This window comes from Erpetoichthys calabaricus, chromosome 3 (assembly GCF_900747795.2).
Source record: "Erpetoichthys calabaricus chromosome 3, fErpCal1.3, whole genome shotgun sequence".
In the NCBI taxonomy this organism is placed as follows: Eukaryota; Metazoa; Chordata; class Cladistia; order Polypteriformes; family Polypteridae; genus Erpetoichthys; species Erpetoichthys calabaricus.
Genome location: NC_041396.2, coordinates 270,275,880 through 270,420,058, shown reverse-complemented (window position 1 = coordinate 270,420,058; position 144,179 = coordinate 270,275,880). Strand labels below are relative to the sequence as shown.

Here is a 144,179-nt window from a genome sequence, read left to right as displayed (position 1 = left end):
GGAACTTTGCCATTATTTTTACATTTTGACATTGTGCATCTTTGGTTTTAGTTCTCTATTAGATTCTTACATTATTAATTTAAGTTAGTTAGGCTTTTTGAGTGTTTTTCAGTTTTAAGCCTTTTTTGACAATTCAGTCAGGCCTTTTACAAAGTGCTTAGGCCTTTTTAATGTTTAGCAGGTTTGAAATCATAACAGGATGTGGTTGCAAGTAATCCTATTTTCAATTTTCAAAAACATGTAAAAAAAAGGTAAAGGGACCAATTTTCTTAGTCTTTTGACGTGTCATGCAAAGGATAAGAAATTTCAAATATTTTGAGAACCAGGTGGTTTTAAAAGCAGTGTAGAATATAAGAAATGCTAAATATTATCAACTGAGAATTGTCTAAAAACAGGGATGCTCAATGCTTATCTTCAAAGGGCTGTACTGCCTTACAAACTGTTCCTTAATCAGAGGCTGCTTTGTATCAATTATCTTACTGTACAGGTTTGATTTATCTTTATTTCTCTTTTTGCATGTTTTGCTTAAGGGAACTAATGGTCAGTACCATAAAGCCACACTAATTATGGGTTTCATTAACAATCAACTTTTTATTTAGTGGCTATTTTTTATGGTCTTGGTATCTATTTTTCTCTAATAAATGTATTTATTCATTTAGAATATTTTGTCCATTTCTCTATGTTAATGTTTTTGTTAATTTCTGTCATTTGTTATTTTCATTTAGTGTATTTTTGGGCTTCAAGTTATTGCATTATTGTTTATTCTGTTAATCATGTTTCCTTTTCCTGTACTGAAAATTGACCCTAAGGGGACACAGCTCACAGCCACTGAAGACGTAGGTCTGCCTGTGACCTTCATAAGGTCTGAGATTTCTCAACACTATGGCCAAGACATTAGTTGTTTTCCAACTGTAGTTGTTCAGCTCCCTCCTTTTCTTATAATGTTAGTGTCCTGCTAGGTAGCCTACCATACATTAAAGATTTCAGCATTTTCATACATATCAGGAAGTTTTTCAAACATCAAAGAACCAACTTTTTATGCAAAGAACCTGTCTCAGAATGAAATGGAGCTTTGTCAACAATAATTCTACAAGGAACCACACAACCCAGAAAACAACTGTAATTATTCTTTTTACGAGTGTAGTCAATATAAATACATCTTGGATGCCACATCCAGAACATTTTTCAGGTGATTCAAATAAATTTCAGGGCTCAAGAAACCAGTGTAAGCTATTTTTTGGATCAATAACTACATACTTAGTCTTCACAAATAGACAGAAAGTAATATTATCCTCTTAAATGGGCATCTGCTCTTTACATGAATAAGCATCTCTTTCCTATAATTTAGGAGAACTTGTTAAAGAGTTCTTTTAAGTCTTTGATCAGCCAAACAGAAGACAATTAGTTCACAATAAATGATTAAGAGTTCAACAAAGTTCACAAAACAAAGTATAATTTATTATTACTCCCAAAACACTGACATCAGAGGCAGGTTGGGAACATACTACTCTTGTCACATTATTTTGTAGTGGCTTGTTAGAAGAATTAAAGAATGAATTAGTAAAATACAATTTATAGGATTTCCTAGATGAGATATTGGACCTAGCACAAGAGACAGGAGTCAGGCTACAGGAATGAAAGCTAGAAAAGAAACAGAGTTAAGCCCATCCTTCTCCCTTTTATTACATCTTCCTTCTCATCTGGGCCTGAAATGCAAGTGCCTGTGAATGTAGGCAAAATTGGAATTCTCCTCCAACAATGTTAATATAGAGCAGCTTCAAATATGTGCTTTTTTTTGTAGAATCCAGTCACTTAGCAGCAGCATGTCCTAGGCTTTAGGGAAACTGAAGTGCCTGTCTCATAAACAGTTTGCAAATGAGCACTTGTCTCTCTGTCTATCTACATATATAAAATTCTTTTCGCGTTTGAAACGGAAATTACGTATGACCACGCGATATGGAAATTACGTATAAAACGGAAATTACGTATGACCACACGATATGGAAATTACGTACTACCACAGAACATATTATAATACAGGAACTAATCACTTCGTTTGTGGACGCCATTTTTATATCGTCTTTATGAATTGTTATTATTTGTGTGAGAGTTATTTTACTGATATTAAAAAGAAGTAAACACAAACACGGCGAGAAGTTTTATTTATTCGTCCACGTGACTGTCGCAGAAACTGCCACATTGTAACTTTTTTTTAGTTGACAGTGTTTGATAGTAGAAGAGATGAGGAAAACAGCTTTGCGTCTTTCTAATTTTTAACTGCGCCGAGCTGTTAACAACGGGTTGGGCAGCATCCTCTCTTCTCGCACTGTTTGTGACACTTCAAGTGCCCCGTCGGCTCCTGGGAGAGTGGAAATCTTTGCGAATGAGTGTAATCGGCGCCATCGAAGCAGGACTCTGTTTGTCCATTAAGGTGAGTTTGGGTCACTAAAACCCCGCAACAGTCAAGGTTGCTGTTGTGATCAATTATTTTAAGAAGATGGAGAGTTTACATCTAAGATGTACAGACCTCTTCATGTAAAGTGTTGGAGTTGGGAATTGTTTGGACCTTCTGCCGTTAAGCACGGAAGGGCAGCGTCCACATTTATCAGAATTATTTTTCTCTTAAATCACAGGCACATAGTGCAAGGTTGTCAGACAGAAATTTGGACGATCACATACAAAATTTAATTTCTATACCATAGCGGTCGTGTAGCGCCTTTCAAAACGGATCTACTACCAACAGATGATCCAAATACATTTTAGCTGCTGTTAGTAATACTTACCTGTTGTGTTATACCGCCTTTAAAATGTAGTTTACCCCAAACCACTCCAGTAGTGCTCAATGTATCTTTACTTCTTAAAATGTTAATGTTTTACTGTTTAATAACTTATAGACTACATTTTATTTTTTTCCCTTGCACTCAATGAATGAAGCCACTGGGTAATCAACTAGTATTATATAAAAAAAAAAATCCTGGGACGAGATGAGACTTTTGCCATGAGATTTTTTCAAGTCATGCCCTCCTCTCAACCAAATTCAACCACACACACGGTCCTCTCACCTCTCATTTGTGTGAATGCTTTTGACAGACACCGCTCCTTCACTCTCAGCACTCATAAATTTTAACGTTTTCCTCACTTTAAGTTCCCAATTAAAGAAGACATATTATGTCCAAATCGTATTGAAGAATTTCATCACGAAAGGGTTATCAACAAAAAAAATGAGTACACGGGCAATCCTAGCACTGAGAAACGATGAAGTCAAACGAATTAACTCCAAAAATGATGATTGGTTACACAGCAAATTGGTTAAATGCGTATCAATAGACTATGCTGAAACAGTTGGTGATGATCGTGCAGAAGATGAAAACAACAACTTACAATATCCCGAAGAATAACTACAACCGTTAACACCGTCCGGTCTTCCATTGCACAAATCACTGTAGAAAGAAGGATGTATCCAAGAAAGGTAATGTAGTACATTTTCTGCGGATAACATTAGACAACAAAGGAGATCTTGATATTTCATTTGTATTAAAACGTTTACAGCTTCCCATTAGAATAGCTTTTGCCAAGACAATTAACAAATCTCAGAGCCAAACATTTGAAAAAGTTGTTTTATTTAATAGAGAGAAAGAAATGAAATTCAATCACGGGCAGTTATAGGTTGCGTTGTCACGATGAAAGTCCAAACGCAGAATCAAAATTCAATGTGATATTGGTGAAAATTTAATTTAAAAATTTGTTTTAACTGAAGTTTTACAGTTAAAGTGTAAGTTTAAAAATTATTTGCGTGTTATTTTCAAAGCCAAACAGAACAAAATCATTTTACACAATGAATTACTCTAACGCAACATGAAACATAATTTACTTTCAAATTATTACGTTTTACTATTTTTTAATATGGTTAATTACTCGCTGTAATGTAAAATAGTTAGTTCTATTATGCCTATGTAACAATTCCCATGAAAATAACAATCTGTTTAAATCGTACATCCGCATCCCCATACACAAGTGGCAGAACTTCAAAGTGGCTAGTGCGTAGCACAGGCCTGGGGATTGGTGAGCGAAGCAAGCTGGGGGCAAAGCCCCCTAGTAATCAAAATATTATAACTAATAACTTGTTACTCCCAGAATATGTTTTGCAAATATATATGTTTGAATTTATTGCTAGCTTGTCTATATAATATTCAAAATTTGCTGACATGTTTTGTAAGCAACAGTCTTCTGTTTTTCCTGCCCATCACTCCTTTGATTGTGTGATCCATCCTTTTTATGGTGCTGTGTTACCTAAAGGAAGAATGAATTCTTTGTCCCATCACAAAATGAAAACCTATGGATGACTACATTCATCAAAACCTTGCAAATGGCTTCATAAGACCTTCTTCCAGTCCTTTACAAGCTGTTTTTGTCTCCAAAATGGAGGGTACTCTTCATCCATGTATTGATTATAGAGACCTCAATACAGTTATGATCAGAAATAACTATTCTTTCCTTTGATCTTTTCAGTTCTACTTAATTTATTAAACTGGATCTCAGCAGCATATTCAGGTTTATGCATATTCAAGAGAATGATGAATTGAAAACTATGTTAAATACTATTTCAGGTCACGACAAATATTTAGTGATGCCTTATGGATGGGCCAATGCACTAGCACTTTTTGGACCATTCATCAAGTAAATATTTTGTGATTTATTGGGTCATTGATGATATATGGACTTTTCCCCCAAATGTAGAGGGGTAAAAACATTTGTTATGTGAGAGAGGATCTATCTAATGTAAGCGCATATACATTTTTGTGAAATTAGGGAAGTGAGAATTTCACAAGTTGTTAGTTCTGTTTTAGGTAATCATAGCAGTTATATGGGATTAGATATGGTTCCTGATAAGATCTGCTTTTTGGAACACACTAGAGAGTATAAAGCAAGTACAAACGTTTGTTTGGTTTGCTAATTATTACATTTTATTCCAGAGTTTAGCTCCCTTTTTTGGCACCATCAGCTAAACTAAGAATGACCAACAGGCTTTTCAGAGTCCAAAAGAAAGATTTACTTCTTCTCCTAGTCTTCACCATCCTGACATATCCTTACCTTTTCAAGTAGAAGTAGACGCATAAAGTATTGGTGTAGGATCAATACTTTGTGTCTATTTTTTGTTTAAACTTTTGACTATTTACACTATTATGGTGTAGGAGATTGTGAATGTTTGCAATAATATTTGAATTGAAGGAATGGTGTCATCAGTTTGAGGGGGCAGAACATCAGTTGGATCTAGGCTGAGTGACTTATTTTTCTCGTGATACACATTTCATTGTAATGTTGACCCTGTGTTAACCTATATATGACAAATAAACCTAAACCTAAACCTATTTTCAAGGACCATTAAAATCTTACATATTTATAAAATGCCAAGAGATTAAATACTCACCAAGCATCCTGGTCCCTATTTCTTAGTTGTTTTTCCTTCAAGAGTATGTAATGTAAAGGCAGATACATTATCTAGACTGCTTGAGCCACACATATTTAGTAATAATTAAGAAATTTTCTTCAATCAGACAGATTTGTAGATGCAATTATGTTTGAACTTCTAGAAGACTTCAACAGTCTTTTCATATAACCATTGTTCTTTATCGGTCACTGCACAAGAAACAAGAGACAGTGTGAGTGGGGTCAGGCTACGTCAACAAGAGTCAAGAGGTAACCTCTGGTGGAGCCAACTGCAGCAGTGCTACTTTTTGTTAATACCAGGCAGCCTACGTAGTGTCTTGGTTACCCAGTCCTTTAAACAAGTATTATAGTTTAGAATTAAAGATTTCAATGTTTGATAGAACCTCCTGTAAGGGGACCCCAGGTAGAGTTGAAATAGCTGCCACAAGAGGTGGGAGGAATATAATAACCATTGTCTGATAGGAAGAAAAGAATCAGAATTTGTTAAAAGCTTGGGAAATGAGGAGTATGTTGGATACTGTAGATGGTATTTTGTATTGTGTGAATTTATATTTAGTTTTCACTTTTACACTGCCATATTGTGATACTTCACATTGAAAATAAATGTATTCTTCCACTTTAAATATGACATATCTCTCAGTGTCAACATTTGCATCTTCTTACTTTAAAATCAAAATAATATATGCAGTGTTTTTATACATTTTATTTATTAAAACAGTTGATATGCAATAGAATACTTTTTAAAGCATGGTATCAACGCTATAAGCTGTAGTGATGAACATATGCTTTACAGTACAGCTCTGAATGAGATAGTCATGTTTACTGCAGGAATAAATTAGCTATGCTTTTAAAAGTGTTATTTCTGAAGAAAGCCACTTAACGACAAGCAGGGCAGAAGAACCAGAAAAGATTAATTAATTCTGCCATTCATTTTCCATTCACACTTACTCCAAACCATGGTAGTATGTTGTTAAGTATTGCTGCTTCATGGATCGCCTATCCTTAGTTCAAATACTACACCTGGTTGTTGTTTGAATGGAGTTTTCATTCCCTCCTTTAGTCTGCATATTTTTTTTTTTCATTTTTTTTTCTCTCCAGGTATTTTGGTTGCACTTCCCGTACTGCCAAAGATGTACAAATTAGGTTGATAGATGATTCCAAATTGGCCATATGTGTGAGTAGGCTCCATGAGGTACTGGCATATTTACCAGGTGCTGCTTTCTGAATTATGCCCAGTATTGTGGGTATAGGCTGCAGAATCTTTACATTGGATATGTTATTGTAAAGCAGATTTATGGAGTGTGGAGATTAAACCCAGTTGCATCAGTAGCACTTTGTCATCAGCAAATGTATTCATGGATGACATTTACTATAAAACATTAATTAATTTTCAAAACCTGCCTATTTTCAATTTAGAGTTACGGAAGTTCAGAGGACATCTCGAGCACGCACGCACGCACTCACGCTCGCTGACTCACTCACTCAGAGCTAATTTATAGTCACTAATTAACCTAGCAAGTGTGTCATTGGACTGTGGGAGGAAACCTGAGTACACAGTGGAAACACACGTAGAGAAACTCATAGACAGTGGATTTAAACACAGGGCTTTGAAAATTTAATACAACAGCAATGACCTGTGCACTGTCTACCACTCTGTTCCTGAGAAGATCCTATTAGCCCATTTAAAAATGTTTCAATGAGGTGCTTTATTCATTGAAGTGAACATTGCTTGGCTTCTCATTTTATATATTCTTTGGGAAGAAGGTGCTTTCACACTTAGCTATAAGTTTAATGTTACTGATACATCTAAGTAAATGCAGCTGCAAATTATATCTCTTGTGATGGAAATATACTAGTTTTAACATTGTAAAATAACTAAATATAAAAACACAGAAAGAAATCACTTTAAAATATTCCCATATCATAGGATTTATTGTAATCTTTAAATTCCTGCTGTATGTTTGTATTGATGTTTATTTGTAAGAACTTTACCAAATTAACTTCTTTTCAAGTGATGTTGTTATGGCAATGAAGTAATAATATGTAATGCAATACTACCACTAATAATAATAGGGTTTTTTTTAATGTAAGACATTTTTTTCAAAGTAAGTTGCTTATTACTTCCATCTAGTGGTCTCATGATAAACAGCAATGAATGCAAAGGGAGGGCCTACTGTTTGAGTTCCTACCATAAACAGGAAATGTAATTTAGTGTTTTCTTCAGTTCTTCCTGTCAACTTGGTGAAGAGCTTCTACTTAATGTGTAAAATTAGCAATACAGTAATGTTGATCAGACAGCAGCAATTTTGATTGTGTGCAAAATGAGAAAAAAGTATTGGAACTAAACCACTGAAACAGTTATCTTTAATGAAACAGTACAAACATTTTTGAGAAATAAACTAACATTATAAACATCTAGTTAAATTTAGTTGCAACAAAATCATCTGATGTGTTTTATAATCTCATCTCATCTTCGGAAATTGATTTTCCTGACATAAAAAATTTAATATGCTTTATAAAATAAGGTCTTTAGCAGTACCTTAAAATCACTGCATATTTTAAATCATACGTTTATAGATATTCTAGCATTGTGCTATGTTAAAGTAACATTTTAAAACATCCTACTAAGAATAAAACAGTTTGATTTTTTTTTTCTGGAACTCCACCACACCTGCATGTCCATAAATCACTTACTACTAAAATGTAGGCCATTAGCTCAAGGCACCACCATAAAACAGATCTCATAAACTTACCTTTGCTTGGATGCACTCTAATTCTCTTGTTTAACATTATTGGCCAGGTGTATGTGAGGAGTTTGCAAGCTTTCTCTCTGATCGAATGAGTTTTTTCTTCCTCCAGTATCCAAAGATGTCTATTTCAAGTTACTTGATGAGTCTAAAAGCTGTAACGGTAGCAAAATAACCACCACAAAAAAAAAACAACAACAATTCATGGCACAATTAACAGTTTAGCTTGTATCAAATAATCATTCAGCATATAAGTCACAGCTGGAAAACCCCACTGGAATTTTGATAGGATGAATGCCATTGCATCAGTTCAGACTCTCCCTCTCTTCTTTTCTTACTTTCTCTCTTAGCTGAGATGCTCTTGACCTCCAGTTTTTATCTTCTCCAGGTGCTGTTGGAGCTTGTAGAAGTTTGGAGGATGGTAGGTTAAGGAGGGCTGCAATTCAAAAGTCCAAGGGTTGAGCAAATCAGTGGTTTTGGTGCCCAACATTGTCAGGGGTCCCGTGGTTGTGAGGATTTTAAGTGACAGGACATGGCAATACTTTTTGTAATTTTAAGACAATATTGTTTTTGAACAATAAACCAATTAGTGTTTAAATCGATGCTCTTCCTCCTCTTTTGGTAAAAAACTATTAACTGTGTTTTTCCTGACAGAGCCTAAGAAATATTTTTACATTACAGACTGATACACCATAATAATGAAAGGAAAAAGTAGGGCTGTATAATACAGGTATACTATATAGAAAAGAAAAATAATCAATGTAAGATAATACTGATAAATAAAAAATATAATATATATTGTATAAGAAAGAGTATTAGGTCATAAACAGGTTATGTATATGAATGCAAAGCTTAATAAATACACTAACCACAATGATGTTATTAAATATACTGTATTGGTTGCCTAATGGCTCTGTCACATTACACAATTTTTTTACCAGTTTATTAGTTGCAGACCTCATTCATGTAATCTTAGTGAGTTGCAGTATACGCCCTTCATCACCGGTCATGTAGTCTGACATACCTAGTGACTTAGTCCAACCACTCTGTGACTTGATCCAACAAAGTCAAACAGGATTTATTTTATGTAGAAGTCATAGGTTTAGGCTCATGAGTATGTGAAAGGTGAGAATCAACAACAACTCAGCCAGTAGTACAATACATATAATGCAGTTACAAGGAAGAAGGAAGATAGTGTTTTGGCTCCCACAAACAGAAGAAAGACTCATCTGTTTGATGTTGTGTGTTTTCCATAACATGCAAGAATGAAAAACAGAAAAGAAAATGGGCAGAGATTATGGACTGAACTGGCCATGCCTGTGAACCCTCTGCACAGACACAGTCTTTGTCAGGCAGCACATTATTAGCTACCTGAAAAAGAGGCCCACACACAACACTTTAGAAATGTGAAACTGTGATGGAACGTCGACACAAAGTCATCAAATTTGTCATCCCATGCAATCTCTAGTCGATGGGGCGATGAGATTAGCAACTGCAGTAGTCAAGTTTGGCATCCTCTCCAACTAGAATTCATGTAATGTGCCACCAGCTTAAGCTGGTTAAGAAATAGATGGTTGGTTAGAACTTAATAAAATTGTAGTAAATATGATTGCAGAATTCTAGTTATGAATCTATTCACGCGATCATTTTCAGAAACCCTTTCATAGAGTACAGTATCACGAGAGAGGCATATGATACCTGCTCAATATTACTTAGTATTTAGCAAACATTTTTACTTTCTGTATGTGTTAAAAGATACTATGGAAATTGAAAAGGTAACTCAGCTCAGGGCTAGAAATGTTCAAAATTAATTTCAGTGTATCAATTTTTTGAGTCTCTGTATTTTTACCAAAAATGTTCCCATCCACATCCTCCTCCTCTTCTTTAAGTCCACATCCCAGGCACTGTGAGTCTCCACAGGCATCTGTCCTATACATTTTGTGGCTTCTGATTTAATATTCTGTCATGCCATTGCAGAGAATAAATGCTTAACTCTTATTATTGTCAACAGTACAAAAAGGCATTTTTCTTCTATAAGCCTTTCCTGCACCCTCCGTGCTACAGTAAAGTTGCATTGAAAACAAAATCCAGACTGTGAGTGGTACACCAATGGTCCCATAAAACACAAGGTTCCTAGGTCCTGACCATTTCATATTTCATATATTCTTGTCTTTTCCAGTGAGTATGTACAGAAATCTTTACAGTTTTTAATGTGCTTAGTTGTTTTCCCAGCTTTGTGCACCAATCATTATTAGACCCTTGAGTGACTTCCTTGTAGTCAGTGTGCAGAGCGGTTAGCTCTGTGTAAAGAGGTAGAGTCTGGCCTTTGCATTTTATTTTTGCAGAGTGTACAGTAAGCACTATTGAACCTGTAGACTTGTCTCCATTTATTACTGCTGATGATTTGCAACATCAGGAAACAGCACAATTGTTTTTATAATGGGGGTCAGTAACAGAATAAGTGACTTGCCCAGCATCACACAGGGAAAAGGAAGTAAATCTGCCACAGTACAAGTAAGTCTAAGAAAGACACCAGGACCAGGAAATGTGAGAGAAACAGTCTAAAACAAATAAACAGTCAGAAGATGGTTACAAAATGTTAGCACCAAAATCCAAAACACTAAGACTTTGTCAAAAATAGAGGCCTGTTTTTCTAAACAACTAAGATCTTTTTTTTCACAATATCCACAAACTTAAACATAGAAGTTAGTGTGCCACCATGCTCTTGTATATGACAGCACATGTCAGAGTCCATAACTATGATGTAAACATATGATGATCTGATGCTGTCTCCTTATCAGTTAATGCTAACAGTGTCTTAAATTCTCTGACATCTTGATCCATAGCTAGAAATAAGAACTTAGTCAAGGTAGCAGTGACACCAAAAGCAATAGCAGCTCTTGTGAATCAATGCTGTTTGCAAGACCAGGACAAATTGAAAATCAGAAAGATCCACAGATTCATCCTTCTGTCTTGATGATGGCAGTGTAAGACAAATGTTTTGAGTTATTTAAGTGAAGGACGACAGAAATTTTGAGGTAATATAGTTATGTTAACTAATCATGGAGTTGGAGAGTGTCAATGTGTTGTATGTTGAGTAGCAAATGCAAGTAAGAATTTCACTGTAACTCTGTACATGTGACCATTATGACCCTATAAACATTAAATACTGACTAAGAGATGATGAAATGTGATATAAACTCCTGTTATCAAGTGGTTTCAATGGAAGGATGTTTCTAACAACAACATGACTGCTGCCAGCAATAAATATACAAAATAGCAGCTTCTGTGTCAGAAAATGATAAACATCAAAATAATAATGTAACATGTATATTTAATATATACAGCTAAATGTGTATTTATTTGTATGATATGCAAATACACCTCTGCCATTTTACACAGATTTCTCATTCATGCACGGGAAAACCATAGGCTATGTTACACTCTGAAATTTTAATAGAGACTGCACCTTTATTCCACATTAGGCAATGCTGAATACACCTGGTAGTGCAAAATAAATCCAAAAATTAATTTTGCATGGACCAAAACTCTAACTCATGACAAAATAAAAGTGCTTGCTCTATGAAGTCTAACACTTTACTGACTACAACCTGCCATAATCCTCAAACCTAACAAAATGCAGTGACCTACTGGTTGGCTCTGACCTCCAGATAAACAGAGGAATGAACTTTCATGTTGTCCTGAGACTTTTCTTTGACTTAACAGTCTTTTCCTAACTTGACGTGTTCCTCCAGGGAGCCACTGCACTTACATCAGGATCCTCACCGTGTTTGAAAATGATACTAGGAGGTTCAGGTACAATTGTGTGCCCTATGGATTTAACTTGGCACTAAGCAAGTTAAAAAATACTCCTCACATTGTTGTATTTTGATTCTATCAGTGTAATGTCTCAAGTGTATTGTTATGAATACCTCAAAATGAGTTTGCTCTAATCTAAAGAGAAAACCTTAGCTTAGAAGTTAACATAATGTTTAATTACAGCTCATGGAACAAGATTTGTGTTACATGTCCCTGCTAAAGGAATTTTGTTGGCAAAGTCCAACAAAAACGCACTTCTTGAATGCCTGAGCCTAGAAGTGTATCAGCTGCAGCTTTGTTAGAGAAGATATTATATTAGGTAACAACTTGTAAGCTCTGTTGTCACCACTCCCTGATAGCATCTGCTATTGAAAAGAGCCTCTGGAGCTGAAGCTTGGTTTATCTATAGTTCTAGCTCGTGTCATCATGGTAAACATTACTTCTGCCACTTTTGTAATATTTTTTCATGGTGATAGTCACAATCCTCAGCTTATACTTCCTGAGCTTTCACTGTTATAAAACAGAAATACTGCAAAGGTGAAAGGCCTAGCTCTTATGAAATTTCCCAAAAGGAAAGAACAAAACCACAAACAAACTTTCTCAACCCAAAAACTCCATTTATTTAACATATTTTATAAATATAATTAAAGAAAATCAAAATACAAAGTAAAGTAAGGAATAAAATAATTAAAATTGTTATCAATTTTAATGTAATTTTTACTTCTAAGCCAGAAGTCCCAAAATAAATGACAGCAAACCTTGCAAAAAGAGAGCCGCATAAAAGAGAGTTAAAGACCACAGCTGCAGTTACAAACCAATGTTATGAATGTGAGGTTTTGAAATGTGCTGAATATAATTTTGTGATTTTCTATACATTTTTGGATATAATTTATGATTTATTTACATTTTCCCACTTCCATGTTGTACTTCCTTTTTAAACGCAGATGTGACAGTCTTGTGGCTATGGTTTTATCGTTGTTATTGGCAATGGCCCCCTGTTGCTACCATGTGAGTGCTGGAAACTGAGATGTGAATTGTTATTGATACGCCACTATTTAAGATGGCAGTGCTTTATCAGAAGCTTTCAGGCTCCTGCATTGTCAGAACAAATTTCTCATGTGTTTAGTCAGTATCAAAATAAAATTAAGGAAGTCAGGACTTCATGTGGTTATCAGCTCTGTCTTTCAGTTTGCATGTTGGAAATTCTTCTGTTGGCACTCATTATTTTTTCTGGTCTTGACCCTAGTGTGTGTTCGACTTTGCTCATACTTGACTTCTGGTCCTTGTGATAATATTCTTACCCTGCCTCACTCTTAACTGCAACAAACACATGGCTCTGGTAGCTGATGACCTAAATAGCCCTCAGGTAAATGTACCCATAATGACCACAGTAGCAACTAGAGACTTTAAACTGAACATCCCCAGTCCCTTCAGGCTAGGAATAAAACAAAGGGCAAGGTGCCAAAAAGAAAATAAAACCAAAAACAAGTAAAAATCACAGTAGTGCTAGTCCTAACACCAGCCTGCATTTGGAGCTGTAGACAGTGGCATGTTTTGCTTTCTATATTTCTACAGGTGGATTGACCTTTTGCACCATTAAAATTTTTACTTAACATTTCCAACAGGATGTCATGGTCAGTTTGTTACAACATTTGTTTGCTGCAATTGTAATTGATTTCAACACTCTATGATCAGAGGTATATCTCTTCTCACCTCAGAATATAGTGTTACTTCCAAAGCTGAAGGATGCATTTAATAGAGGTCTGTTCTCCTCACTTTATTAAAACGTGATTTCAGTCCATACAGACAATGGCACAGCCGGGCATGTTGACTGCAGTCACATACTCCATTTCTGAAAGACTTTGAAACAACCTCTTCACTGTAAATGATTTTATTTTAAAGGTAGTGGGAAGTTTCAGTTGCTATGATAGCTGCTAGGTAAAACATGACATTGTAGTTAGATGCTATATACACTGTTCTCAAAAGCTAAGTAAATGTTCAGGTTTTAAGCACAAGTAACAAGCATCAGTGTGCTTTGTTTCTCAACATGAAAGACCCAAACACTAACTATATCGTGAGAACTAAAGGACATTCACAACCAAACCAGAATAACGTCATTTAAAAGTCCCTGTTGTGAGAAGCATATAAGAACTTTTATAAGACACTTAACATTTCCCTTGAAAATATCACTTTAAAATTTAAAGCACAGGAAAGTGTAAGGAAATAGAGAAAATTAAGTCTTACTATAAATCTACAGAAAGCAGAACATTCCTGAAAACCAAATTTAAATCTCAACTTCATAACTGATGAAGCTGTTAATGTGAAAATTAATCAGGTGCTACGTGTATCAGAGGTACATGGGGGAGTGAGGAACTGAGATTTGTTGTTAAAAAATATATATCTCAAATAAATTCAGAAGTTATATGTGTGAGACACTGAGATCATATGTTGATGAAATCTACAGTTAGGTCCATAAATATTTGGACAGAGAAAACTTTTTTCTAATTTTGGTTCTGTACATTACCACAATGAATTTTAAATGAAACAACTCAGATGCAGTTGAAGTGCAGACTTTCAGCTTTAATTCAGTGGGGTGAACAAAACGATTGCATAAAAATGTGAGGCAACTAAAGCATTTTTTAACACAATCCCTTCATTTCAGGGGCTCAAAAGTAATTGGACAATTGACTCAAAGGCTATTTCATGGGCAGGTGTGGGCAAGTCCGTCGTTATGTCATTATCAATTAAGCAGATAAAAGGCCTGGAGTTGATTTGAGGTGTGGTGCTTGCATGTGGAAGATTTTGCTGTGAACAGACAACATGCGGTAAAAGGAGCTCTCCATGCAGGTGAAAGAAGCCATCCTTAAGCTGCGAAAACAGAAAAAACCCATCCGAGAAATTGCTACAATATTATGAGTGGCAAAATCTACAGTTTGGTACATCCTGAGAAAGAAAGCAAGCAGTGGTGAACTCAGCAATGCAAAAAGACCTGTACATCCACGGAAGACAACAGTGGTAGATGATCGCAGAATCATTTCCTTGGTGAAGAGAAACCCCTTCACAACAGCCAACCAAGTGAACAACACTCTCCAGTGGGTAGGCATATCGATATCCAAGTCTACCATAAAGAGAAGACTGCATGTAAGTAAATACAGAGGGTGCACTGCAAGGTGCAAGCCACTCATAAGCCTCAAAAATAGAAAGGCTAGATTGGACTTTGCTAAAGAAACATCTAAAAAAGCCAGCACAGTTCTGGAAAAAACATTCTTTGGACAGATGAAACCAAGATCAACCTCTACCAGAATGATGGCAAGAAAAAAGTATGGAGAAGGCGTGGAACAGCTCATTATCCAAAGCATACCACATCATCTGTAAAACACGGTGGAGGCAGTGTGATGGCTTGGGCATGCATGGCTGCCAGTGGCACTGGGACACTAGTGTTTATTGATGATGTGACACAGGACAGAAGCAGCCGAATGAATTCTGAGATGTTCAGAGACATACTGTCTGCTCAAATCCAGATAAATGCAATCAAATTGATTGGGCGGCGTTTCATGATACGGATGGACAATGACCCAAAACATACAGCCAAAGCAACCCAGTAGTTTATTAAAGCAAAGAAGTGGAAAATTCTTGAATGGCCAAGTCAGTCACCTGATCTTAACCCAACTGAGCATGCATTCACTTGTTGAAGACTAAACTTCGGATAGAAAGGCCAAAAAACAAACAGCAACTGAAAGCCGCTGCAGTAAAGGCCTGGCAGAGCATTAAAAAGGAGGAAACCCAGCATCTGGTGATGTCCATGAGTTCAAGACTTTTAGAAATTAACATTTTATTTCCAGTTATTTAATTTGTCCAATTACTTTTGAGCCCCTGAAATGAAAAAAATGTTTAAAAAATGCTTTAGTTGCCCTCACATTTTTATGCAATCATTTTGTTCATCCCACTGAATTAAAGCTGAAAGTCTGCACTTCAACTGCATCTGAGTTTGTTTCATTTAAAATTCATTGTGGTAATGTACAGAACCAAAATTAGAAAAAGTTGCCTCTGTCCTAATATTTATGGACCTAACTGTAAATTGACCATTTTAAGAAACCTCAAAGCTACTTGCAAGTGTAAAACTGGACATTGTCCTTTGAAGGCCATTCCTACTGTGAAGCCTAGAACTATGAAGATATATTTTTTAATTTATGAAAGTTCATACACTGGCAGAGTTGCATACAAATCAGTCTTCACTTTATCAGTTTGTAGTTTGGACATAATGAAAGAGTATTTTTCAACAATTTTCAGCAAATAAAATAAACACACTTGCTGCAACAGTCAAAACACTATAAGTAATTCATAACATAAGAATAATAGAAGATGATACAGTATATTGTATGAAAGTATATTGTATATAGTCACAGGACAATAAACGATCAACACAAAATGTGAATCTAAGTTAGCTTGGTTTTCTTCCCTCTTACTCATGAAGGGAGGCACAATTCACAAATTATATTTTCTTTTGTTAATTCGTATCTAAAGAATCACCCAAGAAACATTATTCATTCAGGACTGTGTTTTTAATGCTTTTTTGTAAGTTCTAGACTCCTAGCCGGTTGGATGGATTAGTCTGGGCACATCCAACATCCATCTGCAGTGTGGCTGTCTGCGGAGAGAGTGTCGACCTTGTTAGCAGTGACATTCATGTCTCTGGTGTCTCTTCCTATGAAGTCAGTAGATGGATTGGGAGAGCATGGGGGGGGTAGAGGTTGCTGGAAACGGGTGTGTGGAGCTCCCGATATCTCTGCTAAAGGGCGAAGGTCCAAGTCTTCAGAGTCCTGGTGCTTCCCGTCATGCTATATGGTTGTGAGACATGGACACTATCCAGTGACCTGAGACAAGACCTTTGGTACTGTGTCTCTCCAGAGAATCCTTGGTTACCACTGGTTTGATTTTCTGTCAACTGAGCAGTTGCTCATGGAGTCTCGAATGAAAGCTCATTACATACATTGTGAGGGAGCGTCAGTTACGGGCACTACGGCCATGTGGCCTGATTCACCAAGGGTGATCCGGCTCGCAGGATCCTCATTATTGAAAACCTGAGTGGCTGGACCAGGCCAAGGGGATGCACACATTACACCTGGCTGCGGCAGATAGAGGGTCATTTCCAGAGGGTGGGACTGGACCGCGTGTCTTCCTGGGGGGATGCCAACCATAATTCTGAGCTGTTTAATTTTTTGGTGGGTGCAGCAGCAATGCGCTGTACCAGTGCATGGTCCCCAACCTGACCTGACCTGACCAGATTGATTTTCTTCATAGCTTTTTTGCACTTGCACCTCACAGCTCCTCTATGTGGAAGAGTGTGTATTTTTGTGTTTGTGCCACACACCAATGGAAGCTGCTCGGCAATAATAGCTGCTTTGAAGTAATGAATGGTTGATTTAGTTTTCTTATTAAATTTAGAAATAGAAACTTAAAACAGCTAATGATTTACCTGTCACACAGATTATTAATTTCAGTTATGGCAATACTAATAATCAGAAATACATACTTTAATACAGAGGTCGGTCTTTCAGTGTCGGTCCTGGGGGCCCACTGTGGCTGCAGGTTTTTGTTCCAACCAGCTTCTATTTTTAATTGGACTCCTGGGCTAATAAGTGAACTGTTATTTGTCAAATTCTGTGTTTTGGGGAAAATGTAGAAATTAGAATGTATATTAAAAATGTACCAAGCAGTTATATTGGAATAATGTATTTTGTTTTCTTTTTAACAATATTTTCATCTTGATTTTCATTCTGTTTTTTGCAGAGTGTTCTAATTGATTAATTAATTCATTATTTTCTAATTAGTGAGTCTAACGCTGAAGTAGTTGCAGCCTTTGATTATTCATTGTTGTTTACCTGGCTGTCTGCTGCTCTACTGGTTGTCATTATTAAGATACAATGAAGGGAGCAAACTGCACAGATAAGGGGCAAAATATAATGAAATCATATAATGCTATAATTAAATCTATAGCAAAAATGGAAATATTCCTAAATGTCTTATTAATGTAAAAATCATGCTGTGGTGCTTTCTTAATGTGGAATAAGATAAGAGAAAAAACAGCTAATTAAATGAGATCAGTGTTGTCTGGTGTTTGTCACTGATTAGGAATCTGGTTGGAACAAAAACCTTAAGCCACAGTGGGCCCCCAGGACTGACTTTGAGAACCCCTGCTTTAATACATGTTGGCTTTACCCTAATTACAAAGATAGCAGCAATATCAGTCTCAGAACCAGAAGGTAAAGCAGTGCACTGTTTCTTTACTCACTTCCCGTTATCTCAAAGGATTGAGGCAGTACTTTGTCTTGATTTATTCAGGATCTGTGGAGAACTTTCTCTGGCACACATGCTAGACCATGCTAAGAGTGCTTTGTCTTTCTGTCCCCAGATGCTTTACTCTGTGTTGGCTGTGGTCATACATTGTGGTTGCTGGCTGAAGCACAGAACATTTTGACATTTCAGTATCTTGCTTGCAAATAAGCCCAACCTTTTGGCTGAGCAGTGTCACTTGAGTGAGACTGATGTAGTCTTATCAGACGTATACCTAGATGCATTCAAATTAGAGACCTGGTGTAGCCATTCGGTAAAAGTAACTCAAAATGCCTTTAGATGGGAGTCTGCCTCTCAGGTTTGAACCTGATGTGAAAAAAACTAATGTTCTGGGCCAAGTGGCAATGCCACTTTGACCTATAACCTCGTAGTGATATCATGCTGCTACTGAGCAATGTGTCTTTGGATTTCATGACTGAGTGACTGGACAAGACAGAAGGCAAAATGGATACATGAAAATATAGAGAAATCTGTGTACTGTGCAAAAGACCATAGTCCTGGGAGAAGATTCTTTTTCCAACAATACAATGATAAAAAGTACAGCAGAAGCTATGACAGAATAGCTTAAAAACAAATTACTGATTTCCTCAGCCGGAAAAGGGTGGAGTGCCCTCTCAGGGTTGGTAGCGAGATCCTGCCTCAAGTGGAGGAGTTCAAGTATCTCGGGATCTTGTTCACGAGTGAGGGAAGAATGGAGCGTGAGATCGACAGGCGGATCGGTGCGGCATCCGCAGTAATGCGGGCGCTGCTTCGGTCTGTCGTGGTGAAAAAGGAGCTGAGCCACAAGGCGAAGCTCTCAATTTACCAGTCGATCTATGTTTCCTACCCTCACCTATGGTCATGAACTATGGGTAGTGACCGAAAGAAACGAGATCGCGAATACAAGTGGGCTGAAATGAGTTTCCTCCGCAGGGTGTCTGGGCTTTCCCTTAAAGATAGGGTGAGAAGCTCAGTCATCCGGGAGGGGCTCAGAGTAGAGCCGCTGCTCCTCCGCATCGAGAGGAGTCAGATGAGGTGACTCGGGCATCTGATCAGGATGCCTCCTGGACGCCTCCCTGGTGAGGTGTTCCGGGCACGTCTAACCAGAAGGAGGCCCCGGGGAAGACCCAGGACACGCTGGAGGGACTATGTCTCTCGGCTGGCCTGGGAACGCCTTGAGATTCTCCCGGAAGAGCTAGAAGAAGTGGCCGGGGGAGAGGGAAAGTCTGGGCATCTCTGCTCAAGCTGCTGCCCCCGCGACCCGACCTCGGATAAGCGGGAGACAATGGATGGATGGATGGATAGTTAAAGCCTAGACCTTAGTCTAAAGAGAAATACAAGGTATAATTTAAACTTGCTGGTCATGCGTGGCTTTCATGCAATTTAAAGACATTTGAACAATTTTGTAGAGATAGTGCAGGGAGAAGGCAAATGTTTAGGTATACCTAGCTTTCATAGACTTGTCGTAAAACACTTAGGGCTGTTATATACTGTATGCCTAAGGTGACTCTACCAAATATTCACTAAAAGGAAGTGAAGACTTATGAAAGCAGATATTTTCTTTAACTTTAAGTAGATTCCTATAATTTGGTTTTCACTATGACATTAGTGGCTTGTGATAATTAATGGAAGAAATCTCAAAAAAATAAATATATAAGATGACATTTAATGAGACATTAAAATGTGAAAATGTCCAAGGGGAGTAAATACTACACATTTTTATGAGATAGCAATGATATACTGTATTCACAGTTTTCTACGCGGTAAAGTGGAATTATGATGTTAGAGAATTTTGCACTACTGTATATATATAGTACTAGGGTGTTGTACCGTGTTAGCCATTATGAATGTAGAGACAAGCCAAGAAAAATGACACCTTTTATTGGCTAACTAAAAAAGATTACAATATGCAAGCTTTCGAGGCAACTCAGGCCCCTTCTTCAGGCAAGATATAATCATTATGATGATCATGATTACATCTTGCCTGAAGAAGGGACCTGAGTTGCCTCGAAAGCTTGCATATTGTAATCTTTTGCCTGAAGAAGGGGCCTGAGTTGCCTCGAAAGCTTGCATATTGTAATCTTTTTAGTTAGCCAATAAAAGGTGTCATTTTGCTTGGCTTGTCTCTGCACTATATATAGATATATATATAGAGAGAGAATGTTTATTACACTAACATTTCCCATATGAACATGGTTAAAAGCCCATAACAGATTGCATATCTTATATAGTTTTAGAGAAGCAGGGAGGGGTTTCATCTCACTATTCTAAATGTTTATTCCTGCTCTGTTTTCGATTATGAAGTGTCTCTTGAGGAAAACATTGCCTGTGACAAAAGGATGAAAGCCCTGAAAGGACTGAAGGATCAAAAAACAGACACTAGCAGTGGAGATGTACTGGGTGTCGGCAAAGGGCAATAGGTGGAGAATGAATGAGAGAAAGATTTGAGGCTTAGGTGGAAACTTGTGATAGTCTTTGTGGACACTAGTGGGCAGGTAAATTAACAAATGCCAGAAATGCTCAACAGTAGAGAGAAAGGGGAGAGAGGGGTCACAGAGGACAAAGAGATCACAAATGCATCTTGAATTGGAGAGTAGCATATGATTCCAACTAAGAAAATGAAATGTGCTTTCCTTTTAAAAAATGGGAATGTGGATTCTTCATGGTTGTTTGTTGTGACAATATGCAAAAGTAAACAAAGAGATGTTTGTGTCTTAACTACTCTCTTCTAGAACTACCGTCAGCCAATATAAGTTACAAGAGACTTCATTGTCCTTCCATTATTTAAACTGCTTAGTCTAGTTTGGGGGTCACTGTAAGCCAGGGCATATTATAGCAACACTAACTGAAAGTTAGGATCTGATTTGGAATGCCATGCAAGCAAATTTCTGCACTGATTCTCACAAACCTAGAGTCATTCATACAAGGACAGTTAATTGTCCCCAATTCATTTAATGCACACATTTAGTATATGGATGGAAAAATCTGAATATATGAAGGACAACCCATGCAGACACAGAGAGAATAGGCAAAGTGTACAGAAGCTCTGTTAACTATAAATCAATATACTATATGTGTGTGTATATATATATATATATATATATGTATATATTAAACAGCCCTATATATATATATATATATATATATATATATTATATATATATATATATATATATATATATATATATATATAAACAATCGATCATACTGGATCATACTGTACTGTACTGTATATATTTTGACTGTCCACACTGCATTCCGTTCCCTGGTGCAGCTTCAGCTACCTAAGTTACAGTGAAAACACTCTTTTATACAGCATTCTAATACTAAAGAAACACACTCCCATACTACAAACACTCTTTTACCAATGGTGAAGAAACACACTCTCAGAATGGTAGTTTCCGATCCAGCAGCTACTATACCACCTAAAGCATTCATTGCATGTTACTTTGAGTCCTGACAGCCAGTGTCACTCACCTGTTGTCCTGTTCTCTCTTGGCCAATGCAGACTGCCTTTTACCTGGTCACAGCCACTGCTGGACCTGTCTTTTTTGAGCCCTTGCGAGGAAGACATCTACGAGTTCTTTTAAACTCAATAATTGCAGCCGCTGTAACAGAGACAACCAGGAAGTTTTCCACTTTGCTGTGTATTTGAATTAAGTAATTGTTGAATGAAAGTTGAGTGCTGTTCTTACTAATGCCGAAATATATACAGTATATATATATATATATATATGTGTGTGTGGGCAAGTCTTAGGAACTTGTAAAAAATGCTGTAAAGCCAGAATGATTTCAAAGTAATACTATAAATGTGTCTTATTAATTAATAAACGTCCTAGAAAGTGCAATAAGCAGAACAAAACATAAATGAAAGCCCTATTTGGTGTGACCACCCTTGGCCTTTTCTTCCGTCTACTTCATGTAGTTTCTGAAGGTCTTTGCATGGTTGGTGGTTCACTTGCTACAGTTTCACTGCAGACTTTGGCTCTCTTACTTGCTTCTGTATCCTAGATTGGCTCGATGATATTGTGATCAATGATCTGTGGAGGCCATTCCATCCGTTGCAGGATTCCCATTCCTTTTTTCACAGACTTGGCCATGTGTTTGAAGTTATCATCATGTTGCAGACTGAAGTTGGGACCAATCAAACACCACCCTGATTGTATTGCATGCTGGATAATAATTTGTTTGTAATTCTCAGCAACACCTACTACATTTCCTGAAATGCAGCTCCATATCTGCAAAGAACCTTCACTATGCACCATTGTTATTTGCAGACATCCTCCATGTACAAGTCTCTTGATTTTTGGTGCACAAACTGCCTTCTGCAAGAGACAAAAATAATGACTCAGTAGAGCAGAGCACTTGCTGCTATTTGTCTGTCCTCCCCCAATCCCTAGTCTTTGTGTTGTAGTACGTAGGTGAGTCGTTTGACTTTATTTCCACCTCAGAGGAATTTTTTTTTTGGTTGCAATTCTTCCAACAAGAGAACTTCTGATAAGAATTTTCCGGGACTGTAGATGGGTGTTCCAGGGTCCCAGTGACTTGTGCCAGTTTTGAGCCAATATTGGCACTGGACATCATTCAATTTCAAAGGTAAGTAAACATGATATATTTCTTGTTTGTGGCACTCAGTTTCCATGGCCGAATACCGTGTTTTTAGTCCTGTACTTTGCCGATTCATGCTTGTGCAGAAGAGCTTGGACAGCACATCTGGAAACACCTGTCTGATGCAAAATTTCTGCTTGGAAGTGACCTTAATGATGCATAATGACCACCTTGTATCTTGATGCTATCCTCACACCAGCCTGAAGACTCGCAGCATTAGTCTAGCATGGTCTGATTAGAACCGCTGTTTAGCTATACAAAATGCATCTCTGTTTGTTAATCATTAGGTCATCTTAGATGCTGGAAATAATGGAATCATTGGATTGAAAAGCTCCTTCATCAGATAGGACAGCCCAGCACAGGCTCTGTAAAATGCCCAGGAGGGGATGGGCAGCCATTCAGCTGAGGTCTCTAGGACTGTAATTGTGTCTAACTTTGACTTTCTCTCTTATAATTGACTGTGGGCCACACCAGAGGTTTATTTTCTCCAGGTTGCTGCTGACTGGAGTTTTTGTTTTCCTCTCCTCCATTGTCAACTGGCTATACTTCAAGAAAAATTTAGTGGACAGATATTGTTCATTTCCATTTATGTTATCCAGCTTCTGCTTGTTTTTTGTGTGTTTAAACAAATCAGTGTCTTTATGTGTACTAATTCTGCATTTAGAAATTTGTATAATGTATACCTGCATTTTACCTGAGATCTTGTCACAGCACAAGGGGGTTGTTAATCAGTTTCACCTGCTTTGGTGTTAATGAAACAGGTGCACTAGAGGGGCAACAATGAGACAACCCCCAAAACAGGAATAGTTTAACCGGCCACTGACATTTTCTCCTCCTCATCTTTTCTGACTGTTTTTTCATTAGTTTTGCATTTGGTTATGGTCAGTGTCGCTACTGGTAGCAATGAGGTGATACCTGGACCCTACAGAGGTTGCACAGGTAGTCCAACTTCTCCAGGATGGCACATCAATAACATCAATATGTGCCATTGCCAGAAGGTTTGCTGTGTCTCCCAGAACAGTCTCAAGGGCATGGAGGAGATTCCATGAGACAGGCAGTTACTCTAGGAGTAAAAACCATAGAAGGTCCTTAACCCATCAGCAGGACTGGTATCTGCTCCTTTGGGCAAGGAGGAACAGGATGAGCACTGCCAGAGCCCTACAAAATGACCTCCTGCAGGTCACTGCTGTGACTGTCTCTGACCAAACAATCAAAAACAGACTTCATGGGGGTGGCCTGAGGGCCTGACGTCCTCTAGTGGGCCCTGTGCTCACAGCCTGCCTGGCACCGTGGAGCTTGATTGGCGTTTGCCATAGAATACCAGAATTGGCAGGTCCACCACTGGAGCCCTGTGCTTTTCACAGATGAGAGCAGGTTCACCCTGAGCACATGTGACAGAGGTGAATGGGTCTGGAGAAACCGTGGAGAACATTATGCTGCCTGTAACATTGTTCAGCATGACCGGTTTGGTGGGGGGTCAGTGATGGTCTGGGGAGGCGTATCCATGGAGGGACACACAGACCTCTACAGGCTAGATAACGGCACCTTGACTGCCATTAGGTATTGGGATGAAATCTTTAGACCCTTTGTCAGACCCTGTGCTGGTGCAGTGGGTCCTGTGTTCCTCCTGATGCACAACAATGCCTGGCCTCATGTGGCAGGAGTATGCAGGCCATTCCTGGAAGATGAAGGAGTTAATACCATTGACTGGCCCCCCACGCTCACCTGACCTAAATCCAATAGAACATCTCTGGGAAATTATGTTTTTGTCCATCAGACGCCACCAGGTTGCACCTCAGACTGTCCAGGAGCTCAGTGATGCCCTGGTCCAGATCTGGGAGGGGATCCCTCAGGTCACCATCCATCGTCTTATTAGGAGCATGCCCCAACATTGTCAGGCATGCATACAAGCATGTGGGGTGCCATACAAACTACTGAGTACAATTTGGAGTTGCTGCAATGAAATTTCAGCAAAATGGACTAACCTGCCACATAATTTTTTCACTTTGATTTTCAGGGTGTTTCATTCAGCCCTCTGTAGGTCGATAATTTTCATTTCCATCAAATAATGTGACATCCTTTAATTTCTAACACATTACCCAGTCCATAACAGTACAGATATCCAGAATGTTTTTTTTCCCCATTGAGACCTGATGTGTTTTCAAAGTGCTCCTTTAATTTTTTTGACCAGTTTATATACATATATATATATGTCTGTGTGTGTGTGTATGTATGTATGTATGCATTTATTTATTTAAAGGGCTTCTGTAAAAAGTCAGTTTCCCCTTGGGCCAAATAAGGTTCTATATAATATAATTTAATCTAAGGGCATTCACATATCTCAGTGTATCTCTTCACTCTTTTAACACAAATGTTTGGAACTCTAAAATACTCCAGAACACATAAATTAGCTATCTAAACACAAATGTCTTGTGATCTAAATATAAGTTAACGTTAATTATCATGATTAATGTGACAGGTTTAATGCATTAAAAAGTACTGTACTGCATAAAGGGCCCACAATGAGGCAGAAGCCTCTGGCAGTGCTTTGTTCTGGGTGGAATTTTCATGTATTTTTTTAACATTACAAAACAATAATACAAATATGTTAAGTGTGTACCTAAAAAATTACATACACATCCAGAATCGTAATAATATAAATTAACATCCATCCATCCATCCATTTTCCAACCCGCTGAATCCGAACACAGGGTCACGGGGGTCTGCTGGAGCCAATCCCAGCCAACACAGGGCACAAGGCAGGAAACAACCCTGGGCAGGGTGCCAACCCACCGCAGGACACACACAAACACACCCACACACCAAGCACACACTAGGGCCAATTGAGAATCGCCAATCCACCTAACCTGCATGTCTTTGGACTGTGGGAGGAAACCCACGCAGACACGGGGAGAACATGCAAACTCCACGCAGGGAGAACCCGGGAATCGAACCCAGGTCCCCAGGTCTCCCAACTGCGAGGCAGCAGCGCTACCCACTGCGCCACCGTGCCGCCCCAGTTCTGGTGCAATGCTAGTGAAAACTTCCATCCATCCATCCATTTTCCAACCCGCTGAATCCAAACACAGGGTCACGGGGGGTCTGCTGGAGCCAATCCCAGCCAACACAGGGCACAAGGCAGGAACCAATCCTGGGCAGGGTGCCAACCCACCGCAGGACACACACAAACACACCCACACACCAAGCACACACTAGGGCCAATTTAGAACCGCCAATCCACCTAACCAGCATGTCTTCGGGTTGTGGGAGGAAACTGGAGTGCCCGGAGGAAACCCACGCAGAGACGGGGAGAACATGCAAACTCCACGCAGGGAGGGCCCGGGAAGCGAACCCGGGTCCCCAGGTCTCCCAACTGCGAGGCAGCAGCGCTACCCACTGCGCCACCGTGCCGCCCTAGTGAAAACTTGTGAAAGTAAATTACACTCTCTCTTTTATATTTCATGTCATGTTTCTGTAAGATTGAATCAATGTCTTACGACATAAGCGCATATAAGTTATCTTTGAGTGGCAGTAATACCAAAATAAGTCTGTAGTACCTTTGTATTTAACTTGCTGGTCTGCCAGGTAGCTTACAGTGCTGAGTGGTCTATTATAATGACAAAATTCAACTAAACAGTTTATCCCTTACCCATGATTCAAGTTTGCAGTATCTTTGCAAATTTGTGCAACGAATGTAACATAACCACCCAAGCAATGAATGGTATCAGTTTTTAAGCAAGATAGCTGCTACAGAGAACTTTTTTAGCGTGCCAGGAGCAAAGGTATAGGTAGTGTTTTCCAACCGTTTTTTTCTGTGGTGGCACAGTTTTTGTAACCTAAAAAATTACAAGGTACACCACAATTATACCAACCACAAAAGCATTAAATCTATACACATGCTAAACTGACTGAAAGGGCCGGACGGTGAGGGCCAGTGAAACAAGCAGCTCAGAGATTACTGTTCTCAGACACAGCACTGAGTACTTTGAGCACATTTTCCAGCTGCTCATACAAGTGGACTCCTCTCTGCCTCACTCCACTGACCCAGGGTCAGAAGTAACTCGTATGCCCACTGTCCCTCGGCTCTGCAAGAGTCACAGGTGAGCATGCACCCAGGCAGATGGACACCTGACATGTCTCCTGGCTGCTAAAGTGCACTCGAAGTGCTGTGTCTGTAAAACGGTGACCACAGGGGTGTCGGCTCTTATGTCAGCTTCTCCAGGTAGTCCCATCCTCCTCAGACAGATCTCGACCACCTGAGGAGCTTGTCTTTCTCAGGTCTGTACCCGGGGCACTACACTGCTATATCCACGGTGTTACCAGTCGAAAAACACTTATCAAGTCATTGACGGTGATGAATATTGGAGGATAGTATTTATGGATTTTTAATACAAGTTTTAATGTATGCCCATTTAGAACATGCGTATTGTTTCAATTAAATCAGTCTTCTTCAGTGCATTCAAAGTCAACAGCCGTTTCGATCGTTTAATTTTTACTTTGACACGTCTTTGTCTCACATGCTACGCCAATTTGAATACATTGGTCTAATTTTCTTGTTGCCATCTTATCAACTTGCCTTTTAGGAAGGCATTCACATTCACATTGTACTTGCTCGAGTAGTATTTCGTTAAAAGTTCAGGTTTATTGTTATTGTTATTCAGGGTCATTGTTTAAGTTTAAACTATGCCATTATTTTTTAATTCTTGTGGGTTGATTCAACATTAAATTTGTGATTCAGTGTGTATTTACTTCATTATTGTATGCATTAATTTTATAAATGCGTGTTTTAATATTCGATGTGGTTAATCACGATTAATTACATACATTTATGCGATTAATTAGATCATGTTTAATCGATTCCCAGCCCTAACATATATATAGCACAAAATACAGTTTATCAGTTTTCTTTTATAAAAAAGTGTTAATGTTTTACTTACATTTATATCTTTATTTATTTCTTATATTTATCTCTTTAAAACCTCTTTCTGCGCTTACTTTCAGACATCTAAACGCCCTTTGTTAAACTTCGTTTTTGGTATAATGCCCTTATCAGGAATAACTGCAAATCACACATTTGGGGATACAGTTTGAATTGGGGTGTGGCATAATCTGACGGGTTAAGGAGGGACTTCTGGTGTATGTGCGCTACGATTGGCTCGACGGGTGTCTTTCTACGTGCCGGAAGTGTGCGGCCAGACCCACTGATTGAATCAATTTGCGTATTTGTGTACGCGCCACTGCATCGCGCAAGTCACATGTAAGTGTCCCATGACCAATACTGGTGCGAGATGCAGTCAGCGAAGAGGAAACTGTTAGCACAGTGTTTAGGTTTAAATAATTATTGACATTTTTTCTGTTTACAACGACTCTCCACTTAAGCGCAAGCGTCGTGCTACACGAAGTCTTGTAAAGCAGCGGATTGCTTGGTTTTTAGTGCGCTGGCTGGACCACACTGCTGATGCCGGGTGGCATCTGAGGGAGACACAAAGGTGGGTCACAAGGATGTGCTAACTTCCTCTGTTTTGATGTGTGCCTTAGACCCATGGAAGTTATTACAAGAGATACTACTACTTGTTAGTAGAATGAAGATAAGCTTTGTATCTGGGTATTTCTATAATGAAGGGTTCAGTAAGCGCCCGTTTGAATAACAGGATTTATTCTGTAATATGCGATTTTTGCACTTTCCAGATATTGTCACTGCTTTTCTGTAAATCACGATTTGTTATCATACGTGCAAATATTGTAATTTTTAAAAATGCAGTTACTCAAGTTTGTTGTTCTGCTGACAAATTTTAACGTCCTCTTTCGATAAAATGTTGCCAAATACGTAAGAAAAATCAACGGTCACAATAAAACGAGCCATAAGTCGATGCATTATATTACACATGATACATCTTTAGTAGTACAGTACTCCTGTTCTAAAGTAACGGCTGTGCAATTAAGCACATGAACCAAGGCGCGCCTCGAGGGTCCAGTGTGTCTGGAATTTTACTTTCGATTTAGGTTGGTTTTTGAGTGTGAATGTACTTGGTTATCATTTTGTAAAACTGCCTAAAGTGTTTTTTTTTTTCTCCAGGTACTCGTTTCGGTTTCAGTGACAGCGCATTAAAACAACTTGTTTCAGAAAGTGCATGGAAGTGGTTCTTTCTGGTTTGACCATTTCAAGTGAAAAAGTGCTTATTTACCAAAAGTTAAGAGACGGGGGATTGAGCCCCAGATATACAAATACGATACGCTGATCCAGTAAGTTGATATCTAAAGGCCATCAAAAATTTCCTTCCTTTCAAATGCACAAAGTAATCTACTCCATGTCTAGGTGTGTCTCATGTTGTTCGTGATAGACCCATTTTAAATAACAGGTGGTTTCTACCTTACCTACTCTCATTTTAAATTGAAACAAATGTCTGCCCTTAAATCTACACTTTCTTAAGGTGAAAAGATACAACTCCTCTTATCATTTCTCATAACTTGTAACATTCAACCTTGGAATATATCTTTTGACTTTACATGCACTTTGGCCAAAACTGCACTCAGTATTCCAGATGTGGTGTTACAGGTGCATTTTACAATTTAGGCGTCATCTATTGTGCCTTTTACTTTGCATGTATTGTACATCATCATATTGGCCTTTTAAAGTTGCTTTTGTATTTCTAATAGAGAGGTTTCTGCATAACATCATCAGACCGTCTGCTGTGTTTTGGAGTTTGAGTGTCTCATAGATACAGAGCCCTGGGTTTGAAAGATGGTGGCTCCCACAGTTCACAATAGATTAGATTGTTTTGAGGATTGATAGGTAAATGGATAGTTTTTTCCCTTGGGTTAAGCATCTCAAAGAGTATTACAAATTATTTCTAAAACTGTTCTTCAGCTGGTCCTTTGCTTCTTTTTTAGCAATGTAAAAGCACAAAATAAACTTTTTTTCTTCTTTTTATTATGTTTCCTTGGGTGTGGCATATTTTTCATACTTTGGCAGCAAACCAAGCTGATGTAGTTTTTCCAGTGCTATACATGCCTTTGCATCTTGGCAGTATCACCGTTAATTGCATAATGTGAGCTTTTAATTATCTCCATCATGTGATTCCTACTGAATGCTAGCTGATGAGTAACATGGTTAATATGAGTTATTCACATTAGGAAATTCGAGATAAATGTATTGTAGTTAAGATAACCATGAATATAAAGTGATTAAACTAGTCTTGACTCTCTTTTTGCAAAAAATAAATAAATAAAAAAACATAGAGACATGGCTTTATTGCATAGTACTTCACCAACTGGAAGTATCATAAACACATTTGAGTATCAAAAAGCTCATTTATTTTTTTCGCAAGAGGTCAGGACAGCAGGTAGCAATTCAGTGTTATGAATCCAGCATGCAGGGTTTAAATCCTATTCCTGGGTGTTGTCTGTGTGTAGTTTGCACATCTGCTCTCTTTCTCCCAAGTATTCCAGTTTTCCTCTCGCATCCATGGATATGTGCATGATAGGTTAGCTGGAGATGTTAAACTGATCCCTATATTGTGCGTGAAGTGAGACAGTGGGTCTTGTGATAGTCTGGCATCCTGTCCAGGGCAGTTTCTTGTTTTGCATCAAGTACTGCTGGGTTAGGCACTGGCCTCAGTGTCCCTAAATTGTATTAAGCAGGTTTGAAAATGTTATTTATAAATAAAAGACACTGTAATGGTTTTAAGAAAGTCCAGTCAGATGCAACATTAAATCCTTGCATTGTCTTATTGGTTATTTCTAGAAGTGGTACTTTTTATTATACAAGAAAAAGAAAAAAAGTGAATGCTGTGATGTGACCCACATGAACATTTAAATGAGTTACTCAAGCATAACTGTGGTAAGGAAAATACAGTTTATCCTCATTTAGAGGAGCCAAAAGCATACAATAGCTCATTTCTCATAGACGTAATAGCTAGAAACCAGATTTCTTTCTTTTTTTCATATCTTTACAACTTTCTTCCAGAAATTAACTGCTGGAGTAGTGTTGTAAGTGTTGTCCCAATCATATCTGTATAGATACAGTGTATTTTGTATTGCAGTTTGGATATTCAAAATTGAATTGAGATATTCAGATTTCTTGTTGCAGTTTTCTGGCACTATTGAATCTAATTTGAAAGCATTTTATATAAAAATATGTAAAGTATAATTTTAAAGTTAAAGCTTTTAAAATTGAATAATTTCTTCAGCTTATGTGCTACTTTGGTTTGTTTCAATAAAAAAAATACAAAAAACTGACCACCTAGTGGTATATTTTACATCTTATAAATAGAACTCCTGTTTTTAAAACCATTCCTTTATGGCAGTCATTGCTCTTATAGACATTCATCCATCCATTTTATGCAGCCGCTGTTTTAGTTCGAGATTATGGTGAGCTGGAGCATGTCTGAGTAGCACTGTGACAAGGTTGGAATTGGGACTTTATAGGATGTCAAATCCATGTCAGTCTGATCATTCATGCTGCACTATTATTATGCTCATCATTTAAATGTTTATGGAAATGTCTGCAGTGTATTTTCTTGTTATGCCTTCATTCATTTTAACTTTATGATCCAAAAAACAAAAGCAGTGATTGAATTTGTGCAGTTTTATTTGTGTTAAACCTTTGTTCTACAAGTATGCTCTTGTAGAGTGAGTTTGGCATAATTTCAGTCTCCTTGTTTCCCACTAATTGGTAATTGTGAATGTACAGTAGTTTACAGTGTAGTAAGAGTCACAAAACAAACAAATTCCTGTCCTAGATGTTCCAATAAAAACAAAAGCATTCAGCCTCTTGTGCCTTTGCATTTTTTACATTCAAGTGTATTTACCTGCGGTGGGTTGGCACCCTGCCCAGGATTGGTTCCCTGCCTTGTGCCCTGTGTTGGCTGGGATTGGCTCCAGCAGACCCCCGTGACCCTGTGTTCGGATTCAGCGGGTTGGACAATGGATGGATGGAAGTGTATTTACCTTTGATCAGAATGAAAATGAAAACAACAGATGCTTCTAAATAGTCGGGAACAAAGATAAAACTGTTACTACCATAAGTATTTACATATTTTCACTCATTACTAAGCCAGTATATAGCAGAGGAAGTTTAACCAGAAATTACAACTTTTTAATCTTTTCAGAATAAATGTTTAGTTGGTTTGCCTGTCTAGACATTACAGGTTCCCCCTCCTCCGCTACATTGTACAAAAAGGTGAATAGATCGATACAGGTGGTTGTGAACAGTAACTTTCAACTCTTTGCATGTGCTCACATTGAACTGAGGTCCTGACTTTGACTAATACCTTTCTAGAATATTTCGCCAAAGCCCTGTAACAGCGCAAACAGCGCTCCTTTTTTTCCCCACATACAGCATATGTATATATTACTGTTTATTTTTTTGGTGCTGTAAGATCCTGCCTTATTTAAAAAAATAAATAAATAGAATGTTTATACTTGAATATTAGCTAGTGGCTAGAGATGATACTGTCAAAAATAATGGAAAGAAGCAAAAATAAGATCATTGCATTTTTAATTGACAGAGCTGCCTTCAGAGAGCATGCTGCAGCAGGATCTTTGTGTTTTTGATAGGCTTGCTGTGACTGACAGAGCTAATTTTGGTGACCGTGCTAATGGTAAGCCACTGCCTTTCAGCCTCTCCTAGTTAACTTTTAATTTTCACTGCATTTTACAAAAAGTTTACAAAATTGGATCAATAAAGAGGAGAAGGATTAACATGTTGCATGTGTTGCTTTTAGAGATCCTCATGAGCAATAAGGTATTCCTTTGTTTTGGTGTTCTTTATGAAAATCCTTTTAGCTTTGCCTTTTAATGACACCAGTGTAATAGTTTTTTTTTTCTTCAATGGCTAAAAAGGGAATTGTTTTTAACTTTTCAGTGCATACAATGTGGACCAGTGAGCAACAGCAGTAGAGAAAGGTGCAGAATGGTGAGCATTGTAGTGGTAGAATCCAGCAGGACAGCAAATAAATAACCAGCGCTGTAGCCTCTAATAGTAAAGAAGTAGGCAAGTAGGTTTCCGTAGAGACAAGAATTTAAGTGCAAAATCGATTACTAGATAAATAAGTCACATCAAGTTCAATCCACAAGGTGTTCACACTGACAGATGAATAAGGGCAAATGCATGCATTCAAAAGGATGAGGACGATTCTTTAAGTGCACTGTAGGCAGAGACATTGGTCTTAAAAGAAGGAGGGAAAAGCAGTGGTTCAGCAGTTTTGGGTAAACAATCATCTGAGGAAGTAAACAGAAGAAAAGTAATGTTTTTCACTGTAAAAAGATATATGGGAGTATTATGACAAGAATAGCAACTGGATAAAAAGCAGATGGAAGTATTGTCATTTGGAGGAGGGCAGGAGGTGCAAAATAACTGAGGCTTAATTTTAAAAAAGGGATTAAGCGGTTCACAGCTCAGATTTTAAAAGTGAGGTCGATACAATGCAACCTTTGTTAGACTTTTAACAGTGTTTCTTCTAAAATGAAATAGCTAGCCTGTGTTGTAGTAAGGAACTGATAAATTTTCTTATGTATCCTTTAGAGGGATACATTGCTCCCCTTAGTTGGCACAGGAAGAAATTCCAGCCATTAAGTTTGAGATAAGTGGACCATAATTGGATACAGGCGTAAAATAAGAGGATTAGTAAGTGCATACATAAACCTTTGGCCTATTTTTATTTCTTTTCAAAAATGACTGCAAATTGGGGAAGTTCATGCAGATTACAAATTTTGCCCCAGCGTGTTAAAATGGCAATTGAGCCGATCTAAGTAACTATAGACCAGTATGTTCAGCATGCATTACAAATATGGAAGAAATTGATAAGCAAAAGACTTAACATGACATGCCAAGAACTGGCATTATTAGGAAGTGACAAGAGTGGTGCATATGAAATTATTTATCTTTATTTTCAGAACTGTTTGATGAGGTCTCACATGAGAGGCTGCTGATCAAGTTAACAGATGTAGAAGATCAAAGCACAGTTTGTAGATGAGTGGAAAACTGGCTTACAACCTGGAACCAAAGAGTTACCGTGCAAGGAACTTTTTTTCAGAACTAGGTGATATTAAAAGTATAATCTCTTGATGATCAGTGTTAGAGCTTATCAAGGTCATGTAAGTGATCTTGATAAGAATATACTGTAAATAGTATGCTCATTATGTTTGCAGATAAAACTAAAAGTATGAATGGCAGATAATCTAGAATCAGATGAAACATTAGAAACCGACGTGAACAGAATACAGGCTTCAGCAGGTTTGTTGCAGGTGAAATTTAATGTTTTTTCTATTTCAAAACATTCCAATATGTATCAATAAATAATTTTTTTAAGAAATATTACTGGGTGGCGAATATACAAGCTATAAAATCCTGGACATTTATTTATTTACATATTTTTAGTATTATTAAAGTTTTACTCTGCTGGCCTAACCCTCTTTCTAATGGGTGGTGGTTGATTTGCTTCAAATTTAGTTTTGTTAAACTTGAATTGATTGTATGGAATGTTATTTGATTTTAATAAAATTAATAAAATGTTAAAACAAAAAAAAAAGAAGAAATTTAATGTCAGTAACTAGATACACAATGGGATGTTCCATACATCCATCCATCCTCTTCCGCTTATCCGAGGTCGGGTCGTGGGGGCAGCAGCTTGAGCAGAGATGCCCAGACTTCCCTATCCCCGGCCACTTCCTCTAGCTCTTCCGGGAGAATCCCAAGGCGTTCCCAGGCCAGCCGAGAGACATAGTCCCTCCAGCGTGTCCTGGGTCTTCCCCGGGGCCTCCTTCTGGTTAGACGTGCCCGGAACACCTCACCAGGGAGGCATCCAGGAGGCATCCTGATCAGATGCCCGAGCCACCTCATCTGACTCCTCTCGATGCGGAGGAGCAGCGGCTCTACTCTGAGCCCCTCCCGGATGACTGAACTTCTCACCCTATCTTTAAGGGAAAGCCCAGACACCCTGCGGAAGAAACTCATTTCAGCCGCTTGCATTCGCGATCTCGTTCTTTCGGTCACTACCCATAGCTCATGACCATAGGTGAGGGTAGGAACATAGATCGACTGGTAAATTGAGAGCTTCGCCTTGTGGCTCAGCTACTTTTTCACCACAACAGGCCGATGCAGAGCCCGCATTACTGCAGATGCCTCATTGATCCGCCTGTCGATCTCACGCTCCATTCTTCCCTCACTCGTGAACAAGACCCCGAGATACTTGAACTCCTCCACTTGGGGCAGGATCTCGCTACCAACCCTGAGAGGGCACTCCACCCTTTTCCGGCTGAGGACCATGTCTCGGATTTGGAGGTGCTGATTCCCATCCCAGCCGCTTCACACTCGGCTGCGAACCGATCCAGAGAGAGCTGAAGATCATGGCCTGATGAAGCAAACAGGACAACATCATCTGCAAAAAGCAGTGACCCAATCCTGAGCCCACCAAACCGGACCCCCTCAACGCCCTGGCTGCGCCTAGAAATTCTGTCCATAAAAGTTATGAACAGAATCGGTGACAAAGGGCAGCCCTGGCGGAGTCCAACTCTCACTGGAAACAGGTTTGACTTACTGCCGGCAATGCGGACCAAGCTCTGGCACTGATCGTACAGGGACCGAACAGTCCTTATCAGGGGGTCCGGTACCCCATACTTTTGGAGTACCCCCCACAGGATTCCCCGAGGGACACGGTCGAATGCCTTTTCTAAGTCCACATAACACATGTAGACTAGTTGGGCAAACTCCCATGCACCCTCCAGGACCCTGCTAAGGGTATAGAGCTGGTCCACTGTTCCGTGACCAGGACGAAAACCACACTGTTCCTCCTGAATCCGAACAATGGGATGTTTGAATCTTCAAAGTACACCTTATTGGTGGTGCCTAAAAGTTACTGCGAACTCATTCATTGTTCACACTCAGTGTACAGAGGAGATTAAGTAGGCCTCTTAGGATGTTAGATTATATAGCCCGAAAGTTGTGAGACCTCACATGGAGGACTGTTAAGTATGACCTATGTGAAAGGATTGAAGAAACCAAATCGACTAAGGTTTTTAAAATTATAAATGGAATCTGTGTCCTGGAACATAGAAACACTACTTAAAAACAAGTTTTTCAATAAGAACACTGGGGACACAGCTGGGAATTTGGAATTTTCTTCCTAAGCATTTTTCTTCACATAGAGATCCATGGAATAAATTACAAAGTAGTGTGGTAGACAGTAGGATTTTGAGAACATTCAAATCTTGACTTGAAGTTATTTTAGAAAATTTAGTTGAATAGGATTGACAAACTTTGCAGGGCTGAGTGGCATGTTCTCTTTAAAATTCTTCAAATGGCGGAGTGGTGGCTCTGAGGCTAGGGATCTGCACTGGCAATCGGAAGGTTTGCCGTAAATGCCAATAGGGACTCTGCTCTGCTCTGTTGGGCCCTTGAGCAAGGCCCTTAACCTGCAATTGCTGAGTGCTTTGAGTAGTGAGAAAAACGCTATATAAATGCAAAAAATTATTATTATTAAATGTTCTATTGGATGCATATTTTTTGTGATTAAATTTTTATTGATAAAAATGATTTGGGATGTTGTACAAACAAAACAATCCCAACATACTATAATGCATTTTTACAGGAGAAAGTAGGGTGAAATGACACCTTTTATTGGCTAACTAAATAGATTACAAATGCAAGCTTTCGAGGCAGCTAAGGCTCCTTCATCAGGTAAGGTGTAACAAAGAAACTGAAAAATACTCTAGCTTATACTGGGACAGCAAAGTGATTTTTTTCATTCATCTTAACAACCTTTTTGTTCAAATGTTAGCAAAATAAATACATCTGAGATTAATTAACCCTGAAAGAAGAGAACAATGAACTAAATAAAATGTAGAGATAAGATATCCATCACTAGAGAAAATCCTGTAAGGTTTTTTTGAAGTGCATTGTCTATAATGCATTTTTGTAATTCTGTTGCTATGGGAATTAGTTTCATGGGATTACAGAAGGGTGCAACTATGCTAGGGAAACATCATTTACCTAATCATTCAATTTATTTGTGCCATAACCTATTTAGACAAAAAAAAGTGAGTAAATATTTAGTTTAGAATTTTTAGTTTGACTATTTTTTTATGTTACTCATTGGTGACATCTCAAATATGTTAAGATTATGCAACTCAAATAAGCAAGAATATGCAACTCACATATGTTAAGATTTCACATTATAGCACAATCAAATGTGAAAAGCCAAATGAGGTAGAATATTTTCATACATATTAGGACCACAATTGAAAGCTTGCTAATATCTGGAAGTTTGTCAATGTGCTACTTGATAAGGTCACCATGAGCATTAAAGTTAATTGCATGGAGTTTAGAAAACAGGCTTATGACTGTTAACGTGACATGGATATTTATGTTGATCACTGCCTCAAAAAATCATAACTAATGCTTTTCTCTTCTTTTCTTATCTTTAAGGTTTTTGAAGCTGTTTCTTATTTTTAAATTCTTTAAGTGTCAGACTTAAAATTGTAGTTTTAAATTACACTTTAAACAAAAAAAGCAAATGTCTGCAGCATATCAGGGATTTTTTATTTTGTTGATGTTCTAGTGAATCAACATTTTGACTGTTTGTTTTCCACTTTGCATATTTAAAAAATAAGTTAAATATTTTCCCACTTGTACATGGCACTTAAGTACTGTTCATCATATGCCAACAGGGACGATTAGTGGTAAATTTTTAGGACACCTCTTTATGGACTGTTGATCATCACACAGATTCACTTCACTGTAAAATTAATACCAGATATTTAAAAAGAAATCTACACCACAATATTAGTATTACAGTATTGTCACATGGAAAGAGTACTGTGAAATTCTTATTTGCATGTCTAATCAACTGGTAATGCTTTGTTACTCCTTCTGACTATTTAAAGGAATACTCCACCCAGAAATTATATTTTTTTATATGTTACTTATGCCCCATTTAGTTTGTAGAGACGCATCTCCTGTTGTTACATTTATATTCACGTCCACAACTGGAATACCTTGGGATCATTTAGTGGCATGCATGGATGAACTGACCTTCTGCTTTTTAAAGCATCTCAGATATGCACAAACACCAGGAATATTCTTGATAATGTTTTCTTTAACGTTTACTCTTTAGTTGTAGTTGTCTCTAAGTGACTTTGTGCTTTAAATATCATGTGAAATGCATGAAGCAATGTTAGTCAATAAATGAGCCGTTATTTGAGTGGACATTTGAATAGTGAAGGAGGTGGGACTTCAGTTCAAATGTTCAAGCACGTCTGAGTGCGTTCTGTTTTAGACTAGTTGACTGGCACATGTGGATTATGCAACACAAGTAACATGAGATTATTTTCATGTATGTTTCGATACTGTTTGTTGTTGTTTTGGCATTGGTCACCATAGACTTTTGTTCTATGTTAAACTTTTTTTTTTTTTTATCTTTCTGCATGAATACTTGAGATTACTTGGGCGTTGCTGCAAAAAAACATGGAGTAGAACACTTTAGTAACATGTATTGCAGCCATTTAGGTAAACTTGAGCCTGGTCAGGGGCACATGGACTGTAAGTATGTCTTTTAGTCATGTTATTATTTGTGCCTGTAGTGAACCCTTTAATTGTACAAAATTAAATATTTGCATATCTCATAACAGCATGTAATCTGTTAGCCTTGTCATGTATAACCTAGAAGGCAGGGTCACTTCTGATGAGTGGACACTGGTACTAATTAAGTTTATTTATATTGATATTATATTGATCTGTTATGAGGATGTTGTCAAGCCTAAGCTGAATTAAAATTAATGCCAAATTAACTCCATTCACAACTCACAAGTTTTTGGTTTTTTTTTTAATAACAAAATTCACACTTCCAACTTCCTTGCACAACCTTAGAACAATGGTATGTATAGCTTCGTGGTAAAATCTGGACAATTCTTAGGCTAGATGCTGCAGTATTCTATACATGCTTGTTTTTGAAAGTTCTTTTTGTAGCAAAAGTTTGACAATTACGGTGTGGTAGTGTGTGATATATCCATAGTATACCGCTTCACAATACATGCAACTGTCTGTCCTGACTGTGGTCATGCCTCACTTATTCAGGATGACTTGAAGATTAGCCTGTTTTCCCAGGTAGGGAACTTCTGTGTTGTGGGTGAAAGAATTCTACCCTTTTTTGTTCTCTTATTGTTTATGGATTTTACTCACTGCTTTATTCCCAGGCACCAAGACCTCATGTCGAGGTCTTTGCTTCTGATGTATATTACGTGAAACCACTGTCTTTGTGAAGGTGATCTACTAAACAAGTAATTATAAAAAGAATCATAATGATGTGTTTTTGTGCTGTGCCAAAATAACTTTATAAGGTTTGAACTTCGCTCATTTGATTAACATTATATGAATGTGTAATTCAAACCATCTCAGTCATAAAATATTTATATATATATATATATATATATATATATATATATATATATATATATATATATGTATATATATATATATATAGACACAATTATATACTAAATGTATGTAAAATCTCTGGTTTATTTTGCGTGGATAGCCAGAGGCTGCTTAAGCTAGAGGGTAAACTATTAAAAGGTCTTGCACTGCATTTATTCAAAACCAAAAAGATGCTGGTGAGATGAATCTTATGCCAACTGTAGTGGCAGATACCAGTCGATAGACAGTGCACATTAAACTCATGTCATGACATTTCTCTGAAAATTTAAATTGCTAATATTTATAAATTATGATATACTTTTAATTTTCAAAATGAAATGCATTAAATGTGTATGTATGTTAATATTAAGTAAATTAAATATTTTTATACTATTAATAACTTTTCAAATTGATATTTCTGTGTACTTTAAAAATGAAGAATATGTGTTCTAAGGCTGCATCTGCGTTTACTTTGACAGTGGTTTTTTATGTAATGAAATTAGTTATAGAGAGAAGTAGTAGAAAAGTGGGGGCTTACATGTTGAAGGAGAGAGTGTGTGTGGCTACAATAAACAAATCCTTAGTAGAATATCCATTGAATTCTGTATGTAAGTCTCCGATCGCCACCTGCAAAACCCAACAGTTACACACAATCACTGCTGCTGTCCATTCAAATTCCCAGCCTGTGGAAGCATAGCCACATGTGCCATAAAGGGTTTCTGCATTGAGCACACTGGTGATCTGCAGTCGCTAAGGACTATTCATAAATATTATAGCAAAGTGGTCTGAGAGTACTTACAATGACCTCATCTAAGCCAATTTAACAGTGTGAAAGAAGAAAGAAACCGCTTGTTTGCTGATGGATGGTTACTGGGTGATAGTGGGCCTGCCCTATGTGCATATCTGTAAAACACATAGGACATAACTAACCCATAGACTGCATTTGAAGTACAAAACAATGCAGCACATCAACAGACATGCAACATGGTGGGATGAAAGTTATAGGAATAAATATCCAGTGTGGAAAATGCATTGCTGCTGTCTTCATAAGTAACTGGGTGGAATCTGATTTTTCATGTTAACCTTTCAATTCTGCATGTGCCGTGCTGCACAACATTGAGTTTACAGCAGGTGTAACCCTTCCAAAGAAAAGGAGGAAGAGATGGAGGGTGCAAGTGATAAATTTCCTGCTGTTAGACCAGAGGGTGCTTACCAGGGTGTTGTGGATGGCAGACTATCAACACTACCTTTTTTATGTAGTTGTTTTGTTGACTAGTTTCGAACTGAAATATTTTATTGTCATTTCATTATATTTGAGTTATTCCCTATATATAACTGATAAATAAATAGATGAGTGTGGGAAGTTTTAATGTGAAATGGAATTTATTTATTTTATTTAATAATTGCAGGAAAATTACAAATTGCCATCAAGCTGCTCAGGTGGAGTCTATCTGTCCCAAAGAGAGTAGTTGGGTTTTGCTGTACAAATTTGATTTCTTTTACTTTTGAAATGACTGACAATGCCATAGTAGATGGCAACTCTCTACTGTCATGTAAGAAAAATAACAAGCTCCTCTTTAAAAATAATAGTACATGTAGCTGCGTTTTCCCAAAGTTTCCAAAGTTCAGCAGCTCTAACTCAAAAAATGGGATTCAACAAAGGCCTGATGCGCAGAAATGATTCCATAGACAAAATATCTTTGTTTTTTAAGTGTTTAGTTAAGTTTCAAAGTAAAACAGTTCACACAAAAAAGACAATCAAAATAGCAAAAAAAAATGGAAAAATTTATAATAAGAAAAATTCAATTCTAAGCTTAATCTTGTTACATCTTAAATCGTTACTAATCACTTATAATTTCTGAACCATTTTAAAACGGTCAGAAAACTGTATGCTTATCCCATTTCTAACTAGAAAATGGGTCTTTCAAGTCCCTGTTTACTGAGACCTGTTCTAAACACAACAGAATCTATCACACTGTTTCTCAGTTATAGCAAGAAGGTTCTATCTCTTACTAACTTACAGGGGGAAAAGACCATACCATTGTCTATGACTATGGAAGAAATTATATTCTATTCAAATTAAGCAAACATTAATATGAGTTTAACTCAAAACTTTACTTTCTAAGATTGGCTCTTACATTTCCGGCCCTTAATTGGCTATGCAGGAGCGGAGACAATTTCTATACTTTACTTCAATATGAGCCAGTTAACTTTATATTAACTGTTGTTTTCAAATCACTAGCAATAACACTGCAAACACACATTTTAAAAATTTCATATTTCAAACATTGGCTGTTTCTTGAAGCAGGCACAGTTTGTTCACGGGTCTGTCCAGTGTGCTGGTTTTGGTTTGCACACAAACTCTTCTGACTGCACCTTTGGCATCTGGCATTGTCTTGATGACTCGACCCATTACCCTGGAATTGCGAGGTGTAGCTTTATCTACAATTAAAACAACATCCCCTGGTTCAAAACTTCTTCTTGGTGCAAGCCATTTTTGGCGTTCTAGAAGTATTGGCAAATACTCTTTAGTCCATCTTTTCCAAAACAGATCAGCCATGTATTTAATTTGTTTCCAGTGTTTTCTTGGGTATGGTTCATTGTCTGAAACGAGTTCAGGTGGCATTTTAGGTTCTGTCTTCATTAGGAGCAAATGATTGGGTATGAGTGGTTCTAAATCATTGGGATCATCTGAAGTCTTTGTAAGGGGTCTATTATTGAGTATTGATTCCACTCTACACATTCATTGTATGAAGATTGTCATCATCGAGTGTTTGTTGGTTTAGTGTTGAATTTAAGATTTTTCTTATGCTTCTGATTTGTCTTTTCCACACTCCACCTTGATGAGAGGCTGATGGTGGATTGAAAATCCATTTGATTTCTTCCTCCATCATAGCGTTGCCAATTTTTTCGTGTTCTAAGTTTTTAATAGCTTCTCGTAGCTCTCTTTCTGCTCCAACGAATTTTGTTCCATTGTCTGAGCGCATGATTTTAACTTGTCCTCTTCTACTCGTAAATTGGAGTATGGCTTGGATACAAGAATCAGTGTCTAGGCTTTATGCAATTTCTATGTGCACAGCTCTGGTTGTTAAACAAGTGAAGATTACTCCGTATCTCTTGACTAGACTTCGTCCTCTTTTGACTAGAAAGGGGCGAAAATAATCGACTCCAACATTAGTGAATGGTGGTTGATTGGGTGGTAGGCGATCTTCTGGCAAATCTGCCATTTTTTGCTCACCTACTTTTGCATTGTATCTTCTGCACGTTGTGCACTTTGAAATTATTTTTCTGATAGCTTGCTTGAGGTATCCAGTATTTCTGGCGTAACTGTGCGAGCACGTAGTTGCACCCACAATGTCCAATTTGTTCATGAATGTGCTGCAATATGAGAGAAGCAACATGTGAATGCTTATGAAGAATTGCAGGATGTTTAGCTTCTTCAGGCATTGCAGCTTTGCAGAGTCTTCCTCCAACTCTTAATATTCTATCTTGTATGATCGGGTCAAGTTTATAGGTTTGACTGTTCTTTTTAACATAATTCTTTTTCTTTAAAGCTTTTAATTCTTCTGGAAATTCTTGCTGTTGACTGAGGCGGATAAGCTCTGTTTCGGCTTTAGCTAAGTCATCTAGAGAAATTGGACTTGTTTTTAAAGTCAGTTTATACCTTTTCATGTGCTTTGCGATGAGTGATTTTTGTTCTTCTGGATTACTTTAAGTCTGACTGACTTCTAGTTGGAATGTTTTTCTTTTATTTCTTAAGTTCAGCATTAAGTCTTTAAACTTGAGAAACCAAGCCACTGCTTTCTTCAAGCGATGCCAATCTGAAAAATAGGTGATTAGTTTGTTGATGGGCTCGGTTGCTTCCTCTATTCTTGTCACGTTAACTGCACAAGTTTTAACTTCTGGATCATCTTCAAGGAGTGAATCGTTCGGTTGATTTGGTCTTTTTGGCCACTTCTGTTTGTGCTTCAATAAGAAACTTGGACCTTGTGACCATGTGGTACTTTTGAGAAAGTTTTCTATGCTTAGCCCTCTGGATGCTTGATCAGCCGGGTTAAGGGCAGATGAGACATACCTCCACTGTGAAGGCTGTGAATGATCTCTGATCACGGAGATTCTGTTGGCAACAAAGGTCTTGAATCAAGTGCTTTCATTTGAAATGTATTTTAGCACCGTGGTGCTGTCAGTCCAAAATGTAGATTCTTCTAAGGGCATTTGAAGCTCACCTTTAAGCATTTTGTCTATTTTAACTGCCACAATGGCTGCTGTCAGCTCCAATCTTGGAATCGTGACCTGTTTCAATGGTGCAACTCTTGACTTGCCCATCAGGAATGAACAATGCTTTTTGCCCTCTTCGTTGGTTAAGACAAGGTAAGTGACAGTGCCATATCCATCTTCACTAGCATCTGCAAAATGGTGCATTTGTGCTGTTTTTATGGTTTCAAACCCAGTAAGTTTGAAGCATCTGTTCACTTTATAGCCTGTAAGTAACTGCAAATCGTCCATCCATTTTTTCCATTTCTGAATGTGTTTGACTTCTACTTCTTCATCCCACCCAAATTTCTCTTTGCATAAGTCTCTTAGAATAAGCTTTGCTGGCAGTAAGGCTGGTGCTAAAAAAACAAGTGGATCATAAACTGAGCTAACAACAGACAGAATACCACGCCTTGTAGCGGGCTTGTTTTGTAACTTTAATCTGAAATTTGAAACTGTCCGTTTCTGTGCACCACTGGACACCCAGGGCACGCTCTGTGGGAAGGAGACTGTGGCTCAAGTCTAAGTCCTTTTGTTCATGAGCTCTGTCTTCTTCAGGTATAGATAATAAAACTTCTCTGTTGTTACTCACCCACTTAGTCAAATGAAATCCTCCTTTGAGGCATGAAGCTTGGAGGTCCTTTGCCAGCTTTATAGCTTGTTCTTCTGTTGTCACTGACCTTAAACAGTCATCCACGTAGAAGTTATTGAGAACGGTGTTAACTGCTTCCTCAGGAAATGTATCTCTGGCATCTTCGGCTGTTCTACGTAAAGCATAAGAAGCACAACTGGGTGAAGAAGTTGCACCAAAAAGATGTACTGTCATTTTGAATTCTTCAAGGTCTTTACTTAGATTACCTTCAGGCCACCATAAGAAACGTAAAAGATCAGTGTCTTTATCTGGTACTTTAACTTGGTAGAACATTGACTTAATGTCTGCCATTAAGGCTACTGGCTCCTTTCTGAATCTTGTAAGGACGCCAATTAATGTGTTAGTTAGGTCAGGGCCTTTTAATAATTGTTCATTAAGTGAAATCCCCTGGTAGGTGGCAGTGCAATCAAAAACCACTCGAATTTTATTTTTCTTTGGATAATACACACCATGATGTGGAATGTACCACACTCTGCCTTCATTGCAATTTAGGCTTTCTTTGGGTACCTTGACAGTATAACGCTTGTCTGTAATGTCTTTCATGAAGGCTTTATAGTCTCCGTGGAAACCTGAATTTTTGCTCAGTTTTCTTTTGAGTCCAATAGCACGCTGTTCAGCAATACAGCGATTGTTTGGCATTTTCTGTGTTTCATCCTTCAAAGGCAAATTTAAACAATAGTGGTCACCTACCAGTCTCGCAGATTCTGAGGCTATGCGCATGAACTTGATGTCTTCCTGTGACATCTCCTTTTCTTCACAGCTGCGCTCTGGAAAATCTGTGTTATACTATTGCAGCAACATATCCTCAATCTCTGTTATTGACACACGATAGATTGAATGTTTGGGCATCTTACCACTTTGTTTTGTGAGGTCTATCTCTTTGTATGGTCCACCAACCACCCATCCGAGTGCAGTCTTCACAGCATGAGGTCCACCTCCTTGGCTAGGTATGAATCGTGACTGCCCGAAGATTTCTGGGTAGTTGATTCCTATTAAAAGATCAACTTCAGAGTCAATATGAGTTAGACGTACCTCTTTAAGATATACCCACTTATCGATACCTTCTTGTAGTGGAATATTTTCTCTGTTCACTGGAATGGAGACCTGTGTAAAGACCTTTGGCAAATCAATATATTCATCGTCATTGAGACCACAGACTTGTAAATCTGATAAGACAGAACATTGGGTTAGTATTTTTGAATCATCATCATAGTTACTCATAGTTTTGAGGAATACTTGTGTTCTTCTCCCTTGAAGGCTTAATAGTCTCTGGAGCCTTTCAGTGCAAATTGTTACTGTGCTGCTGAGGTCTATAAATGTTGTTTCTACATACCTTTCACTTTTCTTTTACCTTAACGGGAACCACGTACAGTGCGCCCCAGTAAAGGCACAAGTCCCAGTCTTGGTTTCCCTTTCAGTAGGTGTCACTCCAACCTCTTTTGATATGCAAGATATCTGGGTGTAAAAAATAACACATCTGACATTTCATTCTTTCTTTACAGTTCTTAACAAGGTGTCCCTGTTTGAGACAGCGAAAACATAAACCTTTAGATTTTAAAAAGTCAATTCTTTCTTTATGTGGCAGTTCTTTAATTGTACTTAATTCAGCAAGGATATGCTGGCCATTGCAGAATACACAAGGCTTTTTAAATGCACATGTATCATTAACAGTCTTTTTGACAGAGATTTCTCGAGTCTCCTTTTCAGCAGCATCAGAAATATTGGTGGTGAAAAGACCTCCCGATCTCTGTCCGTACTTCTGAGGAGGCCTGGCTTTCTCGGTCTTTTGTTTTTTCTCTACACAAGTGTAGCCTTGTGAAATGGCACTGTACAAAGGGTCTAGAAGCATTTCAGCTTCGTCACGCAAAAAATTAATTAGTTCAGGTATGCTAGGTCTCGTTTTATTTTCTCTTATAAACTTATAAGCATACCTGATCCACTCGTTTCTCAGAGAGAATGGAAATTTCTTACACACAACACGCACATTATTACTGTTATTGAATTCTCCACTGTTCCCTGAATCATTCATAGTGTTCATGCAGATTGAGAGGAAGTTAGCGTAATCTCTTAGAGCTTCCCCATCGTTTTGCTTTATTTGAGGCCATTTCAATGCTTTATTGAGATATGCGTCTGCTACGAATAACTCATTGCCATAAAATCTTTCAAGCAACATTCTGGCTTCTAAGTAGCCTGCTTCTGGTAACATTAGTGAACATCCTTTAATCATTTCTTGAGGTGAACCTCTGGTGTGCTGGATCAGGTAATCTAATTTATCTTGTGAATCTGCTAATACATCACCCACAGCGTGATCAAAGGCTCTGATGAAATTTGCATAGGCAAGTGGGTCACCTGAAAATAAAGGGACCTGTCTGTGTGGTACTTCACCACGTGGCGCTGGAGGTGGTGGAGTAGTAGTAGCAGCAGCTATGTTTTGTTGGGTTAATGATTAAGCCATTTCAATGATTGCTTTGTGATACTCGGCTTGATTGTTTTGGCTTTCAGATTGATTCTTCTGATATTCGATTTGATTCTGCGCTAGCACGTCTAATGTATCATCTTTGGAGCTCTGAGTGTCGGTTTTTGTGCCAGTTATGAATTGTTCCTGCTTTTCAACTTTGCTTTAAGTTCTTGTAGCATTTGTAGGATACTATCAAGTGTAGATTGTTCAACCAACACTGCTGTAAAAGATGTTGATGCAGCAGCGGTTTGCTGTTCTGATAAGCCGCATTTCTTTTTGAGAGCATATTTTAACTGAGGTGAAGTTTGTCGTACTTTTGACTTTGTGCGATTCCGTTCTTGCAATTGCATCTCTTCGAATTGATTAACTAACTGTTCGTCAGATGTGTGTGTTAACAGACTATTTGTATCTTTCAGCCATGCTGCTATAGCGTCAATAAATTCATTCCATTTCTTGGAGCTTTCTGCGAATGTCATTTTCTGTTTCTTAATTGCGCCTTCTTTACTTAGCACCGATAGTAATCTTTTATTCAGCTCCTCAATCTGACTGTTGCGTCTCACGAAAGATTCCAAGCTTTTGCACTACTTCTATAACATTTTCTGGAGCGTCTTTAAGGCTTTCGATTTCTGTTATAAGCACAGAAAGCTGATCTTTCCTCTGATTTATATGGCCTTTAAGATCTCCAATTACATTCTCTGGCTTTGAGTCCGTACTCAAACTAACTTCCTTTGAGTTATGTTTAGACATTGCTGTGACAACAGCTCAAAGGCCTGACAGCTGGCTTTCCTGACAGCAACTTCGTCACAATCGGGACGTTCCAACAAAGCAGATTACATCCTTACGGCGAGGCTTCAAAGATTCAGGCAAAAGCGATCATTCATTATAAAATGTCTTTATAATATCACAGTCTCTTAAAATCTTCTTAAGTTCAGGTACAGCGACCTTGCTTTCATTTACGATAATGCAGAGGTAGAAGATAAGAGCACAGTACCTCGGAATGAGCTTTTTCTTTCGTTGACGAGTTCTGGAGCAGAAGCGTCCCCTGTCCTCAGATGGTAGATTCCAGTTCAAGTTCGAGGCCTTCAGATGGTGAGTTTTCTGACGAAAATGTAGCTGCGTTTTCCCAAAGTTTCCAAAGTTCAGCAGCTCTAACTCAAAAAATGGGATTCAACAAAGGCCTGACACGCAGAAATGATTCCAGAGACAAAATATCTTCATTTTTTAAGTGTTTAGTTAAGTTTCAAAGTAAAATTGTTCACACAAAAAAGAAAATCAAAATAGCAAAAAAAAAGGAAAAATTTATCATAAGAAAAATTCAATTCTAAGCTTAATCTTGTTACATCTTAAATCGTTACTAATCACTTATAATTTCTAAACCATTTCAAAACGGTCAGAAAACTGTATGCTTATCCCATTTCTAACTTGAAAATGGGTCTTTCAAGTCCCTGTTTACTGAGACCTGTTCTAAACACAACTGAATCTAATGTCACACTGTTTTTCAGTTATAGCAAGAAGGTTCTATCTCTTACTAACTTATAGGGGGAAAAGACCATACCATTGTCTATGACTATGGAAGAAATTCTATTCTATTCAAATTAAGCAAACATTAATATGAGTTTAACTCAAAACTTTAACTTTCTAAGATTGGCTCTTACAGTACATGTACAGTTTCTTTTACAGTGCATGTTGTCATTTATTTCAAATTTGTTTTTGAAACAATCTTATTTATACACTTTTGTCTTACTTGGTTATTAAATATTAATTTCATGTTCATTTCAAATTACTCTTAGCAACATAAAAAAAAAATCTCCATGTATTGAAATTGTCAGTTGTTTGGTTTTCAGTCCACTTACGTCTTTTTATAGGCAACTTCAATTACAGCATTAAAAAGTAGTAGTTTATACTGACTTGTAAAGTGTTCAATTAAGGGAGGTTTTCGGAAACCCACAAAAAAAGTAGCTTATATGGTACGTACTGTATATCCGTCTTAAAGTTGCTTGTTACCCAGTAAGAGTCACTGATTTTGAGAAGCCCACTCTAGGTTTGTTCAAAAGAAAATTGGCTGAAAAGTGAGGTCACTTACTTTGTCACCAGCCTCTTAGATTTAAATGGGAGAATCAGACATTTCAAGTAAAAAGAATGAATGGCACAATGAACTTTGAAGTAAAAATAAAACAGAAATTAGTTTTGAAGAAGAGGAAAGAAAGACAACATTTGTTAACACACCTATATTTAATTTCCTTTTGTTAACATGTTGGGCTTTAAAGAAAAAAATGTCATGAAATTTACAATTCTGTTAAAAAGATAGAGAATTGTCCAGACTTAACTTGCCGTAAGTGGTTGGTCACTGAGATGAATTGAATTGCAGAAATGATTGCTTAACTGGCCATAAATTTTTAAATGATAATTCTTCATTTGAATTAGATTTTTTAAATTCATTTTACATTTTTGTATTTGTATGTGAAGATAAGTTAAATAAAAATACAGTAGGAATTAGAAAACCCTTGTGTGTTTACTTGAAAATGTTCAGGAAAATTATCTCTTAATGGTTGGGGACCCTGATAGCATCTCCCAGTTGTGAACTTCTTTATTTAAAGATGTAGAGAAAAGCCAAGCAAAATGACACCATTTATTGGCTAACTAAAAAGATTACAATATGCAAGCTTTCGAGGCTACTCAGGCCCCCCCTTCAGGCAAGATTTAATCTTTATTTAAAGACGTAATTTATCAACAATTAAGTGGCTTTTGATGATGCTCTTTAAGTGCAAGTAAGTAATTATAGTGGTATGGAATATTTGGTATAGTTTGTAATGTTTTGTGGGGTTTATCCACAAGCTCTCACCCAGCCCTAATCTTAACCCCTTTTGCAAACAAAACATATTTTAAAAAATGTGAGTTTTTTGGGTACAGTAAATGGAAACCTTTGTATTTTATTGGTGTTGTATTTGTAACAGTCACTTATTCTTACCCATTCCATGTGCAGTAGTTAAGCATACAGTATGTAAATCATGGCAGTGAATTTAGCACATGAACATTTTATTACTTACTAAACCTCTAATAATAAACTCCTTAAAATTCTTAACAGGCTCAGCAGGTACCTGATTGGCCATTACTTTGTGATGAACAATGATAAAATATATTTAGCGCAGTGGTGACAAATGGAGTATTTTGCTCAGTTTGATTAGTCTGGAGCCTTTCTTCCAAATTTTACCTCATTAATGACCTTTATCTCATTCAACCAGATATATCTGTAATTACAGCATACGCTCAGGAGATAAAATGCAGGAAGTCCGTAGGTTGTAAGCGGATCAAACGGCACAGGAGCTGAAAGCTATAGTTAACAATGACAAAAGGGTGGTGTGTTTTATTTATTTATTTTTTGCAGCATAAATATACAAAACTGGAAATTTAAGGATGATGCAGTATTAATAAATACTTTATAAAGATACAGTATCCTTGTTATGTTAATCTTTTTTTTCTGTTTGTGTGCTGTCCTCTTACTTTAATCATGTTTTCTCTCAAATTCAAATGTACTAAACCTAGCAAAAAAATCTTTGCCCACAACGTTTTATAAGTGATCCTACTGTATGCCGTGCCCACACAAGTTATGCCCTATACAATTTCCTTGACCTGTTCTGTTCGCTTAGGAGTTTGGAATGGAATAGGATCATGCATGGATATAAAATGTTAAAAAGGCACAATTTAAGCATTCAGTACCTGCTTTTGATCTTTTAATGCATGCCATTATCTATTGAAAGTAAGCAGGTGATGATGGATCTAAGCTACAAAGAACAGGAAGTGAAAAAAATAACAGGTTATTTAAAGTATTCATAGGAATTTAATTTAGTCATTTTAAACTTTGGAATTGGGAGGAAGTAGTTGATCTATGGCTGTAGTCACAGACAAGCCAGAGAATGTTTATAAAAATACTTTTTGAAGCCTGCCTTTGCTGTCAGTTTATTATTTTGCTTTCTTTGCCAACATCTCCTTGAAAAGTTGTAGGTGATTCGCTGTTTGTTTTATTTTAGGTTTTCATGATACCCCTTTTGGAGGACAAAAATCGTTTTAGAGCTATCTGTCTCCTGCTGTTTACAGGCAAGTCCACCAGTGATTTCTATTATTTCAGTTTTGTCTGGTCTCTTTTTTCAGTAAATGTCTTTCACTCTTGTCTGTTACTAGTCTTTTAATTGTAATGTATATTAATTTTTATTTTAATATTCTTTTAGTGGTCTGTTATTTTTTTTTAATGCTAAACTTTTCAAATTGCTTTTAGTTTAATGAGGATACAAGATTTGTTTTTGAGAAGGTGATGTTTTATTTCTGCATTTAACAAACTAGATATAAAGGGGTTATATAGACAAAGAAGGTGTTTAAAAAAAATTGCAGAGCTCCATAGTGTATTGCAGCTTTAACAGTCATTTTGTGCTTATGTTCCTTAAATATCATAAGTAGGAATTGTAGTGGTTCGATTTGCTGCCACTCACTTCAGAAGCCATGTGTTGAAATCCTAGCAAATTCACTGCTTGTGAAGAGTTTGCATGCTTACAAACTCATTTTGTCCCATATCTCAAAGACTTCCATGTTATGAATATTGTAGCACTTTTAATTCTGTGTCTGTGTGTGCGTATGAATGTGTTTTATGCCCTGTGATTTTGTCCTCTGCACACAACTCGTTTCAGCCTTGCACAGCTGGGATAGGTTGTAGCTTCTTGTCACACTGTATTAGATATGGCTTTAGAACATGTATGAGTAGATGGGTGTATTGTATTACTTGTGTATTTCCAAAAACAACACCCTAGTACTACAAGGTAGCAATGATAGATTGGCCATCTCTGTGAAAAGGATTACTTGTGTTCTGTTTTGTGTGTTGTATTTACCCAGTTTTTTTGACACCCATTATACGCCCAACCTACCTGGATTGGAGTCTCCCTCTGAATTGCCTTTCCTAAGATTTCTTCCATTTTTTGGGGAGTTTTTTTTCTTGTCTTCTTTGGAAGTCAATGCTGGGGGCTGTCACAAAACAGGGCCTGTTAAAGCCTATTTAGGCATTCCTTATGTGGTTTTGGGCTCTGTAAGAAATAAATTGTTCTTGACGTAATCTGGATATGTATATTCTTTTAATCCTTCATCTATGTTTGTGAAACAAGAGGTTTCAACTCAAGCTAATGTTCTTGTTCCATTACAGATTAACTAGATCATGTCAAACGAAAGCTCTCCTCTGCTGAACTACCGGCTTTTCAGTGTGGCAGGTGGGCTGCCTGCCAATGAGGAGGAATCTGGGGTTAGGGCAGAGGTGACTTTGTCCAATGAGGCTCCCCAAGATCACCAGCGAAGTCTCAACACTTTCTTTGGGGTCATTGTGCCCACTGTTTTGTCTATGTTCAGCATTGTAGTCTTCATGCGAATTGGTAAGTCTCTTCTTGTTGTAGAAACAAGGCTTAATATTGGTTGATCATTCATTCCACAGTTGGTGAGCTGGTACAAGTGGGACTTTACATGTCACAGTCCATTTTTTTTTTCCCAGTGGTCAGTTCTGCCCCATAACATTATACAGTATATCGATATATTACAGTTACAGAATTTTTACAATACTCTGTCATTCTTATGAAGTACAATATCCCTTTGTAGTCTATTTAAATAAAATATGCCAAAATGTAAATAAAGGAATTGGTGCCATTTACCATCTAGATAGTGAGTACCTAAAAGATTCTAAAAGATTTAAGTTTAATATTGCTTGTTTTTGCATTTAAAAACTTACTTTGTGATTTTATCTGTTGGTTTGCTTTGATAAATGCCCATTTTGATACTGTCTTTTCATCTAGTTAGTGTTAGTTAATGGTAAGGGACTATGGTATTTTCAGAGATTGCCTACTGCCCAAAGCTTTAGCTATCCTTATAGTATAAATTTGCTGCTATGAGAAGTACTTGCCTCCTTCTAAGAGCCACCTGCTGGACAGTTTTGTTACAAAAGGCAACAGACCAGTATGTAGCAGTAGTGGTAGCACTGATATACAGAGGTGCCATGATAAATAGTATAAAACATCCACTGCTCTTTTTTACACTATTTCAATTCTGTAATTAATTTTGTACCCACATAATTGGATCAGACCCAAAGGACAATTTAAATAATCTACCCAAAACATTGAAAATTGCAGAAATAACCTGTATATTAAACTGTAGGCACAGGGGTAAGAAGGGAATGCTTTCACTATCTTTTGTAGGAAGGGAAAGGGTTCTTGCTTTGTGGTTGCAGCCCTTATACATAATAGTTTCTATAAAAAAGACAAATTATAGAAGCAGAGAAAGGTATAGTTAGAGAGTAGGATGACTTAGCACAGGTTCCTTCTACTTCTGGATAGCAATAGCAGAGCACAGCAAGAAAAGATTGGGGCTCTACAGGCAATGAAGTTAGCATAAAAACAAATGAGTAAATGCATCTGCTTGACCCCTGAAATTTAAGTCAATGAGCTAATAAGTAATATGTTGACAACCTCTAATGTCACAGAGAAGTAAATCAAACAATTAGCAAGAAATGGATTTGTGCCCATGTGAGGGAGTTAGACTTACTGTACTTCTTCAATACAATGAGGCTTTCATACTTCAGCTTCACCTTATTTTTAATAGGAGACCTGAATAAACACTTTTAATATTTTCTTATTTTCATTATGTAGTAGAAGTTTGGTTTAAATATTACATTTTCAAACCCAGGTACAGTGGGTATGGAAAGTATTCAGACCTCCTTCAGTTTTTCACTCTTTGTCATATTGCAGCCATTTGCTAAAATCATTTAAATTAATTTTTTCCCTCATTAATGTACACACAGCACCCCATATTGACAGACAAAAAAAAGAATTTTTGAAATTGTTGCAGATTTATTAAAAAGGAAAAACTGAAATATCACATGGTCCTAAGTATTCAGACCCTTTGCTCAGTATTTAGTAGAAGCACCCTTTTGAGCTAATACAGCCATGAGTCTTCTTGGGAAAGATGCAACAAGTTTTTCACACCTGGATTTGGGGATCCTCTGCCATTCCTCCTTGCAGATCCTCTCCAGTTCTGTCAGGTTGGATGGTAAACGTTGGTGGACAGCCATTTTTAGGTCTCTCCAGTGATGCTCAATTGGGTTTAAGTCAGGGCTCTGGCTGGGCCATTCAAGAACAGTCACAGAGTTGTTGTGAAGCCACTCCTTCGTTATTTTAGCTGTGTGCTTAGGGTCATTGTCTTGTTAGAAGGTAAACTTTCGGCCCAGTCTGAGGTCCTTAGCACTCTGGAGAAGGTTTTTGTCCAGGATATCCCTGTACTTGGCCCCATTCATCTTTCCCTCGATTGCAACCAGTCGTCCTGTCCCTGCAGCTGAAAAACACCCCCACAGCATGATGCTGCCACCGCCATGCTTCACTGTGGGGACTGTATTGGACAAGTGGTGAGCAGTGCCTGGTTGTCTCCACACATACCGCTTAGAATTAAGGCCAAAAAGTTCTATCTTGGTCTCATCAGACCAGAGAATCTTATTTCTCACCATCTCAGAGTCCTTCAGGTGTCTTTTAGCAAACTCCATGCGGGCTGTCATGTGTCTTGCACTGAGGAGAAGCTTCCGACAGGCCACTCTGCCATAAAGCCCTGACTGGTAGAGGGCTGCAGTGATGGTTGACTTTCTACAACTTTCTCCCATCTCCTGACTGCATCTCTGGAGCTCAGCCAAAGTGATCTTTGGTTTCTTCTTTACCTCTCTCAACAAGGCTCTTCTCCCCCAGTTGCTCAGCTTGGCCGGACGGCCAGCTCTAGGAAGGGTTCTGGTCGTCCCAAACGTCTTCCATTTAAGGATTATGGAGGCCACTGTGCTCTTGGGAACCTTAAGTGCAGCAGAAATTTTTTTGTAACCTTGGCCAGATCTGTGCCTTGCCACAATTCTGTCTCTGAGCTCTTCAGGCAGTTCCTTTGACCTCATGATTCTCATTTGCTCTGACATGCATTGTGAGCTGTAAGGTCTTATATAGACAGGTGTGTGGCTTTCCTAATCAAGTCCAATCAGTATAATCAAACACAGCTGGACTCAAATGAAGGTGATCTCAAGGATGATCAGAAGAAATGGAAAGCACCTGAGTTAAATACATGAGTGTCACAGCAAAGGGTCTGAATACTTAAGACCATGTGATATTTCAGTTTTTCTTTTTTAATAAATCTGCAACAATTTCAAAAATTCTTTTTTTTTGTCTGTCAATATGGGGTGCTGTGTGTACATTAATGAGGGAAAAAATTAATTTAAATGATTTTAGCAAATGGCTGCAATATGTCAAAGAGTGAAAAATTGAAGGGGGTCTGAATATTTTCCGTGCCCACTGTATTTTGTATGATTTAATAACAAGGCCTAGAAAGCAAAAATATCATCGAAAACAGGCCTTGGTAGTTCTGAATAGAAATATTTTTCATTGTTTATATATTTATACTGCCAGCTCTTTTTAACCACAGTAATCGGGGTTGGTGGGAGGTCAGTGGAAGTTATAATTGAAATAATTTAAAATATACAAAGTGAATCTAATTTAATTTGGTTAAAATTTCATGCAGTTACATTTCTTCAGGTGTTGTTCAATTGTGTTAAAGTTACTAATACTAATAATTTTGGTACACTAAGTGTTGAACGTAAGTTGCCTGATGTACATAGTGCTTGTGTGTATCCATTTGTTAAATTCTCTGTAAGAATATCTGCAGGGCACAGTGCTGCGCCTTGCTGTGGGCCTGAGAAGGAGAATTGTTTCAAACTTCATACGTCAGCCTAAACTCAACTGAAGTCAGCTGCAGACTTATGGATATAAAATACATTGACACAAACAGCCCTTCACACCTTTACTATTACACAGCAGTCAGCTTAAAGGTTAATAAACAGGAGACAGAATTCTGGCTGGGTTGTTGGGGATGAAATATTTATTTCACTTAATAACATGCAAATCAATTTATAACTTATGTTAAGTGTTTTTCTCTGAATTTTTGGTTGATATTCTGTTTCTCTCAATTAAAATGAAACTACCATAACAATTAGAGACTGTTCATTTCTTTGTAAGTGAGCAAACTCACAAATTCAGCAGGGGATCAAATACTTATTTCCCCCACAGTATATGTGTAGCACCAAATTAAAGCTTATATTGCCTGTAATGTTTCCATATCTTAATCCTTGGTCTTTTCATGCATGCTCAGTACAGATGTGTACATGTTTGTATAAATCTATATGAAAGAAGAAAAAAAATAATCAACTATCAAATACTTTTATTGCCATATTTAGTAAATGGAAGCTATACTACCACTTTTGTTCCATATGTTTAATTGTGGCAATCTGCCCTCTTTGCTTGAAGTTTAAATAGACTTTTCCTTGGTTGGTTGTGCAGGGTTCTCCATTCTTTGCTTTTCATGGGTCAAATTCTAATTACTTTGTGTTCTTTCTTTTTCAGGGTTTGTTGTGGGCCACGCAGGATTTCTGCAGTCCTTATTGATGCTGGTAGTGGCTTATGTTATCATCACCTTGACTGTTTTGTCTGTGTGTGCTATTTCAACAAATGGTGCAGTGCAAGGAGGTGGAGCCTACTGTATCCTTATTGGATGAAAGATTTGGGAGACTTTGGGAGGATGTACAGGAAGTCAAATATGTAATATGCTTAAAACATTTAAAAGACATTTTAAATAACATTTGTGTCATATTGTACTACAAAAAGAGAAAAAAATCATTTTGGAAGATCTGGCAATGGAAATTTCCTTCAAGAACATGTTAATGCTAAAGTAATGTTTTGCGGTTTTAAAGGAACACCTATTTTGTGTAACTTTAAGTTCTTATCCAGTTATCCAGTCAACTTCTGAGCTATACAAAGTAATTTGATGGCCTGTATTGTGTTGATTTTTTTTTTTTTTGGCAGTTCCTTTGTTTAGATGCCTAAGGTGTGGTCACTTGTCCGAAAGTGGTTAATGCTGACTGAGGACTTGAACTGATGCAATCCTAGATCTTGGGATAGGATTTGTCACAGTATCACCAGTCTCATTAACTAAATCTGCTTCTTTTGCTGGTGTGAATAAAAAACAGCATGAGAACCATTTATTCATTTTAATCCTTCTTAAGCTGCATTTATGCCCCAAGTTTCACATCTGTGAATACAGGTTTGTTTTATAAACTTCATTTACAAAATAAACCTGCTGGTTATGTCCTTATGTTTACTGTTCATTTTTGGGTTTTATTTTCATAGTTAAGTGATAACTTGTTTTGACTTCACAGTGTTGTGTTTTTGTTGAGAGTGCACTCACATACTCAATAACTTGTTTGTTGGACGTTTTTGTGCCTTATAGAAAATATAAAAAAGAAGGGACCTACATTACAGATTCCAATTGAGAATGTGACTGTTTGCCATTAAATTCAGTTTTATCTCACAAGCGTAATATATATATATATATATATATATATATATATATATATATAATATATATATAATATAATATTATTGTATGTTCATATTTTTATATGTGCGCAGGTTTTGTATTGTCTTTGTTCTAAACAAAGTTAACTTGTTTCACAAACACATCAAGTATCAGTGTTAGAACGTAACTGAACAATAGAGAAGTGAAGGGGCATAGAATGCTTTCTTTTTTTATAATAAAAAATATATATAAGCAGTTTAACATTGCGACACATGAGAGTGATGCAAGAGTCAGGTGTACATGTTGTTCTTGTGTGTACTGCAAACAGACTCTAATCTCTATATTAAACAGAGTAAAGAAAACCTAGAGGCTCTCATCACAAGAGGCCTCTTAGGACTGAAAAATAAAATTCCTTCTACCTTTGTCTTTTACTTACATGTATCCGTAAAATTCAGTCTCATCATTCACCATATGACAAACTGCCAAAATTCTACCATACAGGCTATTGTTCAGTTTTCATTTCATTTAGTGTTATTTTATATAAAAGGTCAAAACAGAAAAAGATATTTAGATCCTAGGCAATCTGAAAAACTTAGAGATTTTAAAGCAAAGTGGTCAGTGTGACCTATTAAGACAGATATCTGTTTGTAGTAATGACTATTTGGATGTTGTTCTGGATATATTTTATACAGTTTTAAGCATGATATTTGTGTGCAATGTACGGTTTTTAGCTAAATTAAAATATGCTTTGCAAAAATGAAGAATGGTTGTGTTCCATTCCTTATCTAAAATTTTAATAGAAAGATCCTTTTCCTATTGTCCCCTGATCATCTAGTCGCGAGTTTCTTAAAGGAGGAAAGATGACCAAACAAAAATATTGCTTGAAGGATAGTATTACAGTTGGTTACATCTATTTATACATTTTCTACACTTCTTGTTATTACAAGTTGCTTGGTTCCAAGACCTATTCCTGCATCACAGGGAACAAGGCAAGAACCAACCTGCAAGTGGAGTGTCAGTCCATCACAAGGAACTTGTGCAACTCACTCACTCTTTCTCACACACACACACACATACACAAGCATATTAACACTCAGCTTAGTTTACAGCTGCCAGTTAATCTAACCTGTACACCTTTTTATTCAGTGCTCATTTAAATGCAAGACTCTGTGTGATGCACAATTGTGCAATGCTTGTTCGGTTACAGTTTTCATCTCTTCAAAAAAATATGTTGGGGGATAAAAATGAAGAAACATTCTGTGAATCAACTATTTTTCCAGATTACTTTTTTAGAATACACTGTAACATTAAATTAATTTATATTTAAACAAGATGTATATTTAAATAATTAATAATATATAAACCATGTAATTTATTTAGGTAATTAAATAATAATAAAGTGTGTTTTAATATTTTGTAAATGTACTGGATACATTTCAATAATAAATAGGCAAAATAAAGTTCCTGATGTAGTAGAGAGACAAGTTAATAGAATTACTTGCTCAATTTTCATGCTCAATAGAACATTGTTGTTAGATTATATGATTAAAGCCAGCAACTGTTACATCACACACATACACCTTAAGCCGCATTGAAAATGAAAACTAAATTTGACCTTAAGGTGATCTCTTTATTTTTGAGTGACTTCCATCCATCCATTATCCAACCCGCTGAATCCGAACACAGGGTCATGGGGGTCTGCTGGAGCCAATTCCAGCCAACACAGGGCACAAGGCAGGAACCAATCCCGGGCAGGGTGCCAACCCACCGCGGGACACACACAAACACACCCACACACACTAGGGCCAATTTAGAATCGCCATTCCACCTAACCTGCATGTCTTTGGACTGTGGGAGGAAACCGGAGTGCCTGTGCAAACTCCACGCAGGGAGGACCCGGGATGCGAACCCAGGTCCCCAGGTCTCCCAACTGCAAGGCAGCAGCGCTACCCACTGCACCACCGTGCCGCCCTTTTTGAGTGACTTACACTTGTAAACGTGTACTCTGGACCAAATTGAAATAATATTTAAGTGTATTTTACTTTTTTACATGGGTTAGTTGTATAGATTCATAGTTCTTGATGATTTTTTCAATATAATCATATTTTATAAAGAGTCTCATATATCCTTGACTTGTTATGACAGTTATGATCAGCCGGACTCTGGGCCCAGAATTTGGTGGAAGTATTGGTTTGATGTTCTACATGGCGAATGTATGTGCATGTGGTGTCTATGTCTTGGGTCTGGTAGAGGCCATCTTAGATGACTTTGGAATGATGCCAGGTAAGACCAAGAAGTAATGATTTAAGATTGAATATCAGCATGCTGTTTCTTGTTGGCACTTGCAGCTTTTAGTATAATGTTGAAGCACCAAGTTCTTCAAATACTCAACATTTACATATTTTTCATCTAATATAGTACTAGGATGTTGTACTGTGTTAGCCATTATGGATGTAATGAGAAGTCAAGTAAAATGACACCTTTTATTGGCTAACTGAACAGATTACAAAATACAAGCTTTCAAGGCAACTCAAGCCCCTTACATCTTGCCTGAAGAAGGGGCCGGAGTTACCTTGAAAGCTTGCATATTGTAATCTGTTCAATTAGCCAATAAAGGTGCCATTTTGCTTGACTTTTCATCTGATAATATAAATACAGTTTTAGAAACTCCAAACTTTTCTTTGTGGTGAAAATCCATTGTGTAGATGATGGTAGTTTAAGTGCAATAATGGTACAGGAATTTGATTATTTTAAACCACTCACCAGCACCGCCACTTCTCATGTGCATTTTGTGAAAGAGTTAATCTTTTTGATTGAACTATTTTAGTTAATTGAATGCACTGAGACCCGATGCATTCAATAGTAATGTTAATTGAATCTCACATTATAATAAGCATATTGAAATTTGCCAAGAACCATTTAAGGCAATAAAATTACTGAATAAAAATATCATCAACACTATTATTTGATGTACTGGAATGTTAAGTACATCAGTAATGAGCAAGGTCTGTCACTGCTCCATTGATTAACTAGTGACTTTCTGAGTAACTGATTAAGTTATTGATTTCATATCTCATCTTTATTTTGATTACATGCTGTAATTTTTTTCTGAGTAATGTTTATAATACAGAATATTGAAGAACAAACAAATGATGTACACTGTAATAATTATAGGTGAAGTTGTTTCTGATTTAGTAGTGTCTATGGCAGTGGTTCCAAAACTCGTAGGGACCCACTATGGCTGCAGGTTTTTGTTCCTACCAGATCCACAGTCAGTAATAATAATTGATCTAATTTAATTAGCTGGTCTTATTTACTCTTCTCTTATTCTACATTCAGAAAAGCACGGCAGTTTATTTTTAAATGTTCAAGACATCAGGAAATATTTCTGTTTTCACTGTAGTTTTAAATATTTAAATATTTTTGTTGTTTTCTATTATGTTTCCTCTTTTCCATGTAGTTTGCTCCCTTCATTGTAACCTAATAATGACAATTAAAATCAAGCAGAGCAAACACCCAGGCAAACAACATTGAATAATAAAACGCTGCAACTACTTCAGGTTCAGAGCAGAATGACAATTAGGATGAAAATATTGTTAGAGTAAATAAAAAGTCCATCCATCCATTGTCTCCCGCTTATCCGAGGTCGGGTCGCGGGGGCAGCAGCTTGAGCAGAGATGCCCAGACTTCCCTCTCCCCGGCCACTTCTTCTAGCTCTTCCGGGAGAATCCCAAGGTGTTCCCAGGCCAGTCGAGAGACATAGTCCCTCCAGCGTGTCCTGGGTCTTCCCCGGGGCCTCCTCCCAGTTGGACGTGCCCGGAACACCTCACCAGGGAGGCGTCCAGGAGGCATCCTGATCAGATGCCTGAGCCACCTCATCTGACTCCTCTCGATGCGGAGGAGCAGTGGCTCTACTCTGAGCCCCTCCCGGATGACTGAGCTTCTCACCCTATCTTTAAGGGAAAGCCCAGACACCCTGCGGAGGAAACTCATTTCAGCCGCTTGTATTCGCGATCTCGTTCTTTCGGTCACTACCCATAGCTCATGACCATAGGTGAGGGTAGGAACATAGATCGACTGGTAAATTGAGAGCTTCGCCTTGTGGCTCAGCTACTTTTTCACCACGACAGGCCGATGCAGAGTCCGCATTACTGCAGATGCCTCATCGATCCGCCTGTCGATCTCACGCTCCATTCTTCCCTCACTCGTGAACAAGACCCCAAGATACTTGGGGCAGGATCTCGCTACCAACCCTGAGAGGGCACTCCACCCTTTTCCGGCTGAGGACCATGGTCTCGGATTTGGAGGTGCTGATTCTCATCCCAGCCGCTTCACACTCGGCTGCGAACCGATCCAGAGAGAGCTGAAGATCACGGCCTGATGAAGCAAACAGGACAACATCATCTGCAAAAAGCAGTGACCCAATCCTGAGCCCACCAAACCGGACCCCCTCAACGCCCTGGCTGCGCCTAGAAATTCTGTCCATAAAAGTTATGAACAGAATCGGTGACAAAGGGCAGCCCTGGCGGAGTCCAACTCTCACTGGAAACGGGTTCGACTTACTGCCGGCAATGCGGACCAAGCTCTGGCAACGATCGTACAGGGACCGAACAGCCCTTATCAGGGGGGCCGGTACCCCATACTCTCGGAGTACCCCCCACAGGATTCCCCGAGGGACACGGTCGAATGCCTTTTCCAAGTCCACAAAACACATGTAGACTGGTTGGGCAAACTCCCATGCACCCTCCAGGACCCTGCTAAGGGTATAGAGCTGGTCCACTGTTCCGCGACCAGGACGAAAACCACACTGTTCCTCCTGAATCCGAGGCTCGACTATCCGACGGACCCTCCTCTCCAGGACCCCTGAATAGACTTTTCCAGGGAGGCTGAGGAGTGTGATCCCTCTGTAGTTGGAACACACCCTCCGATCCCCCTTCTTAAAGAGGGGGACCACCACCCCGGTCTGCCAATCCAGAGGCACTGTCCCTGATGTCCATGCGATGTTGCAGAGGCGTGTCAGCCAAGACAGTCCTACAACATCCAGAGCCTTGAGGAACTCCGGGCGTATCTCATCCACCCCCGGGGCCCTGCCACCAAGGAGTTTTTTGACCACCTCGGTGACCTCAGTCCCAGAGATGGGGGAGCCCACCTCTGAGTCCCCAGGCTCTGCTTCCTCATTGGAAGGCATGTTAATGGTATTGAGGAGGTCTTCGAAGTACTCCCCCCACCGACCCACAACGTCCCGAGTCGAGGTCAGCAGCGCACCATCCCCACCATATATAGTGTTGACACTGCACTGCTTCCCCTTCCTGAGACGCCGGATGGTGGACCAGAATCTCCTCGAAGCCGTCCGAAAGTCGTTCTCCATGGCCTCCCCAAACTCCTCCCATGCCCGAGTTTTTGCCTCAGCAACCACCAAAGCCGCATTCCGCTTGGCCTGCCGGTACCTATCAGCTGCCTCCAGGGTCCCACAGGACAAAAGGGTCCTGTAGGAATCCTTCTTCAGCTTGACGGCATCCTTCACCGCCGGTGTCCACCAACGGGTTCGGGGATTGCCACCACGACAGGCACCGACCACCTTATGGCCACAGCTCCGGTCAGCTGCCTCAACGATAGAGGCACGGAACATGGCCCATTCGGACTCAATGTCCCCCACCTCCCTCGGGATGTGGTCGAAGTTCTGCCGGAGGTGGGGGTTGAAGCTACTTCTTACAGGGGGCTCTGCCAGACGTTCCCAGCAGACCCTCACAACACGTTTGGGCCTACCACGCCTGACTGGCATCCTCCCCCACCATCGAAGCCAACTCACCACCAGGTGATGATCAGTTGACAGCTCCGCCCCTCTCTTCACCCGAGTGTCCAAGACATGTGGCCGCAAGTCCGACGACACGACCACAAAGTCGATCATCGAACTGAGGCCTAGGGTGTCCTGGTGCCAAGTGCACATATGAACACCCCTATGCTTGAACATGGTGTTCGTTATGGACAATCCGTGACGAGCACAGAAGTCCAATAACAAAACACCGCTCGGGTTCAGATCGGGGGGGCCATTCCTCCCAATCACGCCCTTCCAGGTCTCACTGTCATTGCCCACGTGAGCATTGAAGTCTCCCAGCAGAACGAGGGAGTCCCCAGAAGGTATGCCCTCTAGCACACTCTCCAGGGACTCCAAAAAGGGTGGGTACTCCGAACTGCTGTTCGGTGCATACGCACAAACAACAGTTAGGACCCGTCCCCCCACCCGAAGGCGAAGGGAGGCTACCCTTTCGTCCACCGGGGTAAACCCCAATGTACAGGCTCCAAGTTGGGGGGCAATAAGTATACCCACACCTGCTCGGCGCCTCTCACCGGGGGCAACTCCAGAGTGGTACAGAGTCCAGCCCCTCTCAAGGAGATTGGTTCCAGAGTCCAAGCTGTGCGTCGAGGTGAGTCCGACTATATCTAGCCGGAACCTCTCAACTTCGCACACTAGCTCAGGCTCCTTCCCCTTCAGAGAGCTGACATTCCACGTCCCAAGAGCCAGCTTCTGTAGCCGAGGATCGGACCGCCAAGGTCCCCGCCTTCAGCCACCACCCAACTCACACTGCACCCGACCTCCTTGGCCCCTCCCATAGGTGGTGAGCCCATGGGAAGGGGGACCCACGTTGCCTCTTCGGGCTGTGCCCGGCTGAGCCCCATGGGTGCAGGCCCGGCCACCAGGCGCTCGCCATCGAGCCCCACCTCCAGGCCTGGCTCCAGAGTGGGGCCCCGGTGACCCGCGTCCGGGCAAGGGAAAACGCCATCCAAAATTGTTTTTCTTCATAGGAGGTTTGTTTGACCGCTCTTTGTCTCATCCCTCACCTAGGACCAGTTTGCCTTGGGTGGCCCTACCAGGGGCATAAAGCCCCGGACAACAGAGCTCCTAGGATCATTGGGACACGCAAACCCCTCCACCACGATAAGGTGGCGGTTAAAGGAGGGGTAAATAAAAAGTAAAACTACATTATACATTACTCATAAAACTGCTTAGTATATTTTAATAAAAATTTACCAAAGTTCGTTATGTAATTTATATGTTGACCCCAGAACAGAGAAACTGGAAAATAACAGTTCACTTAATTAGCCTAGGAGTCCAACTAAAAATGGAAGCTGATTGAAACAAACACCTGCAGCCATAATGGGTCCCCACGACTGAGTTTGGGAACAACTAGTCTAGAGAATGGAAGTTTTATTACAACTGAAATGAAAGAGATGAAATTCTGAACAGTACAGAAAATAAATTTGTGAACTAAACTAATAAGAAATCCGTTACTAAACTGAACCACCTACTGAGTCGTTGCCGTGGATGTGCAACTGAAGGAAGTCACCTCCCATTACCCTCTCTCTCCCTTGGACATCCCTGCCAACTTCATTAGGATTATCAACATCTTTCATGGAATTTTCTATGAAAAACTAAAATCAAAAGTCTTTACCCAGGAGATGGTGAATCAATAACAGATGGCGGTACAATTTTAACAATCACATATTAACAACTTATTAATGAATATTGCAATTTTAATGACATAAGCTACCTACCTATTTCCTGATCTAGTATGGCTATTTTGTGTGTGAAACCTTATTATTTAAAATTGATTATGTAATATAATACATCTGCATTTTCATGAATACTTGTGCTACTTATTCATGATTCAACTTGCTCACACAGAATTGATTTTGAACAAAATTGATGTGTTTTCTGTTTTTATAGAAATTGGTAAATGCCTAGCTAAACTGTTTGTTATTTTCCCCATTTATTTTAGGTGTAGCAGGTCAGTTAAGCTTGCACTCTTTGCCACAAGGATACTGGTTCAATCTTTTGTATGCTACAGCAATTCTGCTACTTTGTCTGCTTGTCTGTCTGGTGGGTGCAGAAATCTACTCTAAAGCTTCCTTCCTTATATTTACGGTGGTCTCTGTGGTTTTGTTGACCATCTTCATCAGCTTTTTTGCTGTCAAGCCACAGAGTTTCATCATTTCACACCAGGACAATGTCAATAGCACCTTCAACACCAGCTACACAGGGTTCAACATGTCCACTTTCAGGAGCAATCTGTACTGTAAGTTTAAATTGCCTTTACACTTTATTTTTCGATTATTCTTTTTAATTCTAAAAATAAATCAGAAACCTTAGAATAAACACAACCAACATACTTGTATGATTCTCACAAAGCCAAAATAAGCACTCATTTGAAGTAGTAATATCTTTTGATAATATACAATCAACATAAAGTAATATGAACCTTCCTTTTGGTCACATTTCTTGTTATTTATTTTCTCTTCACACACTGTGTTGGTAGTGTAAAATATTGAAGAGACAAATAATGTGAGGAATGCTGAGGACAGGTATGATTTAAACTTTAAAACAAATTTTTGTATATTGTTTTTGGTAGTCTTTGGAAAATATTTCAATGTACAGTTTATCAAGTACATTTTTGGATTTGATTTGCATTTATATAGAAAATATTTTTTTCAAAAATGTTAAAGAAATTAAAAACAAACATTCCTGAGCTTTCATTTTGTTGTGAAGAGAGTATATGAAAGACTTTAATATTTCTTATAAAACTGTAAAGAATGTGTTATTCACCTGTACAACATGAGAATATCACTTTTAAATTTTAGTTGCTGAGAATGTCAAAAGAAATGCATTTGCACACTTTGTCTTGCATAACGTTTTTGCATGTCCTTATGTTGATGGCAGACTGACATCTTTCAAAATGACTGCTTTCTTTTAATGAGAACTAGGAATGTACAATCATGGCCGAAATTATCGGCACCCCTGGAATTTTCCCAGAAAATGTACTATTTCTCCCAGAAAATTGTTGCAATTACAAATGTTTTGGTATACACATGTTTATTTCCTTTATGTGCATTGGAACAACACAAAAAAACAGAAAAAAAAGCCAAATCTGACATGTCACACAGAACTCCAAAAATGGGCCCCTTTTCAAAATTGTGGGTAAATCATTTTATTTCAAGCATATGATGCTTGTTTGAACTCACCTGTGGCAAGAAGCAGGTGCTGGCAATACAGCAATCACACCTGAAGCCAGTTAAAATGGAGAAAAGTTGACTCAACCTTTCTGTTGTGTGTCTGAGTGTGCCACACTAAGCATGGAGAACAGAAAGAAGAGCAGAGAATTGTCTGGGGACATGAGAACAAAAATTGTGGAAAAATATCAACAATCTCAAGGCTACAAGTCCATCTCCAGAGATCTTCATGTTCCTTTGTCCACTGTGCGCAACATAATCAAGAAGTTCACAACACATGGCACTGTAGCTGATTTCCCTGGACGTGGACGGAAGAGAAAAATTGATAAAAGACTGCAACGAAGGATAGTCCGAACGGTGGATAAACAACCCAAATCAACTTCAAAACATATTCAAGCTGTTCTGCAGACTCAGAGTGCAACAGTGGCAGCTCGAACTATCCGTCGACATCTGAACGAAATGAAATGGTATGGCAGGAGAGCCAGGAGGACCCCACTGCTGACACAGAAACATAAAAAAGCCAGACTGGAGTTTGCCAAAATCCTTCTGGGCGAACGTCTTGTGGACAGATAAGACCAAGGTAGAGCTTTTTGGTAAAGCTCATCATTCTACTGTTTACAGAAAACGGAATGAGGCCTACGAAGAAAAGAATTTAGTACCTACAGTCAGTACTAGGGTGTTGTACCGTGTTAGCCATTATGAATGTAGAGAAAAGCCAAGCAAAATGACACCTTTTATTGGCTAACTAGAAAGATTACAATATGCAAGCTTTCGAGGCAACTCAGGCCCCTTCTTGCCTGAAGAAGGGGCCTGAGTTGCCTCGAAAGCTTGCATATTGTAATCTTTCTAGTTAGCCAATAAAAGGTGTCATTTTGCTTGGCTTTTCTCTACCTACAGTCAAACATGGTGGAGGTTCTAAGATGTTTTGGGGATGTTTTGCTGCCTCTGGCACTGGATGCCTTGACTGTGTGCAAGGCATCATGAAATCTGAAGACTACCAAAAGATATTGGGACGCAATGTAGGGCCCAGTGTCAGAAAGCTGGGTCTGCATCAGAGGTCATGGGTGTTCCAGCAGGACAATGACCCCAAGCATACCTCTAAAAGCACTCAGAAATGGTTGAAGACAAAGCGCTGGAGAGTTCTGAAGTGGCCAGCAATGAGTCCGGATCTAAATCCGATTGAATGCTTCAAAATCTGATAGACCTTGAGCAGTTTGCAAAATAAGAGTGGTCGGAAATTCCAGTTCAGAGGTGTAACAAGCTTGTTGATGGTTATAGGAAGCGCTTGATTTCAGTTATTTTTTCCAAAGGGTGTGCAACCAAATATTAAGTTGAGGGTGCCAATAATTTTGTCCAGCCCGGTTTTTCAGTTTTGTGTGAAATGATGTCAGATTTGGCTTTTTTCTGTTTTTTTTGTGTTGTTACAATGCACATAAAGGAAATAAACATGTATATACCAAAACATTTGTAATTGCAACCATTTTCTGGGAGAAATGGTGCATTTTCTGGGAAAATTCCAGGGGTGTCGATAATTTCAGCCATGACTGTATGTACTCTGACAATGTTTACAAAATATACAAAATACTTAAATATACAAGAAAAAAGTAAAAAAAAAAACACTTAACAGTAAGCAGATCAAGTAAATTAACTGCCAAAAATATACAACCTCACCTTGTTTTACTGACATTATCTGGGTGAATTGAGGTTATCTTGTTCACCCTTCCTTTAAATTTCTTTTGTCCACTTCCTATGTCCTTGAGCATCTTTACTGGTGAGAAACATTGCTCATTCACCTTGTCATTCTTATTGGAGTCTCTTTTATAGTATCTTATGTAACACATATGTTTTCATTCATTATCAGGGAAGCTTTCAATTAACTGTAAAAATTACATAAGTACAGAAGAACATTGCACATAAAAATCTGCCATCACTCAAAACAGTGTTATCCCTCATTTCATCCTGTACTCACAGTTCCCCCACCTACGTTTTCTTTTTAAATGTAATTTACACCTTGAGCAGGAATAATTGCTGTAAATGTGGTTTTGATGTGCATAATGATATACTGTACCTATTTTGTAGGAGCCCCTAAATGTCAAAAAGGATATTTTACACCAAGATAAAATTTGCACAGTTCTTTTTTAATATAAATGCCCTGCAACTGTTTTGCATGCCATGATAGTTATTTATGGAATGTACTAAACTACCTACTATGTATGAAAGAAATATGTTAAACATATTCAGATCTTAAAATGTATTTATCAGTTACAGAGGAGTACTTATTAAATTGAACAGTTTTTTGCCCAACTTTTTTTGAGCTAATGCTTTTTTTTTTTACAGCGAATTTAATTATTACTTCTCCCTGCCATGCAAACCTTAGTTTAGTCAGTAAGTGCTTTTAAAAGGTTGAGTGAAAGTATAGTAATAATTCATATTTTTGTTATTAACGCAATGCTGAAAGCCTTCAGCTGTGCGTCAAGGCAGAACAATCTTCTATCACAGAAAAATAGACACTGTTTCTGTTTAATTGGAGATTTTTTCTTTTCAACTCACCCAGTACTCACATGAGTCAAGGAAATATTAATCAATCCCATGTGACTAGAGTAGTCATAGTCATCTACATGAAGTTTGCAGTGAGACTTCTGTGTGTCTTTTGTAGTCCAGTGGTTAATACTGCTGGATCAGTTCCCTACACTATTGCACCATTTAACTCCAAGCCAGTCACTCTAGTAGTTTGTGTTTCCATTGTAGAAATGTGACAAAATGTAAGCACACTAAACATCTGGATTTTTCAGATGTTCTGTAGAAGAACATTTTTTTATGTGTTTTTTTTTTTTTTTTTTTCCTGAAGCAAAATACTCCCGAGATTACACCACAAACAACATGATGACCTTTGCAATTGTATTTGCAATCATGTTTAATGGCTGTACTGGGATTATGGCTGGGTCCAACATGTCTGGTGAGTGTTACTGCACAATTTAAAGACTGATGAAGAAAGGGACACACTGTTTTGTTTTATGTTACTTTTAATTTGCATTTGGTTACAAGTCTCTGCCGGTTCTGTTTGGTCAATAAATAAAAAAATATTGTCTTGTAGACTGACAGTTGCATAATTCATTGGTAGTACATTTCCTGTCTTCAGTAAATAAGTACATGGACTCATTTTACAAAAATATATTTGTTAATGTGAACTACTAACTGCATTTGTAGAAAAGCTGAATGCATGGTCATATTCCCAAGACACCACCAAATAATTTAGCATTAGTTACTTGTTCAATATCTGTTTGAATCTTTGTTTTAATGTAATTTTTCGTATATATATATATATATATATATATATATATATATATATATATATATATATATATATATATATATATATATATATATATATATATATATGAAGAGAAGGTCTGTGATACGGTTTGCATATTTGCAGTTGGAGATCCACAAAGGGAGAAAAAACGAATCACGTATCATAAAATAGTTTTATTCCTGAGCTTTCAACCCCTATCAGGGGTCTTCATCAGAGGATAATGCTTAGACTTACAAGAATCAAAGGCAATATATAGCAACACATTCAGTATTGGGGGGGGTGGGTGGAGGTGACTAAGTCAGTATAATCAAGGGGGGTGGGGGGGTTGTTATAGTTTAATTAATGTGTATATGTCCTTCTTAAGTTGGCATATGCTGGGTTTATGTCCAAGTGTCTGTTGATGGCGTTTTCATCTGATAGCCAAGACTCGGCCAACTCCCTGGCGCTTTTTTGTACTGGCCTTAATTTTACTTTTACATTGTCCCAGTTGAATGTGTGTCCTGTCGATTTAGTATGTGCATATATCAAAGATAGTGCGTCCTTTCTTCTGACGGCGTTGCGATGTTCCTGTACACGTGTTGAGATTTTTTTTTGACGTTTGTCCTATGTAATACAGCTGAGCAAGAATTGCATGGAATACTATAAACTGCGTTTCGTGTTTCGGCTGTCGATTTCTTGTTTTTTAGCATTAAACAGGACCATGCGCAGATTGTTGGTGGGTTTATGTGCTATTCTGATGCCCCACTTGGTCAGGGTGCGTGCCGTGCCTTCTGACACATTATGGTGGTACGGGAGTGAATGCCAGGTGGGGTGGGGGTTCTGATTTACGTCGATTGTATGCTGATTCTTTTGGCGTCTGCTGTGTAGACTCCGATTAATGAATGATTTTGAGTATCCGTTCGAGGTGAAAAGTTGAAACAGATAGCGTCTCTCATTAATTTTTGTTTCCTTGGTATTACAATGCGTGTGGACTCGTTTAAATAGAGTTTTCACGCAGCTCCGTTTATGAGATACCATTCCCTACCATTCCATTCACAATGGAAAAAGAAAACAATCGACACATCAACTTCCTGGACATTTACATCAAAAGAAATAGTGACGCCACCATGACCACAAGTGTTTACCGCAAACAATGCTACGCAGACAAGATCCTACACTACGCCAGCAACCACCCGGTATCTCATAAACGGAGCTGCGTGAAAACCCTATTTAAACGAGTCCACACGCATTGTAATACCAAGGAAACAAAAATTAATGAGAGACGCTATCTGTTTCAACTTTTCACCTCGAACGGATACTCAAAATCATTCATTAATCGGAGTCTACTCAGCAGACGCCAAAGGAATCAGCATACAATCGACGTAAATCAGAACCCCCACCCCACCTGGCATTCACTCCCGTACCACCATAATGTGTCAGAAGGCACGGCACGCACCCTGACCAAGTGGGGCATCAGAATAGCACATAACCCCACCAACAATCTGCGCATGGTCCTGTTTAATGCTAAAAACAAGAAATCGACAGCCGAAACACGAAACGCAGTTTATAGTATTCCATGCAATTCTTGCTCAGCTGTATACATAGGACAAATGTCAAAAAAAATCTCAACACGTGTACAGGAACATCGCAACGCCGTCAGAAGAAAGGACGCACTATCTTTGATATATGCACATACTAAATCGACAGGACACACATTCAACTGGGACAACGTAAAAGTAAAATTTAAGGCCAGTACAAAAAGCGCCAGAGAGTTGGCCGAGTCTTGGCTATCAGATGAAAACGCCATCAACAGACACTTGGACATAAACCCAGCATATGCCAACTTAAGAAGGACATATACACATTAATTTAAACTATACAACCCCCCCCACCCCCAGTGATTATACTGACTTAGTCACCTCCACCCACCCCCCCAATGCCCCCCCCATACTGAATGTGTTGCTATATATTGCCTTTGATTCTTGTAAGTCTAAGCATTATCCTCTGATGAAGACCCCTGATAGGGGTTGAAAGCTCAGGAATAAAACTATTTTATGATACGTGATTCGTTTTTTCTCCCTTTGTGGATCTCCAACTGCATATATATATATATATATATATATGCAATACAACAGCTTCTGTGGCGTAGCGCGTTAAGATTTGCCACTTAGAGCAAAACAGCTCTACCGCCTCTCAGACCTAAGTTCGAATCCCCGCTAGGGATAAAATGTTGCTTTTGGGCGGCACGGTGGCGCAGTGGTAGCGCTGTTGCCTCGCAGTTAGGAGACCCGGGTTCGCTTCCCGGGACCACCCTGCGTGGAGTTTGCATGTTCTCCCCGTGTCTGCGTGGGTTTCCTCCGGGCGCTCCGGTTTCCTCCCACAGTCCAAAGACATGCAGGTTAGGTGGATTGGTGATTCTAAATTGGCCCTAGTGTGTGCTTGGTGTGTGGGTGTGTTTGTGTGTGCCCTGCGGTGGGTTGGCACCCTGCCCGGGATTGGTTCCCTGCCTTGTGCCCTGTGTTGGCTGGGATTGGCTCCAGCAGACCCCCGTGACCCTGTGTTCGGATTCAGCGGGTTGGAAAATGGATGGATATATATATATATATATATATATATATATATATATATATATATATATATATATATATATATATATATATATATATATATAGCGCCCGACCTGGCACAGCCTCACACAGAGACACGTGTAAAAAAAACACAAAAGCCTTTTTTTTCTTCACCTGTGAGGTACGTCTTCCCCGTGAACCCCACATGCATAACACAGTCCCACAAGCACTCAAGTCACAAAACACAACCCTTCTTCTGGCACCACCATTCCTCCCTGGCAACCTCGTACTCTTCCTCCCAATTCTGGCCCCGAGTGGTGGTTGCTGGTCCTTTTTATAGCCCACCCGGAAGTGCCCCAGGTGCTTGATCACCTGTTCCTGATTGCACTTCCGGGTGGGGCTGTAGAGTTGTCCAGGCTGGCTCCGAGATCCATGCACCCTGCACCCTGGCAGCCACCCCAGATCCCACAGTATCATGGAGAACTCCATCTCCCATGGAACCCTGTTGGAAACTGAGGCACTATCGTCTGCCTGGGAGGCTGCCGCCAAGTGTCCCGGGGGAGGTACTGAGGAGCCCATGGCTGTTCCCCCGGAACATAAGTAGGAGGGGCGTCCCGGCTGGGCATGGGACCCGGTCACCCGCCACAGTATACAGTATATAATTCTAGCCCAAGAATGTTGTGGAGGAAGTGCACTGCTACAGTACCTTTTGCCCATTAAAAATGTACTTGTTATAAAACATTGGAACACATACTCGGTGACAGTTACCCAATAGTGCCCCATATCCTCAAATCAGATAATCAGACATTTATTTGTAGCATTGAAAAATTGCTGCCTTTTAACAAATCTCAGTAAATTTGTCACAGAGCTTTTTTGCTCATTTTATCATGTTTGTCATTTTATAACAAAAAATATTTGTAAGCACAGAGTAGGAAGAAAAAAATGTTGGTTTTTTTTGCATTTGTGTGTAGCTCAAAGGCACCCAGTTTCAGCATACAAGTTCTATAAATTATAACTCTGCTACTTTTGGAGTTAATGCTTGATGTCAATTCAATAATATTCCAGTATTGCAAATGTCCACATGTACAAAATAACAACTCTTTGCAGCCCTTAAGCAGTTAGACATGAGAGTTACCCATGGTATTGCCTAGCTTCCCCTGCTTGAGACATTCTTGGGGCACAAACATGACTACCTAGTTGATACTCCTTAAAAACCTTTGCTTTCTCACCCTGACATATTGTGTTGCTCTCTTTCTCGTTAATGAATGTTTCCAAAGGGAATTTACTCTGCCATTTACCTATTTGGTGATGCTCTTGCCTTTGACTATCTCTTGACCTAATGTTAAATGTTAAAGGATTAAACAAATGTGTAGTGATATGCAGTCTTTTCTCAGTCCTCTAGTGCCTATGTTGCTAAACACTTACTTGACTGAATTGGTAGTTTGTCTCTGAAATGTCTTTCATTTGTAGCTTTGATCTTTTTTTTTTTGATAAAAATGATGTACACTCACAAATACATTAGTTCCAGAACCATTTCTAATCTTTTTTGTAAATCCTTTATGACTAGTATTCTGGAATTGTTTTTGTGAGTTTGTTCTTAACATTGCTAATGGCAAAGCTAAAATATTTCCTTATTTGTCTGATATTGTTATCCATCAGTATGGTGCACAACATAACACTGTAATATCTGAAAAAAGTCTTGATTTGGTAAGTAGTCCCCAGTTCCCTAGTGAGTAGCACCCACTGTTACCTCCAGTATAAAATTACAATGAACTACAAAAACCATTCTTTTGGATATTTGTATAATCACCTTACTTTTTATTTATTTATTTATTTCTCAAAATTTCCAAATTTTTTGGTTAAATATGGTGGCCCTAAAAAGGCAAAGCATAAAAACAAAGAGTGCATAAAATAATCAATGTGTAAAATTTTTTAAAAATGAAAAAATAACTGTATGGAATTTAAAAATCAGCATATAAAACTGTACATTAAATTGACATCAAAGGTAATGTGTTAAATTATCAAAATCAAATGTAATCAAAAACTAAAGTGCATTTGATAGGGTAGTGCCAGAAAAAATATTACAAAGTGGGTGTTTAAAATATACTGTACTGACAAAAATGAGTGGAGGGACAGTTCCCTGATTGTTAGCAGTGACCCGTCTCTTCTCAAGACCTTGTAACCAGCTGTATCATGAAGGGCACCAGCAATACCAAACTAGCAGTGCCTAGAAATTAGCAGTACCCATGACCATGGGCTGAAATCTTAACTTTCAATTTTCAGTGGATTTACATATTTTAGATATCCCCTCCACACAATATATAGTATAGTAACCACAGTATAATGATGTTTCTCTGCCTTACTGTGTGTTCTCACATAACCTGTGAATCAGCCACTCTTATTAGAGTCCTAAAATGCTCGAATTCTATAGAATTTCAGCAAAATCCGTTCTTGTTAACTTTTAGCTTATTTGAATATATTTGATTGACAATTGTACTTCTCTTTCATTTCTCAAACCAGATAGATATAATGTTTTTTTTTCTAGTAGTCCACATTTCAGAAACTGCTCTAGAAGAAATTAGCAAGGAAATTGCTCATTTTAATTATTTACTTTGTGTTCCTGAATTTGCATACTCTCGGCCCAAAATTACCTTGTATTTTAAAAATAAAAAGCCCCATGGTGGCAAAATCATCTGTAAAAAGTACAATGCAATGAAATAGTTTATATAATGACATTGTGAATACAGTATGTACATACTGTATATCAGCAAAACTGAATTCATCCTCCTCTGAATTCACCTCATGATATGCCTTTCCACTAGATATTTTATCCTACATCCGGACAATCCTGAATTGTGAACACATGAGAGCTGAAGTTTGATGGCAGATAGGAAACAAACCATAATAGCTTTAAGGGCACAATTACAGCTGCAATATTTTTTTTTTACTAGTGCAACGTCATCTGTAAATTGAGCTATGATCCTTTGCTGTATTTGAAGAAGATGTCAATGTATATATTTTTTTGGGCTCTTATGCACATTTGCTGGTCTTGTCAAATTCCCCTTCTAGTCATGTTACTCTAAATAAAAAAAAAAAATAAAAAAATCACTTTATAACTCTTAAATAAAAAAAAAAAAATGAAAAACCTGAAAAAGAATATTGGTCATACCAGTTAGTCTTTTTTTTTTTCCAATCAGCCCCCAACACGTGCCATCATAATACACAATATCAATGAAGAAAAACATCAGCAACACTGACTAATAAGAAACAAAACTTAATGTGCAAACCTCCCAATTGAAGAATTACTATTAAACACTGATATTTTGGCATTTTAATATCATAACTATATACCACCCTTATGTTCAAAGCTGAATATGGAGTAAATAATACTCTATTTTTGTTGTTACAGCTTATTTTAAACACTGATTTCATACTTCTTGTAAATTATTATCCTTCACATGATTGAAATTTCAGTATTTAAAAGAAAGCTGCTAACATGCAACCATATTACTTTTTATATTTTCTTGTTTACTGAAATGTCTGAAAATCTGTAATCTTCCTAGTTGCTACTTTAAAATTATTTTTAGGAAGCCATACTAACATTGATGAATAATGCAGGATTTAACTTCTTAGAAATATAAAACTATGTGTTCAGTTTGGTAATCATTGTTTACAAATGTTGAGTCATTTGTGGCAGATATACAAATGTCTGAAGCACCCTGATTTAATCTATTCATAGATGTACTTTTTTCTTACCCAGGTGAATTGAAGAACCCAAGTCTCTCAATTCCTAAAGGGACAATTATCGCAGTCATATACACCTTCTTCATTTACCTGTTTTTGTTTTTTATGGTCAGTTTTACTTGTGACAGGTAAGTATGTTTTCTAAGAACAAAGCTTTATTTTTCCGGTGTGTTTAATCCAGGATTAAGATAATGAATTAGTTAGTGATTCCATAAATATAGAGTGAACCCAACAGATATTTTTGATTAAACCACTTGTAATATACATGTTAGAGCAGTATATTCAACCGGTTAGGATCCTATTATTTAGCTACAAGTACAGCTACATGTTTAGATTCTTACATTATGATGCAGACTTTAATTTGTTATAATCATTTTTGATTTTCAATATCTGATATTAAAATGTACAAAAAAACTTATTGATTTATCCTTGTTTGAAGCTGTTAACTGTCCATGGTCAATAAAATAAATAACATTTTAGCATATTTCTCTAAAGGGTTTATGTTTTACCTCATGTTCATTGTAGGAATTTTTGATTATTAATCAATAAGAACACCCACTCAGGGACACCAATAAATGTAGGAATTTTTGATGATTAATAATAAATAAGATGGCCACCCAGGAGGGCTCCATAATAATATGAGATCCATCCATCCATCCATTTTCCAACACGCTGAATCCAAAGACAGGGTCACGGGGGTCTGCTGGAGCCAATCCCAGCCAACACAGGGCACAAGGCAGGAACCAATCCCGGGCAGGGTGCCAACCCACCGCAGGACACACACAAACACACCAAGCACACACTAGGGCCAATTTAGAATCACCAATCCACCTAACCTGCATGTCTTTGGACTGTGGGAGGAAACCGGAGCGCCCGGAGGAAACCCGGGCAGACACAGGGAGAACATGCAAACTCCACGCAGGGAGGACCTGGAAAGCAAACCCGGGTCTCCTAACTGTGAGGCAGCAGCGCTACCACTGCGCCACCGTGCCGCCTAATAATATGAGATTTGACAAGAAATTTTTAACTCAGTTAATTAATTATGTTTTACCTTCAGCAATACAGGTAATCAATCCAATAAAGAAAGACTACTACTTTATTTGCTTTACCTTTCTTTGTTGTAGAAAACTGAGGCACACTTACAGTATTTTAAGAAACATAGTAATAGAATTTATTGATTAACACAAGGATTATAGAAGTATGGTACATGTATATATTGACATATATGGACATAGACGTAGACAGACACCATGTAACATGTAGGCTGGCTGTTTACTGGTATTTAGAGTTCTACTTTATCTTGGCACAGATACATAGTTTTACAATACCACGTTTTTATGGATGATGTCCGACGTTGTGTGGAGCTGTTCTTTTGTTGTTGGTCTGGGTTCATGTGGAAGATTCATCATGCATTGGAGCGTACTCATTCTCTTTGCTGTATGATTTTTGTCAGTGCTGTTCTGCTGCTCCCTCTGCTTGCATTCTGCTGTCTTTTGTCACTTCATAGGAAAAAGGCTTTACTTATTCTGGCCCAAGAGTTTAGATGCTGAAGTTCTCTTCTTGAAGTAATGGCTTATCGGCCTTATCAGAATATTGACACACAGCTTAGCTTGACAGACTGGGTTCCACCTTCTGGTCCACAAAAATAAGAATTTGTCGATTGCGACTCTCCAAGCAAGATCATCTCATAGCTTTTACATTCATAGATCAGGATTCAGAAGTTTTCAGTCATTTTGGAGAATTCCTCCTTCCCTGAGAAAATCCCAGGGTGGGTGCCCAAAGAGAACCCCTGAACTTATCTCCTCTCTTTGCTTCTTCCCACTACTTCTCACTTACTTTAAGAGAAGTGCATGTGGTTTTAAAGGAAGTTTGAACTTTCTCCTGATTGGCTTAAAGTCGCTTCCAGTTACAAAATCATTGTCTTTTAATAAGTGGGTTCTTCTGTGCATTTTACTTGTCATCCCTTGAATTATAGGTCTTCGTCCTTGTTTGTCTTGTCAATTTCGTGCCTTCTGGTTCAAGAGGTCAGCATAGGGGCTTCTGGAGAGATGTCTGATGAACTCTAATTTACACCTTTGTTATCAGATGAAGTCCAGCAGATCCTGGTACAAGCTGGAGTTCAATCACTTAGTTTGGAATGCAAGTGGAGGTTTTGTGCAGCTGGATGCCTGCATCCCTGTTAAATCTGCTTTCTTAACAGACGTGGTGAGCATTGAAAGCCTAGCAGAATGGGCAATGCCCACTTTGTCCTACATTATTTTTTTTCTAAATAGTTTAATTTGCACTGGGAACCTTGGGTATTTGCTAACTTCAGATACTTACAGACTAAAAACTAATTACTAAATTAAACTGTTTTGTCAAGGGCATTGGACAAGCCATGCAAAAATGCATTCATCCCTGGTCAATTAAGTATATGTTTTATTATTATTACTTTTCAATGTGTATCACCTGGGCACATTAGCTTACAACTATACATACATTTATGAATTTTATAAAATGCATTATCAATGACCCTGTTGTAACAACAGGTCTCAGAACAGGGTCACGACTACCATTACCTAGAGGAAAGTGAATTCTGTCATTTCACTACTGACATTTTGCAATAAATAAAGCACCTTCTGAAACTCAGATTTGGATTTTTAATTGTTAATCAAAAGAAAAACAAACTCTAATAAGGTATGTAATGATTTCCAGAAAGGTGTCTTTTGTTTTTCCTGTTATAATGTCAAGAGCCCATAAGTAGCACCTGTTGTTACATCTCAGTTCCTCATCTGGTATCCTGCCAATTTCTCTCAGCAACCAGGAAGAACAAAAAATATTAAAGCCACCGTAATGAAAATAAGGATGCATATGCATTGATTCTTATTTCTTTCACATTTGTTGTTTGTGTCATAGATTGCTGCTCCTGGAAGACAACGGCTTTTTTAAGAAAATCAATGTCTGGTCACCTTTTGTCACTATTGGGATTTACTCTACGTCTCTGTCAGCTTCAATGAGCACATTGATTGGTGCTTCTCGCATTCTCCATGCACTCTCCAAGGATGACCTTTTTGGTAAGAAGTTTGTCTTCTTTTAATGATAACATTTCATTGTTCAAATATAATGGATTGCCTCAGTTTATGTGTTTTGTGAATGGTAACTATGTTGGTGACTTTCATTTATGTCAGAAAATATTTTCCCATTTATATATTTTTAAGAGCACAAGTAGCTAAAAAAACTACTTAGCATTCTACCCAACATAAGTCTTTTTTTCTTTTTTTAGTGGCATTATATAATAGGATGTTTACTTCTCAAGCACTAGTAAGATATGTACAGTGGTGTGAAAAACTATTTGCCCCCTTCCTGATTTCTTATTCTTTTGCATGTTTGTCACACAAAATGTTTCTGATCATCAAACACATTTAACCATTAGTCAAATATAACACAAGTAAACACAAAATGCAGTTTGTAAATGGTGGTTTTTATTATTTAGAGAGAAAAAAAAATCCAAACCTACATGGCCCTGTGTGAAAAAGTAATTGCCCCCCTGAACCTAATAACTGGTTGGGCCACCCTTAGCAGCAATAACTGCAATCAAGCGTTTGCGATAACTTGCAATGAGTCTTTTACAGCGCTCTGGAGGAATTTTGGCCCACTCATCTTTGCAAAATTGTTGTAATTCAGCTTTATTTGAGGGTTTTCTAGCATGAACCGCCTTTTTAAGGTCATGCCATAGCATCTCAATTGGATTCAGGTCAGGACTTTGACTAGGCCACTCCAAAGTCTTCATTTTGTTTTTCTTCAGCCATTCAGAGGTGGATTTGCTGGTGTGTTTTGGGTCATTGTCCTGTTGCAGCACCCAAGATCGCTTCAGCTTGAGTTGACGAACAGATGGCCTGAGATTCTCCTTCAGGATTTTTTGGTAGACAGTAGAATTCATGGTTCCATCTATCACAGCAAGCCTTCCAGGTCCTGAAGCAGCAAAACAACCCCAGACCATCACACTACCACCACCATATTTTACTGTTGGTATGATGTTCTTTTTCTGAAATGCTGTGTTCCTTTTACGCCAGATGTAACGGGACATTTGCCTTCCAAAAAGTTCAACTTTTGTCTCATCAGTCCACAAGGTATTTTCCCAAAAGTCTTGGCAATCATTGAGATGTTTCTTAGCAAAATTGAGACGAGCCCTAATGTTCTTTTTGCTTAACAGTGGTTTGCGTCTTGGAAATCTGCCATGCAGGCCGTTTTTGCCCAGTCTCTTTCTTATGGTGGAGTCGTGAACACTGACCTTAATTGAGGCAAGTGAGGCCTGCAGTTCTTTAGACGTCGTCCTGGGGTCTTTTGTGACCTCTCGGATGAGTCGTCTCTGCGCTCTTGGGGTAATTTTGGTCAGCCGGCCACTCCTGGGAAGGTTCACCACTGTTCCATGTTTTTGCCATTTGTGGATAATGGCTCTCACTGTGGTTCGCTGGAGTCCCAAAGCTTTAGAAATGGCTTTATAACCTTTACCAGACTGATAGATCTCAATTACTTCTGTTCTCATTTGTTCCTGAATTTCTTTGGATCTTGGCATGATGTCTAGCTTTTGAGGTGCTTTTGGTCTACTTCTCTGTGTCAGGCAGCTCCTATTTAAGTGATTTCTTGATTGAAACAGGTGTGGCAGTAATCAGGCCTGGGGGTGGCTACGGAAATTGAACTCAGGTGTGATACACCACAGTTAGGTTATTTTTTAACAAGGGGGCAATTACTTTTTCACACAGGGCCATGTAGGTTTGGATTTTTTTTCTCTCTAAATAATAAAAAACATCATTTAAAAACTGCATTTTGTGTTTACTTGTGTTATATTTGACTAATGGTTAAATGTGTTTGATGATCAGAAACATTTTGTGTGACAAACATGCAAAAGAATAAGAAATCAGAAAGGGGGCAAATAGTTTTTCACACCACTGTATAACATGAGAAAAATCTAAGTTTGAACTTAATTAACAAAAGAGTAATATAATAGCTTGGTCCCTACAGCAGAATGCAGGTGAACATTAAACCATTAAAGATTCATTGAGAATGAAAAAAGTGTACTTTTGGCTACTTATTTAAATTGAATTATTGATTTTAAAAAATGGCGGACATGATAGCACTGTAGATATTGTTGCTGCCTGACAGAGATTCAGCTCGTTATCAGTGGGTGTAGTTTCTATATTGTTTTTCATATTCTACTTTTGTTTGCTTAGCTTCCATTGTGAGAGTCCAGTTTTTTTCCTATAAACAGTCATATGATAAAGTTTGGGAACCCCTCTTAATTCTTTGGATTTTTGTTTATCATTGGCTGTGCTTTCAAAGTAGCAACTTCCTTTTAATATATGACATGCCTTTTGGAAACAGTAGTATTTCAGCAGTGACATCAAGTTTATTGGATTAACAGAAAATATGCAATATGCATCATAAAATTAGATAGGTGCATAAATTTGGGCACCCCGTCAGAGATATTACATCAATACTTAGTTGAGCTTCCTTTTGCAAATATAACATCCTCTAGATGCCTTCTATAGCCTTTGATGAGTGTCTGGATTCTGGATGGAGATATTATTTTGACCATTCTTCCATACAAAATCTCTCCAGTTCAGTTAAATTTGATGGCTGCCGAGCATGGACAGCCTGCTTCAAATCATCCCATAGATTTTCGATGATATTTAAGTCCAGGGACTGTGACGGCCATTCCAGAACATTGTACTTCTCCCTCTGCATGAATGCCTTTGTAGATTTCGAACTGTGTTTTGGGTCATTGTCTTGTTGGAATATCCAACCCCTGCGTAACTTCATTTTTGTGACTGATGCTTGAACATTATCCTGAAGAATTTTTTGATACTGGGTTGAATTCATCCGACCCTCGACTTTAACAAGGTCCCCAGTCCCTGAACTAGCCACACAGCCCCACAGCATGATGGAACCTCCACCAAATTTGACAGTAGGTAGCAGGTGTTTTATTGGAATGCGGTGTTCTTCTTCCGCCATGCAAAGCGCTTTTTGTTATGATCAAATAACTCAATTGTTGTCTCATCAGTCCAAAGCACTTTGTTCCAAAATGAATCTGGCTCCTCTAAATGAGCATTTACATACAACAAGTGACTCTGTTTCTGGCGTGAGTGCAGAAAGGGCTTCTTTCTCATCACCCAGCCATACAAATGTTCTTTGCACAAATTGCGCTGAATTGTAGAATGATGTACAGATGCACCATCTGCAGCAAGATGTTCTTGCAGGTCTTTGGAGGCGATCTGTAGGTTGTCTGTAACCATTCTCACAATCCTGCACATATGCTGCTCCTGTATTTTTTTCTTGGCCTGCCAGACCTGGGTTTAACAGCAACTGGTCCTGTGGCCTTCCATTTCCTTATTCCATTCCTTACAGTTGAAACTGACAGTTTAAACCTCTGAGATAGCTTTTTGTAGCCTTCCCCTAAACCATGATACTGAACAATCTTTGTTTTCAGATCTTTTGAGGATCCCATGCTGTCACTCTTCAGAGGAGAGTCAAAGGGAAGCACAACTTGCAATTGACCACCTTAAATACCTTTTCTCATGATTGGACACACCTGTCTATGAAGTTCAAGGCTTCACGAGCTAATCCAACCAATTTGGTGTTCCAAGTAATCAGTATTGAGCAGAAACATGCATTCAAATCAGCAAAAATACAAGGGGACCCACATTTTTGCACAGCCAGTTTTTCACATTTGATTTAATTTCATACAACTAAATACTGCTTCACTAAAAATCTTTGTTCGGAAAACACCCCAGTACTCAGATGTTCCTAGAAAATGAAAGATATACCACTGTTATCTTTTTTGTTGAAAGTAGAGTAAATTATTATGCAGGCTGAGAGGGGTTCCCAAACTTTTTCATATGACTGTATTTAGTACTCCCTATATCCATGTTATAATATTCTTTTCCGTTTGGGGTGGGACACCTGTATCATGTTATGGGCCTTATTGTGACCTAAATTTCTCTTTCTGACTGAAGCCATCTTTGCTTTAAGTGTTTTGTAAATATCTTACTATGTGGTGTATGATTTTGTCCCTCCGTCTTTCTGAGGTGGGTCGGCAGAGTTCAAGTTTGAAAATGGTCCTAGACAAAAATTTTCAAAAACAGTCCTGTCAAAAGTTTGCATGGCTTTGAAAGTAGACCAAAACTGTTTTAGAAATAAGTTACCATGAATAATACAGAATTGGACAGAAAGCAAACACTCAGGCATTTGATGTGGAACATCTTGGCCGTGGCAACACGAAACACTCTCTTGCATAACGACATGTTTATACCATGTTATTTTTTTGGTTTTCTATCTTATAACTGTCAAAAGCATGTATACACTACATTTATTGCACATATTGTAGTGTACTATACATACAGTAGATGGAATAACTTCAAAACTTTGGCCATGTGACAAAAGTGTTTTATATCCATTGTTATGTATAATGGAGAAAAACTTCATCTTCCTCCATAGTCTCTCAGGGCATATCACTTATTCTTAAGTTGGTGCATCAAATATTAAAGTATATGGGTTACCAGTTCTTTTTTTCTTTCCTCATAAGGGTTGTCTACAAGATTACCAATAATCAACCACCTTTTCTTAAAGATGTTTTGAATGCTTTAGTAAACATACAAGTGATGAAGCAATTGTCTCTTCGTATAAGAATTCCTCTGTATAATACAGTGTTTTTTAGTACTATATTTATATGTTTAATAATTTTTCATCCATCTGGTGAGAATAAGGTGCCAATAGTATAGTATGTTTCAGCAGGAAACTCAGTGTCTTTCAGTTGCGAAAATGATCAGCATTTCACTCAGCAACCCAAAGATGCAACACATGATGGCATTTGTTAGGATAAGAGTAGATAATTAGACACATTTGGAAAACTTTAGGGAGAGGTAGATGGTTGGTTCATTTAAAGGGGGCCTGCAGATTATATGAAGAGAAACCTCATTAGTCTGAAAACAAATTCTAGAAACTTTCACTTCTTACATTGGTCTAAATTATCAATCTTCAATTTGCTTTTGTTTTATTTTTGCTCCATTTTTTATTTATAAATTGTAAAAGTTTCTGATATGTATGTATTAGTATTAACTTTTAAGATAAACTTCATTGACAGTTTTTTGAATTTTAAATTACTTCTCCTTCTTTCGGCTGCTCCTGTTAGGGGCTGCCACAAAAGATCATCTTTTTCCATATCTTTCTGTTCTCTACATCTTGCTCTGTGACACCCAGCACCTGCATGTCCTCTCTCACCACATCCATAAACCTCCTTGTAAGCCTTCCTCTTTTCCACTTACCTGGCAGTTGTATCTTTAACATCCTTTTCCCAATATACCCAGCATCTCTCCTCTGCACATGTCCAAACCAATGCAATCTCGCCTCTCTGACTTTGTACCTAACCATCCAACCTGAGCTGACCCTCTAATGTACTTGTTCCTAATCGTATCCATCCTCGTCACACCCAGTGCAAATCTTAGCATCTTTAACTCTGCTACCTCCAGCTCTGTCTCCTGCTTTCTGGTCAGTGCCACCGTCTCCAACCCATATAACATAGCTGGTCTCACTACCGTCCTGTAGACCTTCCCTTTCACTCTTGCTGATAACCGTCTGTCACAAACTACTCCTGACACTCTTCTCCATCCATTCCACCTGCACTCTTTTTTTCACCTCTCTTCCACAATGCCCTGTTACTCTGTACTGTTGATCCCAAGTATTTAAACTCATCCACCTTCACCAACTCTACTCCTTGCATCCTCACCATTCCACTGACCTCACTCTCATTTACACCTATGTATTCTGTCTTCTTCCTACTGACCTTCATTCCTCTCCTCTCCACAGCATATCTCCACCTCTCCAGGGTCTCTACAACCTGCTCCCTACTATCGCTACAGATCACAATGTCATCAGCAAACATCATAGTCCACGGGGACTCCTGTCTAATCTTGTCTGTCAACCTGTCCATCACCACTGCAAATAAGAAAGGGCTCAGAGCCGATCCCTGATATAATCCCACCTCCACCTTGAATGCATCCGTCACTCCTACCGTAGACCTCACCACCATCACACTTCCCTCGTACATATCCTGTACATCTCTTACGTACCTCTCTTTCACTCCCTACTTCCTCATACAATACCACAGCTCTTCTCAAGGCACCCTGTCATATGCTTTCTCCAGGTCCACAAAGACACAATGTAACTCCTTTTGGCCTTCTCTATACTTCTCCATCTACATCCTCAGAGCAAACATCACATTTGTGGTGCTCTTTCTTAGCATGAAACCATACTGCTGCTCACTAATCATCACCTCACTTCTTAACCTAGTTTCCACTTCTCTTTCCCATAACTTCATTTTATGGCTCATCAATTTTAACCCCCTGTTGTTACTGCAGTCCTGCACATCACCCTTATTCTTAAATATCAGCACCAGTACACTTCTTCTTCCACAAGTATGTCATCTGGACCAACAGCCTTTCCATTTTTCATCCTCTTCATAGCTGTCCTTACTTCCTCCTTGCTAATCCGTTGCACTTCCTGAATCACTAACTTCCCCTTAATCATCCAACCTTCTCTCTTTCTCGTTCTCTTCATTCATCAGCCTCGCCTTTTCTTTAGCCTTCGCCATCTCTCTGTTCACCTTGCACCTTATCTCCTTGTACTCTTGTCTACTTTCTCCAGCTCTCTGACAATCCCACTTCTTCTTTGCCATCCTCTTCCTCTGTATACTCTCCTGTGTTTCCTCATTCCACCACCACGGTTCCTTTTCCTCCTTCCTCTGTCCAGATGACACACCAAGCACCTTTCTTGCTGCCACCCTTACTACTTCTGCTGTAGTTTCCCAACTGTCTGGTAAATCTTCTCTGCCACCCAGTGCCTGTCTCACCTCCTCCCTAACTCAACCTTGCAGTCTTCCTTTTTCAAGTTCCACCATTTGATCTTTTGTCCTCACTCCCTTCCTCTTCTTGATGTCCAACGTCATCCTACAGACCACCATCCTATGCTGCTTAACTACACTTTCCCCTGCCACCACTTTGCAGTCTTCAATCTCCTTCATATTGACTCTTTTGCATAGGATGTAATCTACCTGTGTGCATCTTCCTCCACTCTTGTACATCACCCTATGTTCCTCCCTCTTCTTAAAATACATATTCACCACAGCCATGTCCATCCTTTTGGCATAAGCCACTATCATCTGATCTTCTTCATTCCTCTCCTTGACACCATACCTACCCATCACCTCCTCGTCATCTCTGTTCCCTTCACCAGCATGTCCATTGAAATCCGCTCCAATCACCACTTTCTGGGGCTCAACCGATCTGGTGGAAATTTATATTGTTGTCCACATTTTGATTTGGCAAAATTTTACACTGGATACCCTTCCTGACTTAACCCTCCCCATTTATCCCGGCTTGGGTCTGGCACAAAGAAATACACTGGTTTGTGCATTGCCTGTGTCTGGGTTATATTATTTTAATAATCTGTTTTTGATTATTATTGGCTAAGGTTAAGACTTCATTATTTCTGTTTAATTTTCCATGTGTATGATTATTTGGAACAAGAGCATGTATTTGCATATATACCATGTATTAGGGCTTCTGTTGATTAAAAAAAAAATTTAAATAAGATTACAATTTTTAATTGAAATGTACTGCATATTAATTGCAATTTATCATATTTCCTTCAAGCATATTAATATTTTTGTATAAAGCAGAAATAATTGGTTAATTTCTAATCTACAACTGAAATCAGTTTACCTATGCAATTGTGTAACAGAAACAATGCCCAATGACAACCAAACATTTGGGATAACCAAATAAGTATGGTTTGAACTGCTATGTTGCAAGACAACATACGTAAATCACTAACAATTGCACAAACAATTAAACATTAAGAATATAAACATAAAATCATGGTTTGAGCAACTTTTGTGTACAATCAGCTCTGTTTTAGCGCAGATTGTGCTTAGTTGTGTGATACACATGAGTCAAGTCCACAGCTGTTACCTGGAGAGGAGGAGTCATTAGATTAGAATTATGTATAGATTATGCTTCAAAATAGTAAAGGAGAGACTGAAAAAAACTTGTGAATTTGTATTTGATATGGTTATTTATTTAGCACATTGTCATCTGCTGTTTAGCTGCTCAGACATGGGTGTCACTTGCTTTGTGCTGTTTAAGGACAGATATTCCACCATGCGTGAATGAAGTGCTCAATGGCAAGCATATATGTCACCAGGGACATGACTGACCCACTGGCATTCTATGTCACACTCAGCGTAGCATGTACTGTCATAGCATAATGGCAAGGATGACGCTGACGCACTCAACAGTGTGTGTCTCACTCAGCACACAGTGTTTGTACGTACATCTGCAGTGTTCGCGCAATACAAACATGAAACTCATTCACTCTGCTTGTATCATCAATAGCAATCCTGGAAGTGATAAAGTGCTGGAGACCCTCTACTACTAATAATAGACTTTGAAACATTTGCTGCTTCATTAACAACGTGCATGTCTAGCGTGGTCAAATTTACCAGACTGAATTAACGCACGTAGAAGTTGGGTTAAAGTACAGTATTTAATTCCAGAACATAAATATATTAATGGTGCTTTTATTTATACTGCTCAAAAAAATGAAAGGAATACTTTTTAATCAGAGAATAGCATCAAGTCAATGAAACTTCTGGGATATTGATCTGGACAATTAAGTAGCAGAGGGGGTTGTTAATCAGTTTCAGCTGCTTTGGTGTTAATGAAATTAACAACAGGTGCACTAGAGGGGCAACAATGAGACAACCCCAAAGCAGGAATGGTTTAATAGGTGGAGGCCACTGACATTTTTTCCTCTTTTCTGACTTTTTTTTCACTAGTTTTGCATTTGGCTACGGTCAGTGTCACTAATGGTAGCATAAGGTGATACCTGGACCTTACAGAGGTTGCACAGGTAATCCAACTTCTCCAGGATGGCATATCAATACGTGCCATTGCCAGAAGGTTTGTTGTGTCCCCCAGCACAGTCTCAAGGACATGGAGGAGATTCCAGGAGACAGGCAGTTACTCTAGGAGAGCTGGACAGGGCCGTAGAAGGTCCTTAACCCATCAGCAGGGCCGGTATCTGCTCCTTTGGGCAAGGAGGAACAAGATGAGCACTGCCAGAGCCTTACAAAATGACCTCAAGCAGGCCACTGGTGTGAATGTCTCTGACCAAACAATCAGAAACAGACTTCATGAGGGTGGCCTGAGGGCCTGATGCCCTCTAGTGGGCCCTGTGCTCACTGCCTGGCACCATGGAGCTCGATTGGCATTTACCATAAAATACCAGAATTGGCAGGTCCACCACTGGCGCCCTGTGCTTTTCACAGATGAGAGCGGGTTGTCCCTGAGCACGTGTGACAGACGTGAAAGGGTCTGGAGAAGCCGTGGAGAACGTTATGCTGCCTGTAACATCGTTCAGAATGACCAATTTGGTGGTGAGTCAGTGATGGTCTAGGGAGGCATATCCACGGAGGGATGCACAAACCTCTACAGGATAGACAATGGCACCTTGACTGCCATTAGGCATCGAGATGAAATGGACTAGCCTGCCGCATCATTTTTTCAATTTGATTTTCAGGGTGTCTGAATTCAGGCCTCTGTAGGTTGATAATTTTCATTTCCATCAAATGATGTGGCATCCTGTCATTCCTAACATATCACCCAGTTCATATCAGTATAGATATCCAGCATGATATTTTTCTATTTGAGACCTGATGTGTTTTCAAAGTGTTCCTTTAATTTTTTTGAGCAGTTATATATATATATATATATATATATATATATATATATATATATAATCTTAATACATAATTCACCTGCCTCCTCACTCACTCACGTCTGTCCAAAGCCGAATGCGCAGTCGCCTTCTGCGCACGTCTGAAGCCGAATGTGCAGTCGTCTTCTGCGCAGCTGCCCGAAAACCCTTACAAGACCAAAATCCAACCCCAACATCGCGGCGGATGCGCAGTCGCCTTCTGCGCACGTCTGAAGCTGAATGCGCAGCCGCCTTCTGCGCAGCTGCCCAAAAACCTTACGAGACCGAAATCCAACCCCAACATCGCGGCAGGCGGTGGATTTAGCCTACGCATTTCAGGATTATTATTCTGAAATCCCAAATCCTTTTCCCCATGCGTAGGATATTAGCCCCGATCACAGCCAACCCTCAAACTCAAAATAATACGTAAGAACATATTATTATTAAGTACTTTCAGCGGCAAGAACGACTCCACAGCTATCATGATCATTACACCACCGTCATCCGCAGATGTTGATGTGAGCAAAGCGAGGCACACATTCTTAGCCGCATACAAATATCCATAGGTGGCACGGTACGCATTGTCGTGCGCTGCTGCTGAGATCTGAGTAAAATAAAACGCTGCTGGCCTACTCGCACCAAGCACTGAATGTTCACCACACCATCTGGAGTGATTTTAATGCCCCTTGCATCCTCGCCCTTTCAAAACTGCTTATTCTTGCAAATTGATGCCAACGGCCGCAAAAATTCAAAGAGAAAGGCGACTTCGATTAAAGCTCTAGAGGCCTGAAAGGTGATTTCGACTACAGCTCGAGGCCTAATTACGCATTCTGATTCAATTACGCATTCATTCAATACACCTATATCAGGTTTGTGGTGCTTATACTTATTACTATTCCATATTTTACTGGAACATTCATCATTCAATATTATACTATAGGCCTGGAAAATTCATCAACTAACAGTACAAGCCTGTACAGTAATGAGTGAAGCGGACTAAAATCATTACAAAAAAACTTCTTCTTTTCTTCTTCTACTTTTTGTTGATTTGTATTTCTCATTTTTTCCCTTTTACTGCCATAGGCCTACTTAATTATAAAATATGGCAATTTTTATGCACATGACACAAAATAAATTAAGCTTAAAGACTACATGTGTTTCCAAATTCAAAGGGCATTCCCTGTCAATCTAGCATTCGCCATGACTATAAACAAGTCACAAGGCCAAACATTTGACATGGTAGGAATATTCCTTGCCAAACCCGTTTTCAGCCATGGTCAATTGTATGTGGCTTTTTCAAGAGTCAGAAGGGCGAGTGATGTGAAGGTGCAAGTTAAAGATGGGCCACATCAAGGGAAATTACTATCAAACAGTGAGAGTGTCTTTTCAAAAAATGTAGTCTACAGAGAGATTTTACAGCTTTAGTTGCACACTGACAGGCCTCCAGTATACAAACAAAAAACGTTGTCATAGCATGTATTTTTTAAGTGTACAGTATTTTTCGCTGTGATAAAGTCATACATATCCCAAACCTCTTAGTTAATTTTCATTACTTACATCACTTTGTTATTTATTTCTTACTTATCATTTGTTCTTCATACACTGCTGACACAAACTCGTGCCCGTTTCATCTTATGTTGTCGAAACGGGTATTTGTCTAGTATATATATGTATGTATGCATGTATGTGTGTGTGTGTATATATATATATATATATATATATATATATATATATATATATTTGCAGCTGGAGATCCACGAAGGGAGAAAAAATGAATCACGTATCATAAAGTAGTTTTTATTCCTGAGCTTTCAACCCCTACCAGGGGTCTTCATCAGAGGATAATGCTTAGACTTACAAGAATCAAAGGCAATATATAGCAACACATTAAGTGGGGGCGGTGGAGGTGACTAAGTCCGTATGATCGGGGGTTATGGGTTTGTATAGTTTATTTATTATGTACATGTTCTTCTTAAGTTAGCATATGCTGGATTTATGTCCTGGTGTCTGTTGATGGCGTTTTCATCTGATAGCTAAGACTCGGCCAACTCTCTGGCACTTTTAGTACTGGCCTTAAATTTTACTTTTACATTGTCCCAGTTGAATGTGTGTCCTGTCGATTTAGTATGTGCATAGATCAAAGATAGTGCGTCCTTTCTTCTGACGGCGTTGCGATGTTCCTGTACACGTATTGAGATTCTTTTTGACGTTTGTCCTATGTCTCTCATTAATTTTTGTTTCCTTAGTATTACAATGAGTGTGGACTCGTTTGAATAGGGTTTTTACACAGCTCTGTTTATGAGATACCGGGTGGTTGCTGGAGAAGGTAGAATCATGTCTGCGTAGCATTCTTTGCGGTAAACACTTGTGGTCAGGGTGGCGTCATTATTTCTTTTGATGTAGATGTCCAGGAAGCTGATGTGTCTGTTCATTTCTTTTTCCATTGTGAACTGGATTGCAGGGAATATTGTGTTGATATGATTGTAGAACTCATTCAGCTGGTTCTTTTTTAGTATGACGAATGTGTCGTCTACATAGCGTATCCAAATTTTGGGTGTAATTTGGGATAAAGCTATGTTTTCAAATCGCTGCATTACCAGTTCCGCTAGGAGTCCTGATAATGGTGATCCCATTGGCATGCCTTCTTTCTGAGTGTAATACTTGCCGTTGAAATGAAATATATATATATTATATATATGATATACTGTATGTATATAATATATACTGTATGTATGTATATTCATTGCATTTGTAGTCTGAGTCTCGATGACCTGAACTGAGTGGGTGGTTACCTACCAGGTAACGCTTGTGGTTGGTCTGCCATTCGGCAAACATCCGCCATGGTGCCCTCTTTCAGTTGCAAGAAGCAGATCATGGAATGTTGCATAATTTACTGTCAAATAAAATAAAGAGCACGCGACATGTGTTTAGCCCAAATTTTGGGCTCATCAGGTGTACGCACTCTACTGCTCCACTCTCGGAGATTCAGGTCGTCGAGACTCAGACTGTGAATGCAATGAATGTAATTACTCTGGACCTACAGGCTGTCAAATAAACGAACCACACGCCGTGGCGCACAGTAAAGGGGCTTCATCTCTGATGCGGACGTCCGAGGTTCAGTTCCCCGAGTGGGGAGCAGTAGAGTGTGTACGCCTGATGAGCCCAAAATGAGGGAGAAACACATGTTGCATACTCTTTGCTTTATTTGACAGTAAACTATGCATCCTCCACACTTGGGTAAGGCAGAGCAGCTTCTTTTATGTGAGACCCAGGACTGGTTCCTGTGCCAGGGCATGGCTTGTTGGAAAGCTCTTATTGGTCAAACGGAAGTTCCTTTAAATAGGGCTTATAAATCTCTGCAGCACCCTTTGGTGGGCCCCATGAACCCAAAAAAGGCTGCCCCATGGAACTACAGTTCCCAGTATGCCTTGGGAATGCTTTTTGGGGGAACATGTATCCCAAACAGGCTATTTAACCATGTCCTTTCATCACACTGGAATTCCGGGTGAGTAATAAAACTCTGTCTGTTATTTATTGAATATATTATTTGCCTAAGCAGTTAGAATGCACACATATACTGTCTTTCACACTGTCTTAAAAAAATGGAAGAGCTCAGAGGCAGTTGCTTAGTTGCAGTGTGCCTTTATTGATAGGCAAAAAGTACTGTGTGCTATAAAACTGTTATTTTATACATTTCCAATACTTTTTGAAATTGAGAGTGCTTGTTAACTGTAGTATGCTAACTAGAAACGCTTATGTTGTGAGCAAAACTAACATGTGCAGCTTGTATGTAAACAGAACTTTCCTTCTGTGGCAAAACATTACATTTTTGTGGAGTACATAGCAATTTTTAACATGGATCATACTTTATTTCCATATGGGATAGTGAGTGGTAGCCTACCAACAAAGCTTTAACAAAACATGTTTCTTACACTGCTCTATTCTATCTCTTTCTGTGAAAAGATGTGTGTACTTGTGCTCAGAAATTATTATTTAGGTCCCATCAGAAGTTCTGTATTTAAAAACTGATGAAGCAGAATCGTTGCAAAAAAAAATAATGAAAAGGTTACCGGGGGCCAGAAATAGGAAAGGCTTCCTCCTCAGTGGCTACCCCCTTGTACACAGTCATGTTAAACAAGCTTATCAATCACATATGACTTTTTTTCTTAATGGAAGCAATGTGTTTCTGCAGGTGGGAGTGGCACAAACAAGGCAAAATGTGTCCAGGAGTGGATGGGGCACAAGATGGAATATTACAAGAGTGGGCAGGTGCAGGATTAAAACATCAATACCGTGCATTCCTTTACTTTTCTGCTGTTCGTTGACACAGTAGTGCTCCTCTAAATGTTGGTTTATCAGTACTTCCTCTGGCTCCTCGCTCCATTAGTGGGGCCATCAGTGTTCACACTGTTGAATTAATGAATGTAGAATTCCTCAGCACTCATTTCCATGAAATGAGACTGAGACTACAGGTTTGTCCTTCAAAAATGGTAGGATTGCATAGGCCTCAGCCAGTTTTGCCTTTATTATTTGAGTGGGACTTCAGCCTGCCCCAGCATCTTCTTCTCTCCATATACCTCAGTGACTCTTCAGTCACCTTTGCAGCATAGTTTCCTGCCGAGACAAAACTCTAGGTGTCCTGATGAGTCCTTGGAAACTAGATGGCATTGCTGAATTAGTATGCGGGTTGCCTCCAATATCTGTGCTTCATGGTGGTTTAGTGGGCATATCATTGTTCTATATGAACACAGTTAGTTCCATGTCGTGTATGAAAAGTAGGTGTTATATTGATTTGCCTTTTAGCACACCCACTGAAGGACTTGACTTCTGCTAAAGTGTAGTTTAAAAAAAATACCTGTTAGGTTCCATTATTTTGCTTCATTATTTTAGGCTTCTTAATTTTGTTTAAGGAAAATGGTTGTATTTCAGAATTGTACATTCCTTTTATTTAGAAAATGCAGCCAACTCACTTTGCAAAATGCAATATTTAAAAACATAAGGTACCCCAGGTTTATAGTATGTTGATAACATGGGCTTTTAATTTGCATGTGAAGGTGCTTTAAAAAATAAATAAAATATCCATTTGTATCATAAAGCATGGCTAATCACTTAACTGTCTGAAATCTTCATTTGAATTTATGCAATTTCAGGTGTAATCATGGCTCCTGCAAAAATCACCTCTAGTGCTGGGAATCCATGGGTTGCTGTATTATATACATGGGCTCTAGTTCAGGTAACCTTGGATTTACACTTGGAATTTACACTGGTTATAAGCTTAAGTTATAAATAATTTTCCTAAGACAGACTGACACAAATATAATGATTTAGAAAAAAAAACCAGTAGAATTAGAGATGGTTTGTTTTAGTGAATGGAGCCAAGTAAAAACACCTTTTTTCAGAATGAACTTGTGAAATGGTATTCTAGACAGTATTTGAGCTTGTAAGAACTTTCCTAAATAATTTAAGCTCATTACAGCCTTCTTGAGTTGTTGGATCCTGAGCTATGTTGTGACTCTCAGGATGTCCTCTCCATAAACGGATGGCTCTGGTGATTGAAGTGAGTCATGATATAGTTCAAATGTTCAGCCCATCAAGACCAAGAAACTTTGGCTCTCATTTAATGTCCGTGATGGTACTTTCTTATGCAACTTAGAAGTCATGGATACATTGTCTATTTTAGAGTTCTGCTTGTGGTAAACAAAAGGGGTCAAGATTTTGAAAGGATATGAAAATAATTTATCCTTCTTTTTTGTTTTGCATAAGGCTGTGTTGTTTGCTGGGAAGCTGAACACCATTGCTGGAATTGTTACAGTTTTCTACTTAATGGCTTATGCTGCTATTGATCTGGCATGCCTGGCTCTGGAATGGGCATCCGCTCCTAACTTCAGGTAACTGTTTTGAAGGCTAATCATGATACACACTAATGTTGCATGGTATTTAAAATTTCATATAGAAAATTATATACACATATCAGAATATACAAAGCAAAATGTTTTATTTTAAAACAAAAACAAAATAAACAAAAAAAGAAGAAAGGCGCCAGGCCTTACAAGAATTAAGGCTGCTCAAATGTGACCATAATTTGCTCAAAGGATGCACAACAGACAGAATGCAACATGTAGTGAAAAGTGTTATTTTCTCCACATTCAATTTTAAATGGTTCAGTTTGTGCATACATAGAATCATCATTTTGCCGCTACATTAAATATGTGTCAGCCTTCAAGTGCAACCCTCCATGTTAGCTCTGTGCCTTCAGGTCAAAGTATTGATCTGCAGTGCACCTTCCATTTGAAAAGGAAAACTCTCTCTTTGAACTTAAAAGGGATGTCACAAGATCTGATACTTTGGTACCAAGTCAGTACCAGAATTGCTAAAATGTAACAGTACTTGCTTTTTTTATTGTATCGGTAGTACAGAGTGAACATTGCTTCTGTTTTCATGTGTGACTGCAAGTAGGAAGTACTTTGGAAGGCACAGTAAGACATAAGTATAAACTACACATGTTGAAAATAAAAATGGCAGAAGTCATGTCTGGAAAAGCTTTGTGTTTTCGAGACAGGAGAATTTCAGCGTGCAATAGTGGGAATTAAAAAAAAAAAAAAAGCGAAAATAGTCACATTTATATGTACACATAGCCTTTCATTATTGCTACTTTATCTCATTATAGAGTTAGTTCTGAAAATGATTTGTTCATATCTCATAACTGAGAATAGAGCTCAGAAATGTGATTGATAAGATTTTGTGTTCTGATCATTTAACTTGTTGTGTCAAGAATTTGTCAGAGGAGATGAATTGTTTGCAAGATTACTTTTATTGCAGTATCCTACACCAGCCCTAAAAAAGAACAGAGGCTTCACAGTCATACTCTGATTACATTGAACATATCTGCAGATGTCCATTGTAGGAAGAGAGTAAATTTTCTTGTCCACCCCAGGGATGGCAGAATAATTTAATATGGGGTGTATGATGGCTCAATTAATTAATTGTCAGTTTTACCTTTGGCAATGCTGATAATTGATTAAAACAATCAATAAGACGCCCCTCAAGGGATGTTATGTTAAATGTAGGTTGAGTGAGGGAGCTCTGTTTTGCTTTCCAGCTGGGATGCCTGAATGTGCAAAGATCTGTACAATTTATGAGTGAAGTTCATAAGTCAGCAAATATTAGCACTTTCTCTCTTGGGGTTCAGACTTGGCCAAAGACTTACTTTCACAAATAACCCAGACACACTTGTTGAAATGAACAAAAAACAATTTATTTATAATCCTCTTTAATAAAATCCCTGTGTGTGTCCATGTGTGTGTGTCTTCTGGTGAAGTGCGCATGCGCGGCGCAGTCTTTAATAAAAGACATCATTGCTGGGGACAGTGCTGATTGGGAACTCGTGGCCGCGCACATAAAATCCGTTGCTGGGGAGACGCCACACATAAAATAATCAGCTGCACGCCAGCACAGATTAAAATACTTGCTGGGGAACTGCACAGTACTTGCTGGAGAGACGCCACAGCAAGTTAAAATAAAGAGAGGCTGGATAGGAGATCTTCAAACAGACACAACACATCAATCAACAGCCACAGAGGAGAGGATAAATGAAATATTAATTATACTTACTGTATTGTCATATACGTTTCTATTTTATTTTAATTATTATTTTACTTTAGGCTTCTTGCAAAAATATTTTTGACAAAAAAAAAATTAAGACAAACAGAATGAGGTCAAGGTCCCTTGCCATTTAATATAGACTGTTCCTACTAATGTTTATGCACTACTGTTCTAGCGCCCGTTATTGTAACGGGCTTAATGTCTAATATAAAAATAATAGGAGATGAATCAGCTTCACCTGATTTGGTTCAACTGAAAGTGACAATAGGCACACTGGACAGGCAACAACAAGACAACCCTCAAAAAGGGAATGGTTTTGCAGGTGGTGACCTTAGAGAATTGTTCTCTCCTTATCCTTCCTGACTGATTCTTCTCTAGTTTTGCATTTTGCTAGTGTCCTTGGCATAATTGGTAGCATGAGTGAGTATATGCTGCCGATTCAAGTTGCACAGGTAGTACAGCTCCTCCTCCATGCTGTTGCAAGAAGGTTTTCTATGTCTCCCAGCACAATCTCAAGAGCATGGAGGAGATACCAGGAGATGGGCTATTACATGAAAAGAGCTGGACAGGCCTGTAGAAGAGCATCAACCCAGCAGCAAGACCAGAATTTGCTGTTGCGAGGAGGAATAGGAGGAGCAGTGCCAGACCCCTACAAAATTACCTCCAGCCGGCTACTAGTATGCATGTTTCTGACCAAGCTGTCAAAAACAGACTCAATGAGGGTGGTATGAGGCCCCAACCTCCTCTAACAGGACCTGTGCTCTCAGCCTATCACCATGCGGCTTGATTGGCATTCTCGAGAGAACACCACAATTGGCAATGTCGCCTTTGGCACTCCGTTCTCTTCACAGATGAGAGCAGGTTCACACTGAGCACATGTGACACATGTGAGAGAGTCTGGAGATGCCATGGTAAACGTTATGCAGCCTGAAACATCATCCAGCATAACTGGTTTGACGGTGGGTCTGTGATGGTCTGAGGAGGCATGTCCTTTGAAGGTCGCCCAGACTTCCACATGCTAGGCAACAGTACCCTGACTGCTCAGAGCCATTGTCAGAGCTTAAGCTAGTGCAGTGGGCCCGGGGTTCCTATTGCGGGACAATGCCTGGCATCATGTGTCCAGAGTGAGTAGTCGGTGAATACATTGATACATGTTCCCCAGATCTGAATCCAATTGAGAACCTCTGAGATGTTATTTATCAGTGCATGTGACTCTGCCAAGTAGCGCCACAGACTGTACAGGAGCTCACTGAGAGGAGATTGGACATCATCCGCCATCTCATCAGGAGCATGCCCAGACATTGTTGGGAGTGCATACAGGCACGCAGGGGCCATACTTGCTGCTGAGTCATATTATAAGTTACCGTAATGAAATTCACGTAAGTTGGATTGGCCTTTGATTTCAGTTTTTGACTTTGATTTTCAGTGTGGTTTTAATCCATTCCTCAGTGGGTTGTAGAGTTTGGTTTCCATTGGCTGTTCTTACATCATTTTGTTCTCAATGAATTACACAGTATTACTCAGTAAAGATTTTCTCCTTGAGTATTTTGTATATGTAGATCTTTATGTGTGATTTAAGTGTTCCCTTAAAACTACAAAAGGTTATTTTGCTTTTATCTCTCCTATAGAATTCAAAAGTTATGTAACTTTTTCTATCTCTTGGCTTAGGTAGATCTTCTCTTATAGAATAAGGCAGGGATTCCCAATCTTTTCATTCCAAGGCCCCCTTAAGAGACTTACCTTAGGCTGCGGACCCCTTATCTATCAACATCCAAAAGATTACATATCCACATCTCTATAACAAACTGCTATACAGACCTTCTTCCTGTTAAGTGCATGTAACAAAACTAGATTAAACAAGGCGCTTTTACTATGGAAAAATAGATTGCTCATAATAAATAAATTAAGCTCTCATAATAAATAAATTAAGCTCACCATAGGCCTAGTGAGACTTTTGGGCTTGGATATTTTTGCACAATTTGCCCACTCTGGGTTGTAGTTGGCTTAGGGACAATCTCAAATCAATTTCCACATTTAGACATGCTCTGTTTTTGGATTTCAGAACTTTTAATGCGTAAATACCTGCCACATAGGTATGTTGTTGCAAATGGTAAAAGGCAACTGTTTTGAAGGCTAATCATGATACACACTAATGTTGCATGGTATTTAAAATTTCATATAGAAAATTATATACACATATCAGAATATACAAAGCAAAATGTTTTATTTTAAAACAAAAACAAAATAAACAAAAAAAGAAGAAAGGCGCCAGGCCTTACAAGAATTAAGGCTGCTCAAATGTGACCATAATTTGCTCAAAGGATGCACAACAGACAGAATGCAACATGTAGTGAAAAGTGTTATTTTCTCCACATTCAATTTTAAATGGTTCAGTTTGTGCATACATAGAATCATCATTTTGCCGCTACATTAAATATGTGTCAGCCTTCAAGTGCAACCCTCCATGTTAGCTCTGTGCCTTCAGGTCAAAGTATTGATCTGCAGTGCACCTTCCATTTGAAAAGGAAAACTCTCTCTTTGAACTTAAAAGGGATGTCACAAGATCTGATACTTTGATACCAAGTCAGTACCAGAATTGCTAAAATGTAACAGTACTTGCTTTTTTTATTGTATCGGTAGTACAGAGTGAACATTGCTTCTGTTTTCATGTGTGACTGCAAGTAGGAAGTACTTTGGAAGGCACAGTAAGACATAAGTATAAACTACACATGTTGAAAATAAAAATGGCAGAAGTCATGTCTGGAAAAGCTTTGTGTTTTCGAGACAGGAGAATTTCAGCGTGCAATAGTGGGAATTAAAAAAAAAAAAAAAGCGAAAATAGTCACATTTATATGTACACATAGCCTTTCATTATTGCTACTTTTTCTCATTATAGAGTTAGTTCTGAAAATGATTTGTTCATATCTCATAACTGAGAATAGAGCTCAGAAATGTGATTGATAAGATTTTGTGTTCTGATCATTTAACTTGTTGTGTCAAGAATTTGTCAGAGGAGATGAATTGTTTGCAAGATTACTTTTATTGCAGTATCCTACACCAGCCCTAAAAAAGAACAGAGGCTTCACAGTCATACTCTGATTACATTGAACATATCTGCAGATGTCCATTGTAGGAAGAGAGTAAATTTTCTTGTCCACCCCAGGGATGGCAGAATAATTTAATGTGGGGTGTATGATGGCTCAATTAATTAATTGTCAGTTTTACCTTTGGCAATGCTGATAATTGATTAAAACAATCAATAAGACGCCCCTCAAGGGATGTTATGTTAAATGTAGGTTGAGTGAGGGAGCTCTGTTTTGCTCCCTGCCACATAGGTATGTTGTTGCAAATGGTAAAAGGCATCCATCGGATGGCTTTTTCACTCAACAGTGGGTATTCATTTCTGATATTATTCCAAATTTCTGACGGGAATGGCAGAGAATTGCATTTTCAACCTTTCATCATTGGCAATTTCAATTAGTCCTCTTGTGACCTAAAATCAAGACAATTCTTTTCAGTTCTGGACTCAAATGGATTTCTGGTCTAGTTTAAATCATGATTATTCAGGTCTGGGAAATAGTCGCAAAAGTATTCCTTCAGATGTGACAATATTATAGGCAAGACTGTTGCAAATTAGCTGTGCTGTGATCATGGCCCTGCTGGTTGTGATTCAAGGTATTTAAAAGTTGAAATATGTTGGTCAAATACAAAAGCTTCAGAACCCATGACTGGTTGTCAAAACAAACTGGGAGTTCTCAGTCAAAAGAAATTCACGTAGCTCTTTGCAGAGATTAAACACTTCTTGTAAAACTGCCCAATGAGCCACTGGACCTCAGAATGCAGCAGAAGGCTTTCAAAACTGGTGCCCATGACACTGTACAGTTTAGCAAACAGCCTGTGTTTAAGTGGACATGCTTTGATACTATTTACAACTTTAACAACGTCTTGAAACACTTGCTGCAATTCATCGTCCAACCTTTTTGTGACAAGTACTTCTCTGCGAAGCATACCATGTGTATATCCAAGGTATCTGGAGTATTGGCCTTTATTAACGTGACGACTCCACTGTGCTTGCCTGTCTTGGCAGCAGCGCCATCCATACAGGCGCCCACACAATAAGACCAGTCAGTTAAACTTGCCTGCATAAACACATCCAAATTTTTTAAAATGTCCTGACCTGTTTTCTTCCCCTGAATTTGTTTGCGGAATAAAAGCTCCTGAAGAAACTTTTGATCTCCAATAAAATCAGACGTAGACAATAAGCTGTTCTGTGTTATCTACATCTGTGCTTTTGTCCAACTGCAACTCAAACCAAGGGCTGTTTTTTTTGTTTTTTTTTCTGTTACATCCTCCGCCATGTCAGATATCCGTCTACACACAATGTTGTCTAACATAGGGACAATGTCAATTTTATGGGCAGCTTTCTCACCCAACAATTCCCGAACTATGTCTTTGATGACCAGTAATATCAGATCTTCTCCAACTGTGTGAGCTTTCTTTGCATGGGCAACACGATACAACACAAAAAAAGGTTCCTTCAGTGCCCTCTCCAAATCCTTTGCTTACTCTATGAAAGTGCTTGCTTGTTTCACAAGCAGTGCTGCTTTCCTTTGGGAAAAGTCAACATGTTTCCCAACATCAGCTGGATTGTTTTGTTCTAGATGTCTTTTCAATTTAAACGGTTTTAGACGTTCATTTGACAGAATATCCTGACGAATAGCACATTTTGGGGTAATCAAGTCTGTCATTTTTCTTAGCCAGCACAAATCCATACTCTATGTATGAAGCTTTATACTTTCTAGATTTAGATTTTTCTTTGTAATATGACTCATTTGATGAATTTTAAGCAGAACTATAAGTTGGGCTTTTTTTGGAACATTTCTTTTTTAAAAAACCCACCATTATTTACATATGTTTAGTATTCGATGCACTGTATCTAGCTCGCTGTGAATTGCTTCAACACCACAATGCAACGTGTATACATCTACGGTAGCCTTTGAGTAGCATTTGAAAAATGCATTTATTAATTGGCAAGCGCACTAATGAAGTGACGATGATATTATTAAAGTACAAGGTTAACTAGAAAAATGCTTTATTATTTACTTTATAAATAATAAAATCGTATGATTTTTTTTTTCTCCCATTTTGCTGCGGACCCCCAGGGGGCCATGGACCCCAGGGTGGGAACCACTGGTATAAGGTACATAACTTATTAATTCTGATCTTTCAATTCATGTTTTCAAGACGGATACGTTTGCTAGTTATTAAGCTTCTTGTGTTTTATACTGTGCTATTCATACTCTCACAGCAGCCTCTCCGCTAGGTTACCACTAACACCCACACACAGCTCTCTGTCTCTCCCTCTCTCTCTCTCGTGTGTATGTAAGTGTGCAGGAGCATGCGTGGAAATGAGATGCTGCTCTGTACTTTCTTACTTGTTTTAGGTTGAGAAACTCATAATAGCACGAACTATCTTTCATAAGATTATCTTACAGTGTCACCAGTACCCTAATACATTAGCTGGGTTTGTTCTATCTATTACATTACAATTAATAGTTCTTGGAATCAAAGTAATACTTATGGTTCAAGGTGACTGATGCTTTTCTGGTTGGCTTTCTCTAGACACAATAAAAGCTTTCAGATCGCTTTGTTCAGGAGCTTATCTCCTTCACCTTTAGTCTCACCTTCTGGTTGTGGGTAGTACTGCTGTTTCTTTTTGAGGAATTTACACACAAATAAATGTCCTTAGTAATTAACAAAGTTATGTCTACTAGGTTTGCTGCTGATCAGTCAGCCTCTTTTGTTAGCAAGGCAAGCACTTGGTTTACATAAGTCTTTCTTGCTTGTGCACTTGCTGTTCCTGAGCAAGGTTGGACTAATGGCAGCCTCGTCCATGCTCCAGTACAACAAATACTCCACCCTTCCAGTCCAGCATAGCTACCCCTCTGGAGTAAAGGGACTACTATGTTGCGGACACCCATATATGGTTTCTGGCTATGAGCAACCAGAGATGACCAGACTGAGTTGTAGCTTCTGTGAGAAGTGCAGTTAGTTAAGGTGTGTGTGATGTTTATTTAACAAAGGAATTGGTTTATTGGTTGCACAGAAATCCATCTTTTTGACTGATAATTGGTACAAAGTTCTATCCCTCAAGGTTTTCAGTTCTTGTTTTATCAGCCTTTGTTCAGAACTTGGGTGCCCCAGTTGTACCTCCAGGAGACTTCTCTGCTGATGTTACAAGGTCTGGTATCGATTATCTTATCAGATAAGGTACAAAGTTACATTCAGGCAAGGGGCTCCATCAGGCAAACAGACATTTTACCTCGTAATAACAGTGTCTGGCAGAAGCTTGTTAAGCCAGGACTTGGGTTCCAGCCTGCAAAATGAATAATGCCAGTCTATTCAACACTATCCATTTTTAAACCGGTTTATGCAGGTCAATGCCATGGGGGAAACCTGGCATGCGTCCACTGTTGTTAATGTAGGACAGTGGGATGTGAGATGAAACTGCAGCGCTAACAGCAAGTTGTAGCAAGTAAAACCCAAAGCAAAGTTCAGACGAAATAGCTCTTTGGCTTGTGTCTGGTGATGAAATTAGCTACTCCACTTGTTATGCCAAATTTATATATATATATATATATATATATATATATATATATATATATATATATATATATATATATATATAATATTATATATATATAATATTATATATATATATATATATATATATATATATATATATATATATATATATATAATATTATATATATATATTATATATAATGTGTGTGTGTGTGTGTGTGTGTGTGTGTATATATATATATATATATATATATATATATATATACACATACACACACATACACACACACACACACACACACACACACACACACACACACACACAGTGGAACCTTGGTTTGCGAGCATAATTCGTTCCAGAAACGTGCTCGTAGTCCAAAGCACTCGTATATCAAAGTGAATTTCCCAATAAGAAATAATGGAAACTCAGATAATTTGTTCCACAACCCAAAACTATTCATCTAAAAATGATTAATACAAAATATAAAGTAAAAATACATAAAACAAATTAACCTGCACTTTACCTTTGAAAAGAATCATGGCTGGTGTGAGTGAGTTTCTAAACTCTTGTGGGATTGCACCCAACGGGACGACACGCGGAAGAGCATCCCAAAGCAATCGCAGTCTCCCAGCGCTGTATTAGTTCGCTGTAAAAACGAATCCGAAAAGATCGCGGACATGCTATAAGCGCCTGCCATGGATGGGTGATACAAGGAACATTATAAATGCTCAGGGCCCTGCCTGACTGCTGTGTCTGTGTATAGGAGAGTGGCAGATCCCGATACAATAAATAACCACGCTGTTGCTGTTTCAAGCTGAATAAAGCTGGTGTTGCTAAAGTACTGAGACTCAGCTTCGTGTTTTAGGGTGCAAGACGGGGACTCGCACGTCATAGCACATACACACACACACACGCACGCGCACACACAGTCACAATGCTAATGCTGCAGTAAACAGTATATGCTCGTACGGATGTTGACTATATGAGTGAGGCACGCCGACTCAGATGGAGAATAGGAGACGATTGCCCACAATCCCGCAGCGAGAGAGAGAGAGGAACCATCAGCTCAGTTGTGATCACATGACGCTCAGCAGACAAAGCGTATACATACTACTCGTACTGCAAGACCTCGCTCGTTTATCAAGTCAAAATTTATTAAAAATTTTTGCTCGTCTTGCAAAACACTCGTAACCCAAGTTACTCGCAAACCGAGGTTCCACTGTGTGTGTGTGTGTATATATATATATATATATATACTAGCCATGTGCGCCCAACTACGTTGTGCGTGTTAAAGTTGTCTGTAAAGGGCTCCCTGTTTAAACACGGCTGCCAATCGTGAACTGGGCCCTTCGTCGCACAGCAGTATGATTTTTTATAAGGGAAACAAAATTACAAAACAAAACCCTTGGATATTGATTCGATAGGAACGACCTACTCAGAATCACTGTCCGAATAGTAATTATGTGGTGGTGGAGGAGCATTTCTGCTTCTCTCTGTTCACAGTCCGTCTCGTTTTCATGATGCTGTCATTTCCTCTCATGATCTCTTCTCAACCTTTCTCCAATCTCGCAGGTTGCTTTATGGCATTCCAAAGAGTAAGGAAGAACCAATGCTTCTTTCTTGAACTCCAAACGTCAACTGATGGAAAATCACAGAAGTGTGTCTGACTTATATACTCTGACTGCCGACTCCAAGAAGTGGGTGAACATTCGATTTGGCCGAAGTGCTGCCAACGACGGTCGATAGAAACACAAAAAACCACAGTCTCGACAACGAAGTTGGTGTCGACGCCAGATCTAAACACAAAGAGTGGTGTCGACGCCAGATCTAAACACAAAGAGTGGTATCGATAGTGTTTTTAAACAAATGTAACAACCAAGGTGTTGTGTATTCAGCCAGTACAAACAGCACGTAGTCTCCTTTAGTTCAATCCTCTTTAATCACCACACTCCAACCTCATCCAACGATCCTCCATCACTACTGCCCTCTACTGAACACAGCAGGAACACCACACAAGGCAGTGAATTCGCGGACAAACAAAGATCAAGATCCAAATGAAGATTATATAAAGATAATATACAGTCATATGAAAAAGTTGGGGAATCCCTCTTAATTCTTTGGATTTTTGTTTATCATTGGCTGAGCTTTCAAAGTAGCAACTTCCTTTTAATATATGATATGCCTTATGGAAACAGTAGTATTTCAGCAGTGACATTAAGTTTATTGGATTAACAGAAAATATGCAATATGCATCATAACAAAATTAGGTGCATAAATTTGGGCACCCCAACAGAGATATTAAATCAATACTTAGTTGAGCCTCCTTTTGCAAATTTAACATCCTCTGGATGCCTCCTGTAGCCTTTGATGAGTGTCTGGATTATGGATGGAGGTATTTTTTGACCATTCTTCCATACAAAATCTCTCCAGTTCAGTTAAATTTGATGGCTGCCGAGCATGGACAGCCTGCTTCAAATCATCGCATATATTTTCGATGATATTCAAGTCGGGACTGTGGCGGCCATTCCAGAACATTGTACTTCTCCTTCTGCATGAATGCCTTTGTAGATTTCGAACTGTGTTTTGGGTCATTGTCTTGTTGGAATATCCAACCCCTGCATAACTTCAACTTTGTGACTGATGCTTGAACTCTATCATGAAGAATTTGATGATATTGGTTTGAATTCATCCGACCCTCGACTTTAACAAGGGCCCCAGTCCCTGAACTAGCCACACAGCCCCACAGCATGATGGAACCTCCACCAAATTTGACAGTAGGTAGCAGGTGTTTTTCTTGGAATGCAGTGTTCTTCTTCCGCCATGCAAAGCGCTTTTTGTTATGACCAAATAACTAAATTTTTGTCTCATCGGTCCAAAGCACTTTGTTCCAAAATAAATCTGGCTTGTCTAAATGAGCATTTGCATACAACAAGCGACTCTGTTTGTGACGTGAGTGCAGAAAGGGCTTCTTTCTCATCACCCTGCTATACAGATGTTCTTTGTGCAAATTGCGCTGAATTGTAGAACAATGTACAGATAATAATAATAATAATAATAATTCATTATGGGTTGTCAGTAACCATTCTTACAATCCTGCGCATATGCCGCTCATGTATTTTTCTTGGCCTGCCAGACCTGGGTTTAACAGCAACTGTGCCTGTGGCCTTCCATTTCCTGATTACATTCCTTATAGTTGAAACTGACAGTTTAAACCTCTGAGATAGCTTTTTGTAGCCTTCCCCTAAACCATGATACTGAACAATCTTTGTTTTCAGATCTTTTGAGTGTTGCTTTGAGGATCCCATGCTGTCACTCTTCAGAGGAGAGTCAAAGGGAAGCACAACTTGCAATTGACCATCTTAAATACCTTTTCTCATGATTGGACACACCTGTCTATGAAGTTCAAGGCTTAACTAGCTTATCCAACCAATTTGGTGTTGCAAGTAATCAGTATTGAGCAGTTACATGTATTCAAATCAGCAAAATTACGACACAGACTGGACACGGAGGCAAACGTAAAATACGTCTTCCCCATAATCCCCACAGGCACAACACAGTCCCCAGTGCAAATAAACACCCAAGCACTCTTCTCCTTTGCACCACCACTCTTCCTCCTCCTCCTTCTCCTCCTCCTCTTCTTCCTCCTCCAAGTTTAGTCCTCCTCCTCCCGACTCTGGCTGTTGAGTGGTGCTTGCTGGGCCCTTTTATAGTCCACCCAGAAGTGCTGCAGGTGGTTGATCGGCGAATTCCAGCTGCTCTTCCGGGTGTGACGAATACGCTGCCCATGCGGGCTCAGGAGTCCCAGCTTCAACACCCTCTAGCAGTGCCTGCGGGACCCAACAGGGCTGTACCCAACTCCAATTCCCATGGAGCCCTGGGGGAAACCGAGGCACCGCTCCAACCAAGGGAGGCTGCCATCTAGCTTCCAGGGGGAGGTATTGGGTTTCCCATGCCTGCTCCCCCGGAACATATACGGCAGGGGCATCCCGATTGGGCATGATCCCTGGCCACCTGCCACAATATACTGTATATATATATATATATATATATATATATATATATATATATATATATAATATATTTATTTTATATATTTGTGCTTCAAAACACAAAGCATCACAGAGACATACCAGTTAGAAGGATGGGCAAAACAGCTTCATTGCTGAATATGAATTTGCAAAAGCAAATTTTGTGTAATTAGTGTGGTTTTTGAAGCCAATCAAATGTTCATTAGTATAACCCCTAAAAATGTAGTGAATGTACACATACCTCATATATTTGAAATATACCTTTGTGAATGTGATGCCATCTACATACACTGTTCATTTAAAGTGAAATTTCTAACCAGCTGAACTATGAAAAGAAAATGACAAATTATGTAAAAGTTGATCTAAGTATGTATGGTAATGGTTAAATTTTCAAATTGTAAGCTTTTTTTATGGAACATTTAAGGAATCTATGCATTTTAATTGAATTAAATTAATTAGTTTATAGTCACCCCACGATTTTATTTTTAGTCAAATATGACCAACAAAATCTACAAGAAAAAAATGTTTTTTTTACTTTTTAGGCATTTTTGAATAAAATTCACTCCGTCTCTTAAAAATCTTTATGTATTTTTTAGCCACCCTATTGCCACAGAGTCCTCAACACGTTACAAAAACCTTGACTTGGGTGGGAAGGTGATTTGACAGAAATAACATTAATGACAGAGTGAAATCGAACCTATGATCTTAAAGTAAAACAGAACATTCATTCACGTTCATTTCTTATTTCAGAAAATCATAACCACGATTAAACCTTACACGTTTGATGTACTGGAAGTGTGCATATACTGTATCTTTTGGAGAATTGAACTTTCAATCTTTTTTAGAAAAGGCCAACACTTTATCCACCAAGCAAATATCGCCAAATCACTGAATAGAGTATTTTGCCAAATTTGTATATAAATATAAAATAAAAAAAAATGAGTTTATTACATTGGTCTCAAACCTTCAAACATTTGATTGAATGTCTAACACGCTAACCACTTGACCAATGCTGCTTAACCATCATACTGAAGTAATTTTGACAAAACTTCAATATCAATTTATCAAACTGATTTTTTTTCTTTTATCAATCTGTCTTCATTAGTCTTCAGCCTTCGACCTTTTGATCGAAAGTCCATCATGCTAACCACTTGACTAACACTTCTAATTTTTTATATATATATGAATTTGCTAAAAGCATAATAAAAGGAAATGAGAAATTTAAATTTGATATAATTAACGTACAGATCCTGGGTCAAAACTGATGAAATATTACATTGTCACCAGAGGTCAGCTTGCATGCAAAGTTTGAAGGAAATCGTCAGGTAAAAAAAATTGATTGCAAAATTTGACCCAGAAAAAAGAGAGGGCAAGTTGAATAAAATCGTTAAAAAAAGGAACTCTAGGAATTTGACATTTTAAATTACAATTTCTAATTACAGTTTAATTTTTATGTTAACTGTGATACTTTAGTAAGTTTTTTTTTTTCTTTTTTCAAACCACCTAATGATGCAAATATAAATCTTTCAGTAGCAAATTTTGCAATCCTATCAGAGTGGTTTTCTGACAAACCAGGCTTTAAACAGTTTTTTTCAATAACAATATCCTGAATTATCTTGGAATTCATTAATTCAACAGTACAGTTATAATAATGTTTGAATATTTATTTTTAGTATTTTCTTCAGCAGTATTATTCAGTTACTGGATCGAAAAAGTCAAAGAATAAATCTAGACTGTGCCCATGGTTAGAAAAATCAGGTAGTCCATGATGGCATTATTCTTTATAAACCCTATGCTGAAATTCGTCTGTGATTATAAGCTGCACCGACTTGTTGTTACACTGGAGGAATCCCTATGTTAATCACACATTAAAATTCAAGCCCTGCATTGTATTTTGATATTTATGAATGCTAGTACTAATTTAGTTAAATGATATTTGATGGGTACACCAGTATTTTAAAGCTGCTACTACTATTAATATTTATGCATTTTATATTCAATTTATTACAAAATAAAGCACAATATTGTTCTCTTGAATAATAAAAAGCTGTTGATTGGGATTTCTATTTTTGCTGTGATATTGAATGGGTATTGAGTACCGTGAAATGTCACTGGTATTGGTAACAAATCCAAATATTCTCTTATTGGGACATCCCTAGTACTGAAGACTTTCATTTTTTGTGCCAGTCACAGATAATCCTTTCCTAAACCATTTCACAAGTACACCCAATTGTTTCACTCATCATCATCATCAACATCATCATCTTAGACCGTTTTTCCTGGTGATAGTCACAGTGGCAGCAGGAAAAGCAGGGTTGATTTTTCATTAATTTGAGGGGTGGCATATTATGTGACTTGTTCATGCTTATGCTGTTAAAGGCTTTGAGTGTTTTAAGAAATAAATTTGGAAACCAGTCTTGAGTCAGTTACAATCTGTGCCATCAAGGCAAGAAACATTTTTAAGCTTACTTTTAAGTTCACTATCCAGTTATAACACTTTTGGAACATTATCCATATTAACAGCAAAAAGAGATAAAAATTGCAAAATCTGTCTCGCTGTGCCTATAATTCTGAAAGCAAGTTTCAAATTCCCCTTGAAAAATGGCAGCCTGAGCATCATGTATGGCAAAATGCACACTTCTGATTAAGCACTGTTTTTCAAAACTGAGAAAATGACTGAGTTTTGCCTAGTCATTGTTATTGACTTGTTGTAAAGTTTGAAGAATGGAGATCATAAATTAAAACTGAAATGAGTTCACCTGAAAGCCATAACTATCCTCTTCTGACACACACATTGCTGGAAAGCAATTGAGTACCACTGCTACTATGTGCGTCTTTACTCCTTGTAAGACATAGTCTGATTTGCAGGAGGAATTGTCCGCTTTGCTTAATCAGCTACCAGAAAATCTTTCTCAATCTTTCACAGTTGTAAATGGTTTCTCTTGTGCACAGATCTGGAACCACACCTGAAGTTCCCTCTGTGGGGGTGCTGCTGATAAAATCACCAGTTGCAATTTTTTATTTTTAAAATTGTGCATGGAAGACAATGTTGAAGCAAGCATGCACAATTACCATCTGTATGCCTTGCTAAAGACTTTCACTATTTTAATGGTAAAAGCTTTGATTTACTTCATTATTTTTGGATGACACTGCATGACAACTTACTACCCTTACATCAGCCAACTCTAGCATCATCTTGTCAAGACCACCTCACAACAGCTGGAATATTGGGTATTTCTATGAGTAGTCTATGGGCTGCCTACACCTGTGATATGAGCCAGATACACCCCACAGGCCAAGGTTTGTCCACCTTTGATGTATGATACAGTCATGATGTAACTATATACAATATTAGAAAAGGTGCCCCTGATTCATGATTGCTCTTTCATGGGGATCATAAAGTAGCAGCCTGTGGGCCACATCAAGGCCCCAAGCCATCCTCCAATACATTTTTGTCAGTTATATTAAATCATGTATATCATTAAATTCAGGCATGAGCAGAAAGTGTGAAAGGGGTAAGCACCGAATATATGTTTACAAGGCATGCAAGACGTGAGAGAGAATTCATATGAAATAAAATAATTGTCTCTACATTTGCCACTATGATTCCAGAGTCTTGGCCTTATAATTCACAATGAGATCATTAATCACTCTATGTTTGCCACTTCAATTATAAATTCAACACCTAGAAGGAGAGGGAGTAGGAGCATGTCCCTTTAAAAGCAAGGGACACAAACAGCTCAAAAGCTCCACATTCAAATCCGTAAGTTCCATGCTTGAGAAGATAGTGGCACCTTAAACTGTATTCTTTTGTGATAGTGGGTGTTTCATTTCAGATCAGACTGGTCATCTCAACTCTTTGGAATGAAGACATTATAAAGACATGTGATTTGGTCCATTCTTCATTGAGATAGATAGATAGATAGATAGATAGATAGATAGATAGATAGATAGATAGATAGATAGATAGATAGATAGATAGATAGATAGATACTGTATTAATCCCAATGGGAAATTCAGTGTGTCAAGTTTCCTGTTAAAACATTTTGGCACAGACATTTTTGCTTACATTTTTTTTTTTTTACTTTCTGGCTTATCAGTGAAATTTCTGTAGTTGGGTACAACCACTATGGATTTTTCAACAGAAAAAATATGAGTGTCAGTGATTGAGCTTGCTCATTTGTATTGTAAAAGCTGATGTCATATTGCATGACATTTTGTTCCAGGGCATGTCAGATTTGTCAATCACAGTTGCTGATCTCGTCACTGCACCATGTCCAATGACGTAACTGAAAATTGCAGCCTGTATCACATTTTACCGACTGAGTGCCGATCTTTTTCTAGGAGCCAATGGTGTATTGCCTGACAGAGCAGCGCTTTACAAAGGGTTAACAACTGCAGTGAGTTCAGCAGCAATCTCTGCCCTTTAATTCTTTTTTCCATTCTGTTTTGGTATGTAAAATACAAGGCATAAGACAGGCAAGCTTCTCTTCTGCTTTTGAGGTTCAAAACACATGTCACCACATTCTATGCATTGTACTTCCAGATAATATTGATTGGTTCATTGGTTGTCATCTCTCCTGCGTACATGGCCTGTCCCTGCAACTAACGAGAAAATCAAACCGGTCTGAGTCATTAGACATGTCACAGTTGACAATCGGCTTCACAGGTGCATGCCGCCAATTGCCACTGACTGGCTAAGATTATGTAAATGAAGGCCACATCACTGAAAAAGTCATCTAATTTGACATAGGATTCACACCAGAATGTATTCAGTGCAACTTAAGTTTGATGTTTTTCTTTTTTTTTTGTATTGACTGGAATTTGACATGTTTCAACTGCCTTATTTTGTGTGTGATGTGAATGAGTGGGTGATTGTGTGAGTGTGTCCTTGAGAGCATTAGGTTATTTGTGGAATCTTAATTGATGCAGTGCAAATAAGTGTGCACTGCATTTGGTTAGTTCCTGCTTTGCACTTTATACAGCCAAGATTGGCAATAGCTTTCAGTCACTCTGAATTTAAATAAATGGCTTAGAAAGTGTATTGATGGACTTTGTGTTAACTTTATTTAATATGTCATACTTCTTCTTGTGTCTTCACTGACTAATACACATGCTATCAGGATTTTTTACTTGATATGAAAAGTGACTAAAATAAAATATTTTTGACGTCTTTATAATGTTTATTAGTACCAAATGCTAACTTAAGATTGTCATTCTGACAATGAAGGAAAATATGTTCTTTTCCCTAATCTAATGTGACTATACTTAATGGCATATGTATTATTATATTTCCCTTTACTTACCCTCTCCCTATTTTCTTCTGGGATACACGTACTCATCGGGTTAATTACCGGGCTGGTCTACTGTCACACCTTAACAATAACTCACACATACGTAGATATACGCATACATGCAGAACCTAATCACAAAAGTATTATATGAATAACACATTCACAGTCCACTTTCCCAAGTACTTCAAGTGACTTACTTATTATCGGCATGAAGAACATACAATGTTTTAAATACATCACAGACCTAAATATTACTTTGGTCTCAATATATATTCAAACATACAAAGACTCAACATCCTTGGTTATATGCCATTTATCAATCATAAATGCATTACTTTTTTTTTTTCTTTGTTCCCTACTATTGGATGGAGCCCTCATCCTCAGCCTTAATAAATCTTGCAGGTTGGAGCATATGGCATACTTTTGACTGCTCCATCCATCCATCCATCCTCTTCCGCTTATCCGAGGTCGGGTCGCGGGGGCAGCAGCTTGAGCAGAGATGCCCAGACTTCCCTCTCCCCGGCCACTTCTAGCTCTTCCGGGGGAATCCCAAGGCATTCCCAGGCCAGCCGGGAGACATAGTCCCTCCAGTGTGTCCTGGGTCTTCCCCGGGGCCTCCTCCCGATTGGACGTGCCCGGAGTACCTCACCAGGGAGGCGTCCAGGAGGCATCCTGATCAGATGCCCGAGCCACCTCATCTGACTCCTCTCGATGCGGAGGAGCAGCGGCTCTACTCTGAGCCCCTCCCGGATGATTGAGCTTTTCACCCTATCTTTAAGGGAGAGCCCAGACACCCTGCGGAGAAAACTCATTTCAGCCGCTTGTGTTCGCGATCTCGTTCTTTCGGTCACTACCCATAGCTCATGACCATAGGTGAGGGTAGGAACATAGATCGACTGGTAAATTGAGAGCTTTGCCTTATGGCTCAGCTCCTTTTTCACCACGACAGACCGATGCAGAGCCCGCATCACTGCGGACGCCGCACCGATCCGCCTGTCGATCTCATGCTCCATTCTTCCCTCACTCGTGAACAAGACCCCCGAAACACTTGAACTCCTCCACTTGGGGCAGGATCTCGCTCCCAACCCTGAGAGGGCACTCCACCCTTTCCGGCTGAGGACCATGGTCTCGGATTTGGAGGTGCTGATTCCATCCCAGCCGCTTCACACTCAGCTGCGAACCGATCCAGAGAGAGCTGAAGATCACGGCCTGATGAAGCAAACAGGGACAACGTCATCTGCAAAAAGCAGTGACCCAATCCTGAGTCCACCAACCCGGACCCCCTCAACACCCTGGCTGCGCCTAGAAATTCTGTCCATAAAAGTTATGAACAGAATCGGTGACAAAGGGCAGCCCTGGCGGAGTCCAACTCTCACTGGAAACGGGTTCGACTTACTGCTGGCAATGTGGACCAAGCTCTGACACCAATCGTACAGGGACCGAACAGCTCTTATCAGGGGGCCCGGTACCCCATACTCTCGGAGCACCCCCCACAGGATTCCCCGAGGGACACGGTCGAAAGCCTTTTCCAAGTCCACAAAACATATGTAGACTGATTGGGTGAACTCCCATGCACCCTCCAGGACCCTGCTAAGGGTGTAGAGCTGGTCCACTGTTCCGCGACCAGGACGAAAACCACACTGTTCCTCCTGAATCCGAGGTTCGACTGTCCGACGGACCCTCCTCTCCAGAACCCCAGAATAGACTTTTCCAGGGAGGCTGAGGAGTGTGATCCCTCTGTAGTTGGAACACACCCTCTGGTCCCCCTTCTTAAAGAGGGGGACCACCACCCCGGTCTGCCAATCCAGAGGCACTGTCCCTGATGTCCATGCGATGTTGCAGAGACGTGTCAACCAAGACAGCCCTACAACATCCAGAGCCTTGAGGAACTCCGGGCGTATCTCATCCACCCCCGGGGCCCTGCCACCAAGGAGTTTTTTGACCACCTCGGTGACCTCAGTCCCAGAGATGGGGGAGCCCACCTCCGAGTCCCCAGGCTCTGCTTCCTCATTGGAAGGCATGTTATTGGGATTGAGGAGGTCTTCGAAGTACTCCCCCCACCGACCCACAACGTCCCAAGTCGAGGTCAGCAGCGCACCATCCCCACCATACACAGTGTTGACACTGCACTGCTTCCCCTTCCTGAGACGCCAGACGGTGGACCAGAATCTCCTTGAAGCCGTCCGAAAGTCGTTCTCCATGGTCTCCCCAAACTCCTCCCATGCCCGAGTTTTTGCCTCAGCAACCACCAAAGCCGCATTCTGCTTGGCCTGCTGGTACCTATCAGCTGCCTCCAGAGTCCCACAGGACAAAAGAGACCGGTAGGACTCCTTCTTCAGCTTGACGGCATCCTTCACCGCTGGTGTCCACCAACGGGTTCGGGGATTGCCGCCACGACAGGCACCGACTACCTTACGGCCACAGCTCCGGTCAGCCGCATCAACAATAGAGGCACGGAACATGGCCCATTCGGACTTAATGTCCCCCACCTCAATCGGACATGGTCGAAGTTCTGCCGGAGGTGGGAGTTGAAGCTACTTCTGACAGGGGGCTCTGCCAGACGTTCCCAGCAGACCCTCACAACACGTTTGGGCCTACCAGGCCTGACTGGCATCCTCCCCCACCATCGGAGCCAACTCACCACCAGGTGGTGATCAGTTGAAAGCTCCACCCCTCTCTTCACCCGAGTGTCCAAGACATGTGGCTGCAAGTCCGACGACACGACCACAAAGTCGATCATTGAACTGAGGCCTAGGGTGTCCTGGTGCCAAGTGCACATATGAACACCCCTATGCTTGAACATGGTGTTCATTATGGACAATCCGTGACGAGCACAGAAGTCCAATAACAAAACACCACTCGGGTTCAGATCGGGGGGGCCATTCCTCCCAATCACGCCCTTCCAGGTCTCACTGTCATTGCCCACGTGAGCATTGAAGTCTCCCAGCAGTACAAGGTAGTCCCCAGAAGGTATGCCCTCTAGCACCCCCTCCAGGGACTTCAAAAAGGGTGGGTACTCCGAACTGCTGTTCGGTGCATACGCACAAAGAACAGTTAGGACCCGTCCCCCCACCCGAAGGCGGAGGGAGGGCTACCCTCTCGTCCACTGGGGTAAACCCCAATGTATAGGCTCCAAGTCGGAGGGCAATAAGTATGCCCACCCTCGCTCTGCGCCTCTCACCGGGGGCAACTCCAGAGTGGTACAGAGTCCAGCCCCTCTCAAAGAGATTGGTTCCAGAGTCCAAGCTGTGCGTCGAGGTGAGCCCGACTATATCTAGCCGGAACCTCTCGACCTCGCGCACTAGCCAGGCTCCTTCCCCTTCAGAGAGGTGACATTCTACGTCCCAAGAGCCAGCTTCTGTAGCCGAGGATCGGACCGCCAAGGTCCCCGCCTTCGGCCACTACCCAACTCACACTGCACCCGACCTCCTTGGCCCCTCCCATAGGTGGTGAGCCCATGGGAAGGGGGACCCACGTTGCCCTCTTCGGGCTGTGCCCAGCCGAGCCCCATGGGTGCAAGCCCGGCCACCAGGCACTCGCCATCGAGCCCCACCTCCAGGCCTGGCTCCAGAGGGGGGCCCCGGTGACCCACGTCCGGGCGAGGGAAAACGCTGTCCAAATTTTGTATTCATCATGGAGGTTTTGTTGAACCGCACTTTGTCTCATCCCTCACCTAGGACCAGTTTGCCTTGGGTGGCCCTACCAGGGGCATAAAGGCCCGGACAACAGAGCTCCTAGGATCATTGGGACACGCAAACCCCTCCACCACGATAAGGTGGCGGTTCGAGGAGGGGTTCTGACTGTTCCAGGAGCTCTTAATATCCACTTTATTACTCCAATTACTCTAGCTATGAAGACAAAGTATAGAAAGTTAAACGCCATTTTATTTATTAAAGAACAAAAATACTAGTAGAGAAAAGCATAACTGAAAATGTGGATAGCAAAGTCTGGATATTATATACATTTTACAAAAAGCTTACGAAAAGTTAAAGATGTCAAAGATGAATGTCCCAGGGCGGCTTTTTAATTCAGCAATTGATTTTCATGAAATGCTTCAGCTGACGATCACATGAAACCGTTCACACGTCTTGGTTTCCTCTTTCAACATTGCATTTCTGTTGTCACTCTTGCTCTCTTCTAATGTCGCTCCCTTCTCGCTGTTTAGTGTGTCATATTTATTTTGAAATTCCACTGGAGTTTCACAACACATAATTGTTATATACACCTGCTTGGCTGGCTGCCAATATGCTGAATGAATTTGCTCAAACTCTTTAATCTGTTTGAATATGTCCGTTTCCCAAACAATAAAGTTTTTGATGTTTTAAGACCCTTCCTGTCCCACACTAGATACTGGTTTGGCAATTTCTAGTCCAATGGCATCTCCTACAGTTCGCAGATTATAAAGTAATAAATACTGCTTGAGGCATCTGCATGTCTTCCCTTCCACCAGTTTAGTCCATGGTGCAACAGATGTTACTGTTTTTTAATTACTAGTACAATTCAGGAAAACAGGATGCTTTGATGTTAAAACTTCCCATGCAAGTGTCCTGTATTTAAATTCTTCTTGTGTGGCTTGAGCAAAATATAATGGAAAAATAGACACAAAATTGCAGATTTTGCACACCAGAACAGCATAGATACGCCTACATACCATTAATGTGGCGACCTAGTATATGTAATTCTGTTCACCCTCAAATACCCAGCCCAAAAACATTTATACTCTGAACCCCAAAACAATTTGGAAACATAATTATTTTCAACATTGTTTCAGATGTTTTTTTCCATATGTTAAACATGTGCTTCTTTGCAGGAGCTTGTCTTAATGAATTGCATGTATGTGTTGTTTTTATTTACTTTTACTTTTCAATCTCTTAATGAATTTGTGTTTTCTCTCTTTCTTACTGTTTCTCTAATGTTCATTAGCCAGCTTTTGTTTGTTTTGATTTTGATGTGTATGTCAGACAAATTTACTAGACCACTGACCACTTTACTTCTTTGCAGACCTACCTTCCAGCTCTTTAGTTGGCATACTTGTCTGCTGGGTATCATCAGCTGCTTTGTCATGATGTTTCTGATCAATGCAGTCTACTCGTCTATCAGCATTGTGGTCATGCTTGTTCTCCTGGTATTTATACACTACCGAGCACCTACCAGCAGCTGGGGATACATCAGTCAAGCTCTCATCTTCCACCAGGTCAGTTCTGTGCACAGATCAGTCTTAAGCATTGCAGTCAGGATGAAAGTATACTTACTCTGCCATCCAACTGTTAGGGGTAAATAATTTAGCTTCAGTAACTGCTATGCGAAAAATTCCTCTCTCTAAATAACATTAGAAAAATTTATGCTAGTATGTGCCATAGCTTGTACAATAATTTTACTATATACTACAATATATAGCAATATTTTATCCACGTGTTTTCATTTTTGAAATAAAATTTATACTTTAAATTAGTTTATGCCATAAGTTGTTTTTGGCATTGCGCTTTTTGCTTTGGCATTGCGCTTAAATTACTTACCCAAAAATAAATTGCTATTATTCTGCTTATGTAATAATGGAATTTCAAATTAGAACATTAGAACACTCTAGACGAGAACAGGCCATTCAGCCCAACAAAGCTCGCCAGTCCTATCCACTTATTTCTTCCAAAAAAACATCGTTGAGTTTTGAAAGTCCGTAAAGTCTTACTGTCTACCACACTACTTGGTAGCTTATTCCGAGTGTCTATCGTTCTTTGAGTAAAGAAAAACTTCCTAATGTTTGTGCAAAATTTACCCTTAACAAGTTTCCAACTGTGTCCATGTGTTCTTGATTAACTCTCGATCCACTGTACTAATGGCAGAAGAGTAGTGAGTACAACACTCCAAATTTTTAAAAGAAGGTTTTTATTCATAATTTTGCGATAGAAGTCATTGACATCCTAGTATTCTCTGTGGTGTTGCATCTAAAATTTAGACTTTCAATTATAATTTCTTTGTTTAGCTTTAAACAGTTTGTTGTGCTTTTGTCATTTTTTGGAAATGAGAGTGTTCTAGTGTAGTAGCTGGGAGTGGTTGGGTTTGTAAGTTGCTTTTTTCCAGTTGTTAAATCGTGGTGATGAGTCAAATACAGTCTCGGAGCTTTTGGGATGGCTAAAGTATCTGCAGGCATAGCAATATGCAGAGTCCGAATTTTTTGAGTATTCAAGCCAGAGGTGAATACTGCACCAGACCACCTTGAAACTTCTTCTCCTGTCTCCTATCAGAATCTTTGTGTATAATTTTAAAACTGGCTGCATCGGTAGATCATCTCTACATTTTCTGATGTTTGCAGATAGAACAATTACTAAGATACATATTCACACAGTATGACAGACCATCAGAAAATATCTCATCATAAAACCTGATGGAGCAGTGCTGGTAGAAGCACATGGCCCCTGTGTCTGTGTCTGATACTCCGCTTCTGTGTCACCCTGGGCTTCACTCTCAAGACATTCACTGGTCTCCCTCTGTTCTGTGCCTTTGCACTGCAAACTGGCTGTCTCTCCAGTGCATAAAAACATTTGGCCCACATATATTTTTCTCAGACCCAGGTAGCCTTTGCATTTTGGTTGGGGGGCACCATGGTTCTTGTCATGGGAGCAACTGCAAGTGGCGTGGCTCAATACAAGTACTTTTGATTGAGAGGGGTGTCCTCACATGAAACTTTGAACAGCATGTCATGTAATAAGTACATTCAAAGAGCAGTCTATCATGAAAGTTCACATGGCGTGATTTAGTGACATTCTCATGTGAAACTCCGAGCAATGTGGCACGATACAAGTACATTCGATCGAAGAGCAGTCCCCGATGAAAATTAATGTTGCTTGATGCAGTGACATTTGATTAAACTTCCCATGTGAAACAGCAAGCAGGCATGTTGCCAGTACTCTAATTTCAAACTGGTAGAGCACTGCTCAGAAAACTAACAGCCTTATTGTGCATCAACAAAATGATTCCTGTGCACTTCAATAGAACCTTTGTGCATAATGGTGCATAAAGATGATCTGTCACATACTGCCTTTTTACACAGCTGTGATATTTAATATAAATGATCAGTCATGGACAGCTATACACCATTGGGATGATCTAAACCTAAGCTATCTAATGTTAATAAGCCTTTCACTATATATGACTTGATATACTGTAGGTAGCACCTTTGATAAAACCAGATTCACTCAGCTGTGATGCACTGGACTGAGCTACTGGTACATATATATGTGCAAATTGTATATTTAACTAAAGAAAGAGAGCAGACAACATGGAAACTTTTGATTTTTTTTTTTAAATCGGACCCTTTAGGGTATGTAAACATACTGCTATTGCTTTTGATTGACTTTTGGATTCATTGCAACATTCACAAACAACTTGGAAATATGGTGGTCTCCTGCTGGCGAAACACCTCATAAGTGACTAGATCTCTTGTACTAGCTCTCTTTAGATTTATACAGTGATGAATGTTATTAAAATCTATTGTCTTCTAAAACAAGAATGTTACCACGTTCCTTTCCTATTTTACTTTATAGGTGAGAAAGTACTTGCTTCTCTTGGATATTCGTAAAGAACACGTTAAGTTCTGGAGGCCTCAGATTCTGCTCATGGTGGCCAATGCAAGAACTAGCTGTCATCTCATTAAGTTTATCAATGACCTCAAGAAGGGTGGTCTGTATGTTTTGGGTCATGTAGAGATTGGAGACCTGGGTGAGTGGTATTGTGGACATACAGTTTAAAAAAAGTTAGAGATAAAGTGAAAGTTTTAGCAAACTACTTAAATTGTGGACAAAGTAGAAAACTGTGACTGTCTAGAACTCAGGCTTAGATACAGACATTATCAGTAATGTTAATAGTAAGTAAGATGCAAATCTGATTTACAACAGTATGTTCCTTTTTTCTTCATGGGACTAACCATGTATGTGATAAATGCTTTAGTAAGCCTCACAAGTATTTATCTGGCTTTTCTATTCAAAAGTAGAAAATGCACAGGCAGTTAACTTAATGCATAAAAGCACTTTACATGCACAGCACTGTCTAATGTGCATGATTGAAATAATTTTACTCTGTTAGTGAAGAACTTGAGCAAAAGTAGTAGTCTTTTAAGTCTGAGGGATTCTAATGGAACAGAAATAATTCTAACTGGAGTTGTTTTTGCTGTTTTGGTGCTGCTCACATAATCTTATTAAGCTTGTACTTTGTTTTCAGTCTAGATTCACCGTACTTTAGTTGACCTATACTTTTCTGTTATATGCAGATTCACTCCCCTCAGACCCCATCCAACCGCAGTACAATTTTTGGCTCAGTTTGGTAGACAAGCTGAATGTGAAGGCTTTTGTGGACCTTACACTATCACCTTCTGTCCGACAAGGTACTCAGCACCTTCTTCGCATTACTGGGCTTGGTAAGTGTCTGTGAAACTAATCATAATTAAATTGTGAAGGTTGTTCTTTAATAGACAAGTTTTAAGGTTTCTGTTGACTTTGTTTAATACTGCTTACTTCATTAAGGAAGCAAAATTTCCAATACCTACCAGCAGATGTGGCACCATTATGCTTTGGTAACCATCTCATCAAAACTTACTGTTAACAGCAGAGCACGCTTCTGTTATAGTCATTTTTGTACAATTAAGGTCCAGTGTTCTTTGCATGTAAGAGCAATACTTCTAAGTCTTTATTTTTGTTATCTTATGTTTTCTAGGTGGAATGAAGCCCAACACTCTTATGCTAGGATTTTATGACAACTGTACCCCAGAAGACTATTTCTTGCAAGATCCAGCCTTTCAGAATAGCCAAGAAAATGATTTGTTTGGTGTGGATATGACATCATTACAAGCTCATTTCCCTCCTGTACGAGACAATGAGAGCAGCAAAAACATGTCTGCAGCTGAGTATGTGGCAATTATTTCTGATGCCATCAAAATGCAGAAGAATGTCTGTCTGGGTCGTTACTTTTTTTCTCTAGACAAGAAGGACTTACTCTCACGTAGCAGAAAGCAACCTGATCGCATTGCCATTGATGTGTGGCCACTGAACCTTCTTCGCCCAGACAGCACCAATTATGTGGATGTCTGCAGTCTCTTTTTGTTACAGATGGCCTGCATCTTGAATATGGTGTCCTCTTGGAGATCTGCACGTTTGCGGATTTTTTTGTGCATTGAGTCTGGAGATGACGGGTGGATCCGCAAAGAGGAGAAACTCAGGGAACTACTGAATAAACTGCGGATCAAAGCTACTATCAAGATTGTGATCTGGGATGAGGTCACAGCTTTACACTGGCACAAAAATCAGAGAGCTCCTACTCCTGGGGCTGGGGACGATGGTGTAAGATCCATTGCCAATGCACCCAATTCTGCTAGCTTAACAAATGTCTCAAAGATTACTGATGAATACCTTGTAGCTATCAACCAAATGGTTCTTAAGCAAGCTTTAAATACCGCTGTTCGTTTTCTGTATCTTCCCCGGCCTCCGGCTGATACTTCCCAATATGAGCGTTACCTGGAGCAGCTAGAGATCATGACTAGAGATCTGGGACCCACTCTGCTTATTCATGGTCTTACTGCTGTAACTTGTACTGAGCTCTGACCCTATGGTGGTGTATATGTGCTTGTTAATTTTTTTCTCTTCAGTCACCAAAGTTTCTATTACTGGGCTTTAAAAGAATTTAAAAAATGTTGTTTTGTGAACGAGTAAAACAGCCCACCAGTGTCGGTTCCACTCTCGATAACATGTAGTTTGCTGTGGACAGCAGTAAGGCAACACCTCTAGTGAGAAGTGTTCCCAATGTGAATATCTGAGGAAATTTACATTACACTGTCCCTTAGAATCAAAATGTGGATTACAGCTGCAGAGGCTGAAAGGTATTTATTTCTGTCTAAACTCATTTGTGACTTCTCGTGATGCAGTGTAAAATGATTAATATGTGACTAAAGAAAGACACTTTTTTCAGTACTAGCAATGTGGAATTCCTACTTAGTGAGAGAGGAGTTGGCAATTTGATGAGCACAGCATATATCCCCATGGGCTTGTGCTGCTCTTCAGTGCCCTGAAGGATACTTTTATAAAAGTCTTATAGTGATAACGTATGAAAGCAGATTCAAATTCTGTATGAAGCTAATTGGATATAGTTTTTAACTGTAGGATTGTTGAAATGGAGAAGCAAAGACAGAAGTAAAAAAAGCAACTGTAAAAATGTTGTTAAATAATTTGAGCAATTATTTAGATTTCATCCGGATAAGCTTCCATCAATATCAGTGCTGCCAAGATAAACTATGGCTTCTGACTATGGCCCTGTATTGAAATAAGGCAGTTCAGTGGGGTGGAACTATAAATGACAAAAGTAGTAAAGTGATACATTTTGTCTGTAGAAACTTAAAACCAGTACAACTTAGTCTTGCTGACGGATTTTTTGTTTTTGAATGTTGGTGTTTCTGTATGAAAAAATGTGAGTTTTGACAGAGATGCAGGCAACATGAATTTACTTCATAACAAAAGAACCCGTTTTTAAACATTTCTTCCCAGAACAAATCTCCTAAAAGTTTGTACCTATGACTAAACTTGAAAGTTCTCTACCTGCATGTAAGAGACATGTAGCTCAGTCCGTCAAATAGTGACAGACAGTTGTACAGATTTTTGTAAAGGATGTGTAACATTTGTCAAGAGCTTCTCTTCTGTCAATTTTGTCTACATCATTCAGTTAACCAAAGACCTTTGTTCAAACAGTAATAATGCGCTTTATAACCCTTTTACATTCATTTTCTTATATAGGATGAATTAACACCAACAGCATTTTAGATCTTTGAAAGGTATAATGCTTTCTTTTCATGAGTAGTATTGTGGTCATATTTATTTTAATTTAATTTAGTTCTCATCCTTCTGGATAAAAGATGACTGAATATTTAGAAAAATCATTTAAAAAATACTGCTTATTTGAAAGTGCCTAAAATGTAACATTCTACCTTAAAAACTAATGAATAGGACTTTTGATATATATGGTACATGCTTAAAATGGCAGCCCTTTGGTACAGATGTATTATGAGATCGTTTTTAAAATTACTGTGTTAGATGTTCCTGGGCCAGGTGTGGTCTACGCTGTTTTAAGGTTCATGAGCTTGGCCCCCACTTTCCTGGTATTCACATACCACTCATGGTTGAAGTAGTTTATGAAACAGCTATGTCTAACTTGTACACACCTGTACAGATTATGTAGTTCATTTTATTGGTGGGAACAAATACAAAGCAACACACATTTTAAACAGTGACTACATTAGATATTCCTCCTACTTAACAATTGTGCTACCCCAGCGTATTTGATGTGGCTGAACACATACCTCAAAAGCAGTATATATAGTTGGGTGTGTTCACTGTATACACAACATCTTGACATATTTCACCTTGTTTCAGCTACTGGTTACTATGCTTATAGATTTACATGTTTTTACATATATCCCATTATTTTCCTAATTGTATTCCAAACATAACTTCTTTCAGTTACTTTTATATAAAACCTATTTCATTATCATGTTTAAGTTGTCAAAAACATTACTCTGCATTATGTGTGTTCAAAATAATCTCAGTCTTTCATGGATTTTGAATCTAAATCCCAATATGGTGCTTTTGAGTAAAGGCATCTTCTCATCTGATGTTTAGTAGTAACAGTCTGTCTTCTTGTATGTGTGCAGTGTGAATCAATAACATTTTCTTAATGAGGTTTTGTTCAGGTGTATTCTCCCTGCTACAGACACACTCTAAAAATAGTATGAAAAAGTGGTACACTACACTTTGGTAATGCATAGCCAAGTAGCTTTGCAACATAAGCAACAAATGAAAGGCAGCTATACATTTTTCAGTTACTCCTAAGCACAGAGGCACATTTCCACATTATTAATTATTTTTGTCATGAAGTGTTCAAAATGGGAGGGTTTTGTTACTAAATAATCAAGTTAATATTTCTTTTAATTAACAGGTTACTTTGCAAAGACCAGTAGATTACTGTATTTTCATATCTGACATGATACCAAGAATGCTTTTTTTTATGTATTTTGTCTGCATGCATATCTTTAAATACTGTTCACTGAAAAGTTTGCAACTTTGAGGTTGTAGTTTACTCTAGTGCTTGCTCAAACAAATGGCAAAATTTACAAACTAGTTTGCAGAGTATGAGTAGAATAAGCAAACATTTGAAATGAATCTACCATTTTTGTTATAAAAGTCAACATTTTGTAGCACAAAACGATGAATAAGCTGTCTTGGTTGAAACAGTGCCATTGATATCTAATACCATCAATAAAATTGCAAAATATGCTTGAGTAACTTATGGTTCATTTGCTGTGATGCCTTAATATATCTCAATTTGTGTCCGCTCTTATCCAAAAATATTTAAGATCAAGAGGAAAACTTACCCATATTACATTTTGTCCTGATACTAAATTAAATTAGTGAGAGGAATTTGTATCCTCTTTCAGTTTCCTTCTGTAATGTGACAAATGCCATGAGAGTATCAATAAAAGTACATTTAAGCTTTGTTTTGCTTTTTGTTTGCCCTTTTTTTTTCTTTTTTTTTTCTAGATTTTAATCAAATTTATTTCTTATTAGAGAGCTATGGGTAGAGAGGTGGGAACAGTTGCCTTCCTTTCTTTTAATTCTGCCAGTACAAAAGACCACTATTAGGTAAGTTGAACTGATTTTTTTTCTTTTTGACTTAGATTTACCTGATAAATGTATTTGTTTAGTTATTGATTGAATGTATTATTTTTGTTTTGACTGTACACTTTTTATCTGCAAAACATTGCTTTACAATTTAAATATTTACCTTTAAAATAAGTTTTACAGTAAGTGTAGTGACACTGATTAATGTTTAGTTTGTTTCCAGAGTACAAAATTATTTGGATTTGTATTCACAACTTGAGGTGTGAAACTTTTGAAAGCAGTAAATATTAACTAACTTACATATACATCACCTCTACATTTATTGACCTGCAGTACTAAGAAATGTTTCACCTTTGCTGTTTGCATCCAAGGTTTATTTGTGGATTCCCTAGAATGAGTGAATCATATTACTAATGTCTGTATCCATCATTTAGTGAAGATTTGTGTCATAAATGCATATTAAACCTTTCCACATTTTATTTTTGTTAGAATGTGGAGACCCAGTACTATTTAATAGTGGTTTAAACTGAACAGACACCTGTAATAGATTATTGTTCTGCTTAAAGTCTCCTTTAAAAATTAAAAAGCTACACCAAAATTATTAAAGTTAACTTAAAAGTGTGCGTTACAAATTTGTATGCAATGATTTCAGAAAAAAAAAACCCACAATTTTTATGTTGGACTTCAGCTTATAGTTATATACAACATCCATCCATTTTCCAGCCCGCTGAATCCGAACACAGGGTCACGGGGGTCTGCTGGAGCCAATCCCAGCCAACACAGGGCACAAGGCAGGAACCAATCCCGGGCAGGGTGCCAACCCACCGCAGGACACACACAAACACACACCAAGCACACACTAGGGCCAATTTAGAATCGCCAATCCACCTAACCTGCATGTCTTTGGACTGTGGGAGGAAACCGGAGTGCCCGGAGGAAACCCACGCAGACACGAGGAGAACATGCAAACTCCACGCTGGGAGGACCCGGGAAGTGAACTCGGGTCTCCTAACTGCGAGGCAGCAGCGCTACCACTGCGCCACCATGCCGCCTTTATTTACAACACTGATAAACAAAAACATACTGTATGTCTGTTTAAAAACAAAAACTAAATATTAAGTTGGAGCATATCTTTTAGCAAAAGCAACAAGGGCGTCATCAGCATGACAGAATGTCTTTTAGGAAATGGGATTTGCAGAGATATCTATAAATTACTTTATTCATTAGCTATTTATGACTAAATTGGCTGGTCATAATTTTCAAAATTTTAAAGTTGACAGGCACTGTGAAATGACAGATGAAGTTGGGGCTGAAACATTATACATAACGTTTGCACCAATCTGAAACTCAGTCTTTACTTGTAAGTGTTCATAAACAGTATCATTGTCCAAAAATAATGCAACTTGTTTATAATAGTGTTGTATGACATAATTCATCATTTAACATAGATATGCATTTGATTTTGCAAGGAAATGTAGCTGCTGTAGACCTCTATAAAGATCCTGACTGTGAAATACACCTTCTTCATGGAATCAAAAATGCACTTTTGAATATGAACTTTATAAGGTCAATGTCCATATGAGAATTGGAATATTACATTATAAAAAAGCATCCCTTCATTCCAATACCCTAGCCTTGGGGGTTATTCCATAGTAAAATTACTCATTTTAAAGAATGATTAGCATCAATACAAAATAGCATATCTTTTCATTAAAACAGTATTTTGATGCTATCTTTTGGAGTAGTCCAAATTAGTAAACCTATACTATACATGTATTTACAGTTCTATGGGCCAATGTATCTCAGTGTCGCCTTAAGACTAAATAGCACATATTATAAAAAGATCTATTTACATGAAAGTCCTGCTAGTGTTCACCAAGGTCTCCAGACAGGATCATTCAGTGCCAAATGTACTGAATTTCTAGACACATCTGATGATGGGTGCTGTGATGGCAGTAAAATTTTGCTGGAATGCAATTCAGAGGTCCCTAGAGTTTTTATGCCAATGGGTGTGGCATTGGATATGCTCTGGATTGATCTTGTATTTGGGAAGGTGGTACTGGGCAGGAGAAAAGCCAGCTGTCCATCTGTAAGGGGCACCACTTGCACACCAGGAGCATTAGCTTTGGGAACATTGGAAAAAGCAGAGTTGTCAGGGGTGCTTGAATGTGAGTGCATCTGAGACACAACTGGAACATTGACCATGAGGTGGGAGGGAATGGTGTTAATATCAGAAATGCAGTTGATAAGATGCTGTAGGAGGTTGCTCCTGACGTCACTCTGGATGCCATCACTGGTGGACAAAAACTGTGTAACTTCTCTGATGCACTCGCTGAATCCTGCTCGGAATTTGTTAGTGATGCCAGAGGTAATGTTCAGAGAGTCTAGAGAGAGAGGCAAAAAGAAAAGCAACATTCATTAAAAGCTAAATATGAAATTTTAGCCTCAAAGTTTTTTAGATTTTTAATTTATGTAATGTTCAGAATTACCAGGAAAGTATCTGTATGTATGTGTACTGTGCAGGACCGTTTTAATGTATGGGAGCTGGCCAGGGGCCCCAGGAGCATAGGAGCCCGCAACATTTCTGATGCCTATGTACAGTATGTTTCTTGCTATGAAAACGGACCCCAGCAGACTACTGGCTGCTGTTAAGACGGCCCTTGTACTGTGTATGTGATAAATTGGATATTTTTGGTGGGTCAATACAGTATACATTACACTTTAATTTGCAATAAGGAAGTGAATAATTTTTGAGTATTTTTACATTTGTAATAAAAAATATTGTGGTCCATCAAAATGTAAAGTGTGCTGTGTTAACCATACAAAATCAAACAAAAAAGCAGTTTAAAAGTGTTGTAACAGCAAACTGTAATAGCATTTTGGGGTGAGGGTATGGGGATTTGGGGTAAATATTTCCTAGACATATGTAAGTGCAATTGGCATGTTTTTTTTTTTTTTCCCCCTAACACTATATCCATGTGGTTTTGACTTCAGCAATACAGTATAAGCATCCATGGCTTTTAAAAAAGAAACACAAACTACATTTGTGTATATATACTGTAAAGGCAATGGCTTCTGTCTTCAATACCCAAAGCATAAGCAACCAGACAGCCTTTGATAGCCATGGTGGCTGCAGGATTTCTGTTTAGCTCGTTGATTAGAAGCTAAACTTCATCCTTAGATGAACACCTCATTTAATAAACCTGCATGTTCTGACTGGGATTGTTCTGATAATCTAACAAGAAGCATACATTTACTTTAGAATTGAAATCACTGGTCTTGTTTTAATCTTTCACATTTCAGTCAGACCACTCTTTCTTAATCCTTCATGTAAAGGAGTAAAAATTTAAAGAATGGACACCACAATGAAATACTAATTCATTTATGCCTGCCATTTACACCCAGTGTGCATCATTTTAACAATTTTGAATCCCTCAGGGATTGAATAAGTACTGTGTAGTTGTGTGATGTTGGAAATAATATAAATCTGTAATGATGGTTTTGAAGAAAGCAAAACAGGATGAGTTTTGGCTATTTTGTTTTTAAGTGTAGCAATCAGCAAACAAGTACAATTAGGGAACAAAGTTCTATCACAGGTTCAAAATTGCTGGAAACATAGATTATCTGCACCCACTGCCCTTCCTATGTACACTATGCCCAACCCTGCTCAATATTAACCTAGCAAAGTCTAACCACAATTCTGAATAAGGAGCTAAACATGTGTAGAACTCATACCAGCACAGTGCTTGTGTTGAAGATCTTTGAGGGTGTCGCACAGTCATTTCCAAGATATCTGCTTTCTCCAACTTTGAATAACGGGGGCATCTGCAATGAAAAACTGGAGTAAATAAATAATTTTTACATAGGGTGTGCCCTAACCGCAGACATTCAAATCGGGTTTGTTTTCTCCTGAATCCACAGCCAAATAATGTCAGAATTAAGGAAAACTTGAGTTTACACTCAAACTAGCTGTGCAATGTAGACCTCAGCATTAACGTTTGCGGTGCACCATCTACTGGAATGTATTTTACAATGCATGTAGTAGTAAAATCCACTACATTTGTCTTTCCAACAGATGCCACATCAAAACCATTTGCAGTAATAAAATGCATTACTACAAATGTTTGTGATGCACCATCTGTTGGAACGATAGAAACACAGCAACCAGATGGACACACAGACACTTAACTTTTTATTATGGTGAATGGATCACTGTTTGCTGACTTTGGGAAACAGTGGATAAATAGCATAAAGGGAATTAGTAATTGTATTTTACATTCACTAACTTCATGAGCAGACAGGTTCCAATATATGGATGCCAACCCACAGTTGGATAGATTTGCATACCTAATTGGCAAGTGAGGATTTTTCCATTAGCTTAATATTCATGCCTTTGTAATGCAGGAGGAATCTGGGAAAAGCCCACACAGATGAAGGGAAACATGCGCATTTCACAGTTACCAGGTTGGGATTTAAGGAAATGACTTTGAACCTGTAAGCAAGCAATGCTAAACACTGCCAAACAATGCAGTCTGTCATTACTGATGAATTACATAAAGAGATTAAATTCTGTGTTATACTGCAGTAACATCTTGTAACCATAAATATGAGTTGAAAAGTATATATCCACGTGCAGATAAACTCAATTTGCAATTAAGAAAATAAAAACGTACCGAACCCATGTCTTTTTTCAGTACATCCAGAATGAGGCCTTTCAGTTGTGTCAGGCTGTCATTGATTCTTGCTCTCCGTCGCTTCTCCATAATAGGCTTAGAAGTCTGGAGGGAGAAATGTTTTTCGCAGAATTAGTGACTGGTTTTCATAGAGAAGAAACAAAAGGAAGAAATTAATTGTTTTATTTGAATTTGGGCTCTCCACCTGCCTTTCTTAATAAATGCTAAGCAAGTTAATGTTTGATTGCGACAATAAATGTGCGCGGCGTTTTTAATTCAAATCAGCCTGAGGCGTCCTTCTTCTTAATGCTGCCTCCCCAGCACACCACCGCGTAGAAGAGGGTGCTCGCCACAGCCGTCTCATAGAACATCTGCAGCATCTTATTGCAGATGTTGAAGGACGCCAGCCTTCTAAGGAAGTATAACCGGCACTGTCCTTTCTTACACAGAGCGTCAGTATTGGCAGTCCAGTCTAATTTATCATCCAGCTGCACTCCCAGGTATTTATAGGTCTGTGCTGGTGTGATGTGGTAAAATTGTGATTAAAATACCAAAGACATAGTATTTTACTTATTGATAAAGTAAGTTCTCAGCAATACACCCAGGCTATTCCTACCAAAATTCCTTTATGTGCTGTTAAGTGAATTGCACCGACATTGCGCTTGTTCAGATCTTGACAGTTCATTGGACGCAACACGCATGCTCACCCTCTCTCTCTCTCTCTCTCTCTCTCGCATGGAGAGTGCACTGCAATATCATTGGCATGGCATTTATTTTTTTAAATTTTGAGCGCCTGGAATAAGCCGCAGTGACAGTAAGGAATAACTCTTATTTTTCACACGTCTGTCATTTTAAAATTGTGTCCAGATATTTTTCTTTGCTTCTGTTTAAGATCTGGTTTGGTCGTAATAATTGCCAAACATTAAGAATTATTTTCTAATGTTCTTTTAATGAAGATGAAAAAAATGTATGTTAGTTTAGTTAGCTTGTAGCTGTAGTGTAGTGGTGTCACGCAGTGGTTGTAACGACTGTGCTATGCCACGAGGTGGCCATTACTGTCCCATAGCCATAGCCAATAGCAATGCAAGACAAGCCACTGACCTGTGGATAAACTAACGGCCCAGTACACTGATCACCTCTGCGCTTGCGACTGAATCTGCTGCTCGTCGTGACCCCATAACTTTGAAAGCAGATTTTGAAAAGGCATAGGTACGTTATCATTGCGCACTGCTTCATGTTGCGAGTCACTTGAGCCCCAGGGTGTCTTCTTAACGGAATAAGGATGTTTCAGCCTCTTTACTTATTCACGCGGAGTTTCTCCGGAGCTCTGGTTTACAACTGTGCAACTGGAATTGAAGAGTTATGTGCTGCCCAGGACTTACTCCGACCTGGCATAAATTGCTCCTCGTAAAACAGAGTCGAGTGGACAAGCATTACGCCAGAATTCATTAAAAAAAAAAAAGTTATAAATGGACTTTGGTTCTAAGCATCTATTACAGTAAAGTGTACTAATGTGAATTTCTTGGATTTTTAAGGAAATATTTGAACCGCCATTGGAAGTCTTTAGATACATATACCGTACGTAGCATCCCTTCCTAATAACAGCAATGAAGAGAAAAGCCAAGCAAAATGACACCTTTTATTGGCTAACTAAAAAGATTACAATATGCAAGCTTTCGAGGCAACTCAGGCCCCTTCTTCAGGCAAGATGTAAGCAAGGTTACATTTAGATTAGATTAATCTTTTTAGTTAGCCAATAAAAGGTGTCATTTTGCTTGGCTTTTCTCTACATTCATAATGGCTAACACGGTACAACACCCTAGTACTACTAATAACAGCAATTAAATACGTTCAAGTTGGTTTGAGGCGGAACTGAAGATATCATCAGTATCAATGACAATCATGATTATCGGGTTTCAGTTGCAAATATGTTTGTCGAAATGCTTCGTATTTTCGAACTGCTCGTCCCTACAGCTCACATTTCGGAGAGTAAGTGTAATGTCACTGAGGTATGGGAGCTTTTCAAAGTTAGTCAATGCCACTTTACGCATCACGTGGTGGTAACCAAATTAAGCGTTTTTTTTTTCAGGGTGACACGCTTTAATCACGTCAAGTTACTTTACAGTGTAACAGCGAGGATCGTCAAACCGCTGCGTCACCATATGCATTGGTGTCCGTCTCCACTGTCCTAATTTTAGTGCCCGATCAGTTTTGAAAAAGGACAGATGCAGAAAATTACATCTTTAAATAAACGACCTCGTTGATGTTTGAGTTAATTAATCAATTAAATGCCATTGCTTTAAATGTTGATTTTAATGGTCGTGACAGTGTTTTGAACATCCCAGACTTCTACATGTACTGCGACAGATGTCCATTTTAACGCCAGCAACTGGCGAATATTACTTGAAAATAGCATTCAGTTCAGCCATATGGACCTACAGCCCGGCATTGAGTGTTTGAAGTGTAAGGAGTGAACAATGGATCTAAATATCATGTCATTAATTTCACGCTATCAAAACGTTTTTTAAAAAAATCATCTCCAACGCAGATCTGGGGACCTGGGTTCGCTTCCCGGGTCCTCCCTGCGTGGAGTTTGCATGTTCTCCCCGTGTCTGCGTGGGTTTCCTCCGGTTTCCTCCCACAGTCCAAAGACATGCAGGTTAGGTGGATTGGCGATTCTAAATTGGCCGTAGTGTGTGCTTGGTGTGTGAGTGTGTTTGTGTGTGTCCTGCGGTGGGTTGGCACTCTGCCCAGGATTGGTTCCCTGCCTTGTGCCCCGTGTTGGCTGGGATTGGCTCCGGCAGACCCCCGTGACCCTGTGTTCGGATTCAGCGGGTTGGAAAATGGATGGATGGATCTCCAACGCAGACATTTCGGACTGCATACAATTTACAATGTTGCAGATGTCATAAGAGTTTGATATCCTTTAATTAAGGAAATTGGGAATGGGTCCGTATTTAACATGTTGCAATATGCAAAACTGACATTTGTGCTCAATTTCCCTGCAGATTTTATTATAATCATTTTGCTTTCTAAATACCTGTAAATGGCATACCTTTCCACGTATACATTCTCAATTACAGAATCGCCTTGTCTATCGATTGCCCCTTTTTCACATTTTCCCGTTGAATTACGCTGGTTACGGTTTTTTTCTATTCGAATTTCATATAAAAAATCGTAGTCAGCCAAATATAGAATATATTCTTATTTTATCTGTGCAGACCTCACATACAGTATTCTCTCATTTAAATCACTCTAAAGGATTGTCTAGGTATCTGGAATAAATAACTAAATACCGAGACATGAAGTTGAATGAGGAAAAATTGACATCTGGATGCGATGTCAGGAAACCTAACTGAAAAAAATGGCAGCATTTCGCAGGCATTAACTGTATTGTTTCACAGTAAGTACTGATGGTTCACATATCGCCTTTGCCAAACTTAAACAAGACCAATAAACTCAATTTTCTGTGTGCCGACTACTTTTTGTGGTTATGAAAGCTGATTTATGGAGTTTTTTTTTTCTCGATAAACCAGTGGTGGTGCAGCACATACCAGAAAAGCATAATTTCATTTTCCACCAGACAACATTAAAAAGTTCTACTACATTGAAATGACATTACTGAATAAAAATGAATGTCATTTTGAAAAGAGAGAGTCGTCTATACGGCAGAGGTTCAAGGGGAGCCTTTTTGAAATGGCTTATTTTTAGCCTGGCAAAGAAGTGCATATGGATTGAAAGTCTGTCTATCCTGATAAGGAGGTTTGTAACCAGAGATGTGCAGTGCAGGGTAAAAAAGATTAGAAAAGAAAATTAAGGGAGATCTTGAAAAGTGGGGGTTCACAGCAGCCAAGGAGAGAGAGAAGGGTTTGTGGATATTGGGTTGAATGGGACATAGGGCTTTAATGGGAACTGAGTGTAAATCCAAAATGAGTAGTATATGGATGTTTGGTCTAATGTGTTGGAGGAATGATAGTCTTCGGTTAAGAGATGAAAATGGGAAATTGACTGTTTCTTAACTTAAATGTTCCTGAACAAAACTGTTTTTGTTGGTGTTATGAAATTGTTGTGGATTGTTATTTTGTAATGTGTAAATAAAAATTGTTTTTACCCAAACAGAGTCTGTCTTACGATCAGACAGTTGTTAGTCATTTTCCGTCAGCGTTTTTTAACTAAAATTGTTCCAGTTCCGTTTACAGTAAATTACTGGCTACTGCACTGCCGTACAATTAAAGTTAACATATAAAAATTAAGGAAATTATTGTAAATTACAAACGAATAATTCCTGTAATTCATCAGCAGTGTATTGCAATTGATTTTGCGGCTCAGCTTACTTTGAGGTCTCTGTATAGTCTTGTATTTTTGTTGCAATATGCAGTGAAATGATACTGTAAAGTACTGTAAATGTCATGCAATTTGTAACCAGTAATTTACCATATTTTTATTTATTTTTTTATCATTATTTTTTTTACAGCGATCAGCTAAAGAAGCCTGATTGATCGACTCGTCTCCTCTCTTTGGTTGAATTTCTTCTTCTAAAAAGTATTCCGTTCATGATCCAGATGGTAAAACACGTTACTCTTGGACCATCGTGAGTGAGATATTTTCATATTGCACAGTTTAGGCTTTAAATCATTTCCATATCAGGAAGGTATAACTGTATGCAATATGAAATCCATTGTGATACGCTACATGGCACTCCCTGCTCGCGCGAAGACTCCTTTGACTGCGTTGGATGAATGCGAAGCCTCCTCAGTAGCAAAATACTCAAACTGAAAGCAATCTCACTGCAAGAAACGGGTTTTTTTTTTGTTTGTTTGTTTTTGTTTTTATGCTACACTAAAATAAACAAGCCTGGTTATTTCCAAACTGTTTCCCTTGTGTTACTATGAATGACGAAACATTACGCACTGAGTTCTGAGCACTGGAAAAGTTATGGAGTTAGGGTCCACTGAGTAGTTTGTTGGAATTTTTTTAAAATATAATGTCAGTGGTACTGTAGTTGGTAGTATTTTTTTGCACTTTGTATTTTGATCTCTTAAATGATTTCGGCTTTCAAAATGTTCAGAATTTTAAATTATCCTTACTTGGATTCTCTGATGTCTCATCATTTAAAAAAAAAATCTACACGTCTGCACCTACTCAGAAATGTCACCAGCAGGGACCAAAAACCTCCGACGTATTCTTGTAATAACTCGACCTGTGCTCAAATTATTAACCGTCTTACCTTTCTGTGATCTGCCGAGGTTTTCGCTTTCCCGCTGTGGGCCGACTCCATCCGGCAGCTCAGACTCTTGTAATCCAGCATGTTTGGTCCCTCACAACCGTTGAGTGTGTGTCGGTGCCCTGTGCCTAAAACTTGGGGTTATATAGCAGATGGCAGCGAGACGAGGTGTGTGCTCACTGTGGAATGCTGGGCATCCCAGAATTTTTTTTGCTGCACTAAAGTCGCTTGTGCGCTAATTGAGCGATGTGGGCGGAGGGGGACACAATTCCCTTTTGGGATCTACTTTTCATTCACTTGTCTCTAACTCGCATTTAACCTCTTTTATAGGATTAGCTATTGAGAGTTGTCCTGGGATTTGCCACCAATGAAGAGGTGAATCAAGCTGTCATTCAGCTCCAAATTTGCCAGAAGACCGTCGGGAACTTTCTGCACTTTGCTTAAAGTGTAAACTTGGTAAAAAAAATAAGTAAATGAATTGCAGATAACAACCAAAACGGTCATTATTTAAGGCGTTATTTTCGGTCAGCAGAGCATTGACTTTTATTCCCGTTGTCCGTCGATTAGAGTTTTACTTTTTTCACGTTATACCCATCGTTTGGCGATCTGTTGTGTTAGCGTATTTTATTTTTCCACACTGAGAGGATTATTGAAATAGACTTCTTATAGTGCAATACACTAGTTAAGAAATCAATGGATGTTTGTACATACATATCTAAGGCGAAATTTCGTCCCAGCTCCCCGTGACACTTAAACAACGTGGCGTCAAGAAATCAAATTGGAGAGATGATAACAGAGGTCGGTCAGTGGTATACGAGACGTTGCATCTGGTTATTTATTTATCTGTTTATTAAAATGAGTCGGTACACTGTTATGAAGATAAAATAAAGGCTTTTAAAATGACACTTCACTGGGTTGTGTAGCTCCTCGTAGAACCATTCCTTGACAAAACTAATATGAAACTGGTTCTTTAGGGCGTTGAAAAGGTTCCGATATGTGGGCAAATTGATGAATAGTCGGCTAACTACACTCTTAAAAATCAAAGTGCTTGAGTGTTTCTTCATAGGGATGCCATGTAAAGGTTCCTCCTTAAATTCAATAAACATAAACCGATGAGAACAGATTTGTGAAATATCAGTTTATTCCTGATTTTTAAAGGGACTCTTGCTGCATACAGTAACAATACAATAACACCGGCTAAGTTTTGTTTTTGTTTTAAATCTTTTAGTGTCCTGCCAGGTAGCCTGGCATACATAAAGTTAATTACATTTTTATCTTTAGGACCTCCAAGGAGAAATGAACTCTGCATGTAAAGTGTTCTGAGTGCACAAACCAAATTGTAAAACAGGTAGCCATGATTATGTGGTGAGCAGAGCAAAGTGACAGCCTGCACAAATGTCCCCACCGAGTGTATTGGTAGAGCGAGTCTTCTGTGCAGGTGTCCAGTCCTCCTTGTGGATTCCAGCATTCAGATAACCCTAACCCAAACTGGGGTGCCTTCACTCCAAACTTTTATATTTTCTGTGCTTCTGGAAGGTCCTCGGTTTTCTCCTGCTTTGTTCTTAGGACACTCTTTGTATTATTTAAGTCTATGTGTCTGTGCTGATCCAGTTATAGATACAGGACTACACTTACCATGACCAAGGCTCTGGAACAAGGAAGCACTCATTAATAACAAAAGGCAGTCAGGAGGTGGGGTGAGTGTTTCTGATGTGAGTCTGAAGTATTTTGTGGCCCAAAACGGTGTGTCTGCCAGCTTTGGGCAGCTGTGGCTCCCATAGTACTCGGAGAGCAACATGTATTTTTATTTTCTTCTCTTGCATTCTTACTGAAAAAATATATAGGAAATCTGCAAATGTAATTTAAAATGTAAGCACACTATAGTGTGGTAAAACTTAAAAATTGTGTACGCATTTATTACACATAATTTTAAAACTTTGCCCATAGCAAAGGTTTATTATAAATAAAATGAAGTGAATAATCAAGTGATTATCATGACAGTGACATCCCCTTGTCTTGCTGAGGTTACATCACTTCTTTAACATCCTTTGTGTGATGGTCAAGTGAGCGCTAATGTGTGTCTTAACAGACGTCTGCGTTCGTGTTGCAGCATTTACTTCTTTTTTCTGTTTTTATTTTTTTCAGGTGATGAAAAAATTTTGGAAATTATGTGAAGAATGGGCAGCACAGTGGTAGCGCTTCTGCCTCGCAGTTAGGAGACCTGGGTTCACTTCCCGGGTCCTCCCTGCGAGGAGTTTGCATGTTCTCCCGGTGTCTGCGTGGGTTTCCACCCACAGTCCAAAGACATGAAGGTTAGGTACATTGGCGATCCAAAATTGTCCCTACTGTGTGCTTGGTATGTGCTTGGGTGTGTGGGTGTGTGTGTGTGTCCTGCTGTGGGATGGTGCCCTGCCCGGGATTTGTTCCTGTGGGTTGGATAATGGATGGATGGAAGATGTGAAGAGTATGTTGAAGATCTACAGTATCTACAGCATATAAGGACTTCACACTCTTAAAAATAATGATTCTAAAATGGCCTTTTCCTGCAGTGGTTCCTCTTAAAAGCACTGTTTCATTCTAGGAAGGGCTCATTGCATATAAAGTTGGTTATTTTGGCTTTGAAAAGGTCCCTAATATGTGGACAAAACAATGTAGGCTACTTAGAAGGGTACTGACAGGTCAAGAAAACCTGAACTTACACTGTGTTACAGTTGTCATGCATGCGTGTTGGAGGATCTTCTTACAGGCTCTGTCAAGGTATGTAATGACCCACCAGGATGAGAGGGGCCCTATTGCTTACACTGTCATCTCTCCTTCTCTCCACAGTGCTGAGAAACTGCCCAGTGAGGACAACTGACTCCGCCCCTTCCAGTTCAGCCCCCATAAAAGCCTGAGCTTCCAGAAAGGAGGCACAGTTTTGGGCAACAGCTGCCCAATGGACTGCTACATAAGGACCTCGCTTGCGGCTAACCAGCCAATTGCTTCACTTTGACTTTCAGCCACGTTGTAGTGCTGCCGCATAGGGGATTTTCATTTTTGTATAGCATGTCCTGTTTGGTGATTGTTAAGTGGTAGCAGCAATACTGTAGTTCAGATATCTGGTTTGTAAATGGGGCTTGCACAGATTTGGAGGAGCTTGTGGGAATTGTAGTGTGTAGTTGTAGGCACTGTAGGGTCTCTACATACAGTATAAATCCAGAAGAGAGAGGTTGGTGTAGGACTTTTTGAACTTTTCCATTCTCCACCAGCTCCATCATTAGCAGCACCCACATAGCCCCCTACACATTTCATTGCACCACAGCTATTTTCTGTGATTAGTATCATTTTTAATATTTAATGAGTTAATTTGTGTGCAGTGTGTTATTGATGAATTGATATTTAAATGTATTTATTATGCACATATACTCTATTGTGTTTACTTGCACTAAAACTACTGTAGGTGTTGCAAACAAGTTGTTCACTCATCTGTACGTTTGTGCTAAATGATGTGACCATGAAGTGAATGGGATAACCAGTTATGGACCTGTCTTCCTGAATTTTTGTTTCTTCACCACTTTGAATTTTTCATTATTCCTTCCCATGATTGATCTTTCTATCTGGGCTCCTGTTGTCCACTTCATTTTTCTTTCAGTAGATGACATCTTAAGCTCATGTCCTATGAGGGTTCAGCACAGTAGTGGGTGTAGAGATCTACTGCTTTCAGATCTTTCCCCTAAGGAATATTGTGATACTTTGGCCACAGTGATGGGTGGCTAAACATTTTATAGAAACGCAATATGTAATACCTCTTCTGTGAACAAGCTGGGCATTGTCTCTTTAAGAGACTAATTCACCTGCCTATGCAGCCATACCACATGCACTTCAGAATAGCTCATCCGCCTGAAGTTAAACATGTTCAGGCCCAGCCAGTACTTGGATGGGAGACCAACCAGGAAAAAGCTTGATTTGCTGGTGGAGAAGGTGTTGATGAAGCCAGCAGGGGGTGCTTCCCAATAGTCTGTATATGGATCCCAATGATCTAGACCAGTGATCGGAGACACCGTGCAGTAAAAATGGTGCCGTTCTTCAGATGAGATATAAAATTAGTGTCCTGATGCTCTGTGGTCATTAATGATTCCTGAGCATCCTTCAGAGTAGGGTGTATCCCTCTGTCCAGGCTAAATTGCCCACCACAGTTGAGTCATTCTGGCCCATTAATTATGCCTTGTTTCTAATAGGTGTTGAGGGACAGTGAGCCAAACAGTTAATGTGTGATGACCATACTGGCACAAAATGACTGCTGCTGCATCGTCCTGGTGAATTAATGGTGGTTGAAGTGGCTGCCCACCCTCTATATAAAGTCCTTTAGTAGCGAGAAAGACGGTATATAAATGTAAAGAATTATCATTATTGCCTGTAAAAAATGGACTGGATAAGGTCTTGGAGCCAGGTGTGCAGGGAAATCATCAAGGCCTAACTCCAGTGTTTGACTTCAGGTCAGCGATGGAACTAAAACTCCATCTGCCTCAAATAAGAATTTTAATTTTTTTTATATATTTTTAAATGTTTTGACCTACTCGTTACTAATTGTAATTGTCTTTAGATAAACTGGTGCTCATCACACTTTTCTTTGCTCCTTTAACTATTTTGTATCGTTGTTTTGCCAAGAATTATGTTGCTGCACAATTAGATTATGTGTAAAAATTTCTAGAGATACCACATTTGTATTTAAATTCTAAATGCATGCCTTGAAGAGTCAATATTTTTAAGTTGTATGTTATATATGTTGCTTTTTTAAAAGAATCATGGTGTGACTTGTTAAAGGTGTGAGCATTGGGCGCTTTCAGTATTCTCACAATTCACTAAGGTCAGGCTGTGGCTTCATTTCCAGGTGACGTTTAGCGCGCCATCATGCTTAAAATGGGCGCGAAAATGTGGCGCGCTTCTCATACCGTAGGGCAGTCCTCGTAGCTGCCAGACACCCGCGCCTTAGCACTCTGGAGCAGAGGGAATATAAACGGAGTTGTCAAGATGTAGGATAACATATTGGAGTATTACCGATGAAGCATCAAAAAACCAAGAGGATTGAGCCGCTAAGACGAGTGCGTCTCCTTCATTGTTTAGAAGAGCTACCACGGACGATGGACGACACTTCTTGACGGTTTGACAGGTAAGAAAAAGCTGGGAACTGCCAAGAGGAAATTCACTAGAAACTGATTGACAAGTAGCTCTTCGCCCTTGAAATGCTTTACAATTATTTTTGTAACAAAACATACTATTTTTTTAAATGAATGAAGGGAGCTTAGCCTAGTTAACACAGATACAGGCTAATCTATTTCTGTCCATCTATCTTCAATGATTTGGGAAATGTGAAGTGTGGGAATGTGAGCGGTCCTCCAGTGCGCGTAAATCCAATAAAACGAAATTCTTTAAGAACTACGGCGCTGACTTACATCAGTATGGTCCAGAGGGCACAGATTGGATCGATGGTGCTGTAATGAATTACATAATGCGCATTTTATTTTCGATTTCTGTTTACGTCAAATAATTGTCCACGTCAGATTCTAAATACAGGGGCGTGCAGGGTGTAGTCCGCCGGTTCGAATCACGTCGATGCCAATTGAGACTCTGCTCTGTTGTGCCCCTGAGCAAGGCCCTTAACTTGCAATTGCTGAACGCTTTGAGTAGTGAGAAAAGTGCTATATAAATGTAAAGAATTATTATTTATTATTATTATTATTATTATTATTATGTAAGTGGAACTGATTCATGGCCAAACTATACCTGGTTAACCTTTTAACAGGTGGCTCCCCCGTCACCAGTCGTTGCCACTGAGCACACGGGACCTCACTCCTAGCGGATTTCAAGCGTCTTGGCCATTTGAAAAAAGAAAACAAAAAACACCAGCATCAATGACTACGGGCTTCTGACCTTGAGGATGTCTTTCGTTCCACTTGAGATCTGCTACGGTCCTCTCGCCGAACTTCCCGTGCCACCTCTCTATGTCAAATTTGGGCCGTTCTCTATCGCCGACGCTTGTAGATACCCACGAACGCGAATGCTGTTTCTCAGGTTGAGATCGCCTTGAAAATCTGGATATCACATTAAAAAAATAATATCAAATATTAAAATATTATTAAAATTAGGAAACTTTATCAACTTTTAAAACGCCGATGGCTTGTCGTTATCAAATTTAAAATCATACGATATCATCGAATTGAATTTTGGTATGAAAAAAGTGATTAAAAGCTAAAAAGGCCTTTCATAACAAAGCTGTCTTTTCTCCGCAGCAAACTCGTTCCATTTGAGCTTTACTACACAAGAGTAGTTAGACAATCAAGCTACACGTTTTTGAGTGACTTTGCATTATTTATTTTACAAAGCATCACTTGATTCATTCGTTGCTGGGATAGAACACTTTAGAAAATAGTACATGTATTAGTCAGCCGTGATTCTTAATACTCCCACCAATACGGCACTTTGGCAATGTTTCGTCGCGATGGTTACATTGTATCAATCCACTTGAGCGCTGATTTACCGTAGAGTTCTACCTGTTGGTTTTCTTGAGAGACTGTACAATTACGCGTAAGTGCTAGATCGCAATTTGTGTATGTATTCCAAGTGTTTCGCTAAATGAACGCGTCCAATCCACGGCTTTTCCTCATGTCTTTAATTTTAAGTTCAGTCGATCTTAAAAAAGAAGAGTATACTGAAGTAGTTCTAAAGTGTAACGAATGACAAACAACATGACGTTATTCTGATTATGCTTTGTTTGTTTCAACTTGCAGTTAAAACGAAAGGTGGCATAATGCATGAAAGAATGACTGTGTGTGAAAGTCCAACAGTTGGTGGTTAGTTTCGTTCGGGACAAAGAGGTTTTACTTATGACAGTCCCTTACCAAGCATCTGGGCCTCCTCTGGCAGCAGGCGACTCCCACGCATGCCTCCCACACCTCGCCTTCGGGTGACTGCATACTCCCACACACTACGCCGACGCCTTCTGGCGTTTGTGCTTTGACCGTTTACTTCTTCACATGTGACCTATACAGCTACAGAACCTTCACGTGCCTCAAACCACCTCCTCGTTCCCCAAGCTCCTGGCTGAAAAGTGACTGAAGAATGAGGCGGATGGGGCTACGGTCATATTCTGTAAATACGCATATTAAGACTGTCAGTTAAGGTGATTTCCCCCTTCAAAATATCTAAAAAACAAACCGATGCCGGTGGCCATATTTCAAAATAGATTGATTTCTAATCACTCGATATAGCACCGTGTCTGGAAAGACTTTATAGTGGCGTGAAGTACAGAAAAGCAAACAACTACTTCAGTTAGAGATCACACAGGTTTTTCTATCATTTACTGTATTATGTGAGCTTGTTGCTTAATGATGCTTTACAGTGTAGTGAAAACTGAAATGAAAAACAGAGAAATACACAATCTAAAAGATTCTATAAAAAGTACAGTTTATTAAAGTTTTCGATAGCATTACTGTAAGACAGCTTTTTTGTCTAACCTCAAAATACAAACCCTAAAGTTAAGATTTAGATAAAGTAAATAGTCCATGACTATTTGGCAAGAGGCAACTGTAAAATGAACAAGAAAATATCATAGATACAGTCAAAAATCTGAAAGCAAATAATACATGTAAAAAAAGTTGATTATATTTTTACATCAAGTTAAAATGATCATTTCATTAAGCCTGGAGTTTGTGATTTATATTTAACACTTACTAATATTTCACATTAAATGAATGAACTGTGACTTTTATATTTTCATCTATTTTTGTATGTTATATAGTTTCATAAAACCTAAGGGCATCACAGTGGACATAATACTGGATTTTAAACAACATTATTAATGGTCATTTATAACTCTGAGTCATTGCATGAGTGTGAGGACACCCCTACATCCGTCACCGTGCCAGCTGTTGTAGTAGTAGTAGTGTCATGTATACAGAGTACAGTGACATTCTCACTTGTTCTACAATTGTGTACTTGTAAATCACTTTAGGATAATATTCACTGTATAAAATAAAGAAATGTTGTTTAACATGTTTGTGTTGAAGGAGGAATATGTGTTTTGATTAGTAAACACACAGATGAAAGCATAATTTAGGCATTTGCTGCTACAAATAATTAAATTAAACTAGAAATGTTGTTAACAACAAAAACAGTTCAAGGCATCATCAACTGAAAGACACTGGTGAGCAACATTTCAAGCAAAAGCAAAATTGTCCTTTACTAACTTTGATATTTTTTTAATGTATTTCAGTATACAAATAAATAAAAGTATGTGAATTTCCCCTTGGGGATTAATAAAGTATCTATCTATCTAAATAATATTCAGTAGCCTGCCAACATTTGTTTTGAGATATGTATATGAACGTTCTTGCCATTGTTGATTTTTTTTGTAAACATTTTGATGAGTTCTTAAAATTTGGCTTTGGCTCAGATTTGTTTCTTGCCAGAACATTATTTCACACAAAACAGTGGGTTAATTGAGGGACGATATTCAGCCAGCTAATTGCATTCCCCCTATCACACCTTGGGTGCTGCTATTGAAGATGTTCTAGTCATCTACAGCAGGTCTTTGTATGACTGGCTAATTGTTAGGTTAAGGTTATGGTCGCTTTCAAAAGGGCAATAGACTGTGGTAGGCTGTACAGACAAACCCAATCAAACTCTGAATATATTCATTATATAATGCAAAGATTCAATATCATAAAACATTTTTTTATATACTGTATGTGATAATGACATAGAAACCTAAAGTACAAGTACATTTTTTCTGTAATTTGTGTAATAGATTTACAGAAATGAGTTAAGTTTGTGTTTTAATGTGCTGCTTCATGTTAGTTGGTAAAACACTTTTCCATGAACATTTTTTAATAGACAAAGGTTTTAAAGCAGATAATAGCACTGTAGGATAAAGTGGACATTACCCATTTTTCTAGGTGTTTAGTGACACACAAGGCCCGTTAAAACAGCACATTTAACAGGGGTGAACAAATGTAACTGTACCCTCTAATCTACGTTCCTAAATGAAAACTAAAGTGAAATGCTAATCTACAGCTTTGCCAACACTTTGGTCGGCTCTGTACTTCATCTGATAACAATGGTAAGAATTGAGCTGACTCTACTGCAGAGACTTCACCAGTCAAAAAGGGACCCAAATGAACATTCACTCTAAGTCTGTAACCACAAAGTGACCTCGGTTTGGATGTGATGGACAAAATAAGACACCTACTGTATAAGCAGGCCCTGGATCTGTAACTGGAAGTGACCTCGATCAAATCGCCAGAGGTTACACTTTCCTTTAAAATTAGCTGTATTCTCTTCTTTCTCTTCCAGGGAGCTGAAAGCTGAGGATCAATTTTTTTTTTGGAAGGGAGTTGTAAGCTGACGAGCTAATGTCTTTGGAATGAAAAACAAAGAATTCCCAAACATCGTACAGCACTCACGTGTGGATTTTAGAATTCGATTCTGGGACACTTTTAAAAAAGAATTCTAACTTCATTAAGTGACTGAGGGATACTTCCACCCTATTTTAATTGGAAAGGTGTTGTTGCCTCACATATAAGCATATTTCGTATTACTCCACTCAGAAACAGATATCC

General features: G+C 38.8%; 2 protein-coding genes across 3 annotated transcripts; one reads left to right on the top strand and one right to left on the bottom strand.

Moving 5' to 3' along the window:
• Positions 1-28,163: 28,163 nt before the first annotated feature.
• Positions 28,164-124,028, top strand: slc12a9 (solute carrier family 12 member 9). 2 transcript variants are annotated; one of them, XM_028798273.2, is made up of 16 exons: positions 28,164-28,444; positions 32,465-32,557; positions 50,759-50,825; positions 51,916-52,138; positions 56,174-56,308; positions 59,271-59,408; positions 64,904-65,200; positions 68,980-69,087; positions 75,751-75,862; positions 78,630-78,787; positions 93,674-93,756; positions 94,287-94,411; positions 117,035-117,227; positions 119,575-119,749; positions 120,297-120,443; positions 120,740-124,028. In XM_028798273.2, exons 4-16 carry the CDS (start codon positions 51,928-51,930, stop codon positions 121,621-121,623), a joined length of 2,766 nt encoding a protein of 921 aa, XP_028654106.1. In that variant the 5' UTR covers positions 28,164-28,444; positions 32,465-32,557; positions 50,759-50,825; positions 51,916-51,927; the 3' UTR covers positions 121,624-124,028. The 2 variants fall into 2 exon arrangements, with proteins under 2 accessions (XP_028654106.1, XP_028654107.1); XM_028798274.2 differs by lacking the exon at positions 32,465-32,557.
• A 2,450-nt stretch (positions 124,029-126,478) lies between these two features.
• Positions 126,479-135,051, bottom strand: LOC114649548 (transcription factor HES-1-like). The gene is given in 5 exon segments (XM_051925128.1): positions 126,479-127,070; positions 128,422-128,452; positions 128,454-128,509; positions 129,368-129,464; positions 134,587-135,051. Coding segments are annotated over 5 exon segments (777 nt in total). The 5' UTR covers positions 134,668-135,051; the 3' UTR covers positions 126,479-126,558.
• Between the last annotated feature and the right edge of the window lie 9,128 nt (positions 135,052-144,179).

Excerpts from the sequence above, each read along its gene's own strand:
- slc12a9 (XM_028798274.2), top strand. The coding sequence starts at position 51,928 with ATGTCAAACGAAAGCTCTCCTCTGCTGAACTACCGGCTTTTCAGTGTG. Across the intron at positions 59,409-64,903 it reads TGACTTTGGAATGATGCCAG|GTGTAGCAGGTCAGTTAAGC; the intron begins GTAAGACCAAGA and ends CATTTATTTTAG. Across the intron at positions 75,863-78,629 it reads GTCAGTTTTACTTGTGACAG|ATTGCTGCTCCTGGAAGACA; the intron begins GTAAGTATGTTT and ends TTTGTGTCATAG.